The 124,857-nt window shown below is 33.4% G+C and overlaps 2 protein-coding genes and 1 long non-coding RNA gene across 3 annotated transcripts; 1 reads left to right on the forward strand and 2 right to left on the reverse strand.

Annotated features, from left to right (window-relative positions):
• The first annotated feature begins 15,651 nt into the window (after nucleotides 1-15,651).
• LOC139515799 (uncharacterized) lies at nucleotides 15,652-17,285 on the forward strand. Its single transcript, XR_011662845.1, has 3 exons — nucleotides 15,652-15,747; nucleotides 16,548-16,638; nucleotides 17,101-17,285. It is a non-coding gene; the product is annotated as an uncharacterized lncRNA (long non-coding RNA).
• Nucleotides 17,286-20,446: 3,161 nt separating this feature from the next.
• On the reverse strand, nucleotides 20,447-27,175 carry LOC139515032 (uncharacterized). The gene is made up of 7 exons (XM_071304592.1): nucleotides 27,013-27,175; nucleotides 24,265-24,704; nucleotides 22,896-23,472; nucleotides 22,349-22,532; nucleotides 21,571-21,816; nucleotides 21,027-21,198; nucleotides 20,447-20,609 (listed from the first exon to the last, which is right to left on the reverse strand). Exons 1-7 carry the CDS (start codon nucleotides 27,157-27,159, stop codon nucleotides 20,447-20,449), a joined length of 1,929 nt encoding a protein of 642 aa, XP_071160693.1. The 5' UTR covers nucleotides 27,160-27,175.
• A 36,077-nt stretch (nucleotides 27,176-63,252) lies between these two features.
• Nucleotides 63,253-114,103, reverse strand: LOC139515800 (uncharacterized). The gene is made up of 5 exons (XM_071305498.1): nucleotides 113,967-114,103; nucleotides 93,396-94,364; nucleotides 90,849-91,182; nucleotides 78,271-78,297; nucleotides 63,253-65,352 (listed from the first exon to the last, which is right to left on the reverse strand). Exons 2-5 carry the CDS (start codon nucleotides 94,065-94,067, stop codon nucleotides 64,865-64,867), a joined length of 1,521 nt encoding a protein of 506 aa, XP_071161599.1. The 5' UTR covers nucleotides 94,068-94,364; nucleotides 113,967-114,103; the 3' UTR covers nucleotides 63,253-64,864.
• Nucleotides 114,104-124,857: the final 10,754 nt, after the last annotated feature.

Consider the following 124,857-nt stretch of genomic DNA (forward strand, 5'->3'; position numbering starts at 1 on the left):
CGGGAAACCATTAAGTTATTCAAAATCGCTTGGCATTGTGATTTTTATGAACACAAATTTTATTTGTTAATGCGTTTCGCGCAGAATTCAGAATAAAAATACCAAAACTCTAACCTTAATCATACTATTCAAACTGATGTTGGTCAACATTTGTAAACATTTACAATATAGAGTTTACTAAAACCATATATATGTTCTGTACAAGTTAACATTTTGTACAAAAAATGTACGAATAATAATGTGTCGTGACTTTGTATAAATTGTAATATGTACAAAAAATGCCTGTACAATTTATAATTTGTACAAAAATCGACTAAAATTCAACCATAATTTGTATAATAATTTCTAGTATGGATTTTGTAATAAAGATGAGCATTGATACACACAATGGATAATAATATACCTTATTTACAAAATACAAAAAAATACCCAGACACAGCAAATGCAATTAATACATGAATGCCAGTTAATTATGATAACATTTAAGAAATAAGCTCCTGTAACAATTCTGATAGAATAATAAAAATTGGTCTCAATGATATTTCTGCAAGTATAATAGAAATTGGCCTCAGTAAAAATTCCGATAGTATAATAGAAATTGGCCTCAGTGAAAATTCCGATAGTATAATAGGTGTGATTCCACATTCATGGTACGTCATATCCAGTTGTATACGAAAATAGTTCGAAAAATTCATTATTCTCTTGAATTTGACAGTTGTAGGTGATTAATTCTACATTTTTTTCCCAGTAAAACACTTTCTATGTCATAAACATCTGTCTTGGGATTTCAGAGCACCTTTAATTTTTTGTCTGGGGTTTCTAGAGTGGGGGCCCATATTCGCCATTTTACGATTTTGTACGGGAAATGTCGCGATGTTTTTCCCATTGCCAAACAAGATGTCTGCAGTCGTCCAGCAACGTAGATAAGCAGTTTCATATCGTCTTATGTGCAGTAAAGACTTGTCGTGGTAAGTTTTCAAGGATACACGAGATTCACGTTTAAATTAACTTTGTTTATTATCCATGAAGTCCTTGCCCTGGGTGTATAAAAATAGTAAGTTTGAAATATATAAATACAAAGAGGAAAGCATATGAACCAAGCGTTTAGGCATTGAACACAAACCTGATATGTCATACACCTTTTCAGAATAAAAAAGTTCTACATGACAAAAAAATAGCCAAAATATTTAATCATTCACTACTTTCATTTTGACGCCAATATTTACATTTGACGTCACACTCATTGTAATTTCTCGCATGAATACGGTTGGCCCCAGTGTGATATTCCAAAACATACGAAATTATTCCCAATAGACAACGTTTGAACTTTCACGTGTATTTGAATGCCTATCATCCCTTGGTTGAAATATTATAAATTGATGTCCTTTATGAAATTGTGTGTAAACAGCAGAAGCGGAATTTGGCGGATGCGGAGCGGGCGTGCGACACTCTAAAAGGAAGCAAATTAACTCTTACATTCTAAAGTCATACCACGTCACCTTGTACCACAAAAATTCAACACATAAACTTGTACCACTGCGAAGACATACCATTCAAAACTCGTATACAAAAAAAATATATACTATATATATATATACGAATGTTGTCATTGTATTTATCTGATATTTCCATTGTTATTTATCTTCAGTTTCTTCATTTATAATATCAACAAAAAAATTACAGGCGACCCAAGCGCCTGGGACGGAAATTGAAAAAAAGAAAAAAAAAGTAGCGTGAAACTTATATTTTTTTTTAAATTTTATACAAAAAAAAATCAGCCCCGCTACGCTCGGAGATGTCCTACATTCTTTGCACAAAAACAAATCTGGCTCACTCCGCTGAAAAATTTGCCCAATTTCGAAGAACCACTTCAAACTTACCAATTTCGTAAAAGTATATATATATAAATTATGATTTGAGAAAAGAGAGAATATTAGTTACACAGTGTGTAATTGTCCTAATACGAGAATTTATCGGGTCAATAAAATTCATATCGGGTGAGGCGAAGCGAAACCCGATATGAATTTTATTGACCCGATAAATTCCGTATTAGGACAATTGAACACTGTGTAACGAATTTATCCTGATTTTGTTATATTACATATTATTATATTTAAATTCAATATAAGGACAATATCAACCAAATATATTTTAGATATTTAATCTAAAACTGTGAAAAATTAAAATATTAGGACTATGAAGCAACTCATTTTTTTTTATTAGGTCAATGGTATAAGGGAGATAATCCCAATTGACGTATTAAATAAGGGAGATAATTCCTATTGACGTAATAAAAAATTGTACTGAAATTTATTAGGACAATATCAGCCAATCAAATTGCGAGAAATTACTCTAAATCAGGATAAATAAAGAAATCACAGAATAATTAAAATTAAACTTTATTTTCGTCGTCCTTTTGTAATTACGATATATCTTCTTGTCCGTCAACCCTTTCTGTATGTCGGGTGTTAACTCCAAGTTGCTTTTGATCAGCTTCATATGTATCACTTGGCGCCCGTCGTCGTCGTTGTCTAACTTTTAAAAAAAAATCTTCTTCTCTGAAACAACAGAACTGATTGGGCTCATATTTGACGACACCCAGTAATAGGGTATTTATTTTAAAATTGTGTCGGTTTTGCCCGTATATCAATAAACATGGCCGCTGTTTGCTATAAAATATAACATATGAATCAGACATGTATTTTGGCCAGTTTAATAGATACAGATACAGATACAGTTAAGTCAGCTTCATATCTTGACTTACATCTAGAAATTGACAATGAGGGTCGGTTGAAGACAAAACTTTACGACAAAAGAGATGATTTCAGCTTTCCAATTGTGAACTTTCCATTTCTAAGTAGCAACATTCCAGCAGCACCTGCATACGGGGTATATATCTCTCAAATGATACGATATTCCCGTGCTTGCATTTCCTATCATGATTTTCTTGATAGAGGGTTACTGCTCACAAGGAAGCTATTAAATCAAGAGTTCCAAATGGTGAAGTTGAAATCATCCCTTCGTAAATTTTACGGACGCCATCACGAGTTGGTTGACCGTTATGGAATAACCATTTCACAAATGATATCGGATATGTTCCTCACGTCGTAACTACAATCCCCTTCCCTTTCATGAATTTGACCTACCGAATTAGACTATTTACCGGATTTGTAATCACATAAGCTACACGACGGGTGCCGCATGTGGAGCAGGATCTGCTTACCCTTCCGGAGCACCTGAGATCACCCCTAGTTTTTGGTGGGGTTCGTGTTGTTTATTCTTTAGTTTTCTATGTTGTGTCATGTGTACTATTGTTTTTCTGTTTGTCTTTTTCATTTTTAGCCATGGCGTTGTCAGTTTGTTTTAGATTTATGAGTTTGACTGTCCCTTTGGTATCTTTCGTCCCTCTTTTAATACCCCTGAAACAATTATAGATATGGGAAAAAAACCGTACCTACAAATGACCAAACTGACCAGTTTTACATGCTTGAGAGGTATGACCGATGGTGGAAAGTCCATTTTTGTACTTTTTGTGGTTTATCTGGCTATTGATATCTTGATTACAATAGGAGATACAAGGTACTCAATGTAAACTGCTAAAATGAGCTGTATGATAAGCTCATATTGCTTGCAATGTTTCGTCAATATCTGCCAGACAGGCGGACGGACTAAGGTAAAATTATATGCCCCTTTCACATAGTACGTGATTTTAGATCCATGGCTAGACAAAAATACAAAAAATATACACATGAAAAGTTAAGCGAAGCAGTGGACCTAATAAAAAGGGGCATCCTGACAAACACCAAAGAATCAAAACGATTCGACATCACATGGAAAACATTAGGTGACTACCTAAAGGGGAAAAGCACATTAGGCAAAAAGAGTGGGCAAAAACCCTACCTAACACCATCACGGGATTCATCCCTTGCAAATTATGTCAGGTACATGTGTGAAAGAGGATTCGGACTTACGAGAAAAGTTCTACAAATTTTGGCGTTTTCAATAGTCCAAAAAACAAGCTCTTCCACGAAATCTGCCCCGTCAAGAAAATGGTGCCGAAGGTTTATAAAGAAACATAATCTTTCTTTCAGAACCGCAACATCTCTCGCAAGATCAAGAGTAGCGGTTTCCTCACAAAAAGTAATTGACGATTACTTTACATAACTCAACACAACTATTGATAAACTTGGCCTTACAGACAAACCTGCCCAAATTTGGAATGCAGTCGAAGCCGGCTTTGGCAAATAAAACAAAAGATTATAGCTACAACAGGAACAAAAAATCCATACCGATAACAAATGACGGATTACGACCACATTACCAGTTTCAGCATGTGCATCAGCGGCTGGTCCTTTTATTCCAAATATGCTGATATATACAACATCCCTACCTTCCGGAAGATACGCCTCTGAAATGCCTTCAAATTGGATCTTCTCATCATCGAAAAATGGTTACATTACAAGAAGTTTGTTTGAAGATTGGTTTTCCAGAATAGATGTACCAACATTGGTATGAGACGCCCAAACCTCTTAGTTCTAGATAATCATAGTTCTCATTTATCATTGAAAGTTATAGACATGGCCATATAGAATGACATAGAGATATGAGGTATTCCGCCTCACACATCACACTTTTTACAACCTTTAGATCAAATATTTCACCCCCTCAGAAGTACCTACAGTGATCTTGCCCTGAACATTGGTTTGGTTAAGGCAGACATGGTTATTAAGAAAAATAAGTTTGCAATAGTGTTGGAGCAGACACAGGATAAAGCGTGGTCACCGCATCTAGTTAAACTCGGTTTTAGCAAAGCGATAGACAAGTTCTTCATCAGACCTAATCATAATAAAACTAATGAAAATGATGAGGAAGACACTTCTATGACGAACCCTGCAGACGATGTATGTAAAGAATGTGGACGTTTGGTAACAAATCCTTTGGTTAAGGCTGAACTGGTGGATAAAAATTTGCAGGATATATTTGTCCCAACAGACATTACAAAAACAGATAAACCAAAGAATAAAAGATTAACTGATGCTCGAATATACACAGGAAAGAAATGAAAAATGAACTTAAAAGAAAAGCAGAGGAACAAATAGAAAAGGAAGATGGTATCAAGCGCAGAAAAGAGGAAAGGGAAGCAAAACGACTCAAGAAGGTAGAAAATGACAAGACGAAACGATTGAAATCCGCCAATAGGAAGAAACAGCTGTCTAAAACGAATCAAAGTAAAGTAATAATTGTCCCAGAAACTGTAAATCCAAACACAACAACTATTATGGCAGATGTACATGCAGTACGAATTCTTCAATCTGATCAGATTGACGTTGAAGTTATGGCAGAAAATCAGACAGAAATTGAGAGTGAGGAACTAAACATTGAACTTTGTAGACCACGACCAAGATCAAGACGGAATAATCAAGGACAAAAAAGTACACATGTGGTAAGCATTACAGCACAACACATCACATAACATCTCACATCACTTCACAATTCAATTCAATTCAATTCAATTCAATTCAATTCAATTCAACTCAATTCAATCCAATCCATTTTTTTTCTTTTCTCACTGTTTGTGTTGACACCAATCATTTTGAAGAGTAAACATGTGATTATACCCCCATTTCTAGTAAAAGAACGTTGCATTTGGACAATACATGACAATTTATTTCATTATCTGTATTCCAAAACCAAAGTTCAAACTTTTTTTAGTTTATAATTATCTAACATTCAAAGACAACTGTAACACAGTGGTTACAATGAAAAATATATGGGCATAATATTTTATTAGTTTTAATTTTTATGACTGTAGATATGTAGCTGCATTGTTACAAAAAAAATAATGACAAGAAAGTTAGAGCTGATAATCGAATAAGCGTTGGAAACGAAGGGGAATCAATGCAAACCCTAAAACCGATAAACAAAATACATCCAACACAAACGGGAAACACGACCCCCCCCCCCCCCCCAAAAAAAAACAACAACAAAAAACAGACAGACGAACGGACGGCCAAACGGACGCACAGACCAGAAAACATAATGCACATTAAATGGGGCATAACAAGATATCATTGTTACATGATATTGCTACGAAAATCTCCCTGACGATCATTTAGGGGGCTTTAATACTAACAAGTCTACAAGTGTTCAATATAAAAAAAATCAGAGATAAACTAGACCCACAAATTCATATGCATTCAACAACAATAAACACTGAAAACTACAAATTAAAGTGAGAAACACGGACTACCGCAAGTCTACCGCTGCATTTCATTTTCAAGGTATGTTGTCATATGGATTACAGACGCCTATTACAGGTCAATCAGGGTATAGTATGTAGAATTAGCATAAAAAACGGTCACTGGTAATATTTATTTGATCACGCATGCGCAAACTCTTTTTTTCGATTTTTTTTTTTATATACATGTAATTAATAATTCGTAACATTGATTTAATCTTAAAAAAAAAATGAATCGCACAACTTTTTGTTCCGTTTTCTGTAATTGGTTGACAATTTGTTAGTAATCAAGACAACGGCGAAAATGTGTTCCCTGTGGTGTGTGAAATACTTGATTTCGACCGACTTTGGGGTCTTCTGCAGACCGAAAAAAATAATGAACGAGTGATTTTAATGCATCAGTTCTGTTTATCGAATAGTTACCTACACGCAAGTAACATAAAAAAAATACTGGCGTTATAAAATTCATCGTCTATTGGTTAAAATGGCCGGTTTTTGCGGCGAAAATGGGCCCCCACTCTATAGAATATTTTGGAAACTTGAGCTTACATGGTTACTAAAGCTTGTACACAGGTTTAATAAGGGGACACATTTGATTAGTTATCTTCCAGTGAAGGTTATTTTCTTATATGCAATATAATGTTATGTGAATTTTTTTCTATAGTACTGGACAGGATAAAACTTTACTCATGCCAAGTATTTCTTTATTTGAACCAAAGATAAATTCTGCACAATTTTTTGAAAAGTGCAAATTAAACACAGACTAATAAGAGAAAATCATTGGTGGTATTACATCTAATTAATAGAAATTGGTCTCAGTGAAAATTCCGATAGTATAATAGAAATTGGCTTCAGTAGCCTGTAATTCAGTGGTTGTTGTTTGTTTAAGTGTTACATATTTGTTTTTCGTTCATTTTATATGCAAATAAGGCCGTTAGTTTTCTCGATTGAATTGTTTTACATTGTCATATCGGGGCCTTTTATAGCTGACTATGCGGTATGGGCTCTGATCATTGTTGGAGGCCGTATGGTGACCTATAGTTGTTAATGTCTGTGTTGCTTTGATCTCTTGTGGACAGTTGTCTCATTGGCAATCATACCACATCTTCTTTTTAATATTCAGTAAAAATTTCGATAATATAATAGAAATTCGTCTCGATGACAATTCTGATAGTAAAATAACAATTGACCGCAGTGCAAACCGTGCGCTGCCTGGCTATCATATCTAAGCCGGGTATATAATATGAAAACGAAACAGAAATTATCAGAACTTGCTATTATACCAAATATTCAGTATGATCGTACACCAACTGATCCTCGAAATATCCATGATATCTTATGTATAATCATTGAATCTGGAAAATGTAGGTATCGCATTGTAAATGCTGTAGGAATTTTAAGATTATATTTGTCAAGATATCAGATTGAAGCTGTTAAAGAACATCTTTTTTGATGCCATTATTGATCAAACACATGATACAGAACTTTGTTTGTATTTTGTAAATAAGGTTTGTTGGGTGATCATGGAATACATTAAATGCTTTTTCATAACAAGATCCATACTATCAATTATTGGAGAAGTTTTAAGTGAATTTAAGTCAAATATTGTACATAATGTAATTTGTACAAGCACTGTTTTTACAAATTACAATTTGTGAAAAGTCAAAATACAAATTATAATTAGTACATTTTTTTGTACAAAATGATCACTTGTACACAACATATATAAAGAGGAGTAACTCTTGATTTTCAGTATTTCTTATAACTAGATTATTAATGAAATTATGTTCTTCAATTTAATAAACAATCAATTGCATTTTGATATGCACAAATAGTCACTGTTAAATATGATTTTGTGAACTTTGCATTAATCTATTACCTTTTTATCGAATGTATATCTTAAAATAACATTTTGTCAAATGAAAACAAAAAAGGCTGATATATAGTTAAAACCGCATCTTTCATAGAAATCGAAGATGTTCAATGATGTTTTTTTTTAAAAGACTTTACTTTAAATTAGAAGTTATCAATTTCCTTCAAATCTAAATCATTTCTGGCTCTTTCAGTCTTCGAGGCTAAACTTTACGATTTTTGACATATCATTAATTTGCATACACTTAAAAAGTAAAATTCAATTTGAAAATCATCTCAGCAATGCCAGCTTTCATATGTTCATTTGATACCAGGTTTTCCAAAAAAAAATCTTTTGTGTTTCAATAGATAAATTAAAAAAAGGAACTACTTTGTGAGAAAAAAAAACAAACCTTTTTTTAGGTCAGGTGTAGAACCGAGCTTAATTAACTGGTTCTACATCTTTAGTTGTGAATATATTATAAACTTTTCTTCTCATAAATAAGGAACACATCTTTAAATCCTTACCAGTTTAGTATATATAAAATAAGTGCCGATAAATTTAGTATTTCAAACTATTTATAAATTGCACTAAACGTTTTGAGACTTGCAAAAGACCTTTCATGCGCCTCCTTTATAAATATCAAGGAAATTGAGAGAACAAAGCGATTAAATTCTGATGACAATGCGTTAATTAGGCTGACAATTATATAAAGCAAAATGTGAAATATACCGCATAGAGCTTAATTAATTCACTGTGTGTTACCTCTTTTCAATACAAAACATGCAAAGCATGCAATTTATTAAATGTAACGTTTAAAAAGGTTTAAGTTTACGTCCACAATTAATTTTGAATTACCATAGAAGCAGATTTTATTTTGTTTTATCTTTTTTAATAAAGGTTTCCATTCTCTATTCATATATTCAATTGAATATTTAAAATTTATAATGGAAATGAGAAATGTGTCAAAGAGACAACAACCCGACAAAAGAGCATAAAACAGCTGAAGGCCACCAATTATTCTTTTATACAGCGAGAAAATCCCGCAACCGGAGTTGTACTAGTTCAGTGATAATGGATGTCATACTAAACTCCGAAATACATAAAAGAAACTAAAATTAAAAATCATACAAGACTAGCAAAGGCCAAAGTGGTTAAAACATTTTTTAATAATTCAATCCTCCTCCTATACCAATGTAGAAAAACGAACACACAAAAAAACTCAGTTTAAAAGAAGTTCGAGTCCGATGTCAGAATCGGTCACATAAGAAACTACTATTATTAGTAAACAAAATGTCAAAGATACATATATTAAGAAACTCTACTAGCAGTTACTGACATGTCAACTCCAGACCTCAATTAAACTGATTGAAAGATTATGTCTTCATCATAGGAATATCAATCACAATCCCTTTCGTTATGGGTTTAGTATCATACTACCATCATAAAATATATGAAAAAAACATAACCCGTATCATGCCATCCACTGATTCGAACAGCGGTATAGTACTGTTTTATTCAAAATAAAATTTCTTTCTCAGGCAAAGGCGCTATAAATGAATCAATATTATAGTCAAAATATTCCATCATAATGCCCTGACAGCAGTATTGTAACTATATCCCTTCATAATAAGTCTGTTTACTGTTCTGTTAGAATTTAAGGTGAACGCTAACATTTTTGTGCTTTGTAAAGAATATTACCATGGAAAATTGGATGTGAAATACTTGAACGTATAAGATGTCTTCATGTTGATTTATATTTACGAATGATGTCCTTCTACCGATGATAAAAGGTAAATGTTTTGACTAGTTTGTGATATCAAAAACCCTGGTAGAATAATTTTTCATTAATACATAGATTTCTCGGTAAAATATAATACGTTGTTACATACACGAGCGAATCGTACAAGTTAAAATATATAAACACCATAAGGTACTGACTAGAGAACGTCACTATCTAAAAATGAATATTAACAATACAAAATGAAAATCATCCCTATTATCATAAATTTTGTTATTTAGAGTCTCGTTAGTGATATAGATATCAAGATCAAGATATGGGCAGTCTGAAGTCGTCATTATTGAGAGCCAATTTATCATCCAAATATCTAAAATATTATTATTTTTTTGTATCAGATGTTTTTTCGATGGACATTTGCTGATTTAAGTAGTAAATTGTAACTCATAACAATACATCAACAAGTCCGCAATAAGCGGTGCACAGACAGTCCCCATTGGAATTCCAAAAACTTGAAGGTATACGGAAGCTCTAAAGCGAACACAAATGTTAAGTAAAAATTCAAGGGCAGTTATGGTATCAAAGTATGTCTAATTGACATAGTTCTTTTGTGTGTCGTTATAAAAAAATGACCAAAATAGTATCATAGTATTTGGTTTTGCTTGTAAAGAAGTCGATAAAAATGTATGTTTGTTACAGATGTTGTTTTATGAAAATAGAGTCCGTTGGAATGTTGGTGAATTATTGATTTCCTTTTGCAGAACCTCAATGTTAAATTCACGTCGAACAATAATGACAGTTTTACAAGCTTTATCAGCTGGGACAAAAACAAATTCCTTAGCGAGTTCTTGTAGTTATTGATTGATACGAGAAATATGATTATTATGGTTGTTACGAGTAAAATGTTCTTTAAAGTGTTGTATACGTATATTAACTATGTTCATTGCTGAATTAATAAGATACACAAATATTTTTTGTCAGTTTTTTCCCGTTTTATCCATTTAAAACAAAAGTACGGAGTAAGTCGTGGATGATATTGTGGTGCTCGTTCCAATTATTCATTGGCGTTATTTAGGTCCTTTACTGAAGAATGATTTTAATCTCGCTCACGAACGATGATAAAGTTTCCTGTTATAACATGAGAACTTGGCATATATGTTTTCGGAATTACTGCACTTACGTGACTAGGTGTTTTGTCACTGATAGTCACATCTTCACACGCTTGGCTATAACTTAAAACATATTTCCGGGTATTTTGTTTTACATAACAAATAAGAGGGAATTCAGTATAAGAAAATATCTAGGAATTTATTCTTTAACAGAATGATCATTTAAAAATGCCGACAATAGTTGCAAAATCAAAACCTTTATTGACATATTTAATTTTAGTAAAATGTTTGATATGATCTTCAGGTCAATTACATTTTGAATAATTAAATGCCATTATAATTTGAATGATTTCATACTTAGGACGTCAATATGGTATTGTGTTTCAATCTTCTAAAATTTTATGTAATTGATCTACAGGTAAAGATCAGAGTTTGGTTAACAGTTGACGTCTGCCGGTTTTTTTTTAAAATTAATTAGGTCCGACATATTTGTATTTGCCTGCATTTTACAAATGTCCAATTAGTTTTTTTTTCATGTGTATACATTCAACTGAATATTAACCTGCAATAATGTACACATGATTGATGGTTGTATCTAGTGGTGGTTCCATTTAAGGTAGATTTACAGTAAACCGCCATCATGGATGGTAAAAAAGCAGTTTACAAAAGGTCTTGTTATTTGCTTAAATCTGCGAATTGTTAGACGGATTGGCAATAAATGGGTAAACAATTATTGGAATGAAGAAAAATAAATGATTAATGGCATTAATCAGACTGATTTATCAAAGCACAAATATTTAGGTTTGGTCGAATCAAACTGTAAACTTGTCCCATGAGGGGAGATAACTTTTTTTTTATTTAAAAAAATAGATAGAGAAATTTCTTAAATTTTCTTAAAATTAACTTGCAGCATGGAAACTCTGGAAACTCTGTTACACCATTTTTTTTCTTCTTATTTTCTTTCGGCATATCTAAAACCTATCTTCTCATTCTGTTTTAAAATTCTAACTCATAGATTTCTTTTTATTCACAATGAAAAGAAATGAATAATCTATGCAAGTTTGGTCAATTTTGCAGAACTTGCAGCTTGTAAAATAACACATTGATCCACACTTTATATTATAGTTCTGGAAAGAGCATGGACACATCAACATTCTAGCAAAGTATAAAAAAAAACTCTATCTGAGGGAGTATATTCCAATGATCCACCTTGAAATTGTTATGTAACGAATTATTTATTTATAGTAAGTTCTATTTTTGCAATTCCGCCAATGAACCTTTGTCTAATAAAGTTGTAAATGTAAATAGGGAATGCATCAAAGAGACAACAACTCAACAAGACTACCAATTGGTTTTCAATACATCAAGAAAATCAAACAACCGGAGGCAGGTTTCATCGGGCTCTTAAACAAAAAACGTAGAAATGAACATCACACTACAAACCGAAGGATAAAAATGAACTAAAATTTTAAAACACATACAAGAATACAAGAATACCATTAAGTGTTGGAAGTTCTGAGATTCCAGATCTACTCGAGCATAGATGATGAATGGTATTCCATAAAAAAAGGTATCATATACTCTGAAATCGGTAAACTGTAGTATACTTATATAAATTAAATTGCCTGTGATTGCAGGAGGTTTTGCGCTGTTGTCTGCTCTATGGTCGGGTTGTTGTCGCTTTGACACATTCCCCATTTCCTTTCTCAATTTTAATTTTATATTACGAAAATTTGGAGATAGGAATTGCAAATATATTAGATATACATGTAAAAAGTAACATCACAAAAATACTGAACTCCGTTGAAAATTCAAAACGGAAAGTCCCTAATCAAATGGCAAAATCAAAGAATAAAACACATCAAACAAATGGACAAAAACTGTCATATTCCTGACTTAGTACAGGCATTTTCAAATGTAGAAAAATGGTGAATTGAACCTGGTTTTATAGCGCTAAACCTCTCACATTTATTACAGTCGCATCAAATTCCTGTGAAATAAGATAGCATTATTGCTATTATTTCTCATTTGTATTCAGTATTTTCACCGCAACTTCCTATGGGTACTTCAACGACTAATGCACCAAGCTGTAGAGGAGTTTCTGCATACAGTTTTGTCACAAAACTTATATAATTTATGGCAAGATTATAACTGGAATTTACACTCGGCGTTAGATTACTATCATAGTTGTATGAACTAAATGAGACCAGTTCATTGTTTGGCAGGTTGTGTATTATCTGTAGACAATGTAAACAGACATCAATAATATAATGTCAACTGTTAGGTAAGGGGGCAGAAACATTATGCAGGATATCCGAACAATTATGATTTGGCATAACATAGACTGTCAATAGGCAACTCAAGATTTTTCTTTGCATCCAAGAAGTTGAAAAAGTAGGCACCAAGAAAAACCTAGAACTTTTTTTGCGAAATGCACACACACAGCCCTTTCTCAGACATTTAAACAAAATCTTCCACAAAAGATTCTAGAGTGATTCTATACTGATAAGTATGATTACAATTTGTTATTTTCGTTCTGCCAAAATGAAATAATGACCACCATGTTGAAATACAATAGATCCATTTGGCAGAACATGCAACAGCTAATCATAAACCATCTCAAACAGTAAAACCAGATGAGCACATATAACCGAGGGGTGCTCCTTCTATTTTTTTTTCTTTTTGTGCTTACCGGTATCTAATAAAATAAAAAATGGATACCACTCGGGAACATACATTCAACAATGATTGAAATTAATACAAATTTATCCTGTTGAACTTAAATATGAATAAATCTAATACTAACAATGACCACTGCCCTTTCCTCGGTCTTGATATCTATATCATTAACGGGAAGCTTATAACAAAAATATATGTTAAAAGAGATAATTTTTTATTTCCTATCGTTAATTATCCATTTTTAGATGGTGACGTTCCATTGTCACCATCTTATGGTGTTTATATATCTCAACTTGTACGATTTGCTCGTGTATGTAACAACGTACTAGATTTTAGCGAGAGAAATTTATGTATTACTGAAAAATTATTACACAAGGGTTTTCGATATCACAAACTAGTCAAAACATTTACTAAATTTTATCATCGGTATAAGGAAATAATTCGTAATATAACTCAAAATGCAGACATCTTATACGTTCAGGTATTTCACATCCAATCTTTTATTGTAATATTCTTTACAAAGCACTAAAATATCAGTATTCACCAAAAAGCTTACAAAACCTTTAAACAGACTTATTAAGAGGGATATAGTTACGATACTGTTGTCAGGTCATTAAAGATTGCATATTTTGGCTTTAATATTGATTCACTTATAGGGTCTTTGCATCGGAACTAAACACATTTATTTAAAAAAAAACAGTTGTTGGCATGACACGGGTTATATTTTATGATAGTATGATTCTAAACCCCTTACGGGAGGGATTGTGCCTGATATTCATATGATGAAGACATAATCTTTCAATCAGTTTAATTGAGGTCTGGAGCTGGCATGTCAGTTAACTGTTAGTAGTCTGTTGTTATTTATGTATTATTGTCATTTTGTTTATTTTCTTTTGTTACATCTTCTGACATCAGTCTCGGACTTCTCTTGAACTGAATTTTAATGTGCGCATTGTCATGCGTTTACTTTTCTACCTTGGCTAAAGGTATAGGTGGAGGGTTGAGATCTCATAAACATGTTTAACCCCGCCGAAATTTTGCGCCTGTCCCAAGTCGGAATTAAGTATGACGTCCATTATCACTGAACTAGTATACATAGTTTTTAAGGGGCCAGCTGAATGACGCCTCCGGGTGCGGGAGTTTCTCGCTACATTGAAGACCCATTGGTGGCCTTCGACTGTTGTCTGCTCTATGGTCGGGTTGTTGTCGCTTTGAAACATTCCCCATTCCTTTCTCAATTTTAAATAGCTTCTTCTTTCAAATTTTCGCAAACATTTAACCAAATCTTAAATAAAAGATATAATGTTGATTATATCTATTTTGAGTATTTGGTGCCAAATCTCAAATCAACAATTGTTGACACCAATCAAAAATGGTTGTCACCAATGAACACAGATTAACATAGAACCTAATGAGAAAGATAATCAAAGCTAAGCATGTACAAATGCTACTAGGGTGCTGAACACCATACTTAGTATCCCAGCAGGCACTCAACGTTTAATAAACGTTGAAATGAGGTTGAAATGTGATCAACGTATATTCAACGTTGAAACAACGTAACATTTTCAACGTTGAGGAATAAACCAACATTCAACGTTGAATTAACGTTGATCATTTCAACGTTGTAATTGGAACGTTGATTCAACATTGAATCAACGTTAACTTATTTACTCATAGTAGGCCTATATAAAAAAAAATCATTTATATCAGAAGGCAATATATGCATAACTGTAGAAGTATATATTTATAAAGAAAAAAATGAATTTCACAAAACAGTATAGTACTAACTATTGGTCACTATTTCAACTTCAGTTTTGCGTCACCGTGACGGTATGAGAAAAGGAGGGGAGGTAAGTCGTTTGATACTAAATGTCTAGGAAATAAGAAATATAATTAATTAATGTCATTTCACATAACTTTAATTTGAACATAAAGATAACATGTAATGAAATTTAAAATAGTTGATTATCAACAATGATCGCGATTTCTTTCATTCATATTTTCGCGGGATTTGAACAGGAAGTTAGATTGCCCATGCGCATTATTCAAACACGCACCTTTCCTGTATTTGAAAAAGAACAACAAAGGACATAGACGAAAGAGAACTTCTCGTTTATCACGTATATTTATGGTATGTAGATGTTTGCATGTGGCTATCACGGTTTGTTATATTTATGAATTGTGTTTAGAAACTCTGAATTGGTATCATATTGCACAATTAGAGAAAATTATAACGTCAACATTGTATTCAGAACACATGGAAGGGCCATCATATATAATTTCCTCCAATTATACTATTTCTAAGAGCATTTAATGGGGTATTTAGTTTCATTTTAAAGTTTAGGTAAAGATTGTTACAATTATTATGCTTAAAGATTCATATAAGAAAAAGGGGGGATAAGCAAGTGTTTACATTATTTTGCTCAGGTAAATTTCCCAACATGTTTACTTTATTACTATATATATGCGATTCTTTTAGTTTAACTTTAAGGCTTGGTAAACCACATACTTTTTGACGATCATATTAAACAATGAATTTCAACTGGACAACAAGTATTGAATTTGACCGATCATGGAAAATTGATACTTTTATTGTTTTATTTTTACAAAAACAAGTCAGTCTGAGCCTTTACTGATCTTCAGGTGATCTCTAACTCTGTGTAATATGAGAAATGCATGTTTGCATTATTGCATAGGCGGATCCAGGGGGGGGGGCCTGGGGGCCCGGGCCCCCCCTTTCGTGGGAAAAATTTGGTTGATTATATAGGGAATTACTGAAGCATGACTGGAGTGCCCCCCCTTTAGGTCAGTCAGCGGGTCCCCCTTATGAAAAGTTCTGGATCCTGCCACTGTAATGTGTACGTAACCTGGTTTTGAATGTTATAGCAGTCCATTATCTGAGATCATGAACATGTATTATTTATTTTACAGAAGCTTGTCAAACAGATCAATGGCTAAAAGGCATCAAGTGGAGCAAAATTAAAATTCAGTTTTGGGAATTCCAGTCTTTAAATCATCAAAGGTAGGTTTTTTGTCTGTATAGCTATATACCATTTGTGTTCAAAGATTAATCATTTGTTTATTCTAATTTTGTTTACTTTACATACCATATTATGTTTGTCTTTATATCTAAGCTATTCTAGTAAAGCTCTTTTTTTTTATGTTAATGGAATTGTGCAGTCATCAATAAAAAAAAAACGTCTTACTTAGGTAAAGTGTTTTCATTGTTATCAATAACATAGTGAAACCCGCAGTCTTACAAAACTCAGGTTGAAGCTTCTTCATTTACAAAAAACTACTAATAGTAAACATTAATGTATATATTTTTATTAATGATTATCTTATTACAATATGTGCTTCGTCATTATGGTTTTATTTATTTTCAATGCTTCTAGAAACAAATTGAAAGTGGCTCAAATTTAAAATATCTTTTCAGGACATACAATTTATTTTTATTATATATATATAATCTGATTTTTTTCAGAGTTTAAATATACTGCAAGAGTAAAAAGATGTCACTTGGAAATACATATCTGATAAAGACCTCTCCTGCTTAAAATTTACCGCTGAAAGATCCCGAGGTGGTGGACGAATGATGACATGCAATAAGGACAAAAAGAGACAAATATAACAAATGAATTTATAAAATAAATCTTGTATCAAAAGAAATATCATTGTATAATTAATTATTACTATTTTTGATATTATTGTTCCTGAGTAAATAAGTATTAATGTAATGGGTTATGAGGGTAATATATACATTTATATAACATATATGTATATATAATCAAGGACCTTTGTTTTTTGTGGATAGTTGTCTGGTTAGCAGTCATGCTGCATCTTCTTATTTTCGTAAATATTGCGATCATCCTGAACACACATTGGATCTAATAATGTCTTCACTCTTCCTAGATATATATACTACTTTCAAGAAGGGTTTAACATTGGTTGGTCGTTTAATAAAAACTACTTTGAACTTGTGAGAATTGTTTAGAACTATTCAACATCTTCTTTCCTTTCTGTGGTCTCAGGGAATAAAGTGCATTTCTTAGTTTTTATGCAAACTGTGCAAATTCATTGAATGATTTGTCTTTTTATAGCTATTCACAACAAGAAAAACTACACGTAAGAATATATCAAAAATGATAGGTGTCCACTTATAAATTAAATAGATAATTATGTCTATAATTATTGTTAAATACAAGTGGACACACACAATCATTTCAGCTATTCCTTCTGCCAACAGGATTTTAAGATGTGACATTTATGGTCTAGATTTTTGACTTTGTACAAGCACCAAATGTTGTTTAAAGTAACAGTTGATGTATTTATTTAGATGTCTTCCATTTAACTTATCTATTTTGTACATATGTGTATTGGTGAAAGGGAAAAACATAAAAAAAAACATGTACACCCACACTGCCTGTTTACCATCTAACAACAGCAAAAATTTGGAAAGCAGGTAAAAAATGTGGTGTTTGTAGCTTTATAATAAATTTCATTATTATACTTTCAACTACTATTCAACCTTGAATCAACGTTGAATGGATGTTGAAACTTCAACGTTGAAATGACAACGTTAATTCAAATTTTCAAAATCAAACATAAATTTGACATTGTTTCAACGTTGAGAAACAACCTTGTTTCAACGTTGAATCAACGTTGAGTGCCTGCTGGGATACCTCGTAGTTAAGCTAGTAAATTCAATAAGAAAAGATACCTGTTAGTTCTGTTAGAAAAGCAAAGATAGGAGTAATACCTCTATAATATTACTATTTGTATGATACGTTTCGCGAAAAAATTCAGAATGAAATACCAGGACACATAATTAACTTTTACTATCCACACTGATCTGTCTCCACACTCGTAATTATTTAGAATATAAATTTTACTAAACCACTTATGTATATAAAGAGGAATAACTCAGTACTTTTTAACTGAATAATTCTATCACTATAATGAAAATACTTTCTTCTATTTTAAAGACAAGCAATTGCATTTTGATATGAACAATGATTATTATGGTTTAGTGAAAATTCGAATCAAGCTATTGATATTTTATCGTAAATATATATTTGTAAATAACACTTTGTCCAAAGAAATAAATGCTGAAATATACTTTAAAAACGCAACTTCAATAAATTTTGAAGCTGACTGAGTACTTAACCTGGAATTGGATGTTATGAATATTCTAGAAATCTAACTAATGTTTGGCTATTTTAAAAGTCTTCGAAGCAAAACATTACGCTTTTTTACACATCCTAAATTAGCATGCAATTAAAATTTAGTCACCGAAAAGGTATTTCAAAAATACGCAATGTTTTTCAACTTTGTACTTGTTTAGCTTTATAACTGTTTTGATCTGAGTGTCACTGATGAGTCTAATGTAGACGAAACGCGTGTCTGGCGTATTAAAATATAATCCTGGTACCTTTGATAACTATTTTAAAACAATTCAAGCTTTCATTTGACCCTCAAAACTCCTTCCTTGATGGGTGCATTTTACATAGACAAATAAAAACGTATAATATAATCAAAATGAGGATGTTAATTTGATGTATGCCTTTTTGTGCTTCTTCGTTACATTTGTTGTTTTTATAGTGATTAAGATGATAACACAATATTGACTGCTGTACCCCTTTTTTTGACATTTTTACCTATTGTGTCTGTTTGTTTTGTTCACGCATCGGTGACAATATAATGGAATTTAATGCAACTGTAATACAAGTGAGAGGTTTAGCTAGCTATAAAACCAGGTTCAATCCACCATTTTTTACATTTGAAAATGCCTGTACCAAGTCAGGAATATGACAGTTCTTGTCCATTCGTTTTTAATGCGTTTTGTTATTTGATTTTGCCATGTGATTATGGACTTTCCGAATTGATTTTCCTCTGAGTTCAGTATTTTTTTTTATTTTACTTTTTGATACCAAGTTGGCTAAAAATATCTTCAATGTTTTAAAAATGAACGAACAAACAGAAACTATTTTATGAGAATTTGTTTTACTTATTTCATGTAAGGTCAAAAACCGGCCATTATTACTAGTTCTACAACTATAGTGGTGACTATATTACAAAGTACCTAAACAACAATGCATCTTAAAATTCTCATCAGTAAAATTTAAAAAAAAACGACTAAATATTTGCCTTAGGAATTTTATGAGAAATATAAAAACACCTTCTATACGGCACTTCAATAAACATCAAGGAATTTCAAGAGTATGAGAAAGACTAACACTTGGCCTATAGACCTGACAACTACTCCATTTACATTAAAAGTCATATAAATAAATTCATTGTTGATCACAGGATTGAAATATACGCGATACACGCGTTACAAAAGACTAAGTCTTGACGCTTGTGTAATTTTCATTAAGAGTACATGAAAAAAAATGCGAGTCATACCGCTAAATACGCTTCTTGTTTTTTTTCTCCTAAGACAATTCAACATGTGTGGGCTAAAAATGAAGTTTACCTCTATTCAAATCAAAAAATGCGACGGATGCAGCTTTTAAAATGTCATTATTTTCAAAATTTCAGAGAATACATCTGCATTTAACTTTTTGTTGCTAAACAAGCTGTGATTACTTGGTTAAAAACTATGTTAGCTCTTTGTTGCATACCATACAAATGTCTGTTAAATTGTTTTATATGAATGATATTTTGATGTCAGTGCCTTTTTTAAGCTTATCATACAGTATAGTTTTCCTCATTGTTGAAGACCGTAAGGTTATCTGTAGTGATAACATACACTTCATATTAGTTTTGATGGATAGTTTCTTTTGCAATCAAACAACTTCTTATCTTTTTTTATAACCACAAGTTGGATTTTAATACATACCATAAGTAGCTGGTGAAGGTCTGGATTTAACAACAGCTTCTTTGCCTTTCTTTGCTTTGGGATAAATCATGCTGAAGCATTGCAGACCATCTTTAGTGAAAGCTCTATCTCTGTTGCAGTTCTCGTTGTAGTGCAATGCTGCAACACACAATCTGAAAGGGATTTACAACATTTATTAGTCAATATGTTGAAAAAATAAAAGTTTTGTTAGGTGTAAAATTAGTAAATTATAAACAAGAATGTGTCCAAAGTACATGGATGCCCCTCTCGCACTGTCATTTCCCATGTTCAATTGACTGTACAAATGTAATTTGGCATTTAAAATAGAAATATCATACGATACGGATAAGGTGTACTAAGTTTCAAGTTAATTGGACTACCTCTTCATCAGATTAACTACCTCGACCAAAAACTTTCACATGAAACTCTCACTTTAATTTTTTAAATCAGTGCCTTGACAAAAAAATTTAAACTGCAGCATGACAGACAGACAGACCATAAAACATAATACCCCTCTACTGTTGTAGGTGGGACATAATTACACACAGCAAATAAAATTAAATATTTACCGTGCAAGCATAGATGAGTAGAAAAAGTGGGTGCTCTTTGGTGCAAAGTTGTTAACCACAGAATGGAAAACCTCCAAGGCATAGGTCTGGTATACTGGAGATAACTTTGGTACATCTGTCAGAAGGTATTTGCTCTCTACAACAGCTTTCATTCTCTTATACGGCACAGAACCTGAAATAACAATTTTAGATGACCCTTAAAAAAATGTATATTAAGCTCGAAAATAATTGCAGAATTATCAATGGAACAAAGAGAGACAAATCTTGTTAGAAATGATAAGGGAAATAACTCTGTTACTAGTCTCATTATAACAAAGGCACCTGTGTCTTACTAACTTTGCTTCTGGAAATAAAGGTATAAGTACACTGTTTTAGTGTTTTCATTATCTGTCATTAAGGTTTCAAGTGTTGATTCTGTATAAAATATTTAGTCCAATAAACTGACATGGATATTGTGCTTGTCTGCTTAAAATTCATCATTTACATGTCTTTCTTTCTAAACAAATACTATATATACCCGGTACATTTAATTTAATATAAATACCTTCTTCAAGCCATTGACGGTCTTGTGATAATTCACCATGGTCGCACTTTGGATAGATGCTAGAATGCCCTTCATGCTTGTTGCACATGTGGTTCATGATGGACAACCACTTGGCTGTCTTCAAATCCCCATCCATTCCACAAGAAGAGGAAATCCAGTAGATATGGTTAACAATGGATTTGATCCATGGACGGATGTCTTTGCCTCCACTCTTTTTTGCTGCCGCTTCTAACTTCTTAGAAACACCTGTAATTGGAATAAGAAAGAAAATATAAAAAACTATGTCCAAAATGAAAATATAAACATTAACAATTAGGGTAAACAGCTCACAATCATAAATGAATTATTTTTTTGTGACAAAACAAGACTTTGTATTCATCACATATCCTTTTGATAACTATGGACCCTGTGTTGAAACTGACATTACATGTATGTGATTTGCTTATTGCTGAAGGCTATCTTAAGTGTGAACTGTTGTTTATTTTTTAGCCCGTTAGTCTCTTGAGGAGAGTTGTGTCCTTGCAATAATACCACATCTTCTTTTTTATAATTATGCATGCTTTAGTGAAATTAATCATATAAGACAATACCCCATTTAAAGGTCATAATCTTTTTATGAACGAAGAAATTGGAATTACTTTATTAGATGGGTCAATCTGTCATCATTTTTTTCTATGCTTTTGGTATATTATATCTAGCATTAGCTTTAAATTTTTTTTCTATCTGATGGATAAAACCTTAGTTTGGAATGATTTTTACAGATATACATTTTAATTACCTTTAGCTACATGCCATACATCAAAAAGATGTTTTTTGTCGCCCTCGCTGATCCTCATGTACTTCTTGATGGATGAGTGTCTGTCTGTCACAACTTCTTTAATATTGACATAGTCTTTGAGAAATCCCAGAGCACGCTTCAAGCCCTCTAGTTCCATGTGCGTTGAACCTTTCACCTCGTTGCTCTACAAAACAAAATAAAATATATATTATCTCAAATAGACATAAATTTCTAATTATCTAGCTAATTAAATATACATCGTCATGTATATAAGAACATCTAGAAAAATTTATAAAATCAAAAGAGAAATATATACTTATTTCATTTAGTTTTTTTCATAGTATTTCCCCCTCATTGTTGACTAAGCCGTGTGGGTATTGCTCATTATTGAAGACTCACTGTACATTGACTTATAATTAACTCCATGTTTTTTTTGCTCTGGTTTAGAGTTGTCTCATTGGCAATTAATCCACATCTTCTGGTTTTTACAAGACTACTGTTAATTTTTAATTATGTACACATTTTAAAGATAAAAGCCTATTTTTACCTGTATCAATTGGAAGTCAAGGATTTTCTTTGTCTGTAGGTCCATTAGGGTGTACGACCCATACTTGGCAGAATAACCCGGGGAATCACACCTTGCATCACCTCCCAATATAACATCAGACCCTCTCAATTGCTGTAGCAAACTGGACTGTTCGGAATCCCAGGCCATGGTAGCTGCTGGTGAAACATAAAAAGACTGTAGTCTGTTATAAGTCCTCATAGAAAACATCTGGACATTTAGGTGGTCAAACATTCTAAGAACTGATGTTGCGTTGCATCCACTTAACATAATTGCTGTAGCTGTCATTAAGTTGCTCCATGGCAGGCTGTTGTGGCTGGACTGGCTTTTCCAGATGGACAAATGTCCATTTACACAGATAGAGTTTGTCTCAATCAGGGTACCCTTGGATACTGTAATCACTGGAACAGCTTCACTGCTGCAATATCTGCACACGGACAATAACTCTGCTAGGGCTGACTCGCTTACAAGGAACTGCTTCTGTTCTTCAGGGGTTGCTTTTGCATTAAGACGGTAGTTTTTGGGTTCATCATTCATGTCATCGGCGTCAGCATCAGAACTAAAAAAAAATATATAGTTTTACATTGCATGCGATACTAAAATGAATTCCAGCAAATACTTGCACACTGGATGGTCTTAAGACCTTATTTTTGGATGAAAATTAATTACATTTTGTTGGTAAAAGAAATGAATTGGTTCAATAAGGTATGAAATGACAAATGCACATACATTAAAAGTTGGTTGTTCAGTGTGAGGCAAGGCTCGATGTTGAAGTCCGTACATTGACCTATAATGGTTTACTTTTATAAATTGTTATTTGGATGGAGAGTTGTCTCATTGGCACTCACACAACTTCTTCTTTTATCTATGTTCATTTTACATGTTAAATTTCAACCTACATACAAAATGAATCAAAATTTACTATTTCTTGTCCTCAGTATAGCATCTTTCTTTCAGCGATTTTTATTTATATTTTGTTTTAAGGATTTAGTTTTTAAAAACATGTGTTAGTTTTCTTATTTGAATTGTCATTTCTAGGCCTTTTGTAGCTGACTGTGCATTAGAGGCTTTGCTTATTGTTGAAGGCCATATGTGATCTATAGATAGTTGTTAATTTTGATTTCATTTTGGTCTATTGTGGGGAGTTGTCTCATGGGCAATCATACCTAATCTTCTTTTATATATACATATTGAATTATTATAAGTATATAAAGTTTTAAAAATTGAGAATGGAATTGACGAATGTTTCAAAGAGACTGGAAGCGGATTACAGAGTCTGTTTTTTAAACAGGTTGATCAATTTATATATATTCTATTTCCAAAAAATAATTATACATATAGTACTACATACCTCTGATCATCATCTGAGGGTTGGTAGTCCTCATCACTATCTGCATGGCTGGAAACCTCATCGTCATCAGAGTTTTGGGCTGAAGTGGTGTGAGTTGTTGTAGGTAGAGTACTGGCACATGTACATTTTGTAATGTCATCATCAGTCTGTGTAGCAATTGTACTGTATGTTGCTGAAGGTTGTGTAATCTTAAGATCTGTTTGATGTTTCCTGGTACGTTGCTGTGGACGGAGGTAGGATTGGCTTTTCTTGTGTTTTACTACTTTTGGTGATGGTGGTGGAGTAGTCTGTGTAACCATGGTAACTTTGGATGTATTGTTCTCTGTAACATTGGAGGTTGGCAGCTCTGGTTCTGGTTCTGGTGTTGTGGTACTGTCTGGTACTTGGAGTTGTACACATTCCGTCTCTCGTTCATAGTTGTCATATGCAAGCTGTAGGATCTGCAAAGAATAAATATTTGTTGTTTATTTAGTTTTACACAACTTTACTATGAAAGAGATATAAAAAACAAGTGGTCCCACAATGGTCAATCATGGTCAGTGGAGGATCCAGAAATTTTCCTAAGGGGTCCCACTGACACCTACAAAGGGAGGGAGGGTTGCACTTGCTCCAGTCCAGTCACAAATGCTTCAGTGATTCCCTATATAATTAACCAAATTTTTCCACAAAAGGCCCCCCCCCCCCCTGGATCAGCCTATGATGGTCAATTGCATTTCTGAATAATTAAATGGTCTAAAATTACAATTATAATGAAATCAAAAACATAGAGAAATATACATATTACTTCTTAAATCCCTTTAATTTGAGCTTTCATGGATAGTTGTCTGAGTAGCAATCAAAATTTCAGTGGCGGATCCAGGGGGAGGGTTTAAACCCCCCCCCTCTTTTATGGGGACGATCAATATATTTGAATGGGGACATAAAGTTGCCGCCCCCCCCCTTTTTTTTTCGAAAATGGCTGGATATCTCCCTGCAAGTTTACCACCAATTATTTGGTTCTTATATATTAATTTAATAATTTGAATTTTTAGTGTACACTTCAAGTTTAAAGTTTATTATAGCCACACTACATACATACATGAGGGTTTGGATGGTGTTAAATGATTATAGAATAATGCCTCTAAAAAATGAAGATTAGAGAATAAAGGGCAAAAAAAATGAAAATTTAGAGAAAAAAGGTGTTAATTTTTTTTAAGATTTGAGAAAAAAGGGGTGAAAATGTTTACAGAATAACAGACCCCCCCCCCCCCCCTCATACATGTACTGTATAAACACAATATGAAATTAAATGCACATTTTAAAATTTAGAATGTATATATAATGATCTGTGTAGAAATTTCATTACTTTTATATCAATTACTTCACCATATATATATATATCTCTATTATCAAAATATATTTCTTAAAAATGTTGGAGTTGAACATGTAATTAAATTGCATTAAATAAGAGAAAAAGACAGGTAATAAATTACCTATCACCTAACCAGAGACATGTCTCTGACCTAACCAAGTATGTTGGTGTGAAATTTGAATTACTGAAGCAGCTCACAATAAATGTGTAATAAGTATGACATATAACAGGGGAAATTTAAAAGTAATATTTAAAGAAATTTTAATACAATAAAATAAATTCATGTCTTTGTCCCCTCTTTAATCATCCTGATGAACATTTTCAATAAGTACTGATTTTTGTTTTTTGCTGAATTGTTATAATGTGTATATCTTCAGTCTATACTTATACTTTATCTACTACTCCCAGGTCTGTATCAATTGGATTTATTTGCATTATTAAAACTATATTATTCAGCTTCATGTCTTGTGCAATATAAAGACTTGAATACATACACTAGCCAAAATATTTGTTTCTCATTTAAGTCACCTTTTGCATATTTCACCTCAATAACCTTGCATCAACTTTCTATCATAGCATCTCTTCACATTTTTTTTTATTAAGAAATAAAATGACTTTCCATATGATAAATAAATCAAATAATTAGGGTAAATAATAGAAAATGAATTACAATACACTTTTTACACCTGCCTAATATTTATTAGAATCTATGTACTGCAGGTTATGTTTTAGTTATAGGGACAGACAGGCTTTGACATTTTTAATTTTTACTTTAAAAATTAATTCTTTATTGTCTAATTAGTTTGCTTATTATACTCCATTCTTTACAACGTAAAATTCAGCAACCCATTATTTCCTATCCTCCCACCCCCCTTTTTTTAAGCCGCACTTTCAGTCCTTTTTTCTCTATTCTGTAAAACCCCGTTGATTAACCGACAGTCGGGAAATGATTATTCCTACAGGTAAAACAGATATGCATTGCGTAATATGTGTCTGTAACATTTTCTCGAGTCTATTTTCCAACCTCACCTGTGCATCCCGCCGGTGATCATTGATGTACACAGATTCGCCGCATGTTACGCAATATTGCGTATTACCTATGTCTTACCTATCACCACCCTGAGGCATGACACCTGTAGCTTTCAACTTCAAAAGGTAACCAAGTATTGGGGATAAAGTGTGCCGCATACCTGTAACTTCTGATCGATGTAACTTTATGGTTCGATGTACACACCTGCACACGTGAACAGGTAGTGAGGTACACTAAGGAGGTACACGATACTAAATTTTCAACACTTAGCTATATTTATTTGGATATTGAAATTATTAAAAAAATATATATTATTAAAAGGGGATGCAATAAAATATTTGCGAAGATAAAAAAAAAATATATTTACCTCAGCTTTTCTCCGCTTCTCAAAAGCTCCACGCTTAGGTAAAGCTGGCTTTGGCTCAGCTGTTGTTGGTTGCGTCAATGGAATGTCAGGTACTGCATTTGGACGGAGTTTTGGCTTCATGGTAGGACATCCCTCGAGGTTCTTCATTACTTCTGGGTCACGATCGTAACATGAATTTTTAAAATGGGCGGAACAAAGTCTATGACTAGCGCCTGGTAGGAAGTCCCATCTCTTACAATAATGTGTCCACGCCTTCCTGGTTTGCGGGTTAATTGGAAAACGAAAAAACTAATTAAGTTGTCCTTCTTATGTCTATTGTTGCACCCACTGGCAGCACACAGAACCATTTTTAATCACTGTCATGTATTTTTCTTTAAGATATTCGGAAATGAAATAGCGCTAATTATGTATATACACCCGTCAGTCAAATATGATTGATGTAACCACTGACGTCACAGCCTCGTTCTGAGTGACTTCCGGGATTGAAATATGCATAATTAGTAGGTCGACAGATCGATATATTTGAATTCATAATTTATCCATTTAAACGATAATTATATATCTTTCGATGTTTTTTATGGGGTAATTATGTATAAATAAATATTTATTTACAAAAAAAAAAAAAAAAAAAAATCATGTCACATCTCCTTTAAGTCATTTGTAGTAGTTTTTCTTTTCTCTCTTCTGTTTGTTTGTTGAATTGGTTTTGCTATAAACCTAAGGGGAAAAATACTTGTCACACGCTAGAAATTTCTCCATTATCCTGATGATTGGTTTGGTATTTTATATAAGAACGTAAACCATGTTATACTTACTAAATGCCAGAGATTTGACCATTGAGTGTCGGTTGTCTTTGGTACTCTTCTGTATGCTATTTCTTGTTCAAAAGTTATAAACTGTAACAATAAAATTGTAGAATTCATAACTTGTCCAATAGCAACTGATACATGTAAAGTCTTTCAATACTTCCTATACTTTTTAAAATATAAAAATAAGAAGATGTGGAATGACTGTCGATAAGACAACTCTCCAACAGAGACCAAATGACAGAGTATAGGTTACCATATGGCCTTCAGCAATGAGCAAAATCCATACCGCATAGATAGTTATAAAGAGCCCCAAAATGACAAATGTAAATTAATTAAAACGAGTAAAGTTACGTCCTGAATTATTCGTAAAAGCAATATGAAAAATTTACAGACGTTTACCTTGAAGTGTAAAGAAAGGACCAAGAATAACATTAATTGCCCATGATTCATCGTCATATCGCTATTGAATTACGATTCCGCGTCTGTTCTTTTAAAGAAATAAAAAACAGGAAGCATTTTGTCGTGCAAGGACCAGTTTACAAAATAGAGTTTTCGAAATGACACGGTTAATAGTAACTATCATTTACACATAATGACGCAAGCCTTTTAAAAATGAAAAAAGTTTGTTAACATACAACGTGATAACTTTAGACTTGTTTTAACAGGATGCAGATAACCAGAATTGAAAAAATGAGTTATATAAGTCCATTATAAATGTTTATCTTAAATCTACCTAAATAGACTTATTCAGATATAGTGTTTCTCCATTATAGGAACGTCTTTGTTCTCAGTTCTCTACTTGTCAAAGCACTGGTAGCTAGACCTCGTGTTTCATATCCTATAGAAATAATGTTATTATAAGTATTGAATACTTCTTTTAGTAATCTTAAAGTAATAACAATTACATTTATTGTTCACACCGTAATCGATTACATCATGATTATTTGTAATCAGAAATTGCACGATTACTGATTACATGGGATAACGTTGCAAAATGTAATCGATTACAAGCTGATTACGATTACTGATCATGATTACCCATTACCTGGTGTTAGGTAACCTGACCTAAAGGATCAAGTGAGCTATTTTCATCACATGATATAGTCGTCGTTTGTAATTCGTTTAATTTACAATAATCGTCTCCTCCTAAACCTCTTGGGCCAATTAGAACCAGTCCACACTTGACCACTATCATTAAATATTTGGGTATCTAGTTTAAATAATGTGAAATAAAGCCCTATATAAAGTGTAAACCAAAAAAAAATAATGTATGAAATCATTGTTTATTACATCTGCTTGCATAATAATATTGAAGTTGAAACTAACAACGATCACGTGTATCCTGTCAACCCCTGAAAAACATAATATTGACTTCTTGACTACTTCCGCAAACCGTGGTCTGATAAAATGATATATTGTTATAGTGTATGTTAATAAATTGAAGCTGTTTGAGCAGTCCCCTTTTTATCAAGGTTCCATTCATAATGTTAAATTGAATAAAATGTCTGTACCAAGTCAGGAAAATGACAGTTGTTATCCATTCGTTTGATGTGTTTGAGATTTTGATTTTACCATTTGATTAGGGACTTTTCGTTTTGAATTCCCCTCGGAGATAAGTATTTTTTGTTTTACTTTCAACTAAATATTCGCCTGCATTTTACAAATGTTTTATTAGTGGGTTCTTTTTATTGTGTATCAGATTATTTTTAGGACTGTTCGTAAGTTTGAGAGATTGTTAAGTGTGTTAAAAGATTTAAAAAGATTTGAGATTCTGAGTGGAATAGGTGAACATTAGGTTAACAGTTTTTTGCTTTTTGTTTTCAGTAGCAACATTTTAGAGTTCGATTTGTGTGAACATAATGGTTTCAAATTTTGTGCACAGAAACAGGATTTGACATTTGCATGCCGTAGTACTCATAATTGATATATCGATTTTTCATCGGATTTCAGCATGGCGCTTCTAGAGTTTGATACTGATTATTATAAAAAAACCAATATCATGTCCCCTTTAACTTGCTTCTTTTATTCAGGAGGGCAAATCCCGAAGGTAATACAAAACCTTAGTAACGAAGTTTAGTTATAGAAAAGTCTAAGAAATAGCAATAATTTTCCCAACATCAATATGACAATTATTGCAAAACATTGCTGCTATAAGAAATGTGTAAAACCCGATTATGTCTCATTGCCAGTCAGACATAATCGTGTTCTAAAAATGTCTTATAACAGCAATGTTAAAAGTGTACTGTTAACTGTCAAAAATATAAGTCCATATATATGCAAAATTGCGGGAATACAGAAACCATTTTTTATGTCAAGGGATAGTGTGTAGATTTTTGAATTGATATGATATTGATAACAAGCAGCAACCATTTTGATATTTTAATAGCTTTACTTTTAATCAAATAAATACTCAAACTTGCACTCTTTACATCATATAAGAAATTGTGATAATTGAAGTCGCAAGAACAAACCAATATACTTTTGACTAACATAAAATTTTCAACTGTATGTGTGTACATATATTGTATTGTCACTGTTTGAAATGGTTAACTAAACTTAAATATTTAATCACAGGCCTCTGGTAACAAGTGATAACAAGCAGCAACCATATTTTATCGAAACACAAATATGCAAAATTAAATGTCAATATATTTGTCAAATAAAAAAGTTTGTAAGGGTTCCATGGAACCCAGTGTCTCGCCTATTTTTGTTGTTAATCTCAGGCTCAACAACATTAGGGAAAAAATATTACTTTCGATAATATCTTTTGATTGTAAGAAACTCTTTCCAAGTTTGGTAAATATCCAGTGTAGTTTATGAATCTAATAAATGTTTAAAATATTTAACTGCAGACTGTATGTAATGTTTACTGGAAGAAAAACTTAGTCCATTTATAAGTTAAATATGGCTAAACAGGTAAACAGATGTAACAAAATTTCCTTTTAAATACAAGTGTTTGAACATAAACAAGCTTCTGTCCAAGTTTGGTACAAATCCAGGACAGTTTGAGAAAGTTTTTAAAATTTCAAAAACTTTAACCACATAGTGAATGTAATGTTTCCTGGCAGAAAAAAATAAGTCCATTTATAAGTTAAATATGGAAAAAAAATTTTACTAATTTATTTCTGGATACTATCTTATGATCATAATCAAGCTAACAATCCAGGATAGTTTATGAAAGTTATTAAAATTTCATAAAATTTAACCACAGAGTGATTATTTGTGGACGCTGCCGCCGACGACCGAATGTAGTATCGCTATGTCTCGATTTTTCGACAAAATTCGAAGGCTCGACAAATATGGATAAAAGATTAAATTAGCCGTTCTGCATAGAATATTTCTGAATCAAAGGTGTATAGTGAACATTCAGTGTACTTGTTTAATATGCTCCCTACACGTCTAAAATAGCATTAACATTAACTTTTGCTAAATACAACACTTAATAAACAGTTTAGGTTTGCTCTTTGTTGAAGACCGTTCGGTGACATTCAGATGCGTACATCTCATGTGGATAGTGCATAATCTTATTTATGTATTCAGATATTGTAGTAATGTAAAATGTTAACAAAAGTGTACACGCTGAAATGTCTCGCCCGCTTTACTGATCATGATTGATTTATGTTAAAAAAATAAAAATTTATACAACAAGCAAATAAAACACACACAGAATCTATGTCAATAAGTAACAGTCATATTGAGCGAGAAATTCACATGACAATTTTTTTCTCATTTTTTCAAAAGTCACTGGGCCATTACAATGAGGGCAAGGAAAATGTACAGAAACTTCACAACATATATCTCTTCATAAGAATCCTGTCAGAAGGACTAAGACGCCTTACAATCACTCATACAACACATATTGTTAACCTAATAAATGTAGTATCTGAAAAAAAGACCCATCGAAGAACACTAGATTTTAACCAATGAATCATGAAAATGAGTTCTCGGTCAGTAGATCCTGATATACAGATACACTATACAATCATTGCATACTTAAATAATAAAATAGTTGACTTAATCTAAATATTTTTTGTACACTAGAAACAAACCTTACATGAAATACTCAACTTTGACCAATGAATCATTGAAATGAGGTGAAAGTCGGATCGACACTACCGGAGCACCTGAGATCACCTCCAGTTTTTGATGGAGTTTGTGTTGATTTAGTTTTCTGTGTGTTTTTTTCGTTTGCTGTTGTTTGTTTCTGGGTCTTCTTCTTTTTTGGCCAAAGCTCTGTTAGTCGGATTGACTCTACCGGAACACCTGAGATTACCCCCCCCCCCCCCCCCCCCCCCCGTTTTTGGTGGGGTACGTGTTGTTCAGTCTTTAGTTTTCTTTGTGGGGTTTGTGTGCTGCTGTTTGTTTGTTTGTCTTCCTTCATTTTGAGCCATGGCGTTGTCATTTATTATTACTTATAGATTTGAATGACCCTTTGGTATTTTCGCAACTCTTTTAAAAAAAAGAACTGTACTGAATTTATTTCAGCGTCTCATATCTGATATCTCCTCTCATAAAAAAATATGTTTATATTTACCGGAATTCGTTTTTCGAGAAGTTGTTATGATGACAGTGGTTTTCGATCTCCAAGTACAAATTTGGAGTGGTGTAGCTTCCTTACAGAAAGCAAAAAACAAAAAGTAAAGGTAATGGTTATTCATCATAATATATAGAGATCAAATATTACAAACCTCAATCAGATCGTATGGCTGAATTAAGTTATGCTGAGTTGAAAAACTTAAACACACTGGATAAGACTTTCCGTCTTGATCTGCTGTCGGTTATTGTTTGGCCTTTTAAGTATTCAATACCAATGTGGTCTGGCTTCATGCAGATGGTTCACACTGGAGACTACCCAGGAACATCATCAGTTTCATTCCTGCCTATGATAGATTTGAATGCTTCGGACATGACCTGTATTTATTCTACATTGACTTCGTCGCCAACCAAGCAAAGCGTTGTGACATAACAGCGATCTTGACTTTTGATCAACATCTGTATTGGAAAGCGTTATCAATTGTTGAAAACGTAAATCCAGGAAGCACCTTAGCTTGAAGTCTATGGTTTTACGATTAGGACCATTCCACACAGAGATGAGCTTCATCGGCTAAATAGGGAATCTTATGAGTAATACTGGTTTGAAAGAGATGTAAGAACTCATATACGCTCCGAATGCCGTCACGCATATCTTTAGCGGAAAAGCTGTAGCTAGAGCTTTTAGAGGTCACATGTTGGTGGATACAGCACTTTATTGTTTGTTGATTGCAGATATATTCAATATTGACGTATCTAAACTTGTGGAAGAACCCAAGTCAACCCTTGAAACAACTGAAATGAAGGAAATTGATGAATTATATTCTCAACTATCCTCTGGAGGGCTGTCAGCTTCAGAAGCGGGTGAATCGGACGTCTTGAAAAACCTAGAAACAACGGTCCGGAGGAAGACTGAAATTTTAAAGCAAAGTCGTACAGCAAAGTTGTGGTTGCAATATTCAAAAATGGTTCAGGTTTTAAGACAATTTATCATAGCAGAGAGAACCGGTAACTGGCCTATTCATTTGCAAGAAAAGTTGCCCTTTTTGGCAGCATCTGGACATAATCTGTACACGAAAACAGCATACGTTTACTTAATGACAATGCAATCTTTAGACGAAGACCATCCTGATGTTAATGCTAATGTTATCAATGGGAATCATGTCATCAGATGCAACAATAGGTACTGGGCTGGAATATTTTTAGATTTATTTATAGAACAAGTCCTAATGAGAAGTGTGAAAACAGCGGATTGATTGACGAGAGGTCGAGGAATGACTGATAGCCAGCGTTCATTTTGGCTTATGTCCATGCCAGCATGTGCGGAGATCAATCAAGATATGCAGGATTTGTCCGGAGTAGGATACTTTTCTAGTGAACAACACAAAGACGAAACACATGCAAGACAAAAAAAAGGACACTAACGACATTCAAACTCTTCTCACGTTCTTGAAAAGTAGTAATCAATTCACAGAGGACAAAAGGAGCCACATTTGACACCATATAAAATTGAGAATGGAAATGGGGAATGTGCCGAAGAGACAACAACCCGACCATAGAAAAAAACAACAGCAGAAGGTTCCAACAGGTCTTCAATGTAGCGAGAAATTCCCGCACCCGGAGGCGTCCTTCAGCTGGCTCCTAAACAAATATATACTAGTTCAGTGATAATGAACGCCATACTAATTTCCAAATTGTACACAAGAAACTAAAATTAAAATAATACAAGACTAACAAAGGCCGGAGGCTCCTGACTTGGGACAGGCGCAAAAAGATGGCGGGGTTAAACATGTTTGTGAGATCTCAACCCTCCCCCTATACCTCTAGCCAATGTAGAAAAGTAAACGCATAACAATACGCACATTAAAATTCAGTTCAAGAGAAGTCCGAGTCTGATGTCAGAAGATGTAACCAAAGAAAAAAAACAAAATGACAATAATACATCAATAACAACAGACTACTAGCAGTTAACTGACATGCCAGCTCCAGGCTTCAATTAAACTGACTGAAAGATTATGATTTCATCATATGAACATCAGGTACAATCCTTCCCGTTAGGGGTTTAGTATCATACCATCATAACATATATGAGAAAGAACATACCCCGTGTCATGCCAACAACTGTTTTTTTAATAAATGTGTTTAGTTCCGATGCAAAAACCCTATAAGTGAATCAATATTAACGCCAAAATATGCAATCTTTAATGACCTGACAACAGTATCGTAACTATATCCTATATGTATGACTTACGTCACATATACTATATGTATGACTTACGTCAATTATGTTAACAATCACTATACCGATGCAATTGTTGTGTTTGACGGATATCCATCAGTTCCAACTACAAAAGACGTAACTCATTTCAGACGTACTAAAGTCAATTTTAACAATGACACACCAATTAAAACAAAAAAAGACGAATTTCTTTCAAATTCAGAAAATAAACAGCCCTTTATCAATACCCTTGGAGAAAAACTTAAGGACGGACATGTTCAAATTATCTATGCAGAAGACGATGCTGATCTAAAGATTGTGCTTACAGCAATAGAAAAGTCGAAACAACATACAACTACCGTCATAGGAGAGGACGCTGACCTACTCATACTGCTCTGTTATCCTTCAAAAGATACTATAAACAAGATTTACTTTAAATCAGAAGCCAAGCAAAACACTCACAAAATAAAGATTTGGGACATAACAGAAACAAGGAGAAAAATTGGACCATTTGTTTGCAATATTTTGTCATTCATTCACGCCTTTAGCGGATGCGACACAACATCTCGAATTTTTGGTCAAGGCAAGGGCATGGTTTTCAAAAAAAAATAGTACTAACATTAAATTACAAGATCATGCAGCTGTCGTTTGCCAGGAGTCTAATGTTGAGAGCATTCATAAAGCAGGAGAACAAATCTTTGTTGCATTATATGGAGGGTTACAAAATGTTGAAACATTAGATATGCTGCGTTACAGAATATTCGCCTCATAAGTTTGTGTTGAAAATATATATATATATATATGTACAAGTGCACACTCTCCCACCAACATCTGACGCTGCTAAGCTACATTGCATGAGAGTTTATCATCAAACCCAAGTTTGGATTGGGAAAGGTGGTAAATTAGATCCAAAGGACTGGGGTTGGCATGTTGAAGACAATAAATTGCTTCCAATTAGAGCAAAACTACCACCGGCTCCCGAAAAGCTTCTTAGGATAATCAGATGTAATTGCAAATTGAACTGAGACACAAAACGATGCTCTTATCGTAAACACGGAATAGACTGTTCCCCGGCAAGGGGGGAAATGTCGGGGAATAAATTGTTCAAATACAAGTAACATAACAGAAGCCGATAAACTTGACGACATGTGAAGGCATCAATATGCATGTACATTGCAGAGACATTTAACTATACATTAAGAAGACATTTATCAAAATTGTCTGGTTTTTTTTGTTAAATTAAAACAAAATCAAATATTTTCAAAGATAAATTTTTCAGAATTCGTATTTACCATTCTAATACTTTTAGATGAAAACAAAATTAACCAAGTAAAAACAAAAGTTATCATTTATTGAACAGTTTAGGCCATTTATAATATCAATTCAATGATGTTATAACAAATCTAACATTAATACATTTTATGTAGAAATTTATTTCATTTTTTTGGATGGTGGGGTAATTTTTAGCTAATTTCGATGATAGATAAATAGATTTTCCTTAAAACAACTGTTTGTTTTCTTTTTTCACTTCGCAAATAATTGTAAATAATTGTGTTAAATGTTGTACTTTAAAGCTGCCTTCAAAATAAAACGTTTTAAAACAGCCATATATGAATCTCAAATATATCGGGTTTTTTTTGCATTTTTTTGTGAATTTATCATTAAAAGGGATAATCCTACCAATAAATTCTAACTCTGGATTTTAAATTTTACATCGGAAATGTTCTTTGTAGTTATTTTAGTCATCTGAATTCGTTTTTGACATTTGATTGGCTAACATAGTGCCAAAATTTCGATTTTCAATTTTTTTTCACAATTTTCATCGATTTTTGGTTAAAGGTGTAATACCACCATTGATTTTTCCCTATTAGTCTTTGTGAAATTGGCACTTTTAAACAAATTGTACAGTACTTACCTTTATTTCAACCAAAGAAATACTTTGCATGAATAAAGTTAAATACTTTCCAGTGCTACAGTGAAAATTTCACACTACATTTCATTGCATGTAAGAAAGTAACCACCTCCGGAAGTAAACAACCCATTTTTTACACTGTTATTTACTGGTTACCTGCTTTTGTAATCCAAAATATTTTATAAGACCATCAAATAAAAAAAGAATGATACTTTCAGACACCCAACATACATGATTATGACTCAGAAAAATGTAAGTGCATTGAAATGCATGGTTTATTTTCTACAACTGTCAAATTCAAGAGAATATTTTTTTAGACCTACTTTCGTATACAACCGGATGTGACGTACCATGGTTTGGTGGTATTACACCTAAAATCATTTTTTTTAGTCCAAAATGGTGATTTCCGATCGTACGATTTTTCTAGACTTTTCATATATGATTGTGTCATGCTTTGGTATTATAAAACTGTTGAAAATAAACTCATCATAGATACCAGGACTAAATTTAGTATATACGTCAGACGCGCGTTTCGTCTACAAAAGACTCATCAGTGACTCTCGAATCCAAAAAAGTAAAAAAAAGGCCAAATAAAGTACGAAGTTGAAAAGCATTGAGGACCTAAATTCCTAAAAGTTTTGCCAAATACAGCTAAGGTAATCTATGCATGCGGTAGAAAAGCCTTAGTATTTTCAAAAAATTCAAAAATTTGTAAACAGTAAATTTATAAATATAACCATATCACCAGCTGTGGCATCGATCCAGTGGTTGTAAATAAACTCATCATAGATACCAGGACTAAATTTAGTATATACGCAAGACGCGCGTTTCGTCTACAAAAGACTCATCAGTGATACTCGAATCCAAAAAAGTTAAAAAGGCCAAATAAAGTACAAAGTTGAAGAGCATTGAGGACCAAGATTTCTAAAAGTTTTGCCAAATACAGATAAAGTAAACTATGCCTGAGGTAGAAAAAAAAATTGTAAACAGTATATTTATAAATATAACAATATTAATGACAATTCATGTCAGCACAAAAAATGCTGACTACTGAAACCACTTCTGTTGCAATTTGTTTAGATTTATGCAATATTTGCCGTAAACAGACTAGACTAATACTCATAACGTAATGTAATGACATTAATTAAAATCAGTAAACATTCCAATCACAGTTTCATTAAATGACATTAACGCAACCTTCCAAAATACCCAAGTTCTTTATGGTTCATTAAAAATCTACAAAATTATTTACAGAAAGCACCTTTAAGAAAAAAAAAAATCATTTTCATGTGTGTGAATTGTTTCACATTTTTCATATTACCAAATGAGGGATATTTATAGCCGACTAAACGGTATGGATTTTGCTTATTGTTGAATGGCGACGCTGACCTATATCTTAGTCTGTACATCTTTGAAATTTTAGACCTGAGCAGATAACTGCATGATTGGCGATCATACAGCATTTCATTATTTTTCTTTATCTTTATCCCTCTGACATGGACTATGCGAATTCTTCAAACAAAACATAGATAACGCCACATAATATTGTCTTACAATGACTACATGACTTACAAGTATGCCTGATTTGTCTCACAAACCATTCTTAGTAGAATACAATCACAAAATAAGCAAAACCAATGACGAACTGACTACCAATACTATCATAAAAAACAACAAAACTAATGACATAACAAATATTAGTAAAATCAGAAAAACAAAAACAAAAATGACATACTAAATACCAATAAAATATCAAAAATATCAAAACTAATGACATTCTAAGTACAAATACAATCACAAAAAAAAATCTGAACTAATGACAAACTAAGTACAAATACAATCACAAAAAAATCTGAACTAATGACATACTAATTATAAATATAATCACAAAAACATAAAAACAAAGGACACACTAAATACAAATACAATCATAACCAGATGCTCCGCAGGGTGCAGCTTGATACGACCGCAGAGGTCGAACCCTGGACAGTTAGGGCAAGTAAGGACACAACATTCAAGCTTGATACAGCTCTGAATTTGGATTTGGATTAAATAGTTGATACAGAATTAATGTGGTCTAAGAACTTAAAAAAAATAAATTGGGCATTTACCTATTATGGTCCAATATCCAAAATCTAAATACATGGTAAGATTCAGCTTGTCAAAGAACCCCAATAATTCGGTGAAATCAAATAAAGTTCAATTTTGGACCCTTTAGAACACATTGTGGACCAATTTGATAAAGAGCCCAAATATCAAAATTTAAATACATGGTAAATTAAGCATATCAAAGAACCCTATACATTAAATTTTTGTAGAAATCAAACAAAGTTTAATTTTGGACCCCGATTTGGACCAAAATAAAAACAGGGCACATTATCAAAAATCTAAGAACATGTTTAAATTCAGCATGTCAACCCCAAGAATCCATTTTTTGTTAAAATTAAACTAATTTTGAACCCTTTGGACGTTCTTGTCCATTCGTTTTTAATGCGTTTTGTTATTTGATTTTGCCATGTGATTATGCACTTTCCGAATTGATTTTCCTCTAAGTTCAGTATTTTTGTGAATTTACTTTTTTTTTATAGACCAATTTGAAAATGGGACCAAAAATTAATGAATCTAAATACACGGTTAGATTCGGCATATCGAAGAACCCCAATATTTCAATTTTTTTTTTTTAAATCAAGCAAAGTTTAATTTTGGACACTTTTTGCCCTTTATTCTTAAACTGTTGGGACCAAAACTCCCAAAATCAATCTCAACCATCCTTTTGTGGTCATATACTTGTGTTTAAATTTTATAGATTTCTATTTCCTTATACTACATGTAAATTTATTGTTCGGAAATCATTCGTATCGGACGACGACGCTGACGACGACCACGACGACGACAACGACCACGTGATACCAATATACGACCAAAATGTTTTTAATTTTTGCGGTCGTATAAAAATATAAAACACAATCATAAAAATATAAAATACAATGACATACAAAATACAAAAAAAAACACAAAATAAATGAGGAATGTGTACATGGGACCAAGATGATGCCCTGCATGCATATAAAGTTTGATAAAGGGGCATAACTCAAAAACAGTAAAAGTGAAGCTACCATAATTAGCACTTCAACTAGCTTTAGAGAGTGAAATGACGACTCTAAAATTCAAAATTCATCTGTGTTTTTTTGTAATAAGCATTGTGTGTAAGATTCCTAACATTTTGTTGAGGCTAACTTGAATTAGAGAATGGAAACCATTTTTGGAACCTACTGATTTACAGGCGTTCAGACGGAAAAGGCAAAAACGTATTTAACTTAAATATATGAACAACAAATCGAAATAAATAATGTGAACCAACAGAATAAAAAATGAATGCACTTCAAAAATTACATATAACATAAAATTAAGTTACCAAGATATTGTAAATGTACAGTGCTGTATGAACATTAATGTCACAAAGTGTTAGTCCAAGTCGGGGATTTCATCTGTTGTTGACTTAGCTATACATGATAATACTTCTGCAAAAAAAGGGAATTTGGAAATAAAGACGATCTTTGGTGGTCTCTGTTAGAAATTACCCCTGATGTTTCAAGATGATTATGGGATCGAAATATAGTACACAACACTATCATTTGTCGAAAATCATATGATGATTTGCATTACTTTTTGTGTCGAACGATTGCTGTCTCTTTGAGGTATAGCCGATATTTTTTATTAATAATATTATCTTTTTACACACATCTTCAGATTGCGAAGTTACAAAATTACCGTGGGTGTGTTCCGTAACGGATAAACATGATTATTTCTTCTGAAATTAAAGCTGACTTGTAGATTGTGGCAACAACAAAAAGTATGGCCAATAGAATGCTAAATGCTTTAAGTCAAATACTATACATTTAAAATTTATTATTAAGGATATTAGCTTATATGTTGTTTCATTACGTGCAATAAAAGCAATTCTATATTTTTTTACATCTCATCTTATGCCTACAAATATACAATACAGTAAACAAATATACATTTTGTTTATATACATAAGTCAATCAGAACAGTATATATTATAGAGGATTACAACTCAGACAAACATCTTTATAAATTGATGATTCAAATATAAATGATAAAAGTCTACAGCATAATTGTGATATTATTTACAATTTACAAAAATTCTGCGTCTTTTTTCATAATAAATTTCAGGTTTTGTCTATATAAGACTTATCAATGACACTTGCATAATGGCGAATAATACAGAGACATATGATATTATAATTCTATAATAACAGGAACGATAATCATAACACTAATAATACTTCTAGTACTAATAATTAAAATCATTAGTACAAACACATTATAAATGGCAATACTAACAATTTACATGTTGTCATGTACATTAATGTTCTAACTAGAATATTCATAGTAATAGTAAAAGCATTACTCCTATATAAAATTCTCATGAGTTGTGTTTAGTATGTTTTACTGTCATTTGTTCCATGTTTAACCTATTCTTGGAATTAAGATATATTAGTAATTTTTGATAACTTTTATTATATAATACGTTTATATGACTGTCTGTCATTTGTACCATTTGATTAGGAACTCTTCGTTTTTAGTTTTCCTCGGAGTTCAGTATTGTTGTGATTTAAATTTTTTCATCTTCTACTATTGCCTTTATGTGAAAACATCCGACAAAATAGTTGCCTAATTGCAAACCCATTCTGCCTTGACACCTCAAACCTGCATCAAGTAAATATCTGCCATCAATTCTAGTTTGTACTGAAATTTATGTAATGGAACAAATTCCTCACATTATGAATTCATAAGAATTCAAATACGTAGTAAGTCACACTTGACTACCTTCCATACTCTCCATTTGAATTTTGAATTGTCAAAATGATTATTTAATGCACAGATTTATTAACAATATTATCAGCATTTTTAAATTCCTGTTCTATGCTATTGTAAATAATTTTCTGGATAAATATTGTGCTGCAGAGATTAGTATCTTAGATTTGGTGAAACATCAATCATTACTCAATTTGGTTCCAAATAAAAGAGGATGTAATAAGGATATGAAAAAACCGGGGTTATGAGCCAAACAGTGTTGATGTTAAATTTTTGTTGGCATAAATTCTTATGAAATTTGAGAGTTTATTCATATAAATACTAAGGGAATGAGTAAAAATTTTGAAATAATCAGTGATTCAATTTTATAAATGTCCAAAACTCCAAATGGTATTAGCTAAAGAAATAATAAAGTAGGGCAGTAGTCATAGTTTGGTTTATTAAAGAAAACTCAACCCAGAAGACTGCGTAACAGGAGCATGTTATACACAATAATACTTACAACAAAGTTCATAATACAAAACAGTATACATTTTTAGATTATACATCTTCAGAAATAAGTCTGTGTTTATTACAGTTTTAAATAAGACAAGCATCTTTTCTAATTTTTGAATAATAATTGACAGCTTAGACAGCACATAACTATTACTATATTCAAGCATGCCAAGTACTTTTTTTTTCATATTTTGAATAATATTGAGGTATGAACTTCCCCCTTTAATCCACAACTTCACAATTGGTACATTTACATATATAGTGGTATACATCCCCAAGACCAGTTTTACAAAGAGGAAAAATTCTCTCATTTCGTGGTACATTTCTCCATCTTCCTGTTTCGATGGGAAACTTTGTATTACATACCCTTAATTTACATATGTTTACTCTATGACCCCGCCTTAGACATGGTTATAAGCAAGCAAAACTCTCCTGTAAAGTGTAAATAAAATCCCCCACCCCCTTGATGAGTTGTTTATATCAGAGAACCATTTTTGATTAAACCGGTCCTGGAGACGCTGCCTTACATTAATTTTAATATAATTAAAATCAACTTGCTCCGGAATATTATAAAGTTCACAAAAGCCACAGTCATTAAACACAGATTTTACATAGTTAAACAACTTGAAATTATAACCTTCATGTTCATGTATGTACCAAAGTAGCTTATACAGTTTACCCGATAGTTTTTTTTTTATCATGTGTTGCTAGCTTGTGCCATAAACATACCATTTTTAACTTGAGTTCAAGTGGAAATCTTCCAAGTTCCCAATACACCATAAAATTTGGCGTAGATGATGCACTGAGAAACTGCGCTTACAAAACTGTAGATGTAATTTTTCAGTATTCAATTATGCTATAAGAAATTAAAATAATAATAAAACCATATCTGAAAATAATCACGTATGTAAATACACAAGAAAATAATTAAAAATATAATATAATACTGCAAATATGTATATGTACATAAGTATAATAAAAAGTATGGGTCACCATAACTTTTTTCACACAACAGGTTGTGCAGGATTCTGTATAGATATTGCATGGTAAATCCAATTTTGCGTGGTTAAAAGAAAACTACATGGTAGAATATGAAGGTACATGTTAGAAGATAGCCCTTTAAACATGCTTTCAAATAAGAAAAAGGAAAAAATGGGGTCATCGAACTTGTTTTCCTGCTTCGTATTAAAATAGGTAAATTCAAAACACTTTCTTTATAAAAGTACTTTAATAGAGTTATCTCCAATACTTTTTGAGTTATCTCCCCTTATTTGGCAAAGATAGAAAAAAATAATCAAACACAAGAATGATGTTTTTCAGTCGTTAATATGATAAAACACATAATTTTCTATTTTTACATCAAAAATCTTACACATAAATTTCATCCTTATAAAACAATTTGCACATTTCATTAACATCTACACCAACTGTTATCTGTTACTTCAAAATATAAGATTGTGGAAGACAACCAAGCCAGGTTTGTAAAGACCAGCATTTTCTTTTCTTCGTGTCCTTCCAGCACTAATAGCATAATAAATCAAAATAATAAAATTCACATGATTTCGCATACTACAATAAAATTCACCATCAACAATTAAATAAGTTTTCAAATTATTTACAAAAAAAGATATTAATAAATATCATACTTATAATCATATTTTCAATATGCCGTGAGATATAAATTTTCCTAACATATATATACATATAAAGTGATTGTACAAAATGACCACTGAAGTTAAGGGTAACCTTCGAAAATATTTGGTTCTATATTCATTGATTTTCCTTCTTTTTTTTATCTTGGCGTTCATATACTAAAGTTATTCTCAACAACGATTTATGATAGATAAATTTCATTTTTTCAAAACTGTATCTTCTTTGATTATCATTGTTTTTCCCTGCTGAAATGAGAACTCACTTATCTAAGATGGTATTCAAATACAATGCTTTCATTTGAAAAAGCAATTTGTTTTCGACTTTTCTACATTTTGATGTCTATTTTGAATTGATGGTATTTGATTACTTTTGTTTATTGCGTCTACGGTAGAAGGGACCATTACATGTTTTATATACTATTATATTTTCTGATTGTCCGTTAGTTCATCCCATATCAGTTAACGGTTTCGGCTAAGAAAGTTAACCATTAACAGGTCGAGAACTCTAGATTTCCTGACGTCAGAATACATTTGCATAGTAATTTCCAAAACACAAGGCCAATATGGCCTTGAAAAACTGACCAATCGACTCAATGAACTACAATGCATGTTAGGCTACTACGAGTTTACTATCACTTGAAAACACGTGGAATTAGTGGGAAAACTGTCAACTAATATAGTGTCTGGGACTTTCATAATACATGTTTTTGTTCTGCGAATATTTTTAATGTAAAATATATAACATAATCCTCAAATTGCATACTTAGATTAAAAAGGTATTGTTTACTGGCTTCACGATTTGACTTTCCTTTTCGCCTTGTAAAAGCAGTTGAACAGGTTTTTTTATTGTTATGCATTGTACCTGTGCATTAAAATTTGTTTTTAACTTATTTAAACGTGCATATTAACATTTCAAAAAAAAATTTATTTCGAAAAACACGAAGAACTGGCACATAAACACTCCTATCTGGATGTGTTAACTTTTTATAAAAACTTGAACTTAAGAACATCATGATATTCGGTATGCTAAAAAAAAGATTTGTATAAGCGGGACGATAAAAAGCTCAACAACTTTTGTATAGTTTTGTCAATCGATAAAGTCCGTTTGTTTTGATTTTATCCCAAATATATCTTAGAGGAATTTTATTGATCGGTTGCTGTCATATTGACTTATGTGCAACGTTTTCTAAAAAAAAAGGTACCAACTGCGATATCTTTCCATCCAAGACACAATCTATTAAAGTAAGCAATCATTAGTTCAACTCTCAATCCTTTTCATATTCTAATGAATAAAATATGTTTAAAATCATAAATTAAACGCTGAAAAGTAAACTATAAATACAAGTAATATAATAGGTTAAGAATTTTCGCAAAACATGCCAATGTTCACGTCCTTGTCGCACATACACATGCATAACATCATAAATGATTTATTAAGGTTGGCAAATGTCCGAGTCCGTCAAAAATATAAAAAAAAAACATTTTTATAAGAAAGAAAAAAAGGACTTTGAAAATACTTAAGCAAAATGAAACTACAATTGATTGCTTCATAACCTGCAGAACAAAAGAAACAGGCCCCGGCGCCATAAAACTTTTTTTTCTGAGTAAAAAAATATTCTCAGAATGAATTATTTTACTCAGCTAAGAATGAGAACTTTTTTATTCGCCATAAAAAATATTCTCAACGTTGAAAATATATTCAGCTGAGAATATTTTTTCTTTGCTGAGAATTGTTTTCCCAGTGATGTAAGCGGTCAAATAGATGTTTGAAAACTAAAAAGTATACCAAACTTCGCTAAAACTCGCTTTTTATCTTTTTAGCAGTAATATAAAACACAAAAATAATCTATGATAGATAAAATGACAAGTAGCATTTTGTAAGCATCGGTAAATGAAAAGTTTGTAAGCATCTGTTAATGGACAAAAAGTCACAGGATACTGTAAAAAGTCACAAATAATTTACTTTTTATATTAATTTATTTATTTATATATTTTTTCATACAGATTAAATGTAATCTTCGTTGACGTTTACGTGAAAAGTGCTTTCTTTCCCGTCCTCACTTCTATCGCGTGCGTATGGAATGCCAAACAAACATTTATTAAGGATCAATAACATTCATTATGTCTTCAGACGACACAAGAAGACACCATGTGACAATAATTTTTAGTCAATTATTTATTCAAGTGAAACAGAGCTAGCAACAAACAAAAAAATACAACATAAAAAAACCCGGATGTAGTATGTGAAAAGGTAATATTATCATGCTACTAACATAATAACCTTTGTTATATACTACTTTTGGATATATGATATAGATAAGATGTCTTCAAAAACCCTACTTCCGGTAAAATCCAGCATGGCGGATATAGTACTAGAATAAGATAGTTTTAGGGAGGGTAATTGAAATGTTTTTTAATGTATTGCTACTTTCATTACATTGTGCAGGAACCTTTTTTTTTGGTGCTTCTCTCGATACAATGTATAAGACATATCTCTTTAATAACCTTACTTCCGGTAATTTCCAAAATGGTGCACATAGAAATATCAATTTTCTATTTTAATATTCAACTTTTTTCAAAATGTAAAGAAAATGGTTTTTGTTGTTGTGTTTTTTTGCTTGTCATTAAACTATTGGCTTCTTGTTATTCTCAAAACCACTAATTTTGTTCTGTAGTAAATTTCTAATCACACTTCCGGTAAAAAAAAACCAATATGGTGTAAATTTCAAAAATGAGTCCTCAATCCATATCTTTCATTAAGATAGATTGGTTCAAACAAAATGAAATTACTGAAGTAAAAATGTACTAATACATTTTTCAAATTACTACTATTTGGGTAACAAAGCAAACAAAGCAGTGCACGGGAGATCCGATTTTCCACATAAACAACGACCGCGACATCCTCTGTATCTGTATCTGTATGAATAAGTTATCGATACCAATTCTAGCTTTAATATAACGAGCGCCGCCGATTTTTTGACGAGGCGTATATTTGACGCTCTCTATGCTTGATGCGCGCACTACAGTGTCTTCTAGCTGATTCGACGCGATCATTGTCTTTACAAAGAATGAGTTTGAGTATTGTGGTGTTTTGCTTAGTGGAATGTCAAAACACTTAGAGTGATTCTTTAAAATCGTATAATATAATCAAAATGAGGATGTTAATTTGGTGTATGCCTTTTTTTGCTTCTTCGCTACATTTGTTGTTTTTACAGTGATTAAGATGATAACACTATGTTGACTGCAGTACCCCTATTTTTGACATTTTTAACTATTGTGTCTGTTTGTTTTGTTCACGCATCGGTGACAATATAATGGAATGTGATACGACTGTCATACAAGTGAGAGGTTTAGCTGACTATAAAACCAGGTTCAATCCACCATTTCTACATTTGAAAATGCCTGTACCAAGTCAGGAATATGACAGTTTTTGTCCATTCGTTTTTGATGCGTTTTGTTATTTGATTTTGCCATGTGATTATGGACTTTCCGAATTGATTTTCCTCTGAGTTAAGTATTTTTGTGATTTTACTTTTTACTTGCTTTTCCACAATATTTGTTGCGTGGTAGTCCTCGAAGTTCTTGGCAGTTATGTTTCTACTAGGACGTGCTTTTGTGAGAAAATCGTCTGGTTCAATAGCGGGAATCAGCCCCTAAACCACTTTGTACATTAATATCAACTTCTAGTTTGTTCGTCTTGCAATTGTCTGGAGGTCATGTAGTTTCAGTTGGGCAAGCATATTGAAGACACACCCGTTGTAGTATGTGTCCATTAAACTGTAGATTTTATGGCTTTTGTTTCTGATGCGTAGGATGTAGCATTTTCTTTACATAGAACCGCAATCCCCAGTACATCCACAATGTACAAGCGTCTGACAAAATGATGAGGCCTTAGAAAGAGTTACTTAAAAGTTATCCTCTTTGTCCCTTCGTCATCCAATAGCGCCTGTACTGGGTAGCATATAAGCCAATTCCAAGCTCGTCCCCCTAAACACCTGCCTTATTATATTGCACGTTTTACATGCTGGACAAAACTAAACCAAGTTGAGGGAATACCCTCAATTAGTCTTCATTTTTCCGCAAATAGTTATTTTCTTGATTCGTTAACCATGTGAACCCCATCTGATAAGTTTGTGTGATCTTACAGTGAAACCTCTGTGATTTAGACTGATCAATCATCATTATTTATGTTCAAGTCACATCTTCAAACGCTATCAATGTCTCCCACGCCGTCTTTTTTTTTTTTCCTTTTCAAGCAATCAGAGAACCATATTACAACTGGTAAAGACATGGATCACAATAAGTGTTTGTAATCACTCATTGCCAGGTGCATTTGAAAGGTCATTGATATATATTTATCCAAAGCTTTTTTCCCTCTAAAACACAATCCATAGTTTGTCTACCCCTGTCACGGAATAGCGAAACTGTAATGACAGCATCAACAGTAACGACTTTTCGAATCATGACTCGTGCAATTTCGTGTTTCATTGCATCAGACACATGCACCATGATTCTATTGTCAGCCTCTTAATGTGACCATGGTGATAAACTTGAAATACATCTCGAGGTAGATAAGATATAATTTGTTATAAGAAGCAAGAGCTACATTAAGGGGAAAGGAATTCACAGAGAATCCAGAGTCAAAACAAGATGACGACAATAATAAAGAACTTTTAACTTTTCATTCGCAACAGCTTGCTAAATAGATGTTAAGGGAAAGGTAATTGTAGCAACAACTGCTCAGTATGTTCTGTGTTATCCACCACATCATGTTCACGTGAATCAAGATGCATGTGTCTGATGCAGTGAAACACAGACTTAACTGCGTCATGACGCGAACAGTCGATATTGATGTTGCTGTCATTGCGGTTTCGCTTGGCATTTCGGTGACATATATAGAGGCAGACTAACATTGGCTTACATTTGGAAGAGGGAAAAGCTTCAGATATAATATCTATCCATGACCTTTCAAATACACTAGACATTGAGAGATTACACGTTTGCTGGAAAAGGAACTGCGTTGGTGACATGGATGGTGTTTTGAGATGTGACATTTAGAATGATGATTGATCAGCCAACATCAACAGATATTGATTTGACAATGTACGATACGTCTTTTGTTGTAAGATTGAACAAACTTAGCAGATTGGGTTAACGAAGCAAGAAAAATGTGTTTTTGGAAGAGGAAATACTTATTGAGGCTATTACCACGACTCGGTCTTGTCTTTTTCAGCAAGTAAAACGTGCACTATACCATGGCGGGTGCGAATGAGTAACAACCTAACGGGTCCATCGCTTATGAATGGCGAAGGGGAAAATATGATCCATGGGAACCCTTTTGGACAACTCTTTGTGAGGCCATCTTAGCAGGAGCTTGTACATTATAGATGTAAGAAATAATACCACGATCTTTGTAAATTTGGAAAATAATTCTCCGATTGTGAATAAACACGTATTTGCGGCCATAAATAAGTCATTCTTAAGATGTTTAAGAACTTTAGTGATTTTGTTTTGTTTTAATCAATCTATCCAAAACGCTACATCGAAGATATGGATTGAGGACTCATCTTTGTAAGTTACCCCATATTGGTTTTTTGTTTACCGGAAGTGTTAACTATATATTTAAACATATAAAGCTGAATAGAATTAGTGGTTTTGAGGATGACTTAAAGCCAAAAGTTTGATGACCAGCTTAAAAAAAATTTTATTTACATTTTAAAAAAAGTTGAATATTAAAATAAAAATTATCAATATTTCTATGTCCGCCATATTTGATATCACCGGATGTAAGGTTTTTAAAAACACATGTCTTATACATTGTATATATAGAAGCACCAAAGAAAGGTTTTTGCACAATATAATGATAGTAGCAATACTTTAAAACACATTTCAATTACCCTCCCTAAAAATAAGCTTATTTTAGTACAATGTCCACCCTGTTGGATTTTACCGGGAGTAGGGTTTTTGAAGACATCTAATCTATATCATGTATCAAAAAGTAGTATATAACAAAGGTTTGTACCAAATATTATGATAGTAGCATGTTAATAACACCTTTTTACATACTAGCCTTTTATATTGGGCTAATTTAAGTATGATGTCCGCCATTTTGGGTTTTACCGAAAGTGAAACATTTTTTTTCAAATGCCTCCCTATCTAAAAATAAAAGAGAAATAGTTGAGGAAGGTCTATGCCAAATTTCATGCTTGTAGCAGGATGTGCACAATTTTTCACAAAGCCGCCGTACTACAACCTAATGCTGGGAAAATGTAAAAGTACCGTTTTCCCTGTACGAATATACAGTTAATAAATAGTAGTATACAGTGCATCAGGGCAAGCTGAAGCTTAAGCCCGCTACCGGGTACAGGATTTTCACGCTGTGTTGTAGACCCTTTAGTTGCCTTTGCATCCATTCTGCTCGTTGGTCGGGCTGTCATCTCGTTGACATGTTCCCCATTTTCATTCTTAATGAAACTACAGTAGTTGCACAACTGAAATATTGCACATTGATTAAAAATAGTCAAATAATAAGTTTGATACTCATACTTAGTTCTATTGTTCCAATCCCACTAGTAAAGTTTTATACAATACTGTTTCATATTTTATAGCTTCACGTTTACCGTTTTTTACTCGGACATAGATGATGAAGGTTATTACATAAACAGTCTTTTGTTTACAATGTGGTGTTTTGAGTGCTGTCATTTGTTTGTTTGTTTGTGTTTGTGTTTTGTTTTGCAATGGCTTTGTCCGTTTCTTTTTGAATTATGGGTTTTAATGTCTCTTTGGTATCTTTCGCCTCTATTTTACAAACAAGAACACATGTACTAAATTTATTTCAGCGTCTGACATCCGAACGCATAAAAAAGTATGTTTATATATACTGCATTTTTTTTTGAAAGATAAGATGTTATTATTCGGGGTAGTGTAGCTCCCTTAAGCTAGGTTCACACCGGCGATCAGATCAACTCGATCAAGCCCGATCAAGAAAAATTACGTGACCGGGAGACTGGTCTGACTCAATCGACAAGTATGTCCGGGATAGTCTACCTTGCTCGTCATCGATCTGACTTACTACCCGAGAGTTTTTGACATGAAAAAAACTTTCGAGTAAGGATCGAAAAGCAAGTCATTAGATACGAGATCGAGAATTCGTCGAGTAGCGGTCGAATTGATAAGGAAAGGATCGTGTAGAGATCGAGTTTGGTCGGAATACAAAAATTCTACCGATCAGTATTCAATCATTTCGACCTTTGCTTGACTAATGTCCGATCATTTCCAGACTAATTCAACCAATGCCCAATCGCTTCCAGATCACTGCGACTTCTATTTTTATTTTATCCCAGACCAACACGACCAATACCCGATTCCTTTGCGATCACATTCGACCTCTCTTCGATCTCTACTCGGCCATACACGAGGACAGAGGACTTCTACACGATTCCATAAAAGTGTGTGCAGATCTGATCAACTCTCACAACTCTGATTCCGCAAAAATATATTGGCAAAATTATTGTAAACTGTACAAAAATTCCTCCATGTACAGTACGTGTATTTACTTTTGCAAGGAGAGGTAACATTTTAAAAGAGAGGCAAAAGACACCAAAGGAACAATCAAACTCAAAGGTCGAAAACAAACCGACACAGCCATAGCGAAAAACGAAAACCGATGAGAAGACAAACATAGAAATACGAAAACCGACAAGAAGACAAAAAAAGAAAACTAAAAGCTTAGCAACACATAACCCAAACAAAACCTGGGATGTTCTTAGGTGTTCCGGAAGGGAAGGAAGTCCTGCAATTTTGGCATCGGCGTTTTTTTTCAAATATGAAAGTAATTGAGCAATAACATTCATTATGAGACTTCTGATGACTAAGTGATCTTTCAAAGTTGGTTAATAATAACATCAAGATTATATTTTATCTGTTTTATGGGCGATTTTCTGTTTTGTCTGTCCGTATTTTCCGTTTGTCCAGAAATGTTTGTAGTATAAAAAAAAGAAGATGTGGTACAATTGCCAATTAGACAGCTCGTCACAATACACCAAATGACACAGAAAATATTAATAACAACTATAGGTCACCTTACAGTCATTTTTTTTTTCATTCGAACTTTTTGACGTAATTTCACACAAGAGACGAAAGTCAAATATTTTTTATTTGGAGCGAATTTCTTTGAAGCACTAACGATACATTTACTGTTCAGCGCGAGCACGCGTTTTGATCATTTGTTTCTAACATAATTTTGCAAAGTTTGCATAAACTTTGACAAACTTTACACTCGCTGCAAATGCGTCTACAGTTTGTCATTCGTCGTTTGTTAGTTCAAACGATGCATTTTGTTCTAACTTTGGGTGCATTTCTTTCTAATACAAACGATGCAAACGGCTAAGCGCGCACATGTTTTGATCATTTGATTCTAACATACGTTTGCAAAGTTTATATAAATATCTGTTTCTATAACATCCTCTACGGAGGCTATTTCCCCCGCGTAATAAGTTCAAATAACAAACTCTCAGCTCTCACCATCTTGCCCACAAATCCAATTGCTTTATTTCTATGTAGATATTTTAAATGTATCATTTTACTCGAACCTTCTACTGAATATAACCAAATAAACGACGAATATGTCCATGGGACACTGATAATGCCCAGCTAGCATAAAAAACATTCTAAAAGGTAATTTCTCAAGAACGACCACACAAATTCGCATTTGAACTGTGTTTTATGGTAATAAGCATTGTGTATACAGCGTTTCATAAAATTTGGTTGAGGCAAATTAAAATTAGAGAACGGAAACTAATATTGTTGGGACGTACGTACGTACGCACAAGGGTAACACTTAATGCCCACTCCGAAGCAGCGGGGATTAAAATTTCGGACGTTTTTATACTCAAATTGTGCATACCCGACCAAATCCCGATTATCCTTACGACCCATATACGATCAGTTTAATCTGGTCCGGTCGAGATCAGCGTGATATCGTGAGTAGTTTATTTGGTCTAGTAAGTTGAGTAAAGATCGTGTAAAGATCGTTAATTGATCGGAATTATGGAAAAAGTATTCATTTTGTTGTCGGAATGGAATCGTGACGGAGTCGTGAATGGTAGATTTAAGGTCGTGTACAGTCGGATGGCGGTCAGGTAGAAGTCGTAAACAGGCCCAATCAAGAATTTCGTTGAGCTCGGTCTTGGAAATATAGACAATCGGGATCAACGAGTTGATCTGATCGGCAGTGTGAACCTAGCTTTACAGAAAACAACAAACACAAAGTTAAGGAATTGTTTATTCGTTCTAATTTACCCATGACGCAATACAATGACATAAAAAAAAATCAGTAAAAATTCTAATTACAGTTTCATAAAACTACATGACAGCATCCTTCCTATATTCAATTTCTTTAAGCTTCTCTAAAAATCTTCAAAATTATATACAAAATTCAACTTTAAGAAAATTTGAATTTTTGTGTATTGGAATTGTTTCACATTTTCCATATTACCAATAGAGGTCTAAACGGTATGGGTTTTGTACATTGTTGAATGGCGACGCTGACCTGTAGCTCCGTCTGTACATCTTTGACATTTCGGACCTGAGCTGAGAGCTGCCTCATTGATCATGCTTCATCTGAATTTGTTTTTATAATGAAATGGTTTATTATTGTTAATATAACGGAATTTGATGAGACTGTCACACAAAGTGAGAGGTTTAGCGCTATAAAACCAGGTTTAAACCACCATTTTCTACATTTTAACATGTCTGTACCAAGTCAGGAATATGACAGTTGTTCTCCATTAGTTTTTGATGTGTTTTTTCATTTGAATTTCGACATGATTAGCGACTTTTCGATTTTATTTTCTTCTGAGTTCAGTATTTTTCTGATTATTTTTTTTTACATGGAATATGACAATTCTTCAAACAGAAAATACATAACATTATCTTACAATGGCTTACATAACTTACAAATATGACTGATTTGTCTCACAAAAAATCAAAACCAATGAAATACTAAGTACAAATACAATCACATTAAAAATAAAAAGCAATGACATACTTATAACAAATACACATATAAAATTAACCAATGTCATTTAAATTTAGAATACAATCACAAAACAATCAAAGCCAAAGATATGCTGAGTACAAATACAATCACCAAAACAAATCAAACCAATGACATACTATGTACAAATACAAATTACAAAATGAATGGTGAATGTGTCCATGGGAAACAGATAATGTTCAAGCTTGCATATACAATTATATCTAAAGTGACATAGCTTAAGAATAGTAAAAAGCTAACCAAATTCGTACTTGAACTGAGTTGGGTAAATCGAATTGTATATAAGGTTTATAACATTTGGTTGAAGCAAACTTATATTAGTGAATGGAAAACGAATATTTCGTCAATTATTCACTTTAAAAAAAATAAAGTTACGCCACAATTATTTAAACTTGGTCTGAGTTTTACGGTAATAAACATTGTGTATAAGAATTATACCATCATTTAGTTGATGCAAACTAAAGTTAGAGAACGGACACATATTTTGGGACGGACGAACGGACGTACAGACGTACAAACTCACAAGAGAAATAATATGCCCTCTCCGTTATGAAAGTCAGAAACCATGACATAATAAGTAAAAATGCAATCTCCCTAATAAACCGTTTTTACGTTATATAGAAAATTTATCAGAATAAATGAAAGATTAACTTTTATACAATGATGATGTCGTCAACTTGGTACTGTAACATAAAAACTGAAAACAAAAGGTAGCAAAACTTTATAAATATGAAAAAATATGATCTAACAAAAACGCATTTTGCTGAAATATATAAATAAATGATCGAAAAAATAATGTAAACCAACAACATAAATATATCATTAATGGTACCAGTTTTACTGTAACAGGTATACATTTAGAAAATAAGTGTCGCTCCAGTGATACCCAGACCGAAACATTTTAAATTCCAAAAAATGATCACAATAAAAAGTATCTAAATTATTAGCCCTGACTTTACAATATGAGGATCAATTGGAACGATGGTTTCAAATAAAAGAGGATGAAACGATGATTTCGTGTGAGTATGAGGAAGCCGCTGTTATGATCCAGCCAAATAGTGTTGATGTTTATTTGGTGATGAAATGATTTTTGTTATAAAATATGACAGTTTATCCACACGAAGTCGAATTCTTAGGGGATAAGAGAAAAAATTTAAACATACAGTGGTAAAATTTCATTAATTTTCAACACTTCAAGGGTATTAGTTGAGTGTCATCAAGAATTTGTCTAGCATGCTGATGACTTCAATAACGTCATGAGATTAGGAAAATATAGCAAACATTTAAGTGTTCACATGTTTAAAAAAAATCATTAGAAAAATATTATTATACTGAAACGATACATATCTACAACTTGAGAGTCTACTTCGGCATTTTTCATAGAAACTTTTGCTTCCCAAATATATATGATGCAATTATGTCAATTTCAACATCCTAATGTTTTATCAAATAAGCTTCTTAATGTGCCATTCCAGCTCTAATATCTAATTATTTAAAAAAAAAAAAAACTAACTGATTAAAAACACTGCGAAATAATCCCATCCTCAATAATTTCAAATTTTGAGACTAACAGGAAAAAAGATATCCTAATCATTCTTAAGGTGGTACCTAACACTTTAACTAAAATTAATTTTGCTCGTTTAATTTTCTTAAAATTTTGACAAAGTATTTACTTTGACTCTTTGACAAAAATGTAAAAATTTCAAAAAATTTGAAGCAACCGTTTAATTTTAGAATAATAACTATATAGCAGTTTGACAAACACTTATTTTGATCATTGAGAAGCTTAATATTCCATCATGAACACAAGGTCATTAAAACGTTCTGCTGAGTTATCTCACTGTAGTGTTAGGTACCACCTTAAAAACAAATCGCTAAATTAATGAATGAATATCATCAAAATAAGTAAGTTTTCAACATGCCTTTTAATTGAAACATTCCTTATATATCCATATATGATCCAGCTATTTTAAAAAGGGGGATCCCAACCAAAGATAAAAGAGGGGTTCTAACTATATGTCCCCTTTCAAAGGCATTGATCGTTCCACCCTCGGACCCCCTCTAGAACCGTCACTGTTTATATAATAATAAGCTTATAGTTGAAACAAGTTTCTTTTGATAACCTTTGTGAATACAATGGTATACAGAAAACAATAACAACAAAGTTACCCTCTGTCACAACAATTGTGAAACATGAGGTTTACATAGAAATATTTAAATATGTACCGGATTGTCTTTATGGTAAAAAGTTTTTGATAGCAAAGTAATATTTTGATGAATTGATGTTCCCTTCTCTCAAATCTAAATAGAACGCTTTGCTTTCATGTACAACACATGTTAGTTAAGAGATATGAAGTTTCATATTTATGACTTGGTGTTGATCTTTCGTTACAGTATTCACTAATGTGTCATACATGTGTTAATCATTACAAATGATAAAAAGGGGTTATTACAAGTTTACCACTCATGAAAAAAAAGATTGGAGGACATTTTCTATTCCCTGTCTTAAATTCTTCGGTATACTCTTATATTACCGTTGTTTTCCAGTCGTTGAATTTTCTTTCGTGTTCGTTTATTTTTTGTTTCACATTTTATAATATGTGATACTAAACAGTTATATAAAAATTGATTAATTTCATTTTTTCATATCGTATTTTCCTTATAATTATTGTTTCCGCTATTAAATGTAATGTACACTATTATAAGGTGACATTCCACTGTAATCCAGTTAATTACAAAGGCATTGCTCGTCTGATATTTGCTTGCGTTCGTCCTTTTGTACGTTCCGGATCAGGTTAAATACATTCTGGTGAGGTAGTTTATCATTAAGTAGCGGTGACATCACTCGAGTGACATCAGCATGAACTTGTTTCATATGTTTGTTAAAATATGAAATATTGTAGCAATATATCAAAATAAATTTTGAGCCATGTTTTATGATACACTGAATATAGATATGAGAGAAGACTATCAGTACAACAACGTAGAGATATTTTGGTTAATGGAGATTAAAATGCAGTTGTCGTCACATCAATTTGAACTTTAATCTACATGCTCTTTGCTAACTTTTAAAATTTCAATCTTCTTTCGATATTGTCCCCAATTTAACCATTCACTGAAGATTGTTGCTGCGCATGTACTAATAGCGTCAAAAAAATATCTCAGAAACAAAGATGTGTGGCAATAAGTGAAAATTAGTCTGTTATGTCAATCATTCTTTTCAAACGAGAACTTACTTTTAGCCATCCATTTTCACGTGCTCTTTTGTACATTCCTTCTATATCAATTGTTGAGTGGTTAATGTCACAAAGCAAAGTCAGAACTAAATTTTCATTTAAATGACTTTTACATGCTTCTTCTATCGCAGTATCGAAGTTAAAATGTCTGCGATCAACCTTTGGAATCAGTAACTCAACAATATCTGGCTCCCCACCGCGACATGCCTCTTTCATCGCACTAGTAAAATCAAACAGAGAATTATCAACTCGTTCTAATAGCAAAGAAACTATTTCTTCCCACCCTTTCTGACATGAGATTATCATAGCAGTTTGTACAGCTAGGAAATTGACATCTACATGATCAAGAAGCATTTCAACAATTTCATTCACACCACTGTTACAAGCATTTTTCATTGCATCTTCCATGATGTTTTTGTTATGTTTGCACATGTCTAAAACCAATCTTACAATTCCCGACCAACTATGCTTGCATGCATTTTTGATAATGATATCGTTATGTGATTGTGCTAAGTCAAAGTTTTCGATTAAAAATTCCATTACACCTGCGTTGCCACAGTTGATACACAATTTATCTATCAATTTGTCTACATCAAAGTGTTTGGCGCCATATTTGGAAAATAATATTTCAATTATTTCAAGTCTACCTTGTAAACACGCTTCCAGCATACATTCGTTTAAATCAAACGACGTATCTTTTGAATTGTCAAACGACCAGTTAATAATGTCCTTCCATCCGTACCCACACGCTTTCTCCAATACTAATTTAGTATCGAGCAATTTAGAATCGACATTTTTAAGGAGAAAATTAACAATGTCATATCGACCATATACACAAGCTTCGTCCATTGCAGTCCTTATATCAATGTTTTTTATTTCAAATTTTGACCATAGCAGCTTAACGATTTTTAACCACCCATAGCCACACGATTCTACCATCACTGTTTGTACATCAACATTTTTTAATGCTATCTTTTGTAGTAACCAGTCAACTATTTCAAGTTTTCCAGATTTGCAAGCCGTGTTAACGATATCTCTCATATTAAACATGCTTGGTTTAGTGTTGTACCACAGCCGTTGTACCATATCTAACTGTCCTATACTACTTACAGCTTCCACAACAACAGACAAATCATTTCGATCAAGTTTTTTTATCATACGATGATTTACCATAAAACGAACAAGGTTTTCGTGATCAGTTTTATCTTTTTTATTTGATTTATTTTTTGTAGCTTTGATAGTGTCAATCAACGTATCTTTATATTCCAATGGTTGAATATCAGTATTTGTCAACAACCACTCTACTACATTTTTGTTACAGTGAACACATGCTTCTGTCAGTACTAGTTTACAGTTTTCTGGTGTATTCATGCTTGGTTGTCCTAAAAGCAATGAAATTACCTTATGCCCTTCCTTATCCTTTCGACAAGCATGAACCAAAGCTTTGGATGTATCCAACATGTGTTCATCCATGTTTTTAAGTAGATATGAAAGTAATTCCTTATTACAATTATAACATGCATTGTTCCATGCGTTTTTTACATTAAATAACTTTTTTTCTATGTTAGTCCAGAGCCATTCGACAACAGCAATATTGTCATAACGGCAAGCATTATTCATTGCACTTTCCATATCTACCATGGTATTCGGAAGATTTTCCCAGAGCCATTTAACTACTTTTACAGAATTTGTTTTCGAACTGCGACATGCTTTATTCATTGCAGACCTACTATCGAAATACTCTTCATACTTCATAGTTCCGCAAACATGTTTTATTATCGGGAGATTGCCAACTCGGCAAGCTTCGTTCATCACATATTTCACGTCCAATAAGGAATGATCTTTTGCTTGTAATAACCAGATTATTATTTCAGTGAGGTTCAGCCGAAAAGCTTGATCAATCACTATTCCTAAATCAAACAGTTTATAACTAACGTTTGCTATAAGAAATTTGAAAATTTGTTGATTTCTTTCTGTAAAATGACTAAATAAACCACTAATTGCAGTGTTAAAATCAAATAAACGATGATCAATTCTGTCAATTAACCATGTTACAATTTTCAACAGACCCACATAACAAGCTTTGTTCATATTTATCTCCATGTCTAATTCGTCAACGACACATTTCTGGAGAAGAAGCTGTATAAGTTCTTCTTTATATAGACAACTACTGTTAAATGTGTTGCACATTGCCATTTTCAAGTCGAATATGGAATGATCTTTATTGTCTAACAGCCAAGTAACGGTATCAAAACACCCAAAACTACATGCTTCGTTCATTATGTCTTTTAAATCGACATTTTCACCATTTATATCTGTGATAAATTTCTGTATCAACGTCAGGCCTTCGTTGTTTTTAACCATATGCATGTAACCATGTTTCAAGGAGATCCTATGGATAATGGCTTTAGAAACACTATGCGTGGAATTATCAAAACGTTCTAAGCACCATGTAACAATGAAAGGCAAAGCCAACTTATATGGCATGTTCTCCAGTATTTTATCATCAATCAGATCTTTATTTACTTTCCAAAATAAATATTTGATTATTTCTTCATTTCTATCATTAAAAATACTGTTCTCTAATACTCTTATCATCATGGTCATTGCACCCGTTATATCAAGCAATGTGTTATCACAATTTTCAACCAGATATGTTATTATTCTTGATTCTCCCCACTCGCATGCCTTTCTCATTGCGTCACCAAGATCAAACAATGCATGATCATAATTCGTTAACAACCATGTAACTGTATCTAATGAACGATCATTGCATGCTTTGTTGAGTACTTCCTTGAAGTTTATTAATGAACGATTAACGTTTTCTAGAAACAACTTAATCAAATGTTTGTAATTTTCCATGCTGAATCTATGAACAATAACTGCATTCATCGCTCCATTGACATCTAAATTTGTATGATCGATATTTTCTAAGAGTAATGTAACCATATCTAATGATCCATTTTGACTTGCTTCCTTCAATATAATGGGTAGGTCGAGTAAGGAATGATTTACCTTTTCGAGAAACAGTTTGACTACAAATGTGTACCTTTCTCTGTCTTCACAAATGTTCTGTTCGTCAAACATGACAATTCTATTATTTACATGACGCATTGCTTTTTTTACATCTAATATGTTATGATCTGTTTTTTCTAACAATAATGTTATAACATCTATTGAGCCATAAATACATGCAAGGAACACTACTATCTTTAAGTCAAGACAGTCGTGATTAACTTTCTCGAAAATAAGTTCGATCAAAACTTTATTATTACATGTATTATCCCTTTCATCAATATTCCTTTTGTCGAAATATTGCTCATATTTTATTTTTAATGCTTCTTGTACATCTAACATTTTATGATCTGTGTTTTCTAACAATAATGTGACAATATCTAATGAACAATAACGACATGCACAGTCCAATACCTGTTGTAAGTCAAGAGAGTCCTGATTAACTTTATCAAGAATAAGTTTGATCAACTGTTCATATTTGTCTCTTCTATCACTTATTTCCTCGTCGTCGTCGTCGTCGTAGTGGATGTCGCTATGTTTCCATTTGACACATACAATGTTTATCGCTTCTTTTCCATTTAAAATTTTATGATCTTTTTTTTCTAACAATAATGTGACAATATCTAAAAAATCACAACGACACGCATGGATCAATATATTCTGTAAGTCAAGAGAGTCATGATTAACCTTATCAAGAATTTGTTTCATCAATTGTTCATATTTGCCACTGTTATCACTTCTGTCCTCGTAGTGGTAGAGCTTGACATAATTGCACATGTGAAATATAATGTTAATCGCTTCTTTTACATCAAACATTTTATGATCTGTGTTTTCTAACAATAATGTGACAATATCTAATGAACAACAACGACTTGCACAGTCCAATACCTGCTGTAAGTCAAGAGAGTCCTGATTAACTTTATCAAGAATAAGTTTGATCAACTGTTCATATTTGTCTCTTCTATCACTTAATTCCTCGTCGTCGTCGTGGTAACGCAGGTTGATAGAAACCATTTTGTCACATATAATGTTCATCGTTTCTTTTACATCTAACATTTTATGATCTGTGTTTTCTAACAATAATGTGACAACACCTAATGAACAATTGAAACACGCACGTTTTAATACCTGTTGTAAGTCAAAACAGTCATGATTAACTTTATTAAGAATAAGTTTGATCAATTGTTCATATTTGTCGCTTCTAAAACGGCTTTCCTCGTCTTCGTAGCAGTACTGGTGGTCGAAAGAATAGTCACATATAATGTTCATCGCTTCTTTTACATCTAACATTTTATGATCTGTATTTTCTAACAATAATGTGACAATATCTAATGAACAACAACAACACGCAAGATTCAATAATATGTGTAAGTCAAGAGAGTCGTGTTTAACTTTTTCTATAATTAGTTTTATCAATTGTTCGTACTGATCCCGTCTGTTTTCAGTTTCTTCAATGGTGGAGTAAGAGTAGTTCTGCTCCCATGCTTCATATAATATATTCGTTGCTCTCTTGATATCTAACATTTTATGATCGGTATTTTGTAAAATAACTGTAACAAAATCTAGTAAACCATAACGACAGGAAAGGTTTAATGCAATTGTCATGTCAAGGGATTCATGATTAACTTTATCAAGAATAAGTTTGATCAAACTTTTGTTTCTATCTCTTCTATCTTTATGTTCCTCGTGGAAGTCTAAGTTCATGTCGACATAATAGTATTTGAAGTTATTCAGTTCGTCATGTAAAATGTTCATTGCTGCCTTAACATCTAACTTGTTATGATCGTTTTTTTCTAATACCAATGTAAGAACATCCAATGACCCAATTTTACATGCTTTGATTAAGATATTCTGTAAGTAAAGTGAGTTATGGTTAACTTTTTCAAGAATAAGTTTCATCACAGGTTCGTACCTATTTCTTCCGTTAATACACTTCTTGTCGGAATACATCCATGAGTCATACGCTTTTTTCATTGCTTCATTTACATCTAACCTTTCATGATCTGTATTTTGTAACAATAGTTTGACAATATTAAAAGAACCATACTGGCATGCCTGATTCAATACTTTCTTTAAGTCAAGAGAGTCAAAGTTTACTTTTTCTATCATCAATTTGATCAAAGGTTCGTACTTATCCCTTCGTTCATTAATTCTCAATTCGTCGAGGGTGTCGTCATACATCCAAGAGATGTACAATATGTCCAATGCTTTCTTTACATTTATTTTTTTATGATCCGTATTTTCTAATACTAATAGGAAAACATCTAAAGCTGCATAATGGCATGCTTGGTTGAATACATTCTTCAGATTAAGTAAGTTGTGGTTTACTTTCTCAAGAATCATTTTTATTAAAGGTTCGTACTTAACCCTTCTATAATTTATTTCGATGTCGTCGTTGTAGGGTTCGTCAAACATCCATTTGATGTATACTGAATTCATTGCTTTATCTACATCTAACAGTGTGTGATCTGCATTTCCTAAGACCCAATCAACAATGTCATACCAACACTGCTTACATCCTATTGTTAATAGGTATGTCATATCAATCAGCTTATGGTCTGTATTACCTTTCAAAAGAGTTATCAGAGAAGCATTCAAATCATCACAATCTGTATGGATAGCTTTATCAAATGCAGTTGGCATGTCAAACAAGCTATTTTCGATATTAGATAACATCCATTCGACCAATTCAAAATGGCTTCGGCTACAAGCTGTGTTCATTGCCTCTTTCATATCTAGTTGCTTGTGATCATTTTTTTCGCAGATTAATTGTACTAAATCTAATAGTCCCCACCAGCAACACTCATTGATTATTTCATCAACATTAACTGTGTTATGAATTGGATATTGAAGAAAAAGTCTAACCAATTTTTTATCAGGTCCTGCAAATTCTGTATGTAATGCAGTATGCATAGCTGTATTCATATCTAACGATGAATGTTCCACATTGTCTAATAACCACTTCACAATATGAGTCCATCCATACTTACAGGATTTTCTCATAACGTGATGCACATCATACAATCTATGATCTACGTTGAACAAGAAAAACTTTAACAGTTCCATCTTTTCTAAAATACAAACCGTTTTAACTGCATCTCGCAAGTTTAATTTGTCATGATCAGCAACAGACAACAAAATTTTTATAAGTTCTAACTGTTTGTTTTTACATGCATCTCGAAGAAAAGTGTTAAGATTTTCTTTACTGTTTTTCAATAATATCTTAAGTTCGTCATATCTTCTTTCTGTAAAAGCTTTTTCAATGATGATCATCATGTTGATTTGTTTTAAATCAACATTTGAACAAATCCATTGTATTAATTCAATCTTGTCTCCTTGCCAATTACTGCTCACCAAAGACATCAGGATCAACATGACATCCAATGGACCAAGATCAATATTATCAATCAAGTACTTTACTACTTCGATGTCCTCGATCATGCAAGCCAGATTTGACATTTCAAATGTGTTTAATTTGTTCTTTTCTACATTTTCCCCCATCCATTTTATTAAACTCTCTATACTGCTTCTTCCTTCTTTATATAGTTTATTGAACACTAGTTTAATGTCCAACACGCAGTTATTCACATTTTTGAGTAAGAACTTTAAATCTTTCTTACATCCAACTTCAAGAACTTCATTTGTAATTTGTTTCATATCAAATAATTGGAGGTCAATATTATTTATCAACCATTTTGAGACAGACTCGTCTGAATCATTCCAAACATTATTTATTGCTGCAACAAATGCTGCTGTAATGTCAAGCTGATTGTGGTTTATTGTTTCACATATAAACTGTACAATATCCAGTCTTTTGAATTCGCATGCCCTTTTCAGTAATTGGTTCATATCAAATATTCTTCGATCAATGTTGTTTAACATCCATTTCATCGTTGTCATTGGACAACGAGAACACACCCTATTGATACTGCTTCTTATGTATTCTGTCATCTCAGACATATTTAAATTTGTAACTGATGCCCACATTTTGTCTAGCATGTTTTCATTGTTTTCCAAATCACACACATTTAAAAAGGCATCTAACAAAGATGATTTACAGACAAACTCAATATCTTCTTCGCTTTTTGAGTTAAGCATTAAAGTTATGTGATCAACCAATAGAGTGATACTTTCATTCAGTTTGTTTTGTTGTGTAATGCGCTCTAAAAGAAGTGCTGGTATATACAGATGACATAATTTGCACTCACCACCATATGTTACAAATGTTTGCAAATCGTAGTCTGGCTCAAAGTAAGCACGGTGTGCTTTTTCAATAAAATGTTTTAAAAACATCTCATCGTTTTCTTTGATTATCTGTGATTCGCACAACAACTGAAAATTTAATGGAAGTGATTTATTAAAATATTCTGACTGTATTATTTCTATTATTCGAACTGCAAGCATGGGATAATATTTGGTGGATATTTTCATTACTATCTCCGCTTCTCTCGGTTCATACTTCTGAAGTCGCACCATCTCTCTAATAAAATCAAAGCTTAGTCTTGACAAAATTAATCCCGGATCTACTCTGTTATATGATATTAGAATACTCTCAAATATTGTTTGATGCTGGAGGTGATAAGTGCCATCATTATAGTGAAAAATCAGATATCTTCCTATCATTTCACTTGCGGCATCTGTGATATGGCATACTGGTAACTTTTTATTGGAAATCCCATAGCACGACTCCAAGATCTCAATACAAATTTTCAACTCTATATCATCTGGATCAAGAAAATCTTCATTCAAAAGGATGTAAACTAATGTCACATAAGACATTCGATCATGCTCGTTGTGTTTGCCATTTTTCCTTAGTTTTTCGATTTCTTCAAATAAATACTTTGATGGGTGTTTAAAAAAACTTAAACCAAGACGAGTTAATTTCCTGTTACCCGTAAATAGTGAGCAGGCTTCGGGGAATCCCAAAAGCGGTTCTGATTCAACTATGTTGTGGAATGTTACCCGATTGACAGTGGCAGTAATTAGAGGATCCAATATTACTTCTTTAAAATAATTTTCAGGATCATTATATTCAAGAAGCTGAAAGTTATGGGCAGCAAAATATTTTAAAAGGAGAGATTCTTTTTCATTTTTTTTTCATTTTGAATGTTTCTGAACTTAGATCAACTTCGCATTTACCATGAAAAATTTTGTGTGAATTTAAAATCCATTGACAAGACATTCTAATAGTATCTCTTACAGTTAAGATCACCTTAATGTTGCCTTTAATAGTACATGCATGTATTCTATCAATAATTTGGACATCGGTATTTTCTGCAAACTTTGTATTCGTTCTACCAAAAATATCTTCAAACAATATGACTAGCTTTTCTTCTTCAGTCACAACATCTGCGAAATCATGTAACTCTGTAAGTTTAATTGTTTTGAATTCAGGATTTTTGACTTGGAACTGTAAGAGTATTTCTAAACTGTTTCTACTTTTTCCTGTACCAGCTGCCCCTGTTAGCACAAGAAGTGAGTTCGTTTCAAGTAGTTTGATACAAGCCTGTACAGCAGGTGTCTCCACAAAGGTACCTTCCTTCAAGTGTCCATCAATTTCTGTTTTTGTTAAACCTAGAATATATATAAAAACAATTATGGTTTCATGTCCTTGAATTTGGTCATCTTTTAGTAAGTTAGATTTCGAAAACTGTTTGCAATTTACATACCAAAAAGTAAAATAACAAAAATACTGAAATCCGAGGAAAATTCAAAACGGAAGGTCCCTCATCAAATTGCAAAATCAAATGATAAAACACTTCAAACGAATGGACAACAACTGTTTTATACCTGACTTGGTACAGGCATTTTAAAATGTAGAAAATGGTGGATTGAACCTGGGTTAATAGCGCTAAACCTCTCACTTGTATGACAGTCGCATCAAATTCCATTATATTTACAACGATGCGTGCACAAAACAGACATAATAGGTAAAATTGTCAAAATAAGGGTACAGCAGTCATCACTGTGTCACTCTATCAATTAGAACAAAAACAAACAAATATTTAACAAAGAATTACAAAAAGCATCTATCAAATGTAACAACCACATTCATAGCATTCTTATATACGTATTTTAAATCAACCTATAAAGAATTAAAATACGTGAAGCCCTGTGACTGCATTCACATCAACTCAGAGAAGCCGAAGCCAGTGTAGAGTCGCGTGTTTGACGTCAGAATGTAAACGTCACACAGGAAGAAATATAAATTAATTGTGTCGTTCAAAGTATTTTCAAAATTATAATTTCACATGGGGAATGGTGTTATACAGGGTTGAAAAATCAAATGTTTTGTTAGAACTAATTACAGAAAAAACTGAGATTTAAAATTATCCAGAAGTTCTTCAGAATTTTTAAAAATCCACATATGGTTAATGCCACTACGGGAGTAAAATAATTTTGTCGTTCAAAGTATTTTCAAAATTATAAAAGAACAATAACATAATGGCATCAGAATAGAACAATAACATAATGGCATTAGAATAGAACAATAACATAATTGCGGGATCTTTAAAAGTACAGATCCACGTCATATGTGCCAAAGAAACACAAAAAGTCACACGTTCAAAACACACCTGCAAAAATGAAAGATAATACAAACAACACATTGACGGGATGTATAAGTACCGAGCCACGTCAAATGGATATCACAGAAAACAGACCAAACAGTAAAAGTAATATTAATCTTGCATAGAATATAAAAATGTATGGGGAATGTGTCCATGGGACACAGATGATGCCTCCGCTTGTATATCTTTTAAAGCTATACTTTAACATTACTTAAGAACGGTAAAAGTGACGCTACCCAAATTTGTACTTGATCTGTGTTTTATGGTAAAAGGTATTGTATAAGTTTCATAACATTTAGTTAAGACAATCTTAAGTTAGAAAACGCAAACAAATTATTGAGCAATTTTTTCATTTGTAAAGGGGAATACATATCTGTAACTCTAGAACCGTAAAAGTGACACCACAAAATTCCACCTTGATGTGTACTTTGTGGTAATGAGTATTGTGTACTGCAGAGGGATAACATTACTCTCAATCGCAAGTAAAGTGTTTTGCAGAATACTGTTACACAGGATAGACTCCAAACTGGATGACAGGTTGAGACATGAACAAGCTGGTTTAAGAAAAGAGAAAGAATGCATTGATCAGATATTTGCTCTTAAAAACATCATTGAACAGTATATTGAAAGATAAGTATATAATGGAAGCACCTCTATATATCAACTTTATCAATTTCAAGAAGGCATACAACAGTTTACACAGAGAGACTCTTTGGACAATCAATATATCATACGGAGTACTACAAAAGACCGTCACAATGATAAAATGCTTTTATACCAACTTTGAATGTGCTGAGATACTAAACAATAAAGGGCTGCGCTTTAGCGCATGATACGCCCTTTGCTCTTTTAACTTGTCTTTTATGCTTTAAATGTATTGTCCCAAAATTGGAAAATTCCCCTTTTTTAAGCATAAAAATTCATAACACAGAAATGTAAAATCTGAAATTTATAAAAGTTGAAAGGGAGCTTACATCAATAGATATAAACAGTTCACCAAAGTTTCATGGACATTGGTGAAAGCCTTTTTGAGTTATTGTCCGAAGTGTTAAAAATCCCCCTTTTTTTATGAATAAAGCCCCATAAATCCAAAACTTAAAATCTGAAATTAATAAAAATTGAAAGGGAGCTTACATCAATAGATATAAACAATTCACCAAAGTTTCATGGACATTGGTGAAAGCCTTTTTGAGTTATTGTCCGAAGTGTTAAAAATCCCCCTTTTTTTATGAATAAAGCCCCATAAATCCAAAACTTAAAATCTGAAATTAATAAAAATTTAAAGGGAGCTTATATCAATAGATATTAACAATTCACCAAAGTTTCATGGACATTGGTGAAAGCCTTTTTGAGTTATTGTCCGAAGTGTTAAAAATCCCCCTTTTTTTATGAATAAAGCCCCATAAATCCAAAACTTAAAATCTGAAATTAAAAAAAACCGAAAGGGAGCTTACATCAATAGATATAAACAATTCACCAAAGTTTCATGGACATTGGTGAAAGCCTTTTTGAGTTATTGTCCGAAGTGTTGAAAATCCCCCCTTTTTTATGAATAAAGCCCCATAAATCCAAAACTTAAAATCTGAAATTAAAAAAAAACGAAAGGGAGCTTACGTCAATAGATATAAACAATTCACCAAAGTTTCATGGACATTGGTGAAAGCCTTTTTGAGTTATTGTCCGAAGTGTTGAAAATCCCCCCTTTTTTATGAATAAAGCCCCATAAATCCAAAACTTAAAATCTGAAATTAAAAAAAACGAAAGGGAGCTTACGTCAATAGATATAAACAATTCACCAAAGTTTCTTGGAAATTGGTGAAAGTGTTATTGAGTTATTGTCCGAAGTGTGGACGACGGACGGACAGACGGACGGACGGACGGACAATGGTATACCATAATACGTCCCGTCCCGGGCGTATAAAAAGGAAACTGACTGAAGTAAAATCTGGAGTACGACAGGGCTGCAACGTTACCAATATTAGTCCTGGTTGCTATTGACTGGGTGATGCGGTTGATCTCAAGCGTCAAGAAAAGAGGCATCACATGGTCAATGTTTACAACGTGGAGGACCTTAACTTTGCTGATGATATAGCACTCCTGTCATCAAAACAAGACAATATGCAGGATAGGACAGATCGCTCAGCCATTTTGCAATCCAAACTGGACTAGAATAGAACGCAAAAAAGACTCAAGAAATGCGACTAAACACAACATCAAACTTAAGACTAAAAGTTGAGGGCACAGACATCCAACAAGTAGATAAATGTACTTATCTAGGAACTGTCATTAAAGGGATAATTCGCGATTTTTCACTTTTCATCTTATTATATATGTTTATAATACCATAAAAAACATATTCCCCAAGTTTTATTTTGATATGAAAAGTAATAAAAAAGAAAATTGGGAATTATTAATTTTATTTCTTCAAACTTCCTGACTTATGTGACGTAGTTTAAGTCTTTATGCATGCCGGGAGTGAAATTAATCTCATTTAAGTCTTGTTCGTTAACCATCTAATAACCTATTTAAAGCGCATCGACGACTTTTGGTGTAGCTATTAACCAACGAAAAGTAAGTGATAGCCATTCAACTTTTAAAATTAGATTGTAGGATTTATGTGTGGATTTTTTTATACAAATTTTAGTAATTAAAGTAAATAATACAATAGAACATATTTATGATTTTTTTCTAAAAATACTTTAAACAAACATATGAAAGAGGGACGAAAGATACCAAAGGGACAGTCAAACTCATAAATCTAAAACAAACTGACAACGCCACGGCTAAAAATGAAACACAGCTTGGAAAACTAAAGAATAAACAACACGAACCCCACCAAAAAACTAGGGGTGATCTCACATGATCGATAGTGTATTAAAAAATACATGTTTGTATTCGAACTTTTTGCTTCATTCCAGCAAACATTTTCACTTGCTTGTACTGTGGAAATAAAATGTGTATCAATTTGTGACACTTAGTGAATGTTGAATGCGTAGTTAAAATCAAGGTAATTAAAAGATTAGCATTATGTAATTCTAATCTTTTGATCTTCATTCAGTGACATCTAGGCGTCACTGTTCACCATTTCAGATGTGAACAACATTTCGTATGAATGATATACGGGAGTCAGTTAAAGTTTTAGACACAGAAATGTAAGAAAAAGAATTAAAATTAATTTACGGGAGTAATAATGTCGCACAATAACTGGATAGCTGTTATATATTTTTATATATTTTGCATAAGCTCACTTTTAAATGAATTAGGACTTCTAATTACTTTTGTAACGATAAAATACTGAATTATTTTAATTGAATAAATTTATAAATAAAAATAGCCTTCTAAACACGAGTGTATGAACTAAAAATCGTACTTTTTTAAATTAGAATCGGCAACCTTTAATATTTCAAACACATCATTAACAATTGCAATTATATAATTTAGTCCATCCAAAGCGATCTTTATTTACCTATTTAGGAATTAATGTTCTCATCAAAATAGTTTAAATCTCACAACGCATGAATACTTCAGCTATTTGAAAAAAAATGATGCTTTAAAAAATTGACAGGAAATTTAAGGATCTTCATGGAATGGAATCGAAAAATTACGAATAGATATTCTTTTCAAGTGTGAAAAAGGTCAACCAAATGTTATTATAAGTCTGTTCAACTGGCAAGAATACCCCTAAAGCGGACAAGCAGTTTATTCTTTAAATTGCTGTCATTGAATATCAAGAAAGAAAATAAATCCCGAAATTGATTTGAAACTTTAATACTCAATAGTTTTCCTAGAAAATATTCACATCCCTTGGGGATTATTAATGTACGTCTAGTTGCATATATATTACATGAGTGTCGGAACAATTGTGATGATGACGAATTTCTTCCTTTTTTCGAGAACAATCTAATTGATAAATAAATCTGTGATTTTACTATGTTCATAGCTTCGATGAACCAAACCAAGTTATATATCGACCTGTATTTAAATCAAATTGGTTCTCTTCTTCTTCTTCTTCTTCTGGTATACAATAGTCTATCGAATTCGTTGATTACATGCTGTTGGCATACGTAGACATGTCTATTTACAAAACTTTTACCCAAATTTACACAAAATGTATGTTTCTTTCTTATGTTCAATGTATACATGTGTATATTTTAAATTGCGCTTTAGTTCCGTAACTTTCTATCCAGGCGTATAAACGAATCGTGTGTACATTTTTTTAAATCAATATTTCTGGTATGTTCCAATCTGTCCTTTACTATTGACAACGAGTATATATTACATTTTCCCAAATTAACCCTTGGAAAAAATATGAAAATAGATTTTTATTTCTTCAAATCTTTTTTTTTTTTTTTTGGTATTATTTATATTTTTATAAATAATATTCTTTACACCAGAAATGTTATTTATAAAAGAGGGACGAAAGATACCAAAGGGACAGTCAAACTCATAAATCTAAAACAAACTGACAAAGCCATGGCTAAAAATGAAAAAGACAAACAGAAAAACAAGAGTACACATGACACAACATAGAAAACTAAAGAATAAACAACACGAACCCCACCAAAAACTAGGGGTGATCTCAGGTGCTCCGGAAGGGTAAGCAGATCCTGCTCCACATGTGGCACCCGTCGTGTTGCTTATGTGATTACAAATCCGATAAATAGTCTAATTCGGTAGGTCACATTCATGAAAGGGAAGGGGATTGTAGTTACGACGTAAGGAACATATCCGATATCATTTGTGAAACGGTTATTCCATAACGGTCAACCAACTCGTGATGGCGTCCGTAAAATTTACGAAGGGATGATTTCAACTTCACCATTTGGAACTCTTGGTTTAATAGCTTCCTTGTAAGCAGCAACCCTCTATCAAGAAAATCATGATAGGAAATGCATGCACGGGAATATCGTATCAATTGGGAGATATATACCCCGTATGCAGGTGCTGTTGGAATGTTGCTTCTTAGAAATGGAAAGTTCACAATTGGAAAGCTGAAATCATCTCTTTTGTCGTAAAGTTTTGTTTTCAACCGACCCTCATTGTCAATTTCTAGATGTAAGTCAAGATATGAAGCCGACTTAACTGTATCTGTAGTATCCTTTATCTCTAGTTCGATAGGATAGATGCGTTCCACATAGTCACCAAATTTTGAATTGTTTAGTGAAAGAACATCATCTATATAGCGGAAAGTAGAGTTAAAGGATATTGCTAACTTCTTATCTTTCTTCCTAAGAAGTTCCTGCATGAAGTCAGCCTCATAATAATAAAGAAACAAGTCGGCAAGTAGAGGGGCACAGTTTGTTCCCATTGGAATGCCGACAGTCTGCTGAAAAACACGTCCTCCGAAAGTAACAAATATGTTGTCAATTAAGAAATCAAGCATCTTGATAATATCAGTTTCAGAGAATGTTTTGTTTGAATCAGAGTGATTCTTTACAAAGTAGGATTTATCCCTCCCTAAGACAAGATACTTGTATCTACGTTGGCCATTCTTTTTTATGAAGCAAAGCAAAACCAACTCTTTCAATTTGTCTTTTAGTTTGGAATGTGGAATACTTGTGTAAAGAGTAGAAAAGTCAAATGTTTTAATACTGTTACAAGATGAAAGAGAGTTAGATTGTATGTACTCTAAAAGATCTTTGGAATTTTTAAGTATCCACATATGATTCACGCCACCTCTAGAATAGGCAGTTTCACAATAACTTTGAAGCCCGTCTTTAATTGCTGATAAAATAGATGTTAATAATTTAGAAAGAGGTTTCGTGGAGCACTTGGAAAACCCAGCAATATACCGTTGTTTGTAAGGACACTTATGTAGTTTAGGTATCCAATACAGTGATGGAAGATCCAGTTCTTCATCTTTGGTTGAAATTCCAAAGGAACATAGAACAGACCTATGATTATCCAGGATTTCCTCTTTGGTAAGTGTCGTGAGGGTATATGTTGAGTTTCCAAGTGAATTGTCAATACCTAATTCGTTTATCAAGCAGTTAATGTAATGACTTTTACACACAAAAACGATGTTATTTGGGGCTTTATCTGCGGGGACAACAACATATTTGTCATGGAGGTCGGATAGGTCTTTTGCAACATTTGGGTCTTCAAAGATTGACGTAGCATGGGCATTGATGGATCCATTCAGTTTTTAATTCTGATTTGTATCAACGACCTCACTGCCTTAATCCATTCGGAAAGGGTGTCTACGTCTTCCTTCTCGCGCTGGCATAATCCTCGACTGAATCCATCAAAATTTTAAAGTTGTATTTCCAATTGATGGATTTAGGCTCACGATATTTCGGACCTTTCGATAACACATTTCGTAGAGAAGTGTTATTAACAATGTTAAGGTCACCGGTAATAACGTGGCCAGCAGGATTATACGTGAATTGGGAACTAGCACAAGTACAATCAGGAGGTTTAGACTTGAAGTCGTCAATATTGAGATCCTGCAAAACACGTTTGTAATTGAAAATTTTAGTTGCAATAGGTTTGGTATAGGTATAAGAAATTATTGGTACAGACTGGTCTTTGAAATAAGGAGGTATTTTCGATTGAACTAATTTATGATGAAGGATATTGCCTAGGTTGACGCCATCGAGACCTTTGTTGGCAAAGGAAAGATTTAGAAAAAATCTTTTCTCTTTTTCATCTTTTCCAATGCGAACTGGCTTGAAAAGTCTGTGACTTGCAATATCCGAAATTATAGCTTGAAGTTTGTATTGGTTAGAATGAGGGTTTGTAACAGTGGATTCCAAACATAAATTGAACAGAGAATGAAGTTTTGAAAGAGGTAATGAATAAAGTTTCGTGCAAATGTGATGAATACCTAACGGCTTTTGTATGAATGGCAGCAAGTCATTAATAGAGACATCATGTAGAGAAGGTGATGTATAATGACGATGACCATGACTGCGTCTCCGTCGAGGAGTCGAGTTAAAAATATTCATTACATTCACCGAGTTACACGAAGGACTAGATAGAATACCTATACCATCAATTTTGTCATTGCAGCCATAAGGTGTTGCAGTTCCCAATTGTCTAATCCAGTAGTCTTCTTTTTGTCTACGGAGAGTAGTTGAAAGATTAGGATTGTTAGAGCTATGGTATATCTTTTCGATAATGCGAACTGTCATAGAAACGATGGAATGATCGTGCTGATTGAAATGCTGGTATAGAATGTCGTAAGCATTGAGGTTAATGTCAGATCTATGACCGCACATACGTTTGTTTAGCCTTCCTTTCGTTTCACCGACGTATACCAATCCGCAAAGGTTGCACTCTAATCCGTAGACGACATTTATCGATTTACAATTCAGATCATCGTAACTTCTGGTAAAATATGACTTCTTGGTCAAATTGCTAGTGAATTCAGCATCTGTAATTAAAATAGCACAAGTTTTGCAGCCTTTGGTCTCACATTTTGAAATGCGACAGTGTTGTACTGTGTCATCAAAACCCAAAATGTCTTTAAGGAGAACTGAACATGGCTGTATATGTGTAATATTGCTATTGTCACTAGGACGATGATCTGAATGAGTCGTGTTTGAGATATTAGTCATGTCTGGTGATGAGGGGACACCTGCCATATCAGACGACACCGTGTCCATGGTGACGTCTGTTTCGGACCTTTTTATACTGGGCGACGTCCGAGCCAGTTTCCTGTTTGATCTTCGTAAGTTCATGCAATTGTAGTTTTGCTACTGGGCGGATGTAAACGGCGTATGAGTTAAGTAATGACTAGTATATTATATCACTTTCGGACACGCAAGACAGAGATGTATATTTTACACCTGATAGTTCAAAATGGAAAGTTATAAGCAGAGACAGCTATATGTATATATGTCTCTGTTATAAGTTATCGGCCGTGTACACTGATCAATACCTACAGAAGTGAAACGATGCATGAACTTGCAAGCCCGACATGAAATCGTTTGAATACCTGGACGTGTCACCTCACACCCCTCACAATACCTTTGGGAGTAATACCTTTAGCCATGCTGGTGATCAGATGAGGGAAGATCCGAATTTTTTCAATAAAGTTTATTACTTTAAAGAATTATGAACGAATCAGATTTTCGAAAACAATTTTCACGGAACACTTATAATGCGTTTCCCTCGGTTTTAGTTTGTTACCCCGATTTTGTTTTTGTCCATGGATTTATGAGTTTTGAACAGCGGTATACTACTGTTGCCTTTATTTATGATTTGAACTTTGACTTTTTAACTAATTCCAATATTAACAGTTTAAAAATAACAGACTATGGTTAAATTTAGAAAAAATAAGAACATTTTTCGTATCATGTTAGTTAGTTAGATAAAACAACCGTACGATTGACAAGATATCGACACGCAATTACGACTACATCGGTTACTGTAGTTGTGGTCCTTTGTGGTTTCTAGACATATCGTGATTTTTAATCGGAGAAGATGACAAATTGGCGGAACGCAGAGAATTGATACTCAAAATTTAAAATCAATGGTGATCTCTTATCTAGCGGAATAAAACTTTAATATCTATAAATTTGAGCATTTTTATACAGAATCGACATAATATCAATTTTAGATTTTTTTGCGAAGTTTCCCTTTAATACAGAGGATCCAACGACAAAAGTTATTAAAATTAGGCTAGCCAAGGCAAGATCTGCATTTCAAAGACTGCGATCCAACCAACATAGCAGAAAAACAAAGATAAGGCTATATAACAGTAATGTTAAACCTTTTCTTCTGTATGGAAGTGAATGCTGAAGAGTAAAAAAACTAGATATGAGATCGCTCTCAAGATTCCATCACAGTTGTCTGAGGCGAATCTGTAAATTCTTTTGGCCGTATTTCAAATGAACATCTCCTTGAGATGACCAAGTCCACGTGTATCCTCAACGAAATACAACAGAGGCGCTTCAGATGGCTGGGGCATGTTCTCGGGATGCCTGTATCCAATATACACAGGACAGCTCTTAGATGGACTCCCTAGGGGAAGAGACAAAGAGGAAGACCAAATAACACCTGGCGTCGTTCAATTGAAGCAGAACTGAAGAAGCTTGACATGAGCTGGGGAGAAGCCGAAACAAAGTCTTAAGACAGATCTGGATGGGGAAATCTTGCAGCGACCTTATGCTCCATCAGGAGCGAGAAGATTGTAGGTAAGTAGTATTGTGTATAAGTTTCATAAAATTTGGTTGAGGCAAACTTAAGTCAGAGAATGAAAATGAAAAAATGCAGTCATTTTTCCATTTTGCCATAAAGGGGCATAACTCTACAACGGTTAAAGTGATGCCACCAAAACTCAAACTTACACTTGATCTGTATTTTGCATTGTGTATAAGTTAAATCACTTTTGGTTGAGTCAAACTTAAGTAAGAGTACGGAAACGAAAAGAATATATTGTTCCGTTTGTAAAGAGGCATTACTCTAGAGCGGTTATAGTGGCGCTACCAAAATTTAAACTTGATCTGTGTTTTGTGGTTGTTAACATTTTTTTATACGTTTTATAATATTTGGTTGAGGCAAACTAAAGTAAGTTAAAGAACGTAAACGAACAATGCAGCCGTTTTTCCATTTGTAAAGGGGTTTAATTGAGCGGTAAAGGTGACGCAACCAAAATTCAAACTTGATCTGTGTTTTGTGGTAATAAGCATTTTGTTTAAGTTTCATAATATTTGGTTGAGGCAAACTTAAGTTAGAGAACGGAAATTAACTTTGGGACGTACGAGACGAACGGACGGAAGGGGTAAAACTTAATGCTCTCTCTGCTACAGCCGGGGGAATAAAAATCTGAAATTGTCTTCATGTCAATTTTATTTTTACACAGACATATTTGTTTGGTAGAAAATGTTTTCATTTCATATGTGTTTGCATTCTGATATATGTCCAATAATCCCACTATATCATACCAAAATCATATGAATACAAACACGTCTGTAAGACTTCTTAATAAAATCATATGTTAAAAAGGTACTCGATCGTTTATAGTTCTGAAGATAAGTCATCTTTTAAGATATATTTTTTTTGGTGTGACACATTGCAAGATATAAATCAATTAAATAAAGCAACAAATTATACTTATTATAATTGTCATTTAAGGTGGTACCCAACACTTTCACTAAAATGAATTTGGCTCGTTCAATTTTCATAAAATTTTGTCAAAGTTAATCCTTTAACAAATATATAAAAATTTCAAAAATTTTGAACTAACCGTTTTGTCAGAAAAATTACACTGATTATATAGCAGTTTGACAAACACCAATTTTGATCATTGAGAAGCTTAATTAATATTCCTTTTACAACACAACGTAATTAAAACGTTGAGCTGACTTTACAGAGTTATCTCCCTGTAATGTTAGGTACCACCTTAATTAAGATAAAATTTCGATGATGTCATTTTCTAGCAAATCAAGGATTAATACAAATCGTGTTTTGATCCACACTTGGAAATTGTTTTTTGTTTTTTCCCCGCTCAGTACATAGAATAATTTAGGAGACGGCAAAAACTTGTCGAATTGTTAAATTAGAATAATGTGTCCGACTAGAGTACCATGTCTTTAAACAAAGGATCCAGTATCCCTGTCAAGTATTCAGTACTCAAGTGCAGACAAGAAGTATCATAAATGTGATCATTTATTAATTTTCTATATAAATGTACTTTTCATAAAATAAAGAAATCATTCAAAAAACAAAGGGTTTTTCTACTTTCAGGCATTAATATTATTTCGACTTATTGGTTCAGAATGTTAGCCCTTTTTCACAAGAACGCCTCTTATACGTGTAAAAGTTAAAGTGACGCCAACAAAATTCAAACTTGATCTGTGTTTTGTGGTAATAAATAATGGTATATAGTTTCATAACATTTGGTTGAGGAAAACTAAAGTTCGAGAATGAAAACTAAACATTCAGCAATTTTTTCCATTTATAATGGGGTATAACACTAGAACGGTTAACGTAACGCCACCAAAATGTAAAATCGATCTGTGTTTTGTGGTAATAAGCATTTTGTACAAGTTTCATAACATTTGGTCGAGGCAAACCAAAGTAAGAGAACGGAAACCAACTTTGGGAAGTACGTATGTACGCACGTACTGGCGACAAGGGTAAAACTTAATGCCCCTCCCCTACGGCTAGGGCATACAAATGACAACATAGTGTCAAAGTGAAAAGGGAAACGACAAAAGACAAACAAGGGTAAACATAACACTTCATAATAGACTGAGTAACACGAACCCAAACAAAAACATAAAGTCCTCTAGAGGGTTAAGCAGAACATTTTCCATATGTGGCACCTGACATATTGATCATGGTAAGGACAAGGACAGACTCGGTGTAAAATCCCACTCGGTGAGAGCACAATCGAGAAAAAAGTTATGGGTTAAGGATATGGCAATTAAAACAAATATGTGGTCATCTGTAATACATTTATTTCAAACCGATCAATCAAATCATATGTCATTGCTTATATTCAATGGAGCAAAGCAATTGTTTTGCAATCTTCTGCGATAGTAAAAATATCTTGGCACTTTAAAAGTCGTTTTGATATTATTTTGAAATGTCTTACGCCATCCTTATAATTATTTTAACACTGCATGCTGCTTTAATGAAAACATAGGTAGAACATACACAGAAACGACTCTCTTTTTAACGGATTTTAAAATCCAACTGACACGTGAATCCATGCTTTTACTCTGTTTACCGTAGTAAAATATGAGATACTTTGACTGTCCCTTTGGTCCCTCTTTTATTACATTGAGTGTATTTATTTCTAAATCCGTTTAATCAAGTTTATCAATTTTGAACGTCATCAAACCTTAAAAGACAATGACTCTTTATCTGTACTTGACCAACAGGTCTCTGTACCAAAATGATATACTGAATGCTACCAGTCATGCCTCATGCAGATTATGAATTGTCTAACATTGCGTTTAAAATATCTTACCAAGAAGTCGACTTCTCTTGGATGTTTCTAAAAAAGAAAATGATTTGTTTAATGTAGAAGAATAAAATTGGCTCAGCTTGATTAAACTGCTGAGGTCGAACACTCAACAGTTAGGGTAAGTATATACATATTATCTTACCTTCTTTTTCCATATATAAAGGGGCATAACAATAGAACGGTTAAAGTGACGCCAACAAAATTCAAACTTGATCTGTGTTTTGTGGTAATAGATATTGTGTATATAGTTTCATAACATTTGGTTTAGGAAACCTAAAGTTAGAGAATGAAAACTAAACATTCAGCAATGTTTCCATTTATGGAATTAACTGACCCCGTATATATCGTATTAGGTCACTAACACACTTTGTTACTAATAAGATTCAAGCTTGACACTGTTCTGATTTTTTTTTTAATATTTCACACAGCATAAGTTTCTGACACAGAATGAATGTGGTCTAAGAACTTAAATAATTGAAATTGGACATATACTACATCGTATTATTATCCAATATTCCAAATCAAAATACATAATTAGATTCAGCATATCAATGAACCCCAAAAATTAGGACTGTTTGGACCTCAATGTAGACCGATTCGATAACGGGACTCAAACTCCAAAATTGAAACTAGAGGCTCTCAAGAGCCTGTATCGCTCACCTGATTCTACTTGGGTTTTTGAAATCATATGAAAAAATATAAAATTTGGCTAAAAGTGACAACACAACCTCATTGATAAGGAAAGGAACATGTTTAATTTCATTCAAAAGTCCCCCACTGGCGGCCATCTTGGATGGCGGATCAGCTACAAAGACACAACACTTGGTCAGCACCTCATTAGGAACATTCATGCCATGTTTGGTTTTATTCCATTCAGTGGTTCTCTAAAAGAAGTCATTTGTATGCATTTTCCATAGGGTCCTATGTTAAACTAAGTCCCCTGCTGGCGGCCATCTTGGATGATGGATCTGCTACAAAGTAACAACACTTGGTCAGCACCTCATAAGGAACATTCATGCAATGTTTAGTTTTATTCCATTCAGTGGTTCTCTAAAAGAAGTCATTTGTATGCATTTCAAATAGGGTCCTATGTTAAACTAAGTCCCTGCTGGCGGCCATCTTGGATAATGGATCGGCTACAAAGTAACAACACTTGGTCAGCACCACATTAGGAACATTCATGCCATGTTTGATTTCATTCCATTCAGTGGTTCTCTAAAAGAAGTCATTTGTATGCATTTCCCATAGGGTCCTATGTTAAACTAAGTCCCATGCTGGCGGCCATCTTGGATGATGGATGGGCTACAAAGAAACAACACATGGTCAGCACTCCATAAGGAACATTCATGCTATGTTTGGTTTCATTCCATTTAGTGGTTCTCTAGAAGAAGTCATTTGTATGCATTTCCCATAGGGTCCTATGTTAAACTAAGTCCCCCGCTGGCGGCCATCTTGGATGATGGATCGGCTACAAAGTAACAACACTTGGTCAGCACTCCATAAGGAACATTCATGCTATGTTTGGTTTCATTCCATTTAGTGGTTCTCTAGAAGAAGTCATTTGTATGCATTTCCCATAGGGTCCTATGTTAAACTAAGTCCCCCGCTGGCGGCCATCTTGGATGATGGATCGGCTACAAAGTAACAACACTTGGTCAGCACCCCATACGGAACATTCATGCTATGTTTGGTTTTATTCCATTCAGTGGTTCTCTAAAAGAAGTCATTTGTATGCATTTCCCATAGGGTCCTATGTTAAACTAAGTTCCCGGCTGGTGGCCATCTTGGATAAAGGATCGGCAACAAAGTAACAACACTTGGTCAGCACCTCATAAGAAACATTCATGCCATGTTTGGTTTCATTCCATTCAGTGGTTCTCTAGAGGAAGTCATTTGTATGCATTTCCCATAGGGTCCTATGTTAAACTAAGTCCCCCGCTGGCGGCCATCTTGGATGATGGATCGGCAACAAAGTAACAACACTTGGTCAGCACCTCATAAGGAACATTCATGCCATGTTTGGTTTCATTCAATTTAGTGGTTCTCTAAAAGAAGTCATTTGTATGCATTTCCCATAGGGTCCTATGTTAAACTAAGTCCCCTGCTGGCGGCCATCTTGGATGATGGATCGGCTACAAAGTAACAACACTTGGTCAGCACCCCATAAGGAACATTCATGCTATGTTTGGTTTTATTCCATTCAGTGGTTCTCTAAAAGAAGTCATTTGTATGCATTTCCCATAGGGTCCTATGTTAAACTAAGTCCCCGGCTAGCAGCCATCTTGGATGATGGATCGGCAACAAAGTAACAACACTTGGTCAGTACCTCATAAGGAACATTCATGCCATGTTTGGTTTCATTCCATTCAGTGGTTCTCTAAAAGAAGTCATTTGTATGCATTTCCCATAGGGTCCTATGTTAAACTAAGTCCCCCGCTGGCGGCCATCTTGGATGATGGATCGGCTACAAAGTAACAACACTTAGTCAGCACCTCATAAGGAACATTCATGCCATGTTTGGTTCCATTCCATTCAGTGGTTCTCTAGAAGAAGTTCAAAATGTAAATTGTTAACGACGACGACGACGGACGACGACGACGGACGACGGACGCCAAGTGGTGAGAAAAGCTCACTTGGCCCTTCGGGCCAGGTGAGCTAACAAAAGGTTAAATTCATTATATGAAAGTTCCCCTGTTTTAAATTTTGAAAAGTTATACAAAGATTAATTTTGAATCCCGTTTTGGAATTACTTGAAAACTGGGCCCAAAATCAATACCTGTTTTTGTTCTTATGTCTTTTTCATTGAGTTAAACCATATTTATAGTGTGTCTTTCTATGTTGTAATGTTAAAACTACTATTCCGGGTTCAGTGAAGGTTGACGCCAGTCGAAATGTTTAAGTCAGGAACTTGTTGTTCAGTGATTGTTGTTTGTTAATGTTGTTCATAAGTGTCTCCCGCCCGTACTTTCATATTTATCTTTTGTTTTCTTTCTATACAAGTTTAGCGTTTGGTCATTAAGAAAAATCATTTTTGCTTACAAACATTTCAAATGCCTGCAAAAAAACAGAAAACTTTACATTTATTTGACTTGAATGACAAAATTTATTAAATACTTGAATATGATTTAAATATGTTTATTTTAGTAAATATTGTCTTCGTAGGCCGAGTGGTCTAAATAGTAACTACTGTAATCACTAGCCAGTAATTACTGAGATTGAAAATTCGAACCTAGCTCGGGCGGGTGCACTCGACTCCAATCTAAATTGGCGAGGATTGTCAGTTTTCCTATCGAAGGTCGGTGGTTTTCTCCGGGCACTACGGCTTCCTCCAACAATAAAAACTGGCCGCCATGATATCCCATAAAAGCGGTACTTAAAGGTGGCTTCAAAACACCCAAAAATCAAATAATCAAGAAATTAACCCACTTAAAAGGCAATCTGTCATTATTTAAAGGTCATATTTATCGGACCAGTTTTACGTATTAATTTTTAAGTAAACAAATACTAGCAAAAAGACAAGCAGTCAGTAAGTGCCAGTACTAGCTCTCAAATCGTACATTCGTGGTATTTTGCTCCCTAAGTAATGGTCTATTGACTTTGAAACTTTTGCTTAGTTTAGCATTTCATTAGTTTATGATTAGGTCAGTTAATGTGGAAACACTAGTGGTAAGGGAATAATATTTGGTATGTAGTTGCATAAGCATTAGCATATCTCATTGCCATGAATATTATTTGGCTCATATACCACCTTAGTCATGGTCTATTGACTTTGAAAATTTTGCTTAGTTTCTTAATCTTTCCTTTGCCAACAAAGGTCTGGATGGCGCCAACTTATGCAATATCCTTTATCATAAATTTGTTCAGTCGAAAATACCTCCCTATTTCAAAGATGGAATTAAACTATTTCCCGGATTTGTTTTAACATGAGCAACACGACGGGTGCTACATGGTGAGCTGGAACTTATCCTTCGGGCACACCTGAGATCACCCTGGTTTTTGGTGGGGTTCATGTTGGTTATACTTTAGTTTTCTATGTTGTGTCATATGTACCTTTGTTTGTCTGTTTGTCTTTTTCATTTTTTAGCCATGGCGTTGTCAGCTTATTTTCGATTTATGAGTTTGACTGTTCCTCTGGTATCTTTCGTCCCTTTTTTATATGTAACAGTTTGTGTTAAGTTCAGTTCAAGGGGGGAAATAGTGGTAGGCCAATGTTAATTTGTATTCAGTTATATAAGCATTAGCCTATCTCATTTCCAAGGAGAATATTTGACCCAGCCCCTCAGTCATGGTCTATTGACTTCGAAACATTTATAAACATGAAGATGTGGTATGATTGCCAATGAGACAACTCTCAACAAGAAACCAAAATGAAATAGAATTATGATTTTAACTTCACAATTTGGAACTCTTGGTTTAATAGCTCCCTTTTGAGCAGCAACTCTCTATCAAGAAAATGATGATAGGAAATACAACCACGGGAATATCGTATCAATAATAAATATAGTAACCGTACGGTCTTCAACACTGATCAAAGCCCATACCATTTGTTTAGTTTATATGTACTAGTTTGTGATTAGATCAGTTTAGGATAAACTGCTAATGTTAAGTCAATGATATTTGGTATGCAAATTTTATAGGCATTTCCAAGTCTTATTTTCATGGAGATTATAAGACCTCACCCCTCACCATCGTTCATTAACTTTGAAACTTTTACATAGTTGACAAGTTAATGTTAATGTCAATGTTTGTGTTTAGGTTTGTTTAAAGGGTACGACTTATGATAAGTCAATGGTATTTTATATGCAGTTGTATTTGCATTGCCACATCTTATTTCCATGGAGGTTGTTCAGCCATGTACACCCACACCCAATCATGATTCATCGATTTTGAATATTTGTATAACTTACCCGTTAAAGTATTACTATTTTAATTTCCACATTTGCATTATTCAAAATTAGAAAAAGGCGAGACATATCTTTGTGATAATAGTTTATTAATATATACCACCTTTGTTAAATGTTTGGTATGACGATAAATATTCACTTCTGTTCTCGTACTATGAATAACACATTTTATTATGAAACTTCAAATGAAAAAAAGATATGCATATGCTTTTTTATAACTAAATGGCTAGATTTTATTATAAAACTTATATACATACATGTATACTTTTTTCTCAAGAAAACTGTTGAATTTGTTAAAATTTAGAAGAAGTTTACTTTTTCTAATTGCTTGCTTCCAGCAAACAATTCGCCGACATGTTTTCCGTATGCAGCGTGACCTTTCTTGTAAAAATTCGGTGATCGCAATACGCGAGTGCGAATGGAAAACCAAACGTAAACATCGCTCCGTCATCAAGATAGACTCTATATTATTGTGCCTGTTATACACGTGCTTACCTGAATATTAATGCTTCTTTGTTGATTGTTTTCAACGAGTGACAAAACTCAGCCATTAATTAGCTGTCATATTTTCACAACAACACTGACCGATTGAAACATTTTTTGACAATTCAACGAGGTTTAGGCGAAAAAAAATGATTAAATATTGCACAAAAGACTAAGTTTATGGTATATGTATGCATTGGTTCAAGAATTGGATTAACATTATTTTCCACGGGTCGCTCGTTTTATATGACTTTAATCAGTCAAAATATTTATCTTTTTAAATATTTCCTTACTCCATGTTTACCTGACTGATTTATAGCACTTTTGTTTTCCTTGCGTTTAAGAATATTGTTCGTTACTGGTCAAGGTTTATCATGTAAATAACTGTCAGTATTTACACAATATGAATTATAAAGAAAGCAAGCATGATTTCGTACGTCTCGACACCGATTTAACAATATAAAGCATGTAAATACAAGTAACTTAAGAAATGTAAGATTCATAACAAGCTAGAAAACAAAGATGTTATTCGAACTCCACATGTTGGCGGAATTTTGTGCCGTTAAATCGGCAACTGTCAAATTTGCCGGGAACGACGTAACGTTTACAAGAAGCTAATGCCGCGATATTTAACGTTCACAACACTGTCCTCCGTCAAAATAGAATTTCGTCACGAAATTTAAATAACTACGAAATATTAAATCATTATATCAATCGAACAAAATTTAAACAAGTACCTGCTGTCTCAATAAAATATTAAAACTAAGAAATTTCTTCTTGTCTAAATCACGAATAAACCTAATATCACGATTCATGACACGTATATATAATGGTGAAGTTATACCAACGCATACAAAATAATATACATAAAAATAATGTCAACAAATTTCTGAATTTGTGTCTTTTCAATAAAATAAAATGTTTTTAAAATTTTCAACGTCTTCTTTTTCCAACAGCTTTCCTGTATTATTGGGTCGTCTCTTTTTGTTTGTCGTTCTGTGTATATTGTGTTCTTTCCCTTTCTGTGTCCTCTACTGCTCTTTTCTGCCTTTTTCTACAATCTTTATGTGTGTCTTGAGTTACCTGTTTTTCATTCTCAAATTCTTTCTTAGTTTGGTCTAAATCTGTTTTATGGAAACTTTCTTTCAGTTAACTTATTTTTTCCTCCCGACAGAACATGTCTCCATCCTCTTCTGTAACTATAATATTTACAATTTCTTCCGTAACTGGAACATTTTCATTTTCTTCTATTTCTTGAACATTCACAGGTTTTTTTCTGTAACATTTACTTTTTCTTCTGTAATATTCCTATTTCTTTTGTAACATTTACATTGTGTTCTGTAACATTCACAGTTTCGTCTGTAAAATTTCCATTTTCTTCTGTGACATTTACATTGTCTTTTGTAATATTTACATAATCTTCTTTAGTATTAACATTTTCTTCTGTAACATTTACATTTTCTTCTGTAAGTTTTTGCAACAGTTAAGGCAACATCTGGACATTGACCTTGTCCGTCTCTGTACCTTTATAACTTGTAATATTTCCTATATATCCATGCATGTCATGATACCTAGATTTAAGCCTAGAGATGCTGTTTAAGGAGTCTTACATCTAGGTCCTGTATATCTAGGTTATCTTCTTCAAATGATCTTTTTATAAAAACTGTTCCCACCGATTTTTTCGGTTCAACCAAATACTCTTTCATTTGGCAAGGATTCTCTTCATATTTCTAATTTTTCACTTTTACTTTTTCTTTACAATGTTTATCGGCTGACACTTGGTCGGTAGTCTCAACCCTTACCAATTTAAAGACTCTTCAGTTTGATTTTGAATCCTTTCATTAGTCCTTATAAAACCACTTCGGTATTCTTTATGATAGGGGCTTCTCTTTTCTTTTGGACAATCTCTTATGTAATGGCCATCCTCATTACAGTAAAAACATATGAGATTCCTAATCTTGGTCGTACGGTCTCTATACACTTGCTTATTTTGCCATGAACTACTGTCATAATCTTGTTGTGTATAATACTTTGCCAATTCTGTTTGAATGACTTTCTCTAGTGACAGGGTGATAGAGTCTTTCATTCCTCTTTCCAATTGCGTAAGTCTCTCCTCAGTTACATATCTTTTCCCACCAACTTTCCTTATTTCAATTTCATCATCACCTTCATCTAAATCATCAAATTCTTGCATATTAAGCTGACGGATGTTTCTATCTCTATTCCTTCTTTTATATGTTTCATATAAAGTCACCATGTGAATAGCTTCAGGTATACTGGTAATCCTCTTTTTCAGTAATTCTATGACAATGCTCTGGTCAGTTAATCCTCTTAACATGTACTCTACACTCAATGCACTGTGAGTGGCTGCGTCAATAGTAGGAAATGACTGTCTGACTAGCATTTCTACTCTGGATGCATATTCATGATTGTTCTCTTTGCCCTGTTTTCTTGATGTGTGTAACTCTTGTCTATACGTGTCTGGATATCCATGTTCAACACATCAATTCGACATAGCTGCACATAGCCCAAAGAAAGATCTTTCGGTCTCCGGTGAGAGGGAGGAAGCATAAACCATTGCCTCATCTTTAAGTGCTGTTACCAATTCTATGGCTTTAGTATCAGTATCTCATCTATTGACCTCTGCAATAAGCTCGAATTGCATAAAATAGGCATTCCAAGGATCTCTGCTATTATAAAATGGCACTCTGTTTCTTCTCCCATTATCTAGCTTGGAGATTTCAAAATTATGATGCTGTTGCTGTGGTCTGCCATACTGTTGCCTAGGTAACCAGTTTAGTACTGATAAAATGTTTGGATACTGCAGGTAGTCTTGACGTTGCTGGATTTCAGGCATGATTGTACTCGTACAAGAATAGTTTAGACGATTCTGGTTCTCAGGTATTGCCTTTTTTGCATAGGCATATGATGGTTGTTGCTGGGTCTTTGACAATGTAGACATGTGTAGAACGTTGCTGGGTGTCTGGCAATGTTGTGTTGTTATAGTAGTAGGTTGGACGTTGCTTGGTCTCTGGCAATGTTAAACTATTACAGGAGTTTGTGGAACGTTGCTGGGTCTGTGCATAACTAGTTTGACTACTGATAACAGGGTCAGATTTAATCTTAGTGAAATGTTCAACATTGTTCTTCATCTGAAGGTTTTCATTTCTTAATGCCTCTAGTTCTAGCCTCATCTTTATCATTTCTTCACTCTCATATGATTTTTCTCTTGTTAAAGCAGACTTGGGGTAATTGTAACTGTAATCGTTAATTAGCTGTAATCGATTATAATTTTTCAAGTAATCATTGTAATCATTAATCAGCCAAAAATCTGATTACATGTAATTTAATTTAATCAATTACTTTTCAAAATACCCTGTAATCCTGATTACGTTTAGATTACATTCTGATTACAATTAAAAAAAATTAAAACAGTGTTTATGGTCAATAAATGAACCTTTTTGTTATTCATCTGTAAACTGATACAGTATTGAAAAGTCATCACTGGCCTATTGTAAAAGATGTTGTACATATATTCACAATTTAAAGATGTACATATATATTTGATAATAACTGTTCTATTCAAGTAATATTATTCTTTAGTTTAACCCCTGAATTATAATCTTTGGTTACTATTGTGATTTTAGTCAACTTTGAATTGACATATAGGATACCTATTAAGGTTTGATTTTATTGCAATTACCAGTTGTGTATAGCTGTAGGGCAGTATATATGATAAAAGATAAAATAGACATTTGAAAAATTATCTAATTAGCACAAACTAAATTAAAAGTTGGAAAATTTTTGGTAGATGTTTGAACTGGACATGAAAAATTTAATGATTTTAGTACTTATTTTTTGTTTGCAATTTAATTAAACAATTCTATTAAAATTTTACATTGTCAGTTCTTTTTAACTGGTAACTTTATTTCATCAATATCTTAACTCCTAGAAACTGCACCTTGATGTACATATAAAGTCTGGAAGAGGTCAGGAGACAAACATCAAATTCTTTATAGACCTTTATTCAATTGAATTCAAAATAATTCAGAAATAATTGATGATAAATTGTAATGGGTCATAACCAGTGACATAATGTTCAGGTATATATGTTGTGAATTTTTCGTGGTTTATTAAATAGATGAAGTTTGAAAGTTATTATTTTAAAACGTATCAAATAAATCCTTTTTCAAATATGCTATTGTTATATTAAACGTTGAATTATTCACATCATTCAATTTTTTTTTAATTCATTGTAATCAGATGTAATCATGATTACATTGCTAAAGTAATCATTAGTTTAATCAGATACTTTCAGAAATGATGTAATCAGTAATTTAATTTAATCGTACAAATGACAAAGTAATTGTAATTTAATCAATTACATTGAAAGTAATCGGGCCCATCTCTGTGTTAAAGTCGCTTTTGTACGATCACTCTTAGTTTGCGTTGGGAAAAGAAATGGGTTTGTGCTAACTTCCCTTTGAATATTATTCGCAGTACTATTAAATGGCCTGGGGCTTGAATTTACAACCCCTGGTTTAAACAAATAGCCTGGTTTGAGGCTAAATAATTATTAGAAGTGACATCCCCAAATGAGCAGGTATCAATATTTGTAGATGCAACAGACCAAGTGGGAATGATTGAACTAGGTAATGTGGTAATTCCCCTACTAAATGAATTGGACCCCTGTGGTAAACGAGATCTGTCTCTTAAATTATACATTTTACTTTTAATTGCTAAATGGAATCAAAAGTCTCAATTTTCTAATCAACTTGTATTAAACTTGTTAATCTTGTACTTTTTCAGAATTATTCAATTTAGATTACTTTTTATCCTCGTTGAAATTGAAAAAGAATTTCATATGACTTACTTTAAAAACACCTTTTACATTATAAATCTATCCTTACTTTTTGAAATAGACTATATAAATAACAAAATGACTTTGAATTTTTCAACTTTGACCTTATCCAAATATTATATATCTACAACTTATATTTATCCTTGTTGTAAAAAACGAAGCTTTTGAAATAGACTTTAATTTCAACTTTGAAACATACTATAGTTTTTACAACTGGACCCTTTTGAAAAATTATAGTCTTAATATTCAACATGGATTCAGATTTATTCTTGTTTAAAATAGACTCCTAAATTTAAACTCAACTTGGATTAAAATTTATCCTGGTTGAATATGGTATTTACTTTTAGTATTTTGAAACTTTCAACTTAGATTAAAATTGTATTTGTTGAATTGTACCCCTTAACTATTTTATTTCAACTTGGATCTATATTTATCGTTGTTTATGTATATTCATTTTAAATTATAACCTTTTCAACTTGGATTAGAATGTATCCTAGTTGATATAGATTCTGACTAACTATTATATTTTTTCCTTTTCAACTTGGATTACAATTTATCCTTGTTGATATCGATTTTAACTAACTACATTATTACTTTTCAATTTGGATTAAAATTGATATCTTTTGAAATTAATAATTATTTTATTTCAACTTGGATTAAAGTTTAGCCTTGATGAATTTAAAATTACTTAAATATATACTATAATCTAATTTATATTCACCAACTGTACTATCTATTTCTTTCAGCTTTCGTTGAAGTGTATTTGTTTTTGATTTTTATGTTCATTTTTTTTTTATGTGTAACCAAATATTATAAAATATGGACAGTAGCAATGTGTGTACTTATCAATTGCGTGCCTAATAAAATATTCGCGTAGATTCTTAAAATTTCTTAAAAAAGAAAACTAAATTAGTTGACACCAGTGTGAAGATTGTTGCCAATCTTAAATTAAACCAATATCTTTGGTTTCTAGATATTAAATAATGACTAGACAACTACTTAAAGTATCAGAGATTATTATTATCAATAATAATAAATACAGGTAAATAAAGTACAATATGTTAAAACGGTTAAACGTAATTTCGTGTATGTGTTATTACCTCTTGGAATCTTTCAAGATCGGTTCAAATTCTTTTTGTTATAAGAATAATCGTTTTTTCATAGGTCTTAGTACTTTCTTTTCCTTGCGTGTAAGAATATTGTTCGTTACCGGTCAAGATTTATCAGGTAAATAACAGTCAGTATGTACACAATATGAATTATAAAGAAAGCAAGCATGATTTCGTACGTCTCGACACCGATTTAACAATATAAAGCATGTAAATACAAGTAACTAGTAAGATGCATAACAAGCTATAAAACAAAGATGTTATTCGAACGTTACATGTTGGCGGAATTTCGGAACGTAAAATCGGCAACTGTAAAATTTGCCGGGAACGACGTAACGTTTACAAAAAGGTACTGCCGCGATATTCAACGTTCACAACACTTTATTATTTTTATTTACCTGTGTGCCTTATTTTATTTTTGCGGAATTTTGTATAACGTTATGACTGTCTTTCTGATATTGTTTTACATCTACCCCCTCATTTTATCAATTTTGCATTTATATTGTGTCATATATCGATTGAATTCCTTCAGTGTATGTTCACTTGTTTTTGTCAAAAATGTCTTTTGATTGAGTTAAGCAATTTTCAAAATATATTTTATATTGTGTCAATCTATGTTCACTATTGTTTCATGTTAGGGTGAAGGTTTGCGCCTATTAAAACGTTTAAACCTGCTGCATTTGTTTACACCTGTTCTAAGTCAAAAACCTGATATTAAGTGGTTGTCGTTTGCTGTTGTGGTTCTAAAGTATTTCTCGTTTTTTATATAAATTAGTTTCCTGTTTGAATAGTTTAACACGAGTCCATGAATCGGAATAACCCTCCATCGCCCTAGCCATCGCCATCGCCGTCGCCGCCGGTAAAGCAATTCTTATTTCTCGCTGTTCCCGAATTTCTTCGGAGTCGAGACAATAAAAAACGTTCAGAAAAACCCTTTTCTCAAGTTTAGTAGTCATTATTACAAAGAATTCGCGCAATTAGTCCCGTTATTATGGTAAAACAAAAGCTAAAATTGTATTAATCGAAACCTATCTATACGTACAAGCGGTCTTCTATTGTGTTTTCATTTTGTCGATATTTTACGAGCAAATACTTTATTCATAACAGTTACCCATTAAGGAACATTCGTAAAACTTTAAAGGGTTGACTTTTATTTTACAACTAGGAACAAATTATATCCTCTCATAAATCCATGCACAAATATGAACGTGTATGATCACCTACCACATTTTGACAGACGTTCATCAAGCTTTTGAATCTTAGTGGCCGTACTTTCTTCTGCTTCTCGACTTGAATCAATGGCATGCATTGTTCTCTCTGTATTTACCTTCAATTTTCTTTCTAATGATCTTTTACTTGACTTTACAACCATTAATGTTCTATTTGTACTTTCTTCGATTTTTTTAATTTTTGAAGCAGTATGTCCTGCTGATTTCGTACTTGAATTTACTGCTCGTAATGTTCTCTTTGTACTTTTACCCATTTTCTGTATTTCGATGGTCGTACGTTTTTCTGCTTCCTGACTGGATTCTATATGCTGATGCAATCCTGATACACCCTGACAATAGAAAATATAATACTGGTTTAAAATAGCAAAGATGTAATTCGAACCTAAATTTACATATGCACACAATATATTTCAAGATTCAAATCGCAAATTTCTAGATTCAATATCTTATACTTGATATTTGATTTCTGAAATTCAGGTTCCAAAGTTTGCAGTGTCCACCCGTAATCTGTACCGAGTCACCAGTGGAAATCGAATGTTGTACATAAAAAAAGAAACATTTTGCATTTTTTATTGAACACACAATTTTAACCAGTTAGCATATCTTATACAACTGTTAAGCTCCTTTTCTTATAAAAGTTACATCAATTTTTTTTCATATATGTATACTTATATATGACAGTTATAAGAATTCGTCTGAACTTAGATTCGTTATAATATTTATCAAATGTAAGAGGCTTCTAAATTTGATACACCAGACGCGTGTTTCGTCTACATCAGCGTATAGCACCGACATACGCCGAGCGCGTCCAAAACTCATGTACGCTTCCAATACACTAGTAATTTTTGACGCAGTCAACTTGTCAATCATATCTGTATTGTGTGCACAACATGTTTAGGATCTACGAGAAGCGCATATTAGCGTTTATCGGCCATTGAAGTAATGTATATTGGCGTATGTCTGGCTTTTGTCAAATGCAGATGAAATGGTTGCTACGAAGGAAAACAATCACTTGAACGTTTTTGTGACGCATAGAATGCGTGCTTTCGGCGTGTTTTTGATGTGTAATTGTGGGTTGTTTGAACTACTTCTAGGTACACTTCACAGGCACTTATCTCCGAAAAGAAAATCCTATATACCTTAATATAACTATATAGGGAAAACATTCTGAGACAAGTGCCTGTGATACACTTGGTCTTGCAAATTCACGCACATTTGCCATTATAAATGTCAGAGCAAATTTTCGTTAAATTTCTTTAGGTCACTGTCTAATACCAACAAATTATAGTACGTCACATCCGGCTGCATACGAAAATAGGTCGAAAGAAATATTCCCTTGAATTTGATAGTTGTAGGTAAGTAATCCTACATTTCATTGCAGTAACACATTTCTTGGTCATAAACATATGCCTTGGGTATTTCAATGCACCATTATTTTTTTATTTGTGGTTTCTATAGAATATTTTTGAAACTTGAGGTTAAATGGTTACTAAAGCTTTTACAAGTTTTTTTTAAGTGCAAATTTAACAAAGACTAATAAAAGGGAAACTAATGGTGGTATTACACTAGAATACGTTTTTGATACGCCAGAGGTGCGTTTTATACGTTCAAAGAGCACTGAAACTCAACAGGTGTATGTTGCATACACGCCTCGCATAGGTCGAAGTAAAAGTCTAAGTAAAAGTCAAACGATCTTTAAGTGTATACAGCGTGCCCTAAACGTGTCTCAATCTGTAGCGTTTCACAACGCGCTTGTAACGTATATAGTTCATGCGTGTAGCAAAGAGGTTAACCCTTGACAAACGCTATGTACAGCTAGATGAAATTTTTTATGCTGCATACAAATTTCCTTGAGTTATAGCGTTCACCAAGCGTATACCTCTGCATTTCGACGTACTTCAAACTTATGCAACGCGCGTCTATCGATTTTTTAAGCGTTGCTCTTGCGTACGCCTTACGTTTACAGATTTAGTGAATTTTCTCTGTATGTCTGGTGCACTTCGGTCTAAACGCCAATGTGGGACGCCGGCATAAGACTCATTAGTGACGCTCAGATCAAAAAAGTTAAAAAGTCAAGCAAGTATAAAGTTAAAGAGCATTGAGGACCCAAAATTTCAAAAAGCTGTGCCAAATACGGCTAAAGAAATATATGACTGGGATAAAAAAAAAATCCTTAGTATTTCGAATAATTCTTACTTTTGCAAACAGTTAATTTAGAACGTTGCACAAACAGATATGTATAATGAACTGTGGTATTTTTAGTTTGTAATTTCGGCCACCAAAAACATATGGACTGTATAAACAACTATTAAACTGTCATTTTGTCCAAAGTGAGTAATTCGAATCAGAGGTGCTTGACCATCAAGTCAGTGAACTATTTGATTAAAGTAATGAGATCAATTTGATTGGAATTTCATATTCAATTTTTGAACATGGTTTACTCGTTGGTGTAAGGGTTTAGTTGGGAACAAGTGACCGTGATTGTTTCGGAATTAAAAGGAAAGTCATAGTTGATAGAAATTGTAAATCAATCAAAAGTTACCTGTAATACTTGTTCTTGCAAAATAGTTTGGTGCAGCTGTTTGCAAATACTTTCATCCAATGGTCGTTTCTCCGCATCTTTAATTTTAAGTTGCATGTCATGGGTCTTCCCATATACTTGAGCTAATGCCAAAAGACATTTTTCAATCTGTGCTTTATAAGTCTGGTAATCTTTGCTTGAAATTTCACCTTTAGCTGCATGGCAGCACTTGTTTCGCATATTAATCAGATCTTCAAATGCATTCCTCTCAACTGATCCTTGTGGGAGTATATTTGAAAAATTTATTAATAAGCACCTACAAAGCGTCAAGTCTAAATGCTTAGTAGCAATATTTGGATTCACATAATGATCATTTATCGTATGTGAACATGTTGGTTTTGCACGTACGTTGCATGGAATGTTGCTTCCCTTTGTAGCTAGCAAAATGTCTAGCTGTGCTGGATAGAGTATTCTACTTTGAGGTTTATATACAGGTCCATACTGACACCGACAGCACAAACCTTTATTAAAGCATAAATGATAAATCTCATGTTGGTTGTTTTCTATGAAATCTTTCAACGTGATACCTTGGTTGGATAAGTAAAAATCCAGCAATTCCAAAGCTGCGTCGTTGCCATTATCAATAATTAATATCATAAAACGGTAGAAGTTGTCACGTGGTGATGGATTCATTGTTCAATACGATTTCATACAGCGGTAGAAATTGTCACGTGGTGTTGAGTCCATGATTACAACTAATGTCATAGCGGTAGAAGTTGTCACGAAGTTGTTGGATTCATGGTGAAGTTTATTTGTGATATAGCGGAAGAGGTTGTCACATGGTGATGGATTCATGGTTTAAGTTTAACTGTCATTTGGCGGTAGAAGGTATTGGATTCATGGTTTAATTTAATGTCATACAGCGTTCGGAGTTGTCACGTGGCGTTTGCTCCATGATATCAAGTTAATCTGAATAACATCTCAATGATTCTGCAAAATAACATATTCATTAATGTATTTATTAGGTTATCTTCTAATATTTTTTCAATAAACCACCTATATTGATAAGAGCGGATAAAATGCTCCACAGCAGGGCAAAGCTTGATACGACTGCTTGAGGTTGAGCCACGAACAGTTCGGGCAAGTATTAACACAACATTCGAGCTTGATACAGCTCTTAATTTTGTTTGTATTTCTTTTTAAATATTTTAAAAAAGCTTAGGTTTCTGACAAAAAATAAATGTGGTCCAAAAACTTAACAGTTTGGAATTGGACATTTGACTACTTTTGTTTAATATAAAGTATCTAAAATCGAAACACTTGGTTAGATTCAGCATATCAATGAGCCCCGAGAATTCAATATTTTATGAAATAAAAAAGATAGATTTGAACCGTTTGGACGTCAATGTGTATCAATCTGATAACAGGGTCCAAATAATAAAAAAAATAAAAAAATAAACGAGTTTTATTCAGCATATCAAAGAACCTCATATATTCATTTTTTCCAAATCAAATACAGTTTGATTTTGCACCGTTCGTTCCATCATATGGAACAATTTGGATCGGGACCCAAAATCAGAGTCTTATTAGTGATAAGATTTTTCATATAAGAGAACCCCCTTGTTTCAGTCACCAATCTGAAAACGGGACCTAGAACAATTTCAAAATATTTATACACGGTTCGATTTAGCATATCAAAGAACCCAAAAAGTTCAAACCTTCAAATAAAACCTCAAGTATTACTAGATTTATTTCACTTGACTGGGCGGGGTTTAAAAAGTTTGCTTATTTAAGAAAAGTTCATCTATAGACAGGAGTTTTGGGATCAACTCATCAATGAAGTGTCCAGTTATTTGTCCAATACCACACACTCAGTTCTTTTGTATATGCGTTTGGTGACACTGATAGGTGATTAGAATTCAATAATAATTATAACGACAACCATCCTTATCACACACATCTTCAAATAGACTGTCCATATGCATGTTAAAAGATAAGCTCCGCCCGATCAGTTGAAATAACATTGGTAATAGATTTGTAGAAAAATAAGCAATGTTTTCAAGTTACTAGAAAGTATTTGTTTTTGCACTTTTTTCCTAAACGATAAGAGCCATATCACCCAAATTTACCCCAGCCTTTCTTTTTTAGGATGAAACCTCGTGCTACAATTTCATAGAGAACCATACGCTTATACTCAATTATTGTACTAAAACATGAACCAGGTGCTCCGCAGGGCGCAGCTTTATACGACCCCAGTGGTTGAACCCTGAACAGTTGGGCAAATTTGTTCACAATATTCAAGCTTGATTCTGTCTGAATTTGGATTGTGATCAATTTTTGACATAATATAGGTTTTTGTCACAAAACTAATGTGGTCAAAGATCTAACAAATCTATTTCACAATACTGTGCAATTGAAGATTTCTTTTGAAACTTTTTAAAATTCCCAATTTGAAAAAATTTGAAAAAAAAGAAACCCCTTCAAAAAATGGTAAACAACCCCACCCACCCCCACCCACCCCACTACTTTTTGATACCCCCCTGGAGCAATGACCCTTAAACCCATGCTTTCCTTTGCAGTATTGAACCTTGTAGTACAATTTCAGAGAAATCCATACACTTAAACACAAGTCATTGTCATGATTGTTTGGAAACTAGAACCATGCTTCTTTTTTGCCCTTTTTTAGCCCCTTATTCCTACATACTATTGGGCAATTAACCCTAAACTTAATCCCAGCCTCCCCTTTTTTATATGGTACATTGTGGTACAATTTCAGAGAGATCCATACAATTACACATAACATAAGTTATTGTCTTGAAACTAGAAAAATGCTTGTTTTGACCCCTTTTGGCCCTAAATTCCTTAACTTTGGCCCCATAACCCCTAAAATGAATCCAAACCTTCTACTTGTGGTTTTAAACATTGCAGTATGATTTCAGAGCAATTGAAATACTTCTACACAAGCAATTATCCTGAAACTAGAAAAATGGTTGTTTTGGGCCCCTTTTAGGCCCCTAATTCCTAAACGGTTGTGACCATCATCATCAAAATCAATCCCAACCTTCCTTTTGTGATATTGAACCTTCTGAAAAAATTTCATGAAGATCTATTCACTTAAACTAAAGTTATTATCCGGAAACCAATGTGTCTTCGGACGACGACGCAGACGACGCAGACGACGACATCATACCATTATACGATCCCAAGAATTTCTTCGGGTTGTATCAAAATGATAAAGTGTTGGCCCCAATTTGGTCCCTAATTCCTACACAGTACAAAGATAACCCCCAAAATCAACCCCAACATTCCTTTTGAGGTAAGGAACCTTGTGGTACAATTTCATGGTCCTAATTCCTAAAAGGACAATAACTCAAAAAAAATATCCCAAAATTTCTGTGCAGGTATGGAACCGTGTGGTACAATTTCATGAAGATCCATACATTTATATACAAGTGATTGTCTAGAAACAAGAACATGCTTTTTTGTGGGGGTTATACCATCATACTGTAGCAAACATTTTGCAGAGATACTTTCAATAGAAATTCATAGCTAAAAGACAACCCATCCCACGACAAAAAAGGAAGAAAAACACGACGTAAAATTGACAAACCATAACACAGAAACCCACAATACAGATTTAGCAAAATTATCAATATATAAGAATCAGATAAAACAAGGTTCTCTGGAAGGATCAATAGGTCCTTATTCACACGAAAAAATTAGTAAAACATAGTATTATATCAACCGGCAATAACAATTTATTAATGAAATGAAATGAACATTTATACCCCTTGGGATTGAAGGCATATACAAACAATACAATACAATATACACAATGGAAATATTAACATATTAAACATCATATATCAAAAGTGGTAAAACAGTAATATTTATGCAGGCATTGTGTCCACTCCCCTCAGTGCAAATAACTTTTTTTAATGAACGGAACAGTAAGCTGCATAATAACATGAATGAGAATGAACAAGTCTGGTTAAGTTAAATTATTATTTTGACAGCTACATATATATATATATATATATATATATATATATAAAATTACTGAATAAATAGTCAACGATTAATCTTACAGGGCGATATATATATATATATATATATATATATATATATATATATAAACAAGTCTAAATTGAAAACTACGTTCAAACATATGATTGCGTTGGATAAAAAACGCAATTTTTATACGTGTGCATGTAAAACAAATTTCGTTATAGAAGGGTCTAAATACAGCACAAACAACATTTTCCAAAAGACCAAAAAAAAAGTGAAAAAGTATATTTAAACAAAACGCATTTGACAAACAGGTCGAACAACTGATGTTCTTTAACCCTGCTGACTGCCATTGGCGATTGCCAAATAAAACTTAATATATCACAAGATGTAACAAAATGGATCTTAATATAAATTCAATACTAAACAGAAAAACAATAAACTTGTGGCCAAGATGTTATGCCACAAAAATAAGGTGTAATTTTAGTACACCAGATCCGGATTTCGACAATAAATGTCTCTGCAGTGATGTTAGGCATCGAAACGGTATTTGGAAGGCAATATAATTTACCCTCATTTTAAGAAAGACTCTTGAATTTTAAGAGTCAATATAGGATGAACGGATCATATAAACCGGACGGAAAATATGATACAAGCCCAAACGAAAAAATATAAACAAGTCTAAATTGAAAACTACGTTCATACATATGATTGCGTTGGATAAAAACCGCAATTTGTATTCGTGTGCATGTAAAACAAATTTCGTTATAGAAGGGTCTAAATACAGCACAAACAACATTTCTCAAAAGACAAAAAAAGTGAAAATGTATATTTAAATAAAACGCATTTGACTAACAGGTCGAACAACTGATGTTCTTTAACCATGCTGACTGCTATTGGCGATTGCCAAATAAAATTGATTACAAGATGTTACAAAATGGATCTTAATATAAATTTAATACTAAACAGAAAAACAATCAACTTGTGGCCAAGATGTTATGCCACAAAAATAAGGTGTCAATATTTTTTAGTACACCAGATCCGGATTTCGACAATAAATGTCTCTTCAGTGATGTTGGGCATCGAAACGGTATTTGCAAGGCCATATAATTTACCCTCAAATTAAGATAGACTCTTGAATTTTAAGAGTCAATATAGGATGAACGGATCATATAAACCGGAAGGAAAATATGATACAAGCCCAAACGAAAAAATATAATTTGACAATTCTAAATTGAAAACTACGTTCAAACATATAATTGCGTTGGATAAAAACCCCAATTTTTATACGTATGCAGGTAAAACAAATTTCGTTGTACAAGGGTCTAAATACAACACAAACAACATTTTCCAAAAGACCAAAAAAGTGAAAATGTATATTTAAACAAAACGCATTTGACTAACAGGTCGAACAACTGATGTTCTTTAAACCTGCTGACTGCCATTGGCGATTGCCAAATAAAATTGATCGCAAGATGTTACAAAATGGATCTTAATATAAATTTAATACTAAACAGAAAAAAAATAAACTTGTGGCCAAGATTTTATGCCACAAAAATAAGGTGTCAATATTTTTTAGTACACCAGATCCGGATTTCGACAATAAATGTCTCTTCAGTGATGTTAGGCATCGAAACGATATTTGGAAGGCCATATAATTTACCCTCATTTTAAGTTAGACTCTTGAATTTTATGAGTCAATATAGGACGAACGGATCATATAAACCGGAAGGAAAATATGATACAAGCCCAAACGAAAAAATATAAACAAGTCTAAATTGAAAACTACGTTCATACATATGATTGCGTTGGATAAAAACCGCAATTTGTATACGTGTGCATGTAAAACAAATTTCGTTATAGAAGGGTCTAAATACAGCACAAACAACATTTTCCAAAAGACCAAAAAAGTGAAAAAGTATATTTAATCAAAACGCATTTGATTAACAAGTCGAGCAACTGATGTTCTTTAACCCTGCTGACTACCATTGGCGATTGCCAAATAAAATTGATCACAAGATGTTACAACATGGATCTTAATATATATATATAGTATTAATTTTTTGTTCTTCCCTAGCCGGAATTCGAACCCATGCTACTGAGATATCGTGACACCAAATCGCCTGCACTGCAGCCGTCCTGCTAGACCACACTACTATCATGTACTGTAGTACGCTGCTAGATTAAAAGGTAACACACGGCCACCGAAAGCTTTATTATTGTGAAGTCCAAGTGGTCGTGTGGTCTAGCGGAACGACTGCAGTGCAGGCGATTTGGTGTCACGATATCTCAGTAGTATGGGTTCGAATCCCGGCGAGGGAAGAACAAAACATTTGTGAAAGCAAATTTTCAGATCTAACATTGTTGGGTTGATGTTTAGACGAGTTGTCTATACATATTGTACACAGCCATGTATCACCATCATTGCTGGTGATCCGATGGATAAATCTGTTGTAAAGTTGTCACTGACTCAGACGTACTTATATATATATATATATATATTGAGCTGATCTGTAACAATAACATCTCCATGCCTTATATAGCATGTACTGTAGTACGCAGCTAGATTAAAACTGACGAGGAAAGGTAACACACGGCCACCGAAAGCTTTATTTTTGTGAAGCCCATGAGGTCGTGTGGTCTAGCGGGACGGCTGCAGTGCAGGCGATTTGGTTTCACGATATCTCAGTAGCATGGGTTCGAATCCCGGCGAGGGAAGAACAAAAAATTTGCGAAAGCAAATTTACAGATCTAACATTGTTGGGTTGATGTTTAGACGAGTTGTATATACATAATGTACACAGCCATGTATCACCATCATCGATGGCGATCCGATGGATAAATCTGTTGTAGAATTGTCACTGACTCAGACGTACTTATATATATATATATATATATAAATATATATATTAAAAATTAAATACACAAAAAGAGTTTTAAAAGCAGCATTGTCTAGCGCTTTCATCCATCTTGGGACTTTTCAAGACTATGAACGTCGTTATGAACGTCGTTATGGGGAATCTTAAATATATATATATACGCCTAAAAAAGTGTACACAACAACTCCTAATACAAAAAAGGTAACTATAAATGTAATTATTTATAAATATTTCGGATAACAGATATCCTTCGTCAGTCAGATTCTGATGTTAAATGAATCATCTTTAAGTCTTCTTAGATTAAACTTTTACTAAATCTTGAAATTTATACAATAAAAAAGTCAGACCGAACATCAGTTAAGACGCTTGCACCATTCTAAAAATTTGTTAAACACGACATAGGTTATATGGCTTATTACAACAGAGAGTTCACATGTATGCTTTAAATACAAATAATAATGTGCGATTTGAACTAGCACAATTCTAAAACTTTATCGGGAACGACAATTATGATGGTTTAACATGTATAAGCATGATAACGTCTGTAAAATTACAAAATAGACAGCACTGAACGATCTAAATTTTAAAATATTTGAAATTGACAGAGTAAAGTAGCTACAACAGAGTCTGAATATTTAACATCGCAAACAAATGGAACAAATGATTCAGCGCCCTCGTGGGGAAAATCGTTGACTACTATTCAGACGTTTATATATATATGTACACCGCTAGATTAAAACTGACGAGGAAAGGTAACACACGGCCAGCGAAAGCTCTTTTTTTTTTTTTGAGAGCCCAGGTTGTCGTGTGGTCTAGCGGGACGGCTGCAGTGCAGGCGATTTGGTGTCACGATATCAAGTAGCATGGGTTCAAATCCCGGCGAGGGAAGAACCAAAAATTTGCGAAAGCAAATTTACAGATCTAACATTGTTGGGTTGATGTTTAGACGAGTTGTATATACATTATGTACACAGCCATGTATCACCATCATTGATGGCGATCCGATGGATACATCTGTTGTAGAGTTGTCACTGACTCAGACGTACTTATAAATATAATTATTTTCTGTGACTGTATATTACATTAATTTGTAGGATCCTTTACTATAGATAATTTAGCTGATCTGTAACAATAACATCTTCATGCCTTATATATCATGTACTGTGGTACGCCGCTAGATTAAAACTGACGAGGAAAGGTAACACACGGCCAGCGAAAGCTCTTTTTTGAGAGCCCAGGTGATCGTGTGGTCTAGCGGGACGGCTGCAGTGCAGGCGATTTGGTGTCACGATATCATAGTAGCATGGGTTCGAATCCCGGCGAGGGAAGAACCAAAAATTTGCGAAAGCAAATTTACAGATCTAACATTGTTGGGTTGATGTTTAGACGAGTTGTATATACATTATGTACACAGCCATGTATCACCATCATTGATGGCAACAGAGTTGTCACTGACTCAGACGTACTTATATATATATAATATATATATATATATAATTACGTCTGAGTCAGTGACAACTCTACAACAGATTTATCCATCGGATCACCAGCAATGATGGTGATACATGGCATGGCTGTGTACATTATGTATATACAACTCGTCTAAACATCAACCCAACATTGTTGGGTTGTTGGGTTGATGTTTAGACGAGTTGTATATATATATACACACGGCCACCGAAAGCTTTATTTTGAAGCCCAGGTGGTCGTGTGGTCTAGCGGGACGGCTACAGTGCATGCGATTTGGTGTCACGATATCTCAGCAGCATGGGTTCGAATCTGGGCGAGGGAAGAACAAAAAATGAGCAAATATTTTGTTCTTCCCTCGCCGGGATTCGAACCCATGCTTCTGTGATATCGTGACAAAAATCGCCTGCACTGCAGCTATTCTGTTAAACCGTTCCGTAATTTATGTAGTTCGTTTGATTATATTCTTAATCTATTTATGTGTTCCAGTCTAGGAGGATTATTCATCTTTAACGTTAAAACATCGTACCGTCGCTACCTTTCCCTCTCTCATACGTATACGTTACAGGAAAATTGCAAGGTCATTACGATCACGAGGAACATTTCATTTCAGACGTCATCTTGGACACAATTCGTGGCTAACCACAGAGTGAGTTAATTATATAACATTGTATTTAAAGCCTTCAAACTGCCTTTCGTATAATTGAACCTTTTCTCCGTGAAATACTGGAAATGTAACCGTTCTTGAAAGTACAACATTTTCTCGCATTCAGCGGACTGTGCTATCAATTACCTTTGACATTTCTTTATAATAACATTTATTGAACACATTGTAAAATTGTATTTTATTTGTTTTTCAGCTTTTTACCATTTGTTAGATTGACTCTTGATTAAAGTATCAGCACCTGATAGTCTTTTCTGCTTGAGCCCAATCGTCGGTTATACTTAGTGGTCAGGCCATTACAGTAAAAAGTCTACAACTTGCCTGTTGTGTCTCACATAAAACGCCACTCCACGTTAGTTATACAGCTACATAACAACCTACCTGTTGAGCCCTGCATGTACGCGTCATCCATTGACGTACAGTAAATTGACGACAACCTGTCTTTACATATCCAGACAAGGAACGACAACATAACAACGTACATACCTTTACACTGACAGTGGACTACATAACTTGTGTGTACTAGGCAGCAACCCAACAACGTTGAGTCAACATGGATCCCAGTCATGTGGAACAACAAGAAGAGATACAGCCCCCAGAGGGAAATGTCCCAGATCTAGAACTATTACAAAATCCGTCTAATACCGCACATTTAGATGAAAATCCCGAGACTAGGCTAGTACGGGATCTCACCGAAATAGGTTAAGGAGCCTACACAGAAAAACGTTACAAGTTCTGTGAGGAATTAGAGGTCCTTTAGTCAGATATAACGACCCAGTTATTGGAAATCACCACACCTCCCAATGAACTTCAGCAAGTCTTAACAGCCCAGGACAATCTTGTAAAAGCCTGTACAAATTATCGTAGGCTCACAGACGAATATCTGGACTTCCTAAAAAGGTCCAGAACGTTGGACAGTCAAAAAGACTAGACGCATGTAACCTTACATTGGATCTCCGTCTGTCCAAAGTGGAACTGGCCATGGACTTTTTACACGAGCATCGCCTTGCCCTCACTAAGGCTAAATCAACTAAAACAAGGACCTCAGGGTGAAAAGGTAAGAAAACCTCACGCAGTGGTAGCTCTAATGTGTAAGACATGTCAAGCCTAGCACGGAGAAAGCGTGCCAAGGCAGAGGCTGCCAAGTCTAAAATAGCCTTTGTAGAAAAACATGCCCTTATCCTACAACAGGAAGCAATGTTAGAGGAACAAGCCCTGTTCAGATAAATTGAAATGGAACAGGAGGCCGCACAGAGAACAGCTGAGTTAGAACAAGAGGCTATGCGCAGGAAGGCTCAAATGCAACAAAAAGCCGTACGGGTAAGCCGTGAAAAAGCTGAGCTGAAAGCCAAATTTAACCTTCTTGAAACACAGAGAGAAGCTGCAGCCGCAGAAGCCGAGGTTCGTATTCTGGAATACGATGATAGCCAAGCGTTTAGCGATCTCCCTGACAAAAAGGAAGACCCGCTCCAGTGTGTGCAAGATTTCGTCAATAAACTTCCTGCATTAACTGCTGTAAAGGAAGTAACAGGACCTCAAAAGAAAAAACAAATTTCTGTTAAAATTGAGCTGAGTCATGAAGCACCAGCGTTCGTGCCATCTGTGGCACTGAACTTGCCATCACAAACACCCAAGGTCTTGCCTACACGTGCTAAATCATCAGATGTTAATGCATTCCCAGATCTGGGAACAATAACTGGCATAGGAAAACAGGGCGTTTCAGAAAAGATCCCTGTTTTACACCAAAATCAAGGCGTCATAGAAGAGATCCCTGTTTCACACCCAAAACAAGGCGTAATAGAAGAGAACCCTGTAGCATACCAGCAACAATCCCACGTCGGATATTACTAGATTTCTTTTACGCAAAGACATATTATTCTCCAGGCTAACAAATTTTAATGACCAGGCAGAATCCTTCCATACATGGAAATCTAGCTTCAAAAACGTCATAGACGAATTACAAGTTTCTGACTCGGAACAAATAGACCTACTGATAAAGCGGCTAGGGCCAGAGTCTGGTAAACATGCCATGAGTATTAGGGCATCAAATGCCAACAACCCTACTAGAGGCCTACAGAGGTTATGGCAAAGACTGGATGAGCGATATGGTGCTCCAGAAATGTTGGAAGCCTCTCTCATGAGTAAACTCGTCAACTTCCCTACCTTAACGAACAAAGATAACGCACGTCTTTATGACTTGTCTGATATCGAATATCACAAGGAAAATCCCAAGCTGGGATGTTTGCTTGCTTATTTCGACTCTTCGTCCGGGATAAATCCTATTGTGGAAAAACTGCCATACGGACTCCAAGAAAAGTGGTTTACAAGGGCTTCAAGATACAAGTCTAAATATGAAGTTGTCTTTCCACCTTTCACAGAATTCTCTGCCTTCATCAGGGAAATTAGCAAAATTAAGAACGATCTTGGGTTCATCTTTGTGTCAAAAGTAACATCAAATACAAAAGACGCTACGCCAAGGTTCACACCTCAGACGTACTCCAAAGTCAACGTCCATAAGACGGCTGTTGAACAGCAAACTGAAGACAGCAGTCAACAACAAGATCTGTGTATCCTACACAAGACAAAGCATACCTTGAATGAATGCTGAGCATTCCGAGTCAAACCAATCGAAGAATGCAAGGAACTGTTAAGACAAAACAATGTGTGCTACAAGTGTTGTGAGTCAACCACACATAGAAGTCGGGACTGCAACTCAAGTATCAGTTGTAACGAGTTTGGAAGTGAACGACATACCACAGCACTTCACATCACTAGACCACAACAATCTGAAAGTTCCCAGTTTAGCTCACCCAGACAAGCCTACGGCGGGGAGCTAACACAAGTCTACGGCGGGGAGCAGACAGAATCAGCTGAAACAAAGTTAACCTCTGTAAGCTCGATCTGCACAGAGATCTACAAAGATCATAAGAGCGAGAAATCTTATGCCAAGATATTACCTGTGGACGTGTCTCTTACGACATGCTCCGGCAGAGCAGCTACTTCCGGGAAAAGAGGAAAAGATTTAGTCTTAAAATCTGTACATAGTGACGTACAATTTGATCTGCCTACATTAATTGAATGTAATAATATTCCCAATAATCGAGACGAAATTCCTACTCCTGAAGTTGCAATGCATCATCCTCATCTGACAGAACTCAGAGGAAGTATTACACCACTAGAGGAACGTTGTCAAATTCTACTCCTAATTGGAAGGGACCTTATAGAGGCACACCACGACCTTGAACATCGCCTAGGACCATCCCGAACTCCATTTGCCCAAAAGTTGAGACTTGTTGGGTCATAATTGGAAATACATACATTGACAAGCAAACTGTTCCTATTGAAGTAAACACCAAGATAACTTACGTTTCAATCACGGAATCAAAACAACGTCTTGCCTCAAGACCGGAAATAGCCAATAATCCAATTGTTGTTCAGTCTAACGACAAAAACTTTCATTCGAATGCCAAGGTCGCTAAATCGCATTCAATACAATCCCTTGAATGTACAGGACCTAGTACCAAGCCTGGTAAACGCACAAATTCATCTAAAGGGACATCACTCGCGTCACTAAAAGCAAAATCTGTGACTTCTATAGAAAAATCTATAGATAAAGAAAGTTTCAATCCGAAATCAACAGAACCTAAAGTTCATGGAGAGGAAATCAATAGCATTCACAAACCTATCCCGAAAGAAGGACCTATTGCCAATCTCAATCTGCCATTGCATGAGCAACGTCTACTACGAGGAGGAAAATGTATTGCCAAATCTGACTTGAATATAAGTGAAAAGGAACCAGTAGTCTTATCTGGACATCGTCACAGAGTAACACCTTTTCTTGGACATTACTACGACAAAATCAAACATAGAGGACGCCACTCTACAGATAGAGCGACTAGATCTGCAGGATTGAACGTCATGACGAAACGCCTAATTTCGTCTGATACTCACAAAGATGTGTCATATCGCCAAATCGGAAGACAACCAACTACTAACTCTTGTTATACTTCGATCTATCTTCGATCGTCATCGCCGTCTAACTACGTTGGAGAAAACAGTTCCCATTATCGATACAGCAGTAATAGAACATTCTACAGAACACAACAATGTCGTCCGAGACACCGTTCTTCTAAAGGGCAAGAAACTATGCCTACCCAGTTTCACGTGGAACGTACTTATTAGGAACCTTTATAGTGAAAAATCGTTGAGATCTGATATTTCTCACACGAAATAGTGGACATTTCACCTGTATATATTCAATTTATATTGGGAATAATTCATTTGTGTAAATTTTGTATTCATATTCGAAAAATTTATGGAAAAGTGATATCAGATAGACATCAGACGGGGAGTATTCTTTACACCGTTCCGTAATTTATATAGTTCGTTTGATTATATTCTTAATCTCTTTATGTGTTCCAGTCTAGGAGGATTATTCATCTTTAACGTTAAAACATCGTACCGTCGCTACCTTTCCCTCTCTCATACGTATACGTTACAGGAAAATTGCAAGGTCATTACGATCACGAGGAACATTTCATTTCAGACGTCATCTTGGACACAATTCGTGGCTAACCACAGAGTGAGTTAATTATATAACATTGTATTTAAAGCCGTCAAACTGCCTTTCGTATAATTGAACCTTTTCTCCGTGAAATGCTGGAAATGTAACCGTTCTTGAAAGTACAACATTTTCTCGCATTCAACGGACTGTGCTATCAATTACCTTTGACATTTCTTTATAATAACATTAATTGAACACATTGTAAAATTGTATTTTATTTGTTTTTCAGCTTTTTACCATTTGTTAGATTGACTCTTGATTAAAGTATCAGCACCTGATAGTCTTTTCTGCTTGAGCCCAATCGTCGGTTATACTTAGTGGTCAGGCCATTACAGCAGCGGTCTCGCAAGACCACACGACCACCTGGGCTCAATATGTATATAGTGTGTCCAGGTTAGTGTACGGTTAGACCATAGCTCAGTTGCTGCAACAAAATGTGCGTTTATGTTAGCAAACATATGCCATATATAGCATGGATTGAAAGTTGAAGAGGCTGAGCTGATATGTTACAATTTTTAAAAATATAATAACTGGAAACATAAAACATTGCAATGTGAATACAAGGAGGATATACGTAAAAGGAAAATAAGTATTCGTTATTAGTTAGAATAGTTATCAAAGATACCAGGATTATAATTTAGTACGCCAAACGCGCATTGTGTCTGCTTAAGACTTATCAGTGACGCTCATATCAAAATATTTATAAAGCCAAACAAGTACAAAGTTGAAGAGCATTCAGGATCCAAAAATCCAAAAAAATGTAACAATTACGGCTAAGGTAGCAATCAAATGGAACCAAAATAAATACAAACACAAGATGTATCAGTCAGACAAAATTTGTTGACCAATAAAATAGTTGAGCTCAAAATTTTTCTTAGATGAGCCAACATGAGAACACAAACAATTGAAACTAACAAAATCAGCCATCTGTAAAAATATATAAAGATAAAAAATAGTTAAGTTGTATAAAAAAAGGTCATAGAGTCCTAACTATACTGAGAAGATTATTGGCTTGATACAGGCATGTAGCCGTGTGGCATGGGAAAACAATATGTTTCAACACTTAAGTTATCAAGGGCATAGGCGGATTAAGGGGGGGGGGGGCAGGGGGCCCGGGCCAAAAAATTTGGTTGCTTATATAGGGAATCACTGAAGCGTGACTGGAGCGGGCCCCCTCTTAGGTCAGTCAGTGGGCCCCCACTTATGACAATTTCTGGATCCGCCACTGAAGGGTACCAGGATTGAAATTAAGTACGTAATACGCGCGTTTCGTCTACATAAGACTCATTAGTGACGCTCATATCAAAATAGTGATAAAGCCAAACCCTTACCTTTGAATTTTAATTTATCATGGAATAAATATTTATTAATAAGTACATAACACTAGTTTGTTTCCATAGTACGGATTCCCCAATCGCCCAATCATTTTCTATTTTCAGTGGATCGTGGGTCAAAACTCGAATCTGGCATTAAAATTAGAAAGATCATGGCATATGGTACATGTGTACTAAGTTCCAATTTGACTGGACTTCAAATTAATCAAAAACTACCTTGACCAACAACCTCAACCTGAAGCGGCACAGACGGGCGGCCGCAAAGACCGAAAAACAGAATGCCCCTAGTTGGATATAAAAAATAATTACTAAGAAGTTGCACATGTTGTACGGGTATGATAAATAAAATAAACAGCTGCGCCATGAGCGCATGATACGCCCTACGTCTTGTGTGGAAGTTTTATGCAATATCATAAATAGTTTCTGAGAAAGTTTTAAGCAATAACCATATATTGTTTTTGAGACACGGCGGGACATGTGAAACCCCCACCTTTTTGTTTTAACAAAAAACTAAATATCACTAAAACAAAATTTTGAATCAAAACCAAAACGTATACAGATCTTTAGATGAATATAACAAAAGAGTGTGTAAAGTTTTTAGCAATAATCATAAATTGTTTTTGAGATACGGCACAACATGTAAAAAAAAACCTCCCCTTTTTTACAAAATACTCAATAACTCAAAAATGAAATTTTGAATCATCACCAAAAAGTATACAGATATTAAGATTAATATAACTAAGAAATGTATAAAAAAATGTTTCGGAATGAGAGGAGGAAAAGGGGCCAAAAAAGAGTTTTCTGGTTTCTACTCAATAACTTAAATATGTCAATGGGTTTCTATTTAATTGTGCCACGATGTTTCATACCATAAATGAAATTGAAGGTTTTATTGATTTGGGGGGGTATGAACTCGACGGTTTATGAAAAATGGACCAAAAGCAATACTTTGTGATAGTTTGTATCAATTTCTTATTTCTTGAAAAATCTCAATTTAATTTAAAGTCTTTTATTCTTGAGGTTTATTCAATCTAGGTATTTAGAAATTGGATTTGAGGCCCTGTTTTTTAATTGGTCCATATCAAGGTCTGAATAGTCCAAAATTGAACTTGATTTCATAATAAAATGCTCCTCTAAACGCAGCCTGAATAGTTGGGGCATGTTTGGACACAATATTCATGCTTGATACTGTCTGACTTTGGATTGTGGTCAAATTTTTGACATAATATAGGTTTCTGACACAACATAAATGTGGTCAAATATCTTTAAAATCTATTGCAAAGTATTGTGCATTTGAAGATATCTTTTTTAAACTTTAAAAAAAAAATAGAAATTTCAAAAGTTTCGAAGAAAATTCTATGAATCCTCCAAAAAATTGGAACCCAAAAAACATTTTGTAGTCGTATAAAAAAAGACAATAAAAGGTGTATTTGATAATTATGTGATTAATAACTAGTATTTAGATTTTCAATTTTGGGTCTGTCTTCAAATTGGTGCCCATTAAGGTCCCATTGTTACAAAATTAAACTTAAATTATTGGTCTTTTTTTATATTTGCAATTCTTCGGGGTTTTAGACTTTTTAATTTGGGTCCAGTTTTCAAATTGGTTCAAATTTAAGTCAGAACTAACTTTTTTTTTATTGCATCAAATTGTCAAATACTGGACAGTGTTCTTTGATGGCTACAATCTATCATTTTTTTTTTTATCTTTTTTTAGTTTTGTGCTTGCTTATCAAACTTGTCCACTTTCAGGTCAAACAAACAAACAAACAAAAATCGTTTCTTTTAAGATTTGGAACCTTGTAGCAAAATTTCAAAGAGATCCATACACTTATATAGACAATAATAGTGCATTGACTTGACATATCAACGATATAAGGATGAGGCTTAGAAACGGGGAAATGCGATGCTCTGCCGAGCTATTTTCCCGTTTCGGGCCGAATCCTTATATCTTTGATATGTCAAGTCAATGCACTATTATTGTCTTTATACTGCAATCTAAAAAAACATTTTCAACTGTTGTTTAATGTGTTAATGTCATTATTTGATTTAAACATTGTGAAAATTCCCCGTTTATAAAAAGGCCTCATATCATGCAGGCGGAGAAATATACAACACAATGAAATGTACATGTAAGTTACCTGTTGAAAGCCGCAATCGATGGTGAACGAATTTGTTTGAGATTAATGAACTAAAATATCAACAATAAGCATTAAACATAATGATTTATAGTTTGCAAACCAAAAATATTAACAAGTGAAACATTTTTTTTTATGAAAATTGCAAAAGAAATAAGTTTGAGTCGTTGTATACATTGGAAAAAGAACAGGTTGAATAGGTCGTATGAATACTCCGATTAATTATAATTTCGGCCATTTCTATTTAAATTAATGAGGAAATGTGATATCAGGTCAGTGACTGTATATGACATTGAAATATACGGTCAACGCATTTTGACTGCTTAAATAGAACGAGTGCAGTATAAACATAATTATTGTCCTGAAATATGAAAAATACTTGTGTTGGACCCTTTATAGCCCCTTTTTACTAAACAGCTACGACAATAACCCTTAAAATCAATCCCAACCTTCCTTTTGTTGTGTGGAACCAAATGCTTAAATTTCATAAAGATGAACCAAATGCTAAGATTTCATAAAGATATGAACCAAGTGCTAAAATTTCATAACGAGCCATACACTTATTCTCAATTTATTGTCTGCGAACCAGAAAATAGCTTAATTTTGGCCAGTAATTACTAAACAGCTACGACAATAACCCCCAAAATCAATGTTAACTTTCCTATTGTGGTATAGAACCTATATAGCTAAAATTTTAAAAAGATCCATACACCATGAACAAAAATGTCTTCGGCATCTTTTCGGTACCTTATTCCTAAACGTTTGCCGGGCCGTAACCCCTAAAATCAATACCAATATTTCTTTTGTAGTATGAAGCTTTGTGGTCAAATTGCCTAGAGATCCATACATCCATATATTTGTTTTCAAATTATAGTCTGTGAACCAGAAAATTGCTACTTTTTGCCCCTTTTTTGCCATTGATTAAAAAGCTACGACAAAAACTCCCAAATTCAATATACGCATACTCAAGTTATTGTCTCCGAACCAGAAAAAAATGTTTGTTTGTTATTCCTTTCATGGCCCCTACAACAAAGACAAATAAAAAATTCAAACCTTCCTATATTGTGGTATGGAACTTTGTCGGCTAAAATTTCTTAGAGATCAATACACTTATACTCATGTTATTGTCTGCAAAACAAAATGTCTTCCAACGACGACACAGACATAGACAATAATATAGTGCATTGCCCTGACATATCAACGATATAAGGATGCAGCTTAGAAACGGGGAAATGCGATGCTCTGCCGAGCTATTTCCCCGTTTCGGGCCGAATCCTTATATCGTTGATATTTCTAGCAAAATTTCAAAGAGATCCATACACTTATATAGACAATAATAGTGCATTGACTTGACATACCAACGATATAAGGATGAGGCTTAGAAACGGGGAAATGCGATGCTCTGCCGAGCTATTTCCCCGTTTCGGGCCGAATCCTTATATCGTTGATGTTTCTAGCCAATGTACTATTATTGTCTTTATACTGCAATCTAGAAAAACATTTTAATTTGTTTAATGCGTTAAGGTTATTTATTTATTTAAATATTTGGGGAAATCCCCTTTAGAAAGGCCTCATATCATGCTCGTGGAGAAATATACAACGCAATGAAATGTACATTTACCTGTTGAAACCCACACTCGATGGTGAACGAAATCGTTTGAGTATGGACTAAAATATCAACCATAAGCATAAAACATAATGATTTATAGGTTGCAAACAAAAATTATTAACAAATGAAATATGTTTTTCCAATAATTGCAAAAGAAACAAGGTTGAGTCGTTCCATGCATAGTTGTATGCATGGGAAACAAGAACAGGTTGAAGAGGTCGTATGAATAATTAAATATTATTTCGGCAACTTCTATTTAAATATTCGTGAGGAAAAGTGATAGCGGGTCAGTGACTGTATATGACATAGAAATATACAGTCAACGCATTATGACTGCTCAAATAGAACGAGTGCAGTATAAATCGTCATAATATACGAACGCAAACATTTTGCAGTCGTATAAAAATTAAGTGCGTGTCACCTTTCTGGGTTTACCTTCATCGGGAATGTTTAAATTCAAAAAGTTGAAGGGCAATAATGTATATAAGGTGTCGGTATATTTCATTTTTTTTAATTTCATCTGCGTTTTACATGAAGAGTGTGTCTTCAGAATATGATAACATCTTTCAAGCTGCGTTTCCGTTGAGTTTATGTGAAGCTGTCACGAAAACGAAATTCCTCTAATCTGCAAGTCATGATCCTGTTTAGTAGTCCTCAAATGCACTTTGTACTTGTTTGGCTTTATAATTATTTTGATCTGAGCGTGACTGATGAGTCTTGTGTAGACGAAACGCGCGTCTGCGTATTAAATTATAATCCTGGTACCTTTGATAACTATTATCTTGCTGTTTTTTTTTTCTTTTTAAAAGTGTCTATCTTTCTTTAATAGTTAGAAATTAGGCAAAAATCGTTATTATAGGGCAATAACTGATTAGACAATAAGGTGTCGACTGAAGATTTGGCCACGTTTGACTTGTTTGTAGATCTTGTCTTGCTGGTCATAATCTCTATAATTGCCGAGTTAAATAACGAACATTTTTTAAAATAGTAAAATACATCATTTGAGGGCAAGAACTCTTATAAGAAGACGTTTCACAGTTTCGACACACACGAAAATAAATGTAGCTCAACATTCTGAACATGTTTTCCCTGCTAGATTTTCATTACCTATAGCGGTTTTAAAAGTAATAGTCAAACTTATATTTGACGCCTATTTCTATTTTAAGCCATGTAGGCCATTTTGGTTGGAAGGCCATTGATCATTGGACACATTTTTTTAAACTATATACCCAAGTGATGATTGGGGTTAAGTTTATTAAATATAGTCCAATAGATTTAGAGAAGATTTCTATAAAAGTAAACAGATGACAACGGACGACGGATGAAGGACAAGACGACGATTGGGGACGGACCGTCGGTCGAAGAACGACGGGTGTCAATCGAAGATCGACGGGCGCTAAGTATTTAGAGGTGATTGATTGACCTTTTATTCCAGGTGAGTTAAAAAGGGTTTAGGATGTTTGTTCCAAGCGGAACACATATTATGGCATTGTTTATAACAAAGTTTCCAGGCGAATTTCTGTTAGACAGGAACAAATACAACTAGACATAGCTTAAACTCGACAATTAAAAAGTCATTCATAACAGCAAAGGAACAACCTGCGACAAAAGGAGCCCAGTTGGTCTTCATCAAAACGATAATAAAGCCTGGTAAAGTGTATCTCGAAAAAACTATAACAAAACATTTACTGTGCTTTTCAGGTCGTATAATCCTTTTCCAAATAAGAATTTCCCTTTTGGTAAAACTGTTTGTAGTTAGTTTCGTAGTTAGTTTTGTCTCATTGACGTTAATATATACTTCACAGTTCATTTATTTCTGTGAATACATCATATTTATAGGTAATTAAGATTTGACTTGGTTTATTTTGTGCGTTAACTAAAATGATTCACATATGATATGTATAATAAATAACAACAAAGTTTACTTACTTTTACTCATGGTAGTTAATTGTAGGACATTTGTGGAATGAGAGTTACAGGCTTAGGTAACATTGGTCACACGTAATGTGAAAGTTCTGTCATTGCCGCATGGTTATCAAATCATGTCCAGGTTAATATCACATTACCTAAAATGAGAGCATAAACTTGCATGTATATTTATTTTATTTATTATTTCAGTTTCAGCAAACAAATTTCTGTACAAATAAGTAGAGCAGTCAATGCATAGCTAAGTATAAGGTTTGAATTATATTAAAATGAGATGCGAAAGATACAGGAGGGACATTTAAACTCGTCAGTCGAAAATAAACTGACAATGCCATAGCTTAAAAAAGTAAAATATCAACAGACAAACAATAGTACACAAAACACAACACACAACATAGAAAACTAAAGACAGCAACAGGAATCCCGAAAAAAACTTTATGTGATCCCAGGTGCTCCGGAAGGGTAAATTGATCCTGTTTCACTTGTGGCTCATGTCACGGTACAAACCCGGTAATAATTCTAATTCGGTAGGTCACATTAGGGAAAAATGATACTGGAGACCACAAAGCAAACGTTATCACATCAACATTATTCAACAAGATTAAAATGAATCGTGTTGTTTGCTAACAGTGGCGCCGGGATCCAGAACTTTTTATAAAAAGGGGTCGCTGAATGACCTGGGTTGGTCCGCTCCAGTCATGATTGATTGATTGATTCCATATATAAATAATCAACCAAATTTTCCAATGAAAAGGGGCCCCAGGCCCCCAAGGGCCCTCTAGATCCGCCTTTGAATTGACTTACTTCCGCATATTTCTCGAATTAATTCAAGTAAATGGACTTTGACCCCATTTATGAACTGTTCAATAAGTCATTTTTTTTTTTAGATTATATAATACATTTAGTACCCACAGTATTCACTGTTGTTTAAAAATACATAATTTTCCAGTAATAGTCAACGTTTTTCTGTGTTGCTCCAGTCGTTCATTTTGGACGACCCACTCATGCAGTATACACAGTCAAAATTGATATGGCAAGAAATGAAACTTCATTTTTTACACTAATAAAAATCTAGAAATATATTAGTGTTACCATAGATATTACATCTATGGTGTTACCTTATCTTTGATGTCCATGCATTCCCATTCAATCATGCGTCTTAAAATTTCCGAGAAAACAATGAACTATTATCCAACCATTTCCCCCTGAAGATATAAATAGAATCGACTCAATCTTAAAATGGAATTCCCCTTCTACATAATTAAAATTATTTGCGATATATTTTTGTCAGTAACATGCAACTAATTTCATCAATTAAGGTTCATCATAACCTTTTGGCTAAAATGGCCGTATTTACACCCCAAATTTTACTCTGAGTACAGACTAACCTATACACCTGCAACAGTTTTAAGGGATGGCAGGAACTAGATATATAAATTTTAAATGCATTTTATGTTTCAGAAAATTATAAACTTTTCTAGATTTTGCTATCCATTTTTTTTCGTTCCTGCAGAAGGTGCAAAAATTAACTAAGTAGTGAAAACGATTGAGAAGCTCCCCTCATATTATCAATGTTGTGAGTAGTATTGATTTAAATTGACAATAGACACCTGTAAACAATAGGTTATTTAACAGGTTTAAACTGTGTATCTGAGTGGACCGTATCAAATGAAACTCGGGTGTTTGTTTATTTTGCTATCTTCTGCAGACTGGAAAAAAATGAACATCAAAATCCAGGTAAGTTTTTAATTTTCTGAAACGTAGACTTCATATAACTTTTATATATCTAGTTCCTGCCATGCCTTAAAACTTTCCTGGATGTACCAGTTTGTCTGTACTCATAGTAATTTTGGAAGTGTAAACACGGCCATATTTTTCAATTCCTTATGATGAACCTTAAACGAGTTCATTAAACACAACGAAAAGTACTACAGACCACAGCCGGATGCAACAAATGCCACAACGCGGACGTCGCTGACAACACTCTATGACCGCAGCAGCCTTATATTGTTAACAAAGGATGTATTTTGTGTGAGTTCGTGGTCTAGTGGTTAAGACCGATGGCTACAGTGCTGAAGGTCCCGAGTTCGATTCTCACTCGGGGTGCTAAAAATCTCAGTACATTAGAAGGGTAATTTTCACCCTCTCACACACATCTCTGGTACCCAGACCGGAGTTTAAACTAGAATGGGTACGTTGGGGGCCTCGGTTGGTCAAAGTGTCCCTACTTTGACCTGGAGATCAATCTTCTGATATCTCTCTGGTTTGTCTGTTTCCACCGAGTGGCCCGGTGGTTCTCTCCGAGTACTTCGGCTTCCTCCACCACAATAACAGACTTCCCGGTGTCCTAGCACTCCCTTTGTGTTGAATTGGGTGGGGATTGGTTGTCCTTGTAAAAATAATTGTCGTATAAATATACGTTAGTGACACATCTCCATTAATCCCGTTAGGGAGTGTACATGGATGCCACTGTACCCTCGCAGCTTTCGAGGGGTTCTTCGGATATCGGAGGCATTTACCAGTACATACATACATAGGTAGTTATTTAGATCCGAAAACTACTTCCGGTGAAAACAAATCGGCATGATCAGCAACATTTGTTTAAAAAGTTGAATCATGAAGTAATGCTTTACGTCTTAATTATCAAAATCCTACTTGTTAGAAAAATACCATAATAGATTAAGTATAGATGAAGAATGAAGTGTAAAATTAAAAAAAACTCAAATAGGGAGAACTAGAGTAGCAAAAATAATTTATCAGCATCAGCTAGGACTATTTATAATTTTATACTAACGGGACTGGAAACTGATCAATCTGTTAAGATTTAAATGCCCCGAAAAGCGGGATTACTGATTTTTTGTTTTGATGACAGCTTATCGTGTCACGTAGTAAATTAGCATTTGGAACAAGTAAACAAGTCAGCCGATAGAAAACTATTAAAATTGGGGGATTCGAAATAAAGAATAATTATTAAATTAATTAGTTTATATGCAAAATAATCGATATTGTTTACGAAAAAATATTAATAAATTGTCAATATGTAAGTGTTGCCAGAAATAGTTGAAAATTAAAGTGGCCGACAATTTACTTGACCACTAAGAAAACAATGTGTCAAAGGTTAACAGATACATGTAATAAGGGCTATTTAAAAAAAAAATGATGCCTTTGTCAGATTATATAATCCTGATAAAAACAATTAGTGTGCAATAAAAACAATGTTGACAATTTCAGTTCCTAATTAATTCATATAACAAAATTAAAGCTATCCGGGTCTCATGAAAACATAGCCACATTGTTTTGAACTTTTTTGAACTTCGTGTTTATGTAAGTGATAAATTTGTCCTGGTAAAAAATGTCTGGGCGGACAAACATTACTACATGTAGTATAAAAAGTCCATGGTTACAGAATTTACTAGTATATTTAGTCCGATGTTAGTAATATATGTCCCCAGACTAATTTTCCTAGGTAATCATGTCCTTTAAAATCATATAATAAGTTCAATTACATGTACATTCAAACCATGGAAATTTAAAATGTTATGTTTTAGGCCACACCAATTTAATTTCTTGTTCTACGGATTTTTGGACTCCAAAATTTGGGGTGAGCGAGCGATTTGAAAATTTTAATAAAAAAATATTTAATTTGCAAATTTTTGAGGCGAAGCTTGAAAAGTAAAGGCGAGCGATTATAATTTTTTTTTGTAAACATAAAATAATAGGTTTTGACAATATTAAAACTTGATTTATCACTTGTACTTTGACATTTCTTTAATTTCTGAAGTATTTTTTCCCTGTTCACCAAGAAATAATTAAATCTGGTCTATGTATGTGTGACTGACAATGAGACAATTCTCCATCCGAATCATAATCAGTTTTGGGGCAACCCCTTAATGTTATAAATATCCCTTTTACATGTTTTATGAGGGATCAATATAAGTTATAATATATTTGTTTGTACAAAAGGGCTCATATTTTCTAATAGAAATATATATCTATCTGGTATTAAATGGTCAAAACATGTCCAAGAATTTAGAAATATTCCTGGACTTTAACCATGTTAACACATTTACTTTAACAGTTTAATATTATTCAAAATTAGTGGACCCCTCTTTTAGAAAAAATGTTTAAAATAGGATGTAACTCTCCTCTTTTTGAGTACAAAATTCTAAGTGTTCAAAGGTTTTGTATAGAAGAACTATTTTCTTTTCTACATCAGTAAAATGACCCCTTGTCTGAGGGAGGGTTGTTCTCAACCTGATAATAACAAACACAGGTCAAAGTACGGCCTTTTACACAGGGCTTTGATAAAGACCAAACAGCAAGCTATAAAGGACCCCAAAATTATTAGCGTACACAATTCGAACAGGAAAACCAACGATCTAATTTATATAATACCAATGAACAACATCAACAAACGATAACTGCTGAACGCCATGCTCCTGAATCAATCAGGACAGGTGCATAAACATGCAGCGACTATGGATAGTTTTGTTTCGCCAGCATACAATATAATTACAGTTGAAGGCAAATCCTTCAGAAGTTCTTTGTACTTTATTCTAACAACGAACATTTTTTTGATAGGGAATATAAGTAAGGGGGAAAGAAACCAATTTTTTGTTCTTCACGGAAATACCCGCTGTTATAACTTTTTATCGGAGCACTCCAGGTTTCATGCTGAAACAAATATTCTCACAGATATTTACACAGTGTGGTGGGGTGCTTTTATGTTTAAAATCGTTATATACAGGTTAGACTCACTGTGATTTAACAAATGTTGATATCTTTTTATAATATTTACAACAACAAAAAACGGTGCGGGAAATGGACATGATTACAATTCCGGATGCGGGAAGCGGGAATATAAAAAAAATAAAAAAATTCTGTTTTGAAAAAAATAGGTGCGGGCGGGTCCGTCAAACAAGGGATCGAATTGGTGTGGCCTTAGTAATGTTTAAGAGTTGCATAGTTATATTTTTGATAAAATTCATGTCCCCAGACTAATTTTCCAAGAAAATCATGTCCATGTCCTTAATACATGTAGTCTTAAGTTAAAATGTCCATGCCCTTAATTTTAAAAGGTGAATATGAATGTAATATGTTTTAATATTGCTAAAGACAAAATGAAAAAGTTGTGTATCAATCTGTTCAATAAAATTTGTCTCCAGACTAATTTTCCTAGGAAATCATGTCCATGTCATTAATAGTTCTAGGTTAAAATGTCCATGCCCTTAATTTTAAAAGGTGAATATAAATGTAATACATTGTATGTTTTAATATTGTTAAAGAGTTGTGTATCAATTTTTTAAATAAAATTTATGTAAAAATAAGGAAATTTTCCAATCTTATCTAACATTTTTTTCATCTATTTTAAATATATTTTTATATGATATAATAAAACTATAAGAAAAACAAGTCTTCGGACAATTGCCAGACATAATTTACTAGCTATGGACTTATTTTCCTAGGAACATTTGTCCTAGGACTTATATTCCTAGTAAAATCATGGACATGGACTTGATTAACTAGGAAAAAAAGTCTGTGGGACAAATTTTACTACCGGACCAAATTTACTGTTACATCAGTAAAAAAGAAATCAAATAAAAAAATTCTTATTTATGGTTCATCATTTTCATCAGGTTGGGGATTTTCTCCCAAATGTTGTATAATGTACCATTTGGGATATAAAACCCCAAATAGGATAATTTTTGTTTTGCCAAAAAAAAAGTGCAAATGATTAGCAGGGGTCGAATTTAAGCTTTTTAGCTCACCTGTCCTGAAGGGACAAGTGAGCTTATGCCATCACTTGGCGTCCGTCGTCGTCTGTCGTCGTCTGTCGTCGTAAACTATTTCAAGAATCTTCTCCTCTGAAACTACTGGGCCAAATACTTTCAAACTTTAACTGAATGTTCCTTAGGGTATCTAATTTATAAATTGTATTCGAAGTTTTGATCTATCAACAAACATGGTCGCCATTGCTAAAAATAGAACATAGGGGTCAAATGCAGTTTTTGGCTTATAACTCAAAAACCAAAGCATTTAGAGCAAATCTGACATGGGGTAATATTGTTTATCAGGTCAAGATCTATCTGCCCTGAAATTTTCAGATGAATCAGACAACCCGTTGTTGGGTTGCTGCCCCTGAATTGGTAATTTTAAGGAAATTTTGCTGTTTTTGTTTATTATCTTGAATATTATTATAGATAGAGATAAACTGTAAACAGGAATAATGTTCAGCAAAGTAAGATTTACAAATAAGTCAACATGACGGAAATGGTCAGTTGACCCCTTTAGGAGTTATTTCCCTTTATAGTCAATTTTTAACCATTTTTCGTAAATCTTAGTAATCTTTTACAAAAATCTTCACCTCTGAAACTATTGGGCCAAATACTTCCAAACTTTAATTGAATGTTCCTTAGGGTATCTAGTTTGTAAATTGTATCCGAAGATATGATCTATCAACAAACATGGTCGCCATTGCTAAAAATAGAACATAGGGGTCAAATGCAGTTTTTGGCTTATAACTCAAAAACCAAAGCATTTAGAGCAAATCTGACAGGGTAATATTGTTTATCAGGTCAAGATCTATCTGCCCTGAAATTTTCAGATGAATCAGACAACCTGTTGTTGGGTTGCTGCCCCTGAATTGGTAATTTTAAGGAAATTTTGCTGTTTTTGGTTATTATCTTGAATATTATTATAGATAGAGATAAACTGTAAACAGGAATAATGTTCAGTAAAGTAAGATTTACAAATAAGTCAACATGACGGAAATGGTCAGTTGACCCCTTTAGGAGTTATTGCCCTTTATAGTCAATTTTTAACCATTTTTCGTAAATCTTAGTAATCTTTTACAAAAATCTTCTCCTCTGAAACTACTGGGCCAAATACTTCCAAACTTTAACTGAATGTTCCTTAGGGTATCTAGTTTGTAAATTGTATCCGAAGTTGTGATCTATCAACAAACATGGTCGCCATTGCTAAAAATAGAACATAGGGGTCAAATGCAGTTTTTGGCTTATAACTCAAAAACCAAAGCATTTAGAGCAAATCTGACATGGGATAATATTGTTTATCAGGTCAAGATCTATCTGCCCTGAAATTTTCAGATGAATCAGACAACCTGTTGTTGGGTTACTGCCCCTGAATTGGTAATTTTTAAGAAATTTTGCTGTTTTTGGTTATTATCTTGAATATTATTATGGATAGAGATAAACTGTAAACAGCAATAATGTTCAGCAAAGTAAGATTTACAAATAAGTCAACATGACGGAAATGGTCAGTTGACCCCTTTAGGAGTTATTGCCCTTTATAGTCAATTTTTAACCATTTTTCGTAAATCTTAGTAATCTTTTACAAAAATCTTCTCCTCTGAAACTACTGGGCCAAATACTTCCAAACTTTAACTGAATGTTCCTTAGGGTATCTAGTTTGTAAATTGTATCCGAAGTTATGATCTATCAACAAACATGGTCACCAATGCTAAAAATAGAACATAGGGGTCAAATGCAGTTTTTGGCTTATAACTCAAAAACCCAAGTATTTAGAGCAAATCTGACGTTGGGTATTATTGTTTATCAGGTCAAGATCTATCTGCCCTGAAATTTTCAGATGAATCAGACAACCTGTTGTTGGGTTGCTGCCCCTGAATTGATAATTTTAAGGAAATTTTGCTGTTTTTGTTTATTATCTTGAATATAATTATAGATAGAAATAAACTGTAAACAGCAATAATGTTCAGCAAAGTTAGATCTTCAATTAAGTCAATTGACCAAAATTGTCAATTGACCCCTTAAGGAGTTATTGCCCTTTAAAGACTTTTTTCACAATTTGTTCATCATGTTGACTTACTTTAAAAAATCTTCTCCTTTGAAACTGCTGTATCAATTTCAGCCAAACTTAGGCTAAATGAGTTTCAGAGTATCTAGTATAAATTTTATATTTTATTTCCTTGTATGTCAAGAAACATAGCTCCTATGGCTAAAATAGAACATAGGAGAAAATGATTATTTTTTTTGGCTTTTGAAGAAAATAGGACGATCCAAAAAACATTTAAATAAATTGAAAAGCCAAAATAATCATTGATGAGAGATTTAACCAAAAGAATTAAGGTGAGCGATTCAGGCTCTTGAGAGCCTCTTGTTTTGTGTACTGGCCAGTGGAATGAAAAATCTACTGTTCCCTCTCCAAATTACTGGTCCTAAAAAAAATTGCATTCATTTGACAATTTGATTTAAAGTTTGAATGATTTTCCCTGCCTTTGATTCCTCGGGTATTTCCTCTCTTTTATTCCCGTAGATTTTTTGTGCTGTTCTGATTGTTCATGAGCAAGTACAGAATTTAACTTAAAATTTGAAGATCCCGTTATAAAAATACATTTCTTATTGAGGTCTGTCACTGCAAATTTTACAATTGTTATACAATTCAAAACATTGTGATCAACTGTATAATTTAACCAATCAAGATCTTTTCCCATGTTTCTTTATATTAACTTTTCCTTTTGTCAATTTCATAAACTTTATTTAGTTCTTCTTTTGGATGTCACTTATTTAATTTTTTCAGCCGTTTTAAATCCTTCCAAATATTTCCACATTCTGTATTGTTGTGAAGGACGCTCACCAAGACATTAATTAACTTGATCAATTGTAATACTAAGTACTCCCTAGTACTTTGTAATTGATTTCGCAGGTAAATTTTCTCTTTAACAAACCGTGATTGTGATGGAATCAGTGATATTTATCGACAAATTTCAACTGGTCCGCCGGACAACTAGCTGACAAAATATACTGGTCCAACACAAATTCTACTGGTCACGAACCACCAGACCAGTGCTAATTTCGACCCCTGATTAGGTATACATGTAACAGCACCCATAAGCAATGATAAGACTTGTCCAAATAATTTATTATGACGTCTTGAAAAGGTATGTAGGAAGGTGTCACAGAAAAAAAATCAAATAGCCTTTCAAGGTTTCATACTTGTTTGGACTTAACCATTTGCCCTGATAACATATTCGCCTGTTAGAGTTTGTTTGCACTCAGTTCATTTGCCCATACATGTAATAGAGTCTGATTGCCCTAATTTTATAAAACATCTTACTCTTTAGAGTTTTAATTGTCTTCATTGTTTCAAAAGAATTTATATAAATTTTTGAAAGGTTTTCTAAAGTTATTTATATTGTAAATATTAAACTAAAGAAAACCCAAATGTATATATTTATCAAATGCCACGAAGATTAGAACATGATATAATGGCTTTGGAGTTTTAATTTGACTTTATTGTTACATACATGTATGTACAGTTTGGCTTCTTATATCTCAAAGTTGTTTTATCTATTTTAATTTTCTAATAAATAGTAAGTTGTAAACAAAAATGTGTGACTGTGTCTTATTAGTACAATGTATCATATAATTTTTATGCTTCATTTATGGGCATTATGTTTTCTGGTCTGTGCGTCTGTCTGTTTGTCTGTTCATCCCTTCGTCCGTTCGTCCCTCTTCAGGTTAAAGTTTTTAGTCAAGGTAGTTTTGATGAAGTTGAAGTCCAATCAACTTGAAACTTAGTATACATGTACATGTTTCCTATGATATGATCTTTCTAATTTTAATGCCAAATTAGAGTTTTGACTCCAATTTCATGGTCCACTGAACATAGAAAATGATAGTGCAAGTTTCAGATTAAAGTTTTTGGTCAAGGTAGTTTTTGATGAAGTTGAAGTCCAATCAACTTGAAACTTAGTAAACATGTTCCCCATGATATAATCTTTCTAATTTTAATGCAAAATTAGAAATTTTATCCCATTTTCATTATCCACTGAATATAGAAAATGATAGTGCAGATGGGGCATCCGTGTACTTGGGACACATTCTTGTTTAGAATTCAGTGCTCTTTAAACATTTGTTAAAGGGCATTATCGCTATTTTGTGCATTTTTCTTTTGAACTTTTTTTGTGATAATTTTAATATCATGCTTCTCGCTTGATATGGAAAAATTATCGCTAGAAACTAAGGAGGCCACGTGGGGTTGCTAACGAAATTGACATGAAATTGACAACGTCATCATAGGTAAAATAGCGATAAACAGATTATCATTGGTCATCTCAACTCTATTGCTTTTCTCACTTTTGCTGTCCAACTCAAGCGAGAAAATCAATCTCGTTGAGATAACCAATGATAATCTATAATTATACATGTTATATGCTGTCAAATACATGTTTAACTATTTGACTTGAATTCTCATATTTTCTGTTTTACATACTAAAACCAGTATATCCTAATTATAAAAAAAAACTAAAATAAACAATTTAGAATACATTGATAATATTTCATATATGTATTTTTTTTATCACAATTTTTGTTATTTGGAGAACAGTTATGGAAAGGCAACAGTTTAAAATTGAATTGATTTTAATATCCGTAATGTTTAGTATACTGACATAGATAGTATACTGCACATTGCTAGTAAATATAAACTGTTATAAATTAAAGCAACGTTAACTGAACAGTGCAGCTACATTGCACCAATATACCACCATTATATAAACAGGGAAATTAAAATACAGCACATGATATTGGGAAAGTTGAAAACCCTACAAAATATGTATACATTGACACATACTGGAAAAACAACAGAGCATCATACATATAGATATATGTGTCCTGTAAAGTGAACCATTTTGTTTATTTATGTCTGTGGTGTCATTTAAAATAAGTAAACTTGTGTACAAATCAAGAAACTAAAAGGTTATTTGTTAGTGAATAATAGGGTTATTCTTCCTTCCTTGCAATCAAATGAAAATTAACTGATTTATTCCTGGTCATGTGATAACATGCTGCCCAATAGAATTATTTGTAATATATCTATGGTATAATAATAGTGATTACCAGCTGATTTTTTC

This window comes from Mytilus edulis, chromosome 3 (genome assembly GCF_963676685.1).
Source record: "Mytilus edulis chromosome 3, xbMytEdul2.2, whole genome shotgun sequence".
In the NCBI taxonomy this organism is placed as follows: Eukaryota; Metazoa; Mollusca; class Bivalvia; order Mytilida; family Mytilidae; genus Mytilus; species Mytilus edulis.

Coding starts and splice junctions, on each gene's coding strand:
- LOC139515032 (XM_071304592.1), bottom strand. CDS start 27,159: ATGAAGAACCTCGAGGGATGTCCTACCATGAAGCCAAAACTCCGTCCA. Junction 23,473..24,264: donor CCCTCAGATGATGATCAGAG/GTATGTAGTACT, acceptor ATTTTTTTTTAG/TTCTGATGCTGACGCCGATG. Junction 21,199..21,570: donor CCGTCAATGGCTTGAAGAAG/GTATTTATATTA, acceptor TTGTTATTTCAG/GTTCTGTGCCGTATAAGAGA.
- LOC139515800 (XM_071305498.1), bottom strand. CDS start 94,067: ATGAATCCATCACCACGTGACAACTTCTACCGTTTTATGATATTAATT. Junction 78,298..90,848: donor TGAACGTCTGTCAAAATGTG/GTAGGTGATCAT, acceptor TTTCTTTTTTAG/AAACATCCAAGAGAAGTCGA. Junction 65,353..78,270: donor CAAGAGAAGTCGACTTCTTG/GTAAGATATTTT, acceptor TATATATTCTAG/GTTTAACAAAAACAGAAATT.